The sequence below is a fragment of the Canis lupus genome, chromosome 21, assembly GCF_011100685.1.
Source record: "Canis lupus familiaris isolate Mischka breed German Shepherd chromosome 21, alternate assembly UU_Cfam_GSD_1.0, whole genome shotgun sequence".
In the NCBI taxonomy this organism is placed as follows: domain Eukaryota; kingdom Metazoa; phylum Chordata; class Mammalia; order Carnivora; family Canidae; genus Canis; species Canis lupus.
This window is the reverse complement of record NC_049242.1, coordinates 6,514,525-6,658,703: the sequence shown is the minus strand read 5'-3', so window position 1 is coordinate 6,658,703 and position 144,179 is coordinate 6,514,525. Positions and strand designations below refer to the sequence as shown.

At 39.3% G+C, this 144,179-nt stretch overlaps 3 protein-coding genes across 8 annotated transcripts; 1 reads left to right on the top strand and 2 right to left on the bottom strand.

The window, feature by feature from the left end:
* Window positions 1-31,589: 31,589 nt before the first annotated feature.
* GPR83 (G protein-coupled receptor 83) lies at window positions 31,590-42,084 on the bottom strand. The gene is given in 4 exon segments (NM_001003108.1): window positions 31,590-32,442; window positions 35,111-35,244; window positions 37,663-37,788; window positions 41,352-42,084. Coding segments are annotated over 4 exon segments (1,269 nt in total). The 5' UTR covers window positions 41,736-42,084; the 3' UTR covers window positions 31,590-31,817.
* Window positions 42,085-50,010: 7,926 nt separating this feature from the next.
* MRE11 (MRE11 homolog, double strand break repair nuclease) lies at window positions 50,011-130,154 on the bottom strand. 4 transcript variants are annotated; one of them, XM_038568292.1, is made up of 20 exons: window positions 130,016-130,154; window positions 128,391-128,509; window positions 126,435-126,567; window positions 121,748-121,908; window positions 110,717-110,804; window positions 109,653-109,794; window positions 106,986-107,100; window positions 102,363-102,548; window positions 100,925-101,096; window positions 99,680-99,760; window positions 95,989-96,115; window positions 93,287-93,387; window positions 91,904-92,077; window positions 84,166-84,228; window positions 75,369-75,588; window positions 74,317-74,400; window positions 65,649-65,707; window positions 62,985-63,052; window positions 56,243-56,318; window positions 50,011-53,194 (listed from the first exon to the last, which is right to left on the bottom strand). In XM_038568292.1, the coding sequence occupies exons 2-20, from the start codon at window positions 128,408-128,410 to the stop codon at window positions 53,138-53,140; spliced, it is 2,127 nt and encodes a 708-aa protein (XP_038424220.1). In that variant the 5' UTR covers window positions 128,411-128,509; window positions 130,016-130,154; the 3' UTR covers window positions 50,011-53,137. The 4 variants fall into 4 exon arrangements, with proteins under 4 accessions (XP_038424220.1, XP_038424218.1, XP_038424219.1 ...); XM_038568290.1 differs by lacking the exon at window positions 130,016-130,154 and adding an exon at window positions 129,153-129,685; XM_038568291.1 differs by lacking the exon at window positions 130,016-130,154 and adding an exon at window positions 129,265-129,685.
* ANKRD49 (ankyrin repeat domain 49) lies at window positions 129,376-135,732 on the top strand. 3 transcript variants are annotated; one of them, XM_038568294.1, is made up of 3 exons: window positions 129,376-129,512; window positions 132,471-132,825; window positions 134,217-135,732. In XM_038568294.1, exons 2-3 carry the CDS (start codon window positions 132,568-132,570, stop codon window positions 134,676-134,678), a joined length of 720 nt encoding a protein of 239 aa, XP_038424222.1. In that variant the 5' UTR covers window positions 129,376-129,512; window positions 132,471-132,567; the 3' UTR covers window positions 134,679-135,732. The 3 variants fall into 3 exon arrangements, with proteins under 3 accessions (XP_038424222.1, XP_038424224.1, XP_038424223.1); XM_038568296.1 differs by lacking the exon at window positions 129,376-129,512 and adding an exon at window positions 129,664-130,163; XM_038568295.1 differs by lacking the exon at window positions 129,376-129,512 and adding an exon at window positions 129,664-130,215.
* The last annotated feature ends 8,447 nt before the right edge of the window (window positions 135,733-144,179 follow it).

The window sequence follows — 144,179 nt, the reverse complement described above, 5'->3', positions numbered from 1 at the left end:
CCCTAACCTGAGGAAGGAAAGAGATATCCAGATCCAGAAGGCATAGAGATGTCCCAAAAATTCAATGTCAAGAGGTCCATATGAAGACACATAGTAATCAAAATGGCAAAAAGTAGTGATAAAGAAAATTTAAAAGCATCAAGAGAAAAGACAGTTACATACAAGGGAAACCTCATAAAGCCATCAGCATATTTTTCAGCAGAAACTTTGCAGTCCAGAAGACAGTAGCAGAATATATTCAAAGTGCTGAAAGGGAAAAATCTGCAGCCAAAAATACTCTATTCAATAAGGCTATCATTCAGAATATAAGGAGAGATAAAGAGTTTCTAAGACAAAGACTCACTAAGGGAGTTCATGGCCACCAAATCAGCCCTATGAGAAATATTGAAGGGGATTTTTTGAACAGAAAGGAAAGATCATAAATGAGAGTATGAAAAGAAAACAACAACAAAAGAGTAAAAATAAGTATTTCTGTAAAAAATAGTTAAGGGATTCATAAAACAAAAGGATGTAAAATATGACACCATAAACCTAAAATGTGGGGGGCCTGAGAGAAGGAGGAGTAAAGAATGGATTTGAACTTAAGTAACCATTAACTTAATATAGACTGCTATATGCAGATCTGTGGTTAACAGAATGGTAACCACAAATCAAAATGGTAACCACAAAATGGTAACCACAAATCAAAAACCAGTAACAGATACGCAAAGAATAAAGAGAAAGGGGTTCAAGTATATCACTAAAGAAAGCTAACAAACCATGAAAGAGAGAAAGTGAAGAAAGGATCAGAGAAAAATCTATAGAAACAACTACAAAACAAGAAACAAAATGACAATAAATACATATCTATCAATAACTACTTTGGACATAAATGGACTAAACACTCCAATCAAAAGACATGGATAAAAGAAGATTCGTCTTCTTTTAAAAGAAATGGATAAAAAACAAGACTCATCTATATACTGTCTACAAGAGACTCATTCCAGACCAAAAGACACCTACAGATTGAAAGTGAGGGGATGGAGAAATATTTATCATGCAAATGGATGTCAAAAGAAACCTTGAGTAGCAGTACTTATATTGGACAAAATAGACTTTAAAACAAAGACTATAAAAAAAATAAAATAAAATAAAAATAAAAAATAAATGAAACAAAGACTATGACAATAGAGAAGAGAAAGAAAGTATGTAATAAAGGGGACAACCTAACAAGAGGATATAACAATTGCAAATATTTATGCACCCAATATAGGAGCACCCAAATACTTAAAGCAGTTAATTACAAATATAAAGGAACTAAGTAATAGTAATACAATAATATTAGGGGACCTTAACACCTCACTTGCACTGACAGACAGATCACCCAAACAGAAAATCAGCAAGGAAACAGTGGCTTTGAATGACATACTGGGCTAGTAGTCTATCACAGATATATTCAAGATGTTCCATCCTAAAACAACAGAATACACATTATCATCAAGTGCACATGGAACATTCTCCAGAATAGTTCACATATTAGGCCATAAAAGAAGTCTCAACAAACAAAAAGAATCCCAAAGTCATACCATGCATCTTTTCTGACCATAAAGCTATGAAACTAGAAATAAACCACAAGAAAATATCTAGAAAGAGCACAAACACATGGAGGTTATATATATAATATGCTGCTAAACAAGAAATGGGTAAACCAAAAAATCAAAGAAGAAATTAAAGATTACTGGGAAAAAAATGAAAACGAAAACATAAATGGTTCAAAATCTTTAGTGTGTGGCAAAAGTGCTTCTAAGAGGGGAGTTTATAGAGATACAGATCCACCTCAGGAAGCAAACAAACAAACAAACAAACAAAAAAACTGAAATAAACAACCTATCCTTACACCTTAAGGAGCTAGAAATAGAAGAACAAATAAAACCCAAACCCAACAAAAGGAAGGAAATAATGAAGATTAGAGCAGAAAGAAATGATAAAGAAGCTAACAACATAATAGAAGAGATCAATGAAACCAGGAGCTGGTTCTTTGAAAAGTTCAACAAAATTGATAAACCTCTAGCAAGACTCATAAAAAAATAGAAATAACCCAAATAAATAAAATCGCTAATGAAAGAGAAGAAATAATAACAAACACTACAGAAATACAAACAATTGTAACAAAATGTTATGAAAACATATATGCCAACTAATTGGCAAAGTTAGAAGAGATGGATAAATTTCTAGAACAAATAACCTACCAAGGGATCCCTGGGTGGTGCAGTGGTTTAGCGCCTGCCTTTGGCCCAGGGCGTGATCCTGGAGACCCAGGATCAAGTCCCACATCAGGCTCCCAGTGCATGGAGCCTGCTTCTCCCTCTGCCTGTGTCTCTGCCTCTCTCTCTCTGTGGCTATCATAAATAAATAAATAAAAATTAAAATAAAATAACCTACCAAAACTAAACTAGGAAGAAATAAAAAATTTGAACAAACCAATTACCAGAAATGAAATTCAATCAGTAATCAAAAAACTCCCAACAAAGAAAAATCCAGGCCCAGATGCTTCACAGGCAAATTCTACCAAACATTTAAAAAAGAATTAATACTTATTCTCAAATTTTTCCAAAAAATACAAGAGGAATGAAAACTTCCAAATTTATTCTATGAAGCCAGTATTACCCTGATACCAAAACCAGATAAAAACACCACACACACACACACACACAAACTACAGGCCAATATCTCTGATGAATATAGGTGCAAAAAATCCTCAACAAAATGTTAGCAAACCAAATCCAACAATAAATTTAAAAATCATATGCCAGGGTCAAGTGGGATTTAGTCTCAGAATGCAAGGGTGGTTCAATATTCACAAACAATCAATAAATCAACCAACAGATACATCACATCAATAAGAGAAAGGATAAAAACCATATGATTCTTTCAATAGGTGCAGAAAAAACATTTGAAAAAGTACAACATCCATTCATAATAAAAACCCTCAGGCAGCCCAGGTTGCTCAGCGGTTTAGCACCACCTTCACCCCAGGGCCTGATCCTGGAGACCCGTGATCAAGTCCCATGTCAGACTCCCTGCATGGAGCCTGCTTCTCCTCTGCCTGTGTCTCTGCCTTTCATTATCTCTCTCTCTCTTTGTGTGTCTCTCATGAATAAATAAATAAAATCTTAAATAAAATAAAATAAAATAAAAACCTTCAACAAAGTAGGTCTAGAAGGAACCTATCTCAACATAATAAAGGCCATATATGAAAAACCGACAACCAACATCATACTCAATGGTGAAAAACTGAGAGCTTTTTCCCTAAGGTCAGGAACAAGACAAGGATGTCCACTTTCACCTCTCATTACTTTTCATTCAACCTAGTATTAGAAGTCCTAGTCACAGCAATCAGACAACCTAAAGAAATAAAAGGCACCAAATTGGGAAGAAAGAAGTAAAACTCTATTTGCAGATGACATATGCTATATATAGAAAACTCTAGGGGATCCCTGGGTGGCTCAGCGGTTTAGCTGCTTTTGGCCCAGGGCATGATCCTGGAGTCCTGGGTTCGAGTCCCACATCAAGCTCCCTGCATGGAGCCTGCTTTTCCCTCTGCCTATGTCTCTGCTTCTCTCTCTCTCTCTGTATCTCTCATGAATAAATAAATAAAAATCTTTAAAAAAAGAAAACTCTAAAGAGGTCACCTAGGTGGTTCAGTGGTTGAGCATCTGCCTTTGGTTCAGGTCATGATCCTGGGGTCCTGGGATTGAGTCCCACATCAGGGTCTCCGCAGGGAGCCTGCTTCTCCCTCTGCCTATATTTCTGCCTCTATCTGTATGTCTTTCTTGAATAACTAAATAGAAACTTAAAAAGAGAGAGAGAGAGAGAGAGAAAACCCTAAAGATCCCAACAAAAATCTATTAGAACTGCTAAATGAATTCAGTAAAGTCACAGGATACAAAATCAATATACAGAAATCTATTGTATTCCTATACACTAATAATGAAGCAGCAGAAAGAGAGCTTTAAAAGCAATCCTATTTAGAATTGCACCAAAAACAATAATCTAGGAATAAACTTAATGAAAGTGATGAAAAACCTGTACTCTGAAAACTATAAAATACCAATGAAAGAAATTCAAGGTGATATAAAGAAATGCAAAGATATTGCATATTCATGGACTGGAAGAACAAATATTGTTAAGATGTCCATACTACCCAAAAAATCTACAGATTTAGGGGATCCCTGGGTGGCTTGGTGGTTTGGTGCCTGCCTTTGGCCCAGGGCATGATCCTGGGGTCCTGTGATCGAGTCCCATGTCAGGCTCCCTGCGTGGGGCCTGCTTCTCCTTCTGCCTGTGTCTCTGCCTCTCTCTCTCCCTCTCTCTGTGTATCTCATGAATAAATAAATAAAATCTTTTTTTAAAAAATTTACAGCTTTAATGCAATCTCTATCAAAATACCAATAGCATTTTTCACAGAACTAGAACAATCTTAAATTTATGCGAAACCACAAAAGACCTCATATAGCCAAAGCAATCTTGAAAAAGAAAAAGAAAACTGAAGGTATCATAATGTCAGATTTCAACTAATATTGTAAGGTAGTAGTAATTAAAATCGTATGGTACTGACATAAAAATAGACACAAAAATCAATGGAATAAAACACTAAACCCAGAAACAAACCCACAATTATATGGTCAACTAATCTTCAACAAAGGAGGAATGAATATACAATGGGAAAAAGTCTCTTCAACAAATGGTGGTGGGAAAATTGGATAGCAACGTGCAAAAGAATGAAATTGGGCCACTGACTTTTATCATACACAAAAATAAACTCAAAATAGATTAAAAGGCCTAAATGTGAGACCTAAACCCATAAAAATCGTCAAAGGAAGCATAGGCATTAATCTCTCTGACATTGATGGGCAGCCCAGGTGGCTCAGTGGTTTAGTACTGCCTTCAGCCCAGGGCCTGATCCTGGGGACCCAGGATCAAGTCCCACATCAGGCTCCTGCATGGAGCCTGCTTTTCCCTCTGCCTGTGTCTCTGCCTCTCTTTCTCCCTCTCTGTGTCTTGAATAAATAAATAAATAAAAATCTTTAAAAAAAAATAATAATCTCTCTGACATTGACCATAGCAACATTTTTTCTAGATATGCCTCCTGAGGCAAGGGGAAATAAAAGCAAAAATGAACTAATGGCACTGTCAGAATAAAAAGCTTCTGCACAGCAAAGGAAACAACCAAAACTAAAAGGCAATCTGTGGAATGGAAGAAGATATTTGCATATGACATTTCTGGTAAAGGCTTAGTATCCAAAATATATAAAGAACTGGTGCAACTCAATACCCCCAAAACAAATAATCCAAAAAAAAAAAAATCAGCAGAAGACATGAACAGACATTTGTCCAAAGAAGACATCCAGATAGCCAATGTATGCATGAAAAAATGCTTAACATCACTATCATCAGGGAAATGCAGATCAAAACTACAAAGAGATATCACCTCACACATGTCAGAATGGCTAAAATCAACACAAGAAACAACAGGTGTTGGAGAGGATGTGGTGAAAAAGGAACCTTATGGGACTCTTTATGGGAATGCAAACCGGTGCAGCCACTGTGGAAAACAGTATGGAGTCTCCTCAAAATTAAAAAAAATAAAAAATAAAAAAAATAAAGAACTACTTTATGATCCAGCAATCACACTACTGAGTATTTTTCCAGAGAATACCAAAACATGAATTCAAAGGGATAAAGGGATACGTGCATCCCTATATTTATAGCAGCACTATTTACAATATAGCCAAACTATGGAAGCAGCCCAACTGTCCATCAATTGATGAATGGATAAAGATTGCAGGGGGGGAGGGGCTATTATTCAGCCATAAAAAAAAGAATGAAATCTTGCCTTTTGCAACAACATGGATAAAAGTAGAGCATATAATGCTGAGTGAAATAAGTCAGTCAGAGAAAGACAAATACCATATGATTTTGCTTATTTAGAATTTAAGAAACAAAACAACCAACCAAAGAAAAGAGAGAGAGAGAAACCAAGAAACAGACTCTCAACCATAGAGAACAAACTAATGGTTACCAGACAGGCAGTAGGTTGGGGGAATGAGTAATATAAGGGATGGGGATTAAAGAGTACACTTATCATGATGAAATGAAATAAAATGAAATGAAAAAGAAAATCAGGAAGCTAGCAATCATTGACCAAGTATTGACCATCCTGGGACAATTGGTGCAGAGATTTCTTGGACTGGTTATCGAGGACTTCTCTTGTAATATGTGGTCTGGTCATTGCCCATATATGTTTTCAGTCATTTTATTTTATTTTTTTATTTATTTTATTTTATTTTATTTTATTTTATTTTATTTTATTATTTTATTTTATTTTATTTTATTATTTTATTTTTTTAGTCTTTTTATGTTTAACCACTGTAGTTGGTCTGATTTCCTACAGCTACTCAGGGGCCACGCCCAGGAGGCAGCCTTTCTGTCCCCAGGTCCTAGATGTCCTCCATGGAAGACTCCCATCATTAACTTGCATAGTTATCTACTGCTTTGTAACAAATTACTCCCAAAATTTAATGGCTTAATACAATACTCATGATCATAGCTTCTGTGTGTCAAGAATCCAGGTGTGGCTAGCTGGTCCTCTGGCTTAGGGTCTCTTATAAGTATGCAATTAAAGTATCACTTGCGTTTTAAGTCTGTTCAGGTTGCTATAACAGAATACCTGGACTGGGTGACTTATAAATAACAGGAATTTATTTTTCACAGTTCCAGAGGCTGGGAAGTCCAAGATCAAGGTGCTAGCTCATTTGGTGTCTGGTAAGAATGTGCCTCCTGGTTCATAGACTTGGGTCTTTTTGCTGTAACTTCAGAAGGCCGAAGGGTGAGGGACCTTTCTGGAGTCTCTTCATAAGGGTGCTAATCCCATTCATGTGTTCTCCATGACTTAATTACCTCCCAGAGACCGCACCTGGGTGTTCATATTTCAACATATAAATTTGATGGGGAGGAGATATAAATATTTAGTCCCTAGCACCCCAGTTCTTTTTTTTTTTTTTAAGATTTTATTTATTTATTCATGAGCGACAGAGAGAGAGAGAGAGAGAGGCAGAGACACAGGCAGAGGGAGAAGCAGGCTCCATGCAGGGAGCCTGATGTGGGACTAGATCCTGGGACTTGGGGACCATACCCTGAGCCAAAGGCAAGGGCTCAACTGCTGAGCCACCCAGCCATCCCAGCATCCCAGTTCTGTAGTCATCTTAAGGATCAACTGGGGAAGCATCCACTTTTAAAGTCCACTCACAACTCTCTTGCTCACATGGTTGTTGACAGGATTCAGTTTTCTGAGGCTTATTGCGCTGAGGGCCTCTGCTACTCATTGGCTGCTTATTGGTCTGAGGGCACTTTCAGTTCCTTTGCCCTGTTTCTCTCCATGGGTCTCCATAGTCCACAACATGGCAGTTTGTTTCATCAGAGCCAGGAAACCAAGAAGAGCCAGAGAAAGAGAATGCAAGCAAGACAGAAATCAGAGTCTTTTGCAATCTAAACTTAGAAATAACATCCACTTGCTTTTACCATATATTCTATTCCTTGGAAGTGTCAACTCTAAATCGTCAGGAGGCAATAGCTAAGCTAAAGCATTTATTTGGGATCAAAGAATTGCAATTCAGGGTACACAAATTTGGGCAGCAACTCAAACAGCAAAAGTCAGAGGTTTTTAGAGACAAAAAGGGAATGCTTGTATACGTTGTTTGCAAAGAATTTTGATTGATGTTGGTGGCAGAAAACTAATTTTGGCTAAACATAACTGGTTGCTAAGGCTATTGCTAAGCAAAAGTCTGTTACTGCAGCAAGTGGTAAGCCTTGCTCACAGAGCCTTTGGAGTATCAGCAGTTTGGCCCTTTTCAAAAATTCATGGTTCCACCAGTAAGGATATGCATAAGGCCCACCTCTTTAACGGCCTCCCAGCTCATTTAAAAATCCCTTGACCCAAATGATGCCATTTTATTTTACTTTTCTCAGAAGCAAAATATTAGGTCCAGCTCACACTCAAGGGCGGGATGATGCAAGAGAGTGAACGTCAGGAGTAGAGATCATTGGGGGCCATCTTGGAAGCTACCATAAAACTCTGTCAAATAAAAATCAGATATAGATGAGTAGGATACTTCATTAGTAAGGATTATTGCCAGGAGGGAAAGGATTATTGCCCTAAGGAGAACACTGATGAAAAGATCAGCAAACATCTCAAGTTTGGGGAAGTGAGTTTTCTTTTATAAAGCAGAGTATACAAGGCTAGAAAGAACCCATGGGGTAAAATGGGATAAAAGGAGCTAGTACACTCACGTTTGTGTAGCAGTTCAGACGATGACCCTGAGGCCAGCCTCTTTTCCAAAAGGACATTTAAGGAAAGGCTATATGCTGGCTGAAGCTGCGGGGTGGCCTGAGAGGACGGGAGAACTGTATCCCCGGTTCAGTTAAGAGCATTTTGTTCTTATTGATCGGTGGGAACAAAAACAGTTCATCAAATCATTTATCAGGCCAAAAATGGGAATTTGGATAATAAAGAGGGTACCCAGGAGCCTTATCCGACTCTCATGGGAAGTGTGGTTTCTTTGTAGCGAGCCATTTCCTGGAACAAATAGAGTAAGGAGGTTTCTTTTTTTTTTTTTTTTTTAAGATTTTTATTTATTTATTCATGAGACACAAGAGGGGGCGGGGCACAGAGACACAGGCAGAGGGAGAAGCAGGCTCCACTCAGGGAGCCCAACGTGGGACTCCATCCAGGGTCTCCAGGATCAGGCCCTGGGCTGAAGGTGACGCCAAAGCGCTGAGCCACCCCGGCTGCCTGAGTAAGGAGGTTTCTTAAGCTTTCCTATTTAATCCTGCTCAGGTCAAATTCAACATCATCATTTTCCTTCCCATCCCTCCTGCTCCCAGCATGGGGGTGCTTCCACAAAGGCCAGCCAACCTTGGCTTGGCTCTACATCCCAGTTCTTGGCTCAATAGGCTGCCTGCCTCAGGCAGTTTGGGAGGCAGAGGGGAGAAGAAAGATAAGAACAGAAAACATTTACTGAGCAGTTGCAGGTGTCAGGAGTGTATTAAAAGTTTTTTCCATGTTGTCTCATAAAGTTCTTCTGTAGCCACTTCCAGTTCCATCTCATTCCATCCCCAGGGCCCCATGCCCTGACACCCTGACACCCTCCACCCCCAGTCATGAACTCAAACTGCCCCTCACTACTCAGGATGCACTTGCAATTCATAGGCTTCACTGTATTACTATTATTTATAAATAATCCCTAGACTGCAGGCTTGGTGACCCATTCAGTTTTGCCAGTTCCTGGATCTTCCATTTTTTTTTAATCCGTAAAAACGGAGACTGGAGACATGTACACTGTGTTGGGTTTACAGAATCTTAGATCTTCTGTTCTTCAGGTGACCACAAACCACTGGAAAACAGCCAAGCCACATCTCAAATCCCATCTCACAAAAGGAAACTTCCCCAACAATGGTACTTATCAGGCCCTTCTCATTGTAACAGAATCTTCTGCAACATTCTACCAAGGCCACCCTCCCTCTGACCCCACCACAAACAGAGCTCCTTCCTGCCCCAAAGCAAACCCCTCCAATACTTGGCTGTTTGAGGAGCTTCTTATCTCCTTTCCACAGTATTCTAGAACCCCTTGACATTCAAATAACTCCTTCGCTTCTCCAACCATTTCCAACTTCCTGGCACCTACCATAGCATTTTAAATTCAACCTATCCAACAAGGGAGCCATTTCCTATGAGGAAGGCCATAAAACACTGCAGATTGGAGGAAATGCAGAATGTAAAGGAAGGTAATCGCATAAACAATGCTAAGAGCTGCTTGGCTTTGGGGAGAATGACTCACACAATCTGCAAAACTACTCATTAGAATACAGAAGTAGAAAGTAAGCATATACTAAACCCTTTTGTTTTTTAAAGCAGTAAAAATCTATTGTGTCAGGAAACAGCTTTCTATAAAGATTAGTCTGTAGCTTCTGCAACAACAGTATAGGCAAACCGTTATGCTTCACAGATGAATTGCCTTTTTTACAGCTTGAAGGTGTATGGCAACCCTATGTCAAGCAAGTCTGTTGGTACCATTTTCCCAACAGTATTTTCTTACTTTGTGTCACATTTTGGGAATTTTCATAATATTCCGAACCTTTTATTATATTTGTTATGGTGATCTGTGATCTGTGGTCTTGGATGTATTGTAATTATTTGGGGGCACCATGAACCTCGCCCATATGAGGCAGTGAATTTAATTGATAACCATTTGGTGTGTTTTGATTGCTCCACTGAGCAGTCATTCCCTGCTTATACCCCATCTCTCTCCTCTCCTCGGGCTTCCTTATTCCCTGAGACACAACAATATTGATTTAGGCCAGTTAATAACCCTACAATAGCCTCTAAGTGTTCAAGTGAAAGAGTCAATCAATAAAGCAAATTTCATTGTTGTCTTCTTTTAAGAAATTGCCTCAACCCCACTAGACTTCAGCAACCACCACCCTGATGAGTCAGCAGCTGTCAGCATCAAGGCAAGAACCCCCACAGCAAAAAGATTACAACTCACTGAAAGTTCAGATGATGGTTAGCATTTTACAGCAATAAAGGTTTTTTTTTTTTTTTTTTTTTTTTTTTTTAATTTATGATAGTCACACAGAGAGAGAGAGAGAGGCAGAGAGACACAGGCAGAGGGAGAAGCAGGCTCCATGCACCGGGAGCCCGACATGGGATCCGATCCCGGGTCTCCAGGATCACGCCCTGGGCCAAAGGCAGGCGCCAAACCACTGCGCCACCCAGGGATCCCAATAAAGGTATTTTTAAATGAAGGTATGTACATTGGGGTTTTTTTAGACATAATGCTATTATTGCACACTTAAATAGACTATAGTATAGTGACAACATAACTTTTATATGAACCAGGAAACCAAAAACTTTATTCAACTGACCTCATTGTAATATTCACTTTTTTTTGTGGTGGCCTTGAGCCAAACCTGCAATATCTCCAAGGTATGCATGTACACAGTAAAGAATGCATTATTATCTCTGTTTTTTTAATGAGATTACCAAATCTGGGAGCACCTTCAAGGCTACAGAGCCCATAAGTGGCAGAGTAGAGTAGTTTACAGACCAGCCCAACTCCAGTATGCAATGAACCCATGTACCTACCTTGAGTGCTTCTCCCCAGCCCCCACCCACCCAGTGCTGTGTATTCCTGGAAGGCATGATGATATTTAACAATTATTTGTGCAACTTACATGGGCTTTGTACATTTATCAATCCTCAGTATCTCAAATTCTAGATCTATGGAAACCTATTGGTTGGAAATGGTTTCAAATGCACATAACAGAAAATCCAAGGAATCAGGGCTCAGTTAAATAGGGCCTTGCTCTAGTCACATAACAATGTTTTGCTCACCTGGAGGTAGATGGCTGGCTTAGGTTCAGTAGTGTAGGACAGCATCTCTGGAATTCTCTTGAACTTTCAGAATGAGTGTTGGGTTAGTCAACAGGCAATGTTGGACACAGGCCTTTAGAGGGCATCTGGTCCCAAACCTTCACGTTACTGGTGAGGAACTGTAGCCCAGAGAAGTTAACGGACTCATCCAAGATCTCACAGCTAAGTGGCCAAGCTCAGGTTTAAACCCAGACTCCCTAAACTATGGCCTTTTCTGTTTCTAAGAGCTGATCCTCCTGGGATCCTGCTGTCTACTGGAACTAACCTGATAATGGATTTTGAATTGGTCTTTGATCACCCATATCTTCACCAGATTAAATGGATTTATTCATAACCTAACCTGAGATTTCAATGACTTATTTCCAAGTGGTGGTGATAATGGTGGAAATTACAGTTCCTGTGTTATGCAGAGTGAGGAGAGATGGTTTGGAGGCCAGGGCTGGCAGTGCCTCCTCACTCATATAGAAATTGGTAACCAAGTTAGGATGTCCATACCAAACTTCTCTCTAACCTTCTAAACCCAAGAGTGCTTTAATAAAGAATTTGTCTTATCTATGTCCAAGGTTCCTGGCATGGAGCTTCCAAAGCCCTTGGAATTCCCTGATTGATAGCAATGTTTTGTTATGCTACTGAAATGACTCATGGTGGGCCCATAGAAAGCTTCAGGCTGGGACTGACCACTGAAAAGTCCAACTACATCATTAGAGTTTTGGAACTTGGGCCAGCCTAACTTCTGGGGAAGGAAGAGGAGCTGGAGATTGAGTTCAATCACATGCCAATGATGTAATGAACCATGCCTCTATAATAAAGCCTCAGTAAAAACTCTAGACACCAAAGTTCAGTGAAGCTTCCTTGTTGGTGAATACACTGATATTCCAGGAAGATGATACCTGCCTTCATGGGGAGAAGGCAAAGAATCCCTGCATCCCTCTCATACCTCACCCTATGTGTATCCTTTATATTAACTGTAATCATAAGTATAGTGCCTTCTTGGGTTCTGTAAATCTCTCTAGTGAATTATCCCACCCGAGGGAGCATGGGAACCCCTGAATCTGTGGCCAGATAGTCAGAAGTGTGGGTGGCCTGAAGGCCCTTGAAACTGTGGCTGACATCTGAAGTGAGGGCAGTCTTGCAGAGGAGTTTGCCCTGATCCTGCAGGAGCTGTGCTCACTCTGGGTAGTCAGTGACAGAACCCAGTTGATGTTAGACAAATTGGGGTAGAAATGGAGTATCAATTCAGATTGACTCCCTCCTTTCTTCTAGTGATGTTTACAACCCCCTCTCTGAAGCAATAAGTCTTACGGCCAAATCTGAAAGTCTTTTTTTTTTTTTTTTTTAAGATTGTATTTATTTATTTGACAAAGAAAGCATGAGCAGAGGGGCAGTGGGAGAGGGAGAAGCAGAACCCCCACCCTGTGCTGAGCAGGGAGCCTGACATGGGGCTCTATCCCTGGGATCAAGACCTGAGCCAAAGGCAGATGCTTAACCGACTAAGTGACCCAGGCACCCCCAAATCTTAATGTCTTTAAGGACTGTTGAGGATGGAAAGGAAAATGTCTAAGAGGGGAAATACAGAAGTCTTTGTAAAATATTATCTGTGTTACATAGATATCCAATCAATTTGGATTCTTAGTTACTCTGTGCTAGGCACTCAAGAGAATTCTAATGGAAAGGTAAGACATAATTTCCTCCCCCAGGCAGCAACCAAGTTAATGGGATAGAGACAGACAAGCAAAGAAGCAATTACAATCCAAAGAGCTCGAGGAAGATCAAAGTTCTGAGCTTTCACAGGAGAGGGACTCCTAACCCCTAACTTTGGAGTCAAAAGGTAAGGGGCACAATCCTGAGCTGATACATGAATGACATAGGAGTTAAAGAAGAAACTCTTGGTAAATAAGGGACAAAAGCAGGAGGGTCTGTCTGTGCAGAGGTCCAAAACATTAAGGAACTTCAAGTCAATAGTTCAGTTTAGCAGGAGGTGAGGCTTTGTGAGCAGGTTGGCAACAAGGACCACTAAAGCATTTCAGTCAGAAGATTACAGGCTTGGCTTTGGGCTACTTTAACTCATGGCATGAGGAATTAATTGGATGGGACAAATTGGCACTTAGAGGCCAGTTTGGAGACCATTGGGTTACCCAGGGGGAGGTCCTGCCTTATTCTAAGCTCTGGCTAAGAATAGGAGTTCATGCACTGATAACTGATCATTCACATGTTCACTGAGGTATTTGCTTTTGTGAGAAGAACCCTCAAGCTAGATGAGTAATTACTAAAAGTGAGATCCTATGAAATTCTAATCTACCCAACACACAACAGCATGCATAAACATGTCCATGAGTGTGACAAAAAGAGCTGCTTTTTTTAAATTATTTATTTATTTATTCATAGAGATGCAGAGAGAGAGAGGCAGAGACACAGGCAGAGGGAGAAGCAGACTCCATGCAGAGAGCCCGACGCGGGACTCGATCCCAGGTCTCCAGGATCATGCCCTGGGCTGCAGGCGGCACTAAACCGCTGCACCACCAGGGCTGCCCAAGAGTGGCATTTCTTTCTTGTGTGGTCAACCCAGTGGGTTTGACTGCTCAGGATCTGGCTCTTGAGAAAGGGTCATAACAAGAGGAGAAAGATGTATTTTCTTCTAATGTGAGAGGAACTTTATAAAAAAAGAGATGGGGCTCTTCAGTATGGGGGTAACTTAGTTTTAAGAGCCAAGCTAATGTTGAGGCCAGCAGTGTCTATCCCTGCCCAAGGCAGCCTCACAACAGAATCTAAATCTCTTGGTACTCACAGTGTGCTCCAAAACAATGGTCTTTAAACACATTTGGGACAGATACCCCCTAAACAAATCAATAACAAACCAAAACAAAAGTCTCAAGAATGGGATCTAATAGGAATGAAGAATGGGAAGAATGAAGCCTCACGAGTACCAAGTACAATGACCTTGTAAGATTAAGTGAGAGAGTGAATAGAAAGTCCTGGCAGCACAGTATCTGCCAGAGTCTTTGTTCCATCAACGTTAATTCATTTTGCCTTCCTTTCTGAGCTATGTAGGGAATCTGACAGATGATAACAAGAGTTTCCATTTATCGAACATTTATAAAATTACAAAAGAAAATAGCACTTTATATGCATTATTTCATCCTTACAACTGCCCCATTTTACAGATAATGAAATCAAGGCTCAGAGAAATTGAGTTGCCTAAAAGTACACATGGGTGAGATGGATTTAAGCCCCAGTTTGTCTAACCCTTGAAGAGCCATGGCATTAGCCACCACACCCTCTACACCTTCTGGCTTCAGAGTCACAGGGTGAGACAAATCCTCAGCAAAGGACTCTTCACTGAGCCCTACTTCCCAAATGAGCACCTCTGAGGAAAGAGATTTCTCAGCCTTCCTAAGAAAATGATTCCATGTCCTAAAGCCTCACATTGCTCAGAGAACTCTCTTCTGTCAAAACTTAATGGCTTCTTATTGTAATTTCTTTCTTTTTTAAAGATTTTATTTATTTATTCATGAGAGACACAGAGAAAGAGGCAGATACAGAGGCAGAGGGAGAAACAGGCTCCCTGTGGGGAGCTCGATGTGGGACTTGATCCCAGGATACCAGTATCACTACCTGAGCTGAAGGCAGATGCTCAACCACTGAGCCACCCAGGTGTTCCTCTTGTGGTAATTTCAACTCAGTGCTTCTTCAGTTGAGCTGGTAAGGCTTAGAATAAAATGAAGTTTTAAAAAAATTTTATTCAAATTCAATTAATTAACATATAATGTGCTATTGGTTTCAGGGGTAGAGTTCGGTGATTCATCAGTTGCATGTAACACCCAGTGCTCATCACATCACGTGCCCTCCTTAATGCCCATCACCCAGTTACCCTGCTTCCCCATGCTCCTCCTCTTCAGCAACGCTCAGTTTGTTTCCTATGATTAAGAGTCTCTTATGGTTTGCCTCCCTCTCTGATTTTGTATTTATTTATTTATTCATTTCATTCATTCATTCATTCTTTGAATAAAATGAAATTGAAGTGTTATTTCAACATACTTGTGTCTCTATCCTTCATAAAAGACTGCTCCATCTTTTTTTGGACTTGTTGGCAATGGTGACTTATTTCTTACTTTCAAGATCTTGCTCTAGCTAGTAAAAATAAAATGTTTTTTCCCCCAGGGGAGGAGGGTAGCAAAAATAAAATTATTCATTGCCAAGGGAATAAAGCTCAAAAATAATTTTTCTTTCAAGAGAATCCGGAGGAAAAAAAAAGAAAAGAAAAGAAAATCTAGCATGTTGTCTAAGCTATTGGTTTCTTCTTCTCTGTATTTTTTTTGTAAGTACTATACTTTTTTTATTCACACTGAGGTTTGAGGGCAACATTACATCCTACATATGCTCAGATTAGTTGATTTCTAGCCCCATATAATTCTAATGACAAATATCCACCAAACAACATACACTGAACTTTCATTATTTTATCTGAAAAAGAAGAAAAAACAAACTGCTCAGGTCTCCCTCTCACAGAACAGCAGATCTTTGATATTTTCAAAAAGATGTTCCCAAGGGTTTAGCAAACTCCTAGGCATGACTTTTGTGAGAATATTTAGACTGGCACCTAATTGTCTTTCAAATTAGTTTAGTCAAAACTCACATGCTTCCTATATATGACCTCATAATCTATTTTTTTAATTTTTATTTTTTATTCAAGTTTTTAATTTTTTATTTTTCCTTTAAGCTTTATCTTCCACTTAATAAACAAATGAGAGCTGACTGGACAGAGAGAGAGAGAGACAGAGAATCCCAAGCAGGTTCTGTACTCAGCACAGAGCCTGTTGCAGGGCTCAACCTCATGACCCTGAGATCATGACCTGAGCTGAAATAAAGAGTCAAATGCTTAACTGACAGTGCCACCCAGGTGCCCCCTTATGCCTTTCTTATATGGATTGGTCCTGTTCACATTAAAGACTTGGGTCCTTCCTAATGCATCCCTCTTTAAAGTAGCCTGAGCTTCTAATCTCTGGACAATCACATCTACTTTCTCTTGGAAGTAAGTGTAAGAAGCTACTTTGGCCATTTTTCAAGGTAAGTAATCAAAATAAGTGGTATAAATGTAACAGAACAAGAAAGAGAATTTTAAGCAAATCATTCATAATGATACTGGTTATGGACTGAATTGTGTACTCCCAAATTCACATGTTGAAGCCCAAATCCCCAATGTGATTTGTTGGAAATAGGGCCTTTGGGGAGGTAATTCAGGTTAAATGGTGGGACCTTGTGAGTCATAAGGGTGGGACCCGATCCAATAGGACTGGTATGCTTATAAGAAAAGGATGAGGGGATCCCTGGGTGGCGCAGCGGTTTGGCGCCTGCCTTTGGCCCAGGGCGCGATCCTGGAGACCCGGGATCTAATCCCACATCAGGCTCCCGGTGCATGGAGCCTGCTTCTCCCTCTGCCTGTTGTGTCTCTGCCTCTCTCTCTCTCTCTCTCTCTCTCTGTATGACTATCATAAATAAATAAAAAAAAATGTTTAAAAGAAAAGGATGAGACACCAAAGAGCATTCTCACTCTCTTCCCCTCACCCCTAGTTCAAGCATACAAAAGAAAGGCAGTGTCAGAACACAGTGGGAAGGGGGCTGTCAGCAAGCCAGGAGGAGAAGCCTCACAAGAACCTTGGTGGCACCTTGATCTTGGACTTGTAGCCTCCAGAACTGTCAGAAAACAAACTCCTGCCGTTTAATCCACCCAGTCTGTGGTATTTTATTATGGCACCCCTAGCAGTCTCATACAATACCACTGGATGGAATTAAAATGATTGGGCAACAAAAGGAGGAAGCAGGTAGGGTCTGGAAAGAGTCCAGGCGAAGTGAGGAAGTGGGGAATTGTAAATAAGCTGATTACTCATGTTTTAAGACAGCGAATCAGTAGATATTGGAGTGAATTGATAATCAAGAAAGGGGAATTTTGAATAAATTATTTAAAGTTACAGAGGTAAACTATTTAAGAATGCTTCCATTTCAGTTAATAGAAAATCTGAGTATTGTGGACCGAAGAAGTAGGCTTTTATTTCCCCTCCCTATTCCCCATAACAAGCAATGCAGGGGTAAGTAGCTGTTGGCATTAGGTCAGAAATACCTGTTGTCAGGGCCAATGTCACAGCAATTCTCCTGGCCTTCTCTTCAGGATCACAAGTTGGGTGTTGCAGCTCCAGCCATTAAAACTTCATTCCAGATAGGATTAGGAAGTGAAAGAGACTAGCTTAAAATTTTGGCTAGAAGTATAATATGGTAACTCTTAGCTTCAAGAATGAAGGGGCTTAGGATCAAGTATTGCGTTGACTGCAATGGTTAAAAGTAGCGTCCTCTAAAGTGTGAGGCCATGTGTAGGTGTCAGAGATTTTTGTTTCTATTTTGATCTTTTTCGTTTCCAGTAATTTTTAAAACTTTAAATTTTTAAAACCTTTGAAGGATGAAAAGAAATCATGTCAGGTTTGTAAATTACTACATGTCATGGACCCCTTGGGGTGTGATCGTTGAAATCACAAATTTAAAACAGGAACTGCCAAGAATCAACTTGGTGTGGTGTTTCCTGGGGTAGCATAGAGAGGTTCCAAATCCATTTAGCATCTCTAAGAGCCTCATAGTTAGGCATTGAAGCCAGCCTCCTTGAGCTCTCTACTCCAGGCCTTCATCATGGCTACTAGATAATTTTTGGCAAGACCCACAACCGCATAGAATAGTGGTCAAAAGCATGGCCAGGGGAGTTAGAAACACTCAAGTCTGACACCCACTATACACCTTACCAATTGCAAAATTGGACAAATCACTTCAGCCTCACTTATTTGAGTCTGTTTACTTGCTTATAAAATAGAGATAGAAATACTTCATAGCACAGTGTTTACAGTGAGAATTCACTACTGTTTTGCTAGCACTTAGAATGCCTGAATCAATAACTATTTGTTGTATACTTCCTGAATCTTTTCATTGACAATTTTCCTAAGAATTGCTAGAATGCCTGAAATGTGCACATCATGTTTGGTGTATGGTGACTCTTAAGTAAACTTTTAATTTCAGTGGACTAAACTGCATACTAAATTGCCTCTCTCAAGTAGTCAATGCATAATAAATAGAAGCTGGATTTAAAACATAGTTTAAGAAATTCTTATGCAAAGTAAATTATTGGACTTTTGCTCAAAATGTGTGCCTGGGCTGATGCAGGATACTTTATGCCTACTACAAGCACCTAGCAATGTTGTCCAAAACTAAGAAATGGAAAAATCCAAATTCCATAAACAAGGAGTAAACTAAAAGCTAAACTGGTGAGTAGGAGTTGATATGAGAACTGCCCATGAGAATATCAGGATTGACTACACATTCTAGATGCTGAGGATATAGTGCCTTTGTGAATATGAAGGCCACATTCAGGAGGGTGAGGGGGTCAGGTCTGGAATTTCCTGCCTGATGCTGGAAGCCTATAAGTGAGTATACTCTCCAACTGAATGGTCACAGTAGAACTAGGATACTGAGTGGCCAGGGGAAGTGCTATGGAAACTTCCCACTCATTCTGGGCCAAGGGGGGAAAATAGAGTTACCCACAAGAAATTGGAAATCTAAGCCAGCTCTACTCTTGGATGTGGAGCCAAATTCACATTACTCATGGAATTCAGAAAGCCTAGCTGAGAAATGACCTTCAAAACTCATTCAGAGTGGTAATTGCAGAAAATCTAAGTCAGATCAGTGTCTTTGTATTAACAACTAAAAATCTGGAAAAATATTTTATTTTATTTTATTTTATTTATTTTATTTTATTTTATTTTATTTTTAAAAAGATTTTATTTATTCATGAGAGACAGAGAGAGAGAGAGAGAGAGAGAGAGAGAGGCAGAGACATAGGCAGAGGCAGAAGCAGGCCCCATGCAGGGAGCCTGACGTGGGACTCGATTCTGGGACTCCAGGATCACGCCCTGGGCCAAAGGTGGCACTAAACTGCTGAGCCACCTAGGCTGCCCTGGAAAAATATTTTAAAGCAACTTTATGAATGCATCAGAGAGGGACAGAGAGCAGGTAGAAAGGGGGAAGAGCCCACTCTTGAAAAACAGTGACAATTGGTATGATTTGGGAGTCCAAGGCTTTTTGTCTAGAGAAATTCTTCAATATGCATGAAGCTCAGGGTGGCAGAAAGCCAGAACCTTCCTCCTTGAGATAGCACAAGACAAAGTTCAGGGTAGGCACAGTGACTAGAATGGAAGGGGTAGAAATTGTGGAGAAGATGGAGCTGCAAAAGGGATGAAACACAAAATCTTAATATAAACTGAGGCAGATCATTGGCAGATCACTAAACCCTGCATGTGTTGGGGAGTCCCTGCAGAGCCCAGTACATGGATGTTGAGGGGGTTGAGATTTCATCTCCAGCCCACCACGGGGGATATTAATAAGAGATACAAAATTCTTCAGAGAAACATAAAATCCAGAATCTGTCCAACATACCATCATAATATTCATAATGCAATCAATAAAAAAAATCACTTAACATGCAAAGAAACAGAATTATGTGATGCATTCTCTAAAGAAAAATCAGGCAATAGAAACCAATTCTGCAATGACCTAGAAGTTGCAGTCAGCAGACAAAAAACTTTAAAACAGCCACTATTGGAACTACTCAAGTATTTTACAGAACAATATACTCATTGTGAATGAATGGAGTGATAATCTCAGCAACTAAATTAAAATTATAAAAGTAATTGAATAGGTGAAGGATGGGACTTCTATAATGTTGGCATAAAAAGTTTAGGCAACTGCTTTTGAAGATAAAAGTTATGAAATGGGACAAAATTAAAACAATTTCTGTTCTGTCAAGAGAATGAGGAGACAAACCACAGATTGGGAGAAAATATTTTAAAAAGACACATCTGGTAAAGAACTGTTACCAAAAAACTCTTAAAATGTAACAATAAGAAAAGAAACAACCCAAAGGAAAAATGGGCCAAAGACCTTAACAGACACCCACCAAAAAAGATATACAGGTGGCAAATAAATATATGAAAAGATGTTTCAGGGACACCTGGGTGGCTCAGTTAAGCATCTGCCTTTGGCTCAGGGCACAATCCCGGGGTCCCCAAATCGAGTCCCGTGTGGGGCTCCCTGCATGGAGCCTGCCTCTCCCTCTGCCTGTGTCTCTGCCCCTCTCTCTGTGTCTCTCATGAATAAATAAATAAAAATCTTAAAAAAAAAAAAAAAGATGTTTCACATAATTTGTCAACAGGGAAATGCAAAGTCAAACAACAATGAGTTGCCACTACACACTTATTAGAATAGCCAAATCTGGAACCAACTAAAAATTTCAAAACTAAAAAATACAACATCTACATCCATGCCCAACACTTCTATTCACTATGGTAGAAGAAAATCTAGTTAGTATAAGACAAGAAAATGATACAATAGTCATGTATATTATAAAGAAGAAGTAAAAAGCTATCTTTATTTGCAAATGACATGATCATGTACATAGAGAATCCTAAAGAATCTACCAAAAAAAAGTCTACTAGAATGAATTACTGATTTAGCATGGTTGTAGGATAAGAATTCAATTTAAAAAGCTTTCTATATCTTGGATCAACAAAAAGGAATGAGAATTCCAGAAATGATGGCCTAACACATGCCCTCAGAGACCAACAAAGGTGGGAAAAGTGCTTCAGCAAAACTTTGTATAATAAGGGAAAGAAGAGATTCCAGCTTCCTCCAGAAAGAAAATCAAGTTTCTCACTGATAAAATTGCTTTGGGTGGATAAGATCTAAAAATGTATCCAGCATTTCTGAGGCACAGAGCTAGGTAACTCTTCCTTCGAAGTGACTATATCTGGGTTGACTACCTGTACTCTTTCAATGCCTCTACAGAGACTTCCCAATGGTCCTGTAATGCTTTAAATTCCATGCCTGGAATGCTTTAAAATTTTGCATAGTCCGTAACTTGCAACTAGCAATCTTTATGTGGCCCAGGTTCTGGCAGACACACTCATAGAACTGAGCTATGTGAAGTCTACTTCAGTAGACCTGGGTTGACCAGTGAGCTAGGTGAAGGTCAAAGAGCTTTTCTAGGAAACATTAAACTTGAGGCATTTGATTGCTTTGTGGCAGCTGTAGCAGAGATTCTATAATGCTAGGTGGCAAATAATGGTCAATTGCATCAGTGGGTTTTTGTGGTTTGTTTTTTTGTTTTTGTTTTAGTTTTTTAGCATTGTCCCACAGAATAACTGAGCATTTCTCTTGGCTGCTGTGCCTCTGCTTATAAAACATCCCAACTAGGTTCCCTAGTGTTCCTGAAAATCTTCTCTCTCTGATATCCTGTAAAAATTGCATTTAGATTTGAATGAGCTTACTGGTTCTGTTTTCTGTAGCAAAGGACATTGATTATTAGTAAAGAATTTATTTCAGAACTGGTGGCAGGCTACAGACATTCAAAGAAATGGGGATCTGGAATTAGTTCTCTTATTTCATTGGGTTGGAAGACAGTGGGGATTGGGTTAGTATTACAGGATGAGGCAGTGTTCTATAGCATGTTTTGGCTGAGAAGTCACTTAAATGATCCACTATGGTCACTTGGAATGCAATGCATATTGAAGGCAAAGCTTTGGTGGCCACACCAATTAACTATTACCAAGGACATAAGAAATACTATGAATTGTGGGGCACCTGGGTGTCTCAGTCCTTTAAGTGTCCAACTCCTGGTTTCAGCTCAGGTCATGAGCTCATAGTCATGGGATCAAGTCTCATATTGTGCTCTGTGCTCAGCATGGAATCTGCTTTAGATTCTCTCTCCCTCCTCCTCTTCTTCTCCCCCTGCTCACGCTCTCTCATAAATAAATAATTAAAATAATAAACGATTTTTAAAAGAAAAATATGGGTTGTAATATGGGATGGATTCTTCTAACTAAGCTATAATAGTTTTAAAAAGAAAATGACAAAAAAATAAAAGAAAAAGAAAATGACAGGCTGAGAATTTTACAGGAGAGAATGAGAGATAGTCTATCATTGTCCTGAAAGACTTTTCTGTATCTCAAAACTGCTAATATAGTGGTGAAACAGACATAGGGGGCTGCCAAATTACAACAAAGGGTGAATTCACAGCCTCACCTGGGCTCTAATGTGAAAGTTAAGGCATTTATATGAGAAGTATGGCACCCTGAAAATTGGAATGGGAATATTTGTGGTTATTCAGATGACTCTGATAACCCCATACTTTACTGAGCCTTTCTTGTTGAAGAAGTAGTTGTACCTCTTTATCAGATGAGGCTGACCCACCCCGCTTACAGACCTAGAGTAACCTCATCGGAGAACACCTGAAATGAAATGTCAAGCCTCTTTACATTCCACTGCTAACGCTAGAAACCAGGGTGCCATAAGGGGCCATTTATAACATCAAACCCAAAGGAGATATTACACACCAAACTAATTGTGTGATTTAAATAATTGAAATATGTAAACATGTAGGTAAATATGTAAGAGTGGATTATTAGAGTGCTAGAACAGGGAGGAAAGAATGAAAATGTAAATTAGGCTGAATTTATCAAATTGGGAAAACATGCCAGAGATCCTGGAGTCATTGGGTTAAGTTTGGGCTGCTGAGAATAGCTTTCTGTTTTTTTGATATGCAGTTTACATTCTTTTTTTAAAAACTGTGGTTAAAATACATCTAATATTTAACATCTTACCCATTTTTTAAGTAAAATAAGACCAAAAAAAGAGCATGCAGTTTCTTTTTTTAAAATTCTACTTACCATGGTTAGTGATATTTACCATCTTAATCATTTCTAAATGTACAGTTCAGTAGTGTTAAATACATTTTTTTAAATTATCAAGTTTATTCAAGTAAGTGTATACAGATCCTTACTTTTTTTTTTTAAGATTCTTATTTATTCATGAGAGACAGAGAGAGAGAGAGAGAGAGAGAGGCAGAGACACAGGCAGAGGGAGAAGCAGGCTCCACGCAGGGAGCCCGATGTGGGACTCGATCCCGGGTCTCCAAGATCACGCCCTGGGCCAAAGGCAGGCACCAAACCACTAAGCCACCCAGGGATCCCTTAAATACATTTATATTGTCATACAACTAATCTCCAGAACTCTTTTCATCTTGCAGAATCCCAAACTGTATACCCATTAAACAGTTCCATATTCTCTCCTCCCCTTAGCCCCTGGAAACCACCATTTTACTTTGTTTTTGTGAATTTGACTACTCTAGGTGCCTCATAGAAGTAAAATCACACAATATCTGTCTTTTTTGTTACAGGCTAATTTTACAGAGCATAATATCCTCAATGTTCATCATGCTGTAGCAGGTGTCAGACTTTCTTCCTTTTTTAAAGTTGAATAATATTCCATTGTGTATATATACCACATTTTGTTTATCTATTCATAGACTGAGGGACACTTACGTTGCTTCCACCTTCCAGCTTGTGAATAATGCTGGCTACAAAGATGAGAGTACAAATATCTCTTTAAGAGTCTACTTTTGAATCCTTTGGGTTTACAACCAAAAGTGGAATCTCTGAATCATATGGCAAGTCAATTTTCAATTTTTTTTGGAATTCTCCTACTGTTTTCCCTAGCAGCTGTTCCATTTTATATTCCCACCAACTGTGTATAAGCATTCCAATTTCCCCACTTTCTCTCCAAACTTGTTATTTTCTGTTTTATTGATACTAGCTATCCTAATGAGTATGAAGTGGTATCTCATTGTGATTTGGATTTGCATCTCCCTAATAATTTGTGATGCTGAGCATCTTTTCGCATGCTTCTTGGTATATTTTCTCTGGAGTAATGCCTATGCTAATCCTTTGCCCATTTTTAATCGGATTTTTTGCTGTTGTGGAGTTGTAGGAGTTCTTTGTATAGTCTCACTGTGAACTCCTTGCCAGATCTTTGATTTGCAAATGTTTTCTTGTATTCCATCGGTTACCTTTTTACTCTGTTGATTGCTTCCTTTGATGCACAAAATTTTTAAATTTTGATGTAGTCTGATTTATCTATTTTTACTTTTCTTGCCTGTGCTGTTGGTGTCCTATCCAAAAAAAAAAAATCATTCCAAATCCAATGTCATGGATATTTTTTTCCCTATGTTGTTTTTTCCTAAGAGTTTTATAGTTTTAGCTCTTCTATTTAGGTCTGATCCATTTTGCATTGATTTTTGTGTGCAACATGGGGTAAGGCTCTAACTTCATGCTTTTTTTGCATATGGATATCCAATTTACCTAACATCATTTGTTAAAAAGACTCCTTTCCCCATTGGTCTTGGCACCCTGGTTGAAAATCATTTGACCATATATGTGAAGGTTTATTTTTGGGCTTTCTGTTCTGTTCCATTTGTCTATATGTCTGTCTTTTGCCAGTATAATACTATTTTGCTTACTATAGCTTTATAGTAAGTTTTAAAATCAGGAAGTATGAAACTTCCAACTTTGTTCTTTTTTTCAAGATTATTTTAGCTATTTAGGGTCTTGATAATGGTTTTAATTAATTTAATATGCAATAATAATTTTATAATTATTTTAATGATCTGCCAGGTTTCTATGGTCTCTGGGCTCAGTACTAGTCTATGCCAAAGGAGCTTGAAATGTCATAAATTCCCTTATAAGTTAGGAGAAGTAATGCAAAGATTTTGAGAAATAGGTATAGTACAGTGGATTTATTAGATGTGACCCATGAGTTGGCCCTTAAAAATGTCCTCTGAGAGGGCCCAGACCTTTTCAGGGCATAGAGAAACATACTAGTGAGGGAAACATAGGCATATGTAAAAATGCTAGAATAGGTCTTTTCCATGCATCAAAAATGAGTGTGCGGATGCTGTCTTTGAAATGGACTTCCTAATGTGAGTGAAATTGATGGCATTGGGTCTGGAGTGGCAGAGTCATGTATAGTACTCACCTCTAGTGGCACAGAGGGTATGGGTGCTATAACAATCAGCAGGGTCAACTCATTAATCAATGATTTGGCCCACTGGATCTTCATGGTGACTGAATTATCACAGGGGCCTTGAATAAATAGAAGGACATTCTACTAAGGTAATACTTGATTTGTATAACAAAACAAAATGAAAAAAAAAAAACAGCTGTAGCTCGGGCAAATGGAGACCTAACTTTAGCCACCACATTTGAAAGTCAGAACCCAAAAAAAAAAAAAAAAAAGAAAGTCAGAACCCCTCATTTAATTTCCATACCTGAGTTTGTGTACAGATCATGGATCCCTTGAGTAAAGAAATGACTATGACAGTATCACTGTAAGTACTATAGGTCTCCCAAACAGCTTCTCTAAAGGGGCTAATGGAATGATCAATTTGGGATAACTGGACTGGCTTTTGGTTCATACCAATTCTTAGAGATGAAAAAAGCCTCTGTGGTCCATTGGTGAGAGTGAGGACTTACAGAGGTCAAGTGAAAAATGAAATTGTGGCTTATGTCCCACTCCTGTGGGGTTCCCGAGTTTATTCTGTGGCTAATTCCTGAGTTCTTAAGTATAGAACTGGAATACTTAGCAACTGACAGATTCTACACATGAGGTCAGTTACAGTAGAATAAAATGGAAGCCCCTGAAGCTCCTCCTCCCAGTGAAAACATAAACCAAAAGCAATGTCACATCTCTGAAGGAACCACAGAGGTTGGTGCCAATATTCAGTACTTCATAGGTGCAGAGGTAAGGATTCCTATTACAGTCATTCAACTCACTTGCTTGTCCTCTACCTAAAATAGATCCTCTTAGGTAATGTATATAGGACTAGGAATCAGAAAAACAACCAATGTCTCAGCAGAAGTGCTGGAAAGTAGATGAGCAGTGCTGGTAGGCAGAATAATGGCCTCCCGCATCCTAATTCCCAGAACCTATGAAAATGCTAAGCAAAGGAAAATAAAGGTTGCAGATGGGATTATGGTTGCTAATCACTGATTTTATTTATTTTTTATTTATTTATTTATTTATTTATTTTTAAAAGATTTTTATTTATTTATTCAGGAGAGACATAGGGAGAGAGGCAGAGACACAGGCAAAGGGAGAGGCAGGCTTCTTGCGTGGAGCCCCATGTAGAACTTGATCTCGGGGCCGCAAGATCACACCCCAAGCGGAAGGCAGATGCACAACCGCTGAGCCACCCTGGCATCCCAACTAATCAATGATTTAAAATTTTTTTTTAAATTTTTATTTATTTATGACAGTTACAGAGAGAGAGAGAGTCAGAGACATAGGCAGAGGGAGAAGCAGGCTCCATGCACCGGGAGCCCGACATGGGATTCGATCCCGGGTCTCCAGGATTGCGCCCTGGGCCAAAGGCAGGCGCTAAACCCCTGCGCCACCCAGGGATCCCTAATCAATGATTTTAAAATAGGAATATTATCCTGGATTATTCAGGTGGATATAATGTAATCACAAAGGATCACAAGTTACATCCTTATAATCACCTTTGAAAAGTGGAGGGGATGGGAGAGGGAGGGAAATGTGACTACTGAAGTTCAGAGAAATACCATGTTGCTGGCTTTTAACATGGAAGAAGGGGTCAATGATCCAAGAAATGTGGGTGTCCTCTAGAAGCTGGAAAAGACATGTCTTGTCTTGTCTTGTCCCAGAGCCTACAGAAAAGAATGTGACCCTGCAGACACCTTAATTTTAGCCCCATGAGACCTGTGTCAGATTCTGACCTACCTACAGAAGTATAAGATTATAAATTTGTGTTGTTTAAGCCACTAAGACTGTGGTAATTTGTTATGGCAGCAATAGAAAACTAATAGAAATATCTTCAAAATTCAGTTAGTTTCTATGTACCTTTCCTTGGGCAACTGCTAGAGAATGTGGTCTTCCAAAATAAAGGAGTAAATAAAAAGTGAGGAAGACAGGGATCTAGAAAACAGCAAGACTTAGCCACTGGGTAGAGGAGAAGGGAGATCCTGGTAAAGCATGTATTCTGCAGACAGAAAGATCTGCAACCCCAGGGAGGAACATTTGACAGCCCAGCTGCTGTGGGGGATGGGAATTGGCAAATACTTGATATTTGTGGTCAGGTGACAAAGAAATTTTTAACTCTGCTGAAAAATTGGGAAGGAATTAGTGATGGTGACATAGAAAACTGAGCCAGAAACAAAGAAGTTTTAACTCCAGAAAAGCAAGGTTATTTGTAAAAAGGAAATGTAATAGTCATATCCTACTTGTCTTTGAAGTGAACTCTATTTGGTGTTTTAACACATTCATAGAAGTAACTTTATTGGAAGGATACAGGGAAGAAAAATAAAGGCTTGGACCACTAGGTCCCTATTTTTATTGGTTTACTGTTTGTTTGTTTATGTACTGCAGAGGCACAGAATTGAATTAATCGTAATCCTTGGTTTATGGCTCACTCTTAACGTTGCCCAAAACAAAAGGTAGAACCTTGACAATTATTTATAGCCTCATCATCCTACATGCCAACCCATATCCCTTCTCCTCCATCTGAAGTAACCAATATACTAAATCTTGTGTTCATGATTTCTTTGCCTTTCTTGCATTTAATCTGAGCACCTTAAATTCATGACTGGTCTGAGGATAAAGTTCCTGCTAGACTAGAAGCAGAGGAAAGAAGGAGCAATTAACATCAACCACTCTGTCTCCATAAAGCAGCAAATAGCTTATTCTCAGCAAGAGATACTACAAAGTCTCAGAAAGGAGAGTGAACTCCAGGGCTTTCTCACATTAAATACCATTAGAATATTCTTTAAATGTCATCCAGCATTGCCTGTATCTTATTTGTTCCCTCTTTAACTACTCCTTGAAATGAGAGAGAATGGTGGGGGCAGGTACACAGAAATGCCAAAGCAAGATGCTAATGACCTGATCTCAGCATTATGAGCATCTTCTACCACCTACAGGCAACACTTTAAGACAAGCTTGTTTCCCCAGTTGATGTACCCCTGCCATCTTCCAGATTTGCTCCCCTGCCCCCGGTACTCTGGCAGCCTCCTAGTATCCTAGAACCTGTACCTTGGACAGCAGCACAGAGGCCCTGGGGGCATGTCACACCTTTAGTTTGGAGCAGTGAGGGTTTAGCTGAGTTCTGCCCATTTCTGAGGACCCTGAGGACCTGGAGGCCCCAGCTGGCTAAAAGACAACTGTCTGCCTTGGCAACCTACCATGGTCAGTCAAGCAGGGCACCAGCAATCTGGAAGTCACTTATAGTCTGTTTGGAAGATGTTTCTAACTAGAATTTGAGTTCTCAAGGCAGCCTGAGATCCTGACTATACCAGAAACATGTACTCATTGGCCGTGGAGCTGTGAGGGCCCTGGGGTCCACCTAGTTAAGCATTTCCCAAAACACGTACTTCAAGCACTTGTTTTTAGGATGGTTAACAGGTTTTACCTCAAAGTGTCTCACCATCAAGGAAATATGTAGAACATATTTAAATTAAAATTACATTTAATTAAATAAAAAACAAATGAAGATTCTTTTCTACAAGCCTTCTCAATATCTAATTTCCAAGAAGGTAACATTGGCCCAATTTTCCTGTATGATATAGCTGAGCCCGTCTCCTCAACTGCAATGTGAAAATGATAATGCCCTCCTAGGAGGATTGCTATGAAGGTGAACAAGATCATGAGCTGAGAAGCATTTAGCATAGTATCTCTCATATTGGGTGTCAGCAAATCCTACTTCCTTTCTCCTTTTCCTATGCCTTTCATTTTTCTTTCAAATCTTCCCCTAGGCTCAGTAAATTACCCCTGTATACAGCCTTCTATGAAATTATGTGAAACTGATTTCCTGAGCTCTGGATGGCATCAGAGTAATTATGTATACCACGAAGTCTCCTACCCTACTTACCTGGTAGGACAGGGGGTCCCCAGCCCCAGTGGGGCAGAAATCCTGGTCAACACAGGCATGTGGCACCCATTACACACTGTGAGTAGGAGAACCAATCCTGAGGCTCCAGTGGCAGCTTTGCCTCATTCCACATCACCAAAGACTCACGTGTGAAGTCTTGGGTCCTCAGCACAGATTCATAATCACAAGAGAAAGGACGTGGCAGCCAGCTCAGTGGAAGAAGCTCTAGACCAAGATCAGAGATTTCCAGCTGGCTATTTACCCTAGCCAGAGCATGTTTGCACTTCCTCAGGTGTAAAATGCAGGGGTGTAGGCAGATGATCTTCATGCTCTCTTTGTAATCCACATAGATTCCCATGTTAAAGGTTACTAACTGTGGTTTAATCAGAAGCCCAAGAAGTATAGTCCATGCACCCAAAATATATTTTATTGAGACTAGTGCATTTATAATGAAATACTCATTATGACACATTGGAAAGACTCAAGTTTTACAAATTTCACATTTACAAATACAAATCACATTTTGCTCTGAGGCACACAGGGACCAAGGTGAATGGGGAAGACAAGGTACTGACAGGAGACCCAGACCTAATGGGCCATCTGTAGGTCTTCTCCCCTGGAGAAGAGCATTCTTCAACTTGGCAGTATTTCTAGAGGCCTTCAGCAAGGAGGAAAGTGAAGCTTTCCCCCTGATTCCAGAGCAGGACAAACTATTTGTAGTCCTGCTGCTTGTTCTTTCTGGTTTGAAGAATTTCCATGGCAGCATTAAGATGAAACCATTAGCTACTTCTTGACACCACAGAGACAAGAGGTCCAGGCATGGAAGTTATTTGGCCATCTGGGCTTGGAAGGCTCTCTATCCCATGAAAGTCAAACATTCCAAACATTCTCATAAGTGGAGAGAACAGTATAATGAACTCTCATGGTTCATTATAGGAGAGCAGATAATATGGCCAAGTTCAATTTCAATGAAACATCGAGATCTAAGTGAACCCTGGATAATCCCCTTCTCCCCAAATGTCAGTTCCCCTCTCAGCTCCATATTCATGTTTGCTTTCAAGATCTATCTGGTGCTAGAAAGTAACCTAAACCCAGTGTGAGAGTGGCAACTATTTAGGGTGGGTGAATTAAGTTCTATTCTGCCTGTGTCTTCTGGGTGATGCAGTGAGTCACTCAAGACCAGATGGAAGGTGATGAAAACACTAAGTCTCTGGGATGAGATTTCTCTGACATGTTGAGTCCTTAAGGACTATCACAATGTCATAGGTTTCTGTAAGTGACACATGAACCGCCAGGGTGATGTTGACAAGTGCGTGGTCTTCGGGGAACTGGCATGAAGAAGCTTTATTATTCAGACAACACAGAGGAGTGGCTTGTCTAGACAGCTTGGGAGGATGTGAAGTGTCTAAGTGCAATTATTTCTGGCATGTTGGAGAGCCTGTTCCATCGTCTCCTGTAAAAGCAGGGCAATGTTTTACCACGTCTTGTTCCATGTAAATGCAGGAGAGAAGGAATTTTGCCTGTTAGATGAGTTTTATTTCCTGGCTCATCATGATGGCTGCTATCTGAGAAGAGGTGCTTCATCCAGGCCTTTCCTACCACTGACTATAAGTGAAGGCAGCCTGTTGGCTCCATGACAGCCTTCTCCTTGAGTTCCTCTCCCACCTCTTCCAACTCTTCTGATGGACACTACTCCTGGGAGAGGGGCTCAGAAATTCTCTGCTATGCCTTGTTCTTGATTCTCTCTACATGAGAAAGTATAATTCACAATGAAAGGAAGAGTGTGTGCACACAGGCACGCATGTGTGCATGTATACAAGCAAAGGGAAAAGTTGCAAATAAATCCACAGCATACTAACAAAACTCATCACAGTTGATGGCAGAAGGGGGTGATTTTTGTTTTCTTCTTTGTGCTTTTCTAAATTTTCCAAAATTTCAATTTTTCTTTAAGAGAACTCAGTGATTCCTCTTTGTTTTAAGGGACCGAACTGGTCCTTTCTTGTCATCTATCCAGCCAGCCACCACACTATCGTGATTCATTCTGGCCCAGGACTTCAGAAAGCAAGGCTAAAAAAGCTCTGTGTTAGCTCTGGCTCACTTACCTTTCACTGGCCAATGAACCTTGTTCAAGTTGAGTTCTGTGTATCTGGGTCAGCCACACCTGACTGAGTATGACTCAGGTGTCCTTTACGAATGCTTGGTGGCAGGAAGGGTTGTTAGAAGCTGGCTGACTCAGCCCTCATGTGGGCTGAAGCTGTCCTGGGTTCTCTGGCTCAGGGAGCCAGGGTGATATGCCTCATAGCATTTCTTAGACAGGAATTCATAAACACGTGTCTAATTGGTAGCTGTCTTGTAGTTTTCACATCAAATGGGGTAGAAAGCTAGATAGCGTTTCCTAGGAAATCAAGGGTCCTGTGGCTTCTGCAGGACCTTGTTTTCAGCCCTGTAAAGGTCATGTGTCAGAGAACAGGCTTTCTTGCAGGCTCTGTCCTCAGGTCCTGGAGACAGAGCTCTCCTCCTGCCTCTTCCCACCCCCACTCCCACCTAACTCATGGCTACAATGGGCTCCACAGAAGACAGGTCTGTCTTCCCAGAGTGGAGATGGGAGGAAAGCAGGAGGTTGTTGGCTGGGGGAACCCTCCGCCCATTGCTCTTCTCTGTCCAAGCCACCCTGAAGGAAGGCACTGGAGAGGGGGGCCTTTCTTCCTGGGGCTTTGGGAGTCTTTGGCACATGCTCAGTAATGCCTTCAGCTCAATCCTGAAATTCTCGTTGAGCCAGCAGTAGATGAAAGGGTTGTAGCAAGTGCTGCTCATGGCAAACCAGTGGAAGGCGAAGTAGAGGGCATTGTTGGTGTGGATGACCTTGCTGGACAGGAGGAGGACATAGCAGTTGAGGGGAAACCAGCAGAGGGCAAAGAGGACCACCACCAGCATCAGCATCTTGATGGTCTTCTTCTTCTTACGCCGTAGAGCCAGGTACTGCTCAGTGGTCACGTCGCCAATCGTGTTGCACAACCACAGCTTCTTGGCCACTCGGGCATAGGCCACAGAGATGATGAGGAGGGGTAAGATGTAAAGCAGGATGAAGGTGGCCAAGTCCAGGTACTTCCAGAAGAGGTCAGCTGGCTCAGGGAAGTCTGGCAGGCATAGTGAGCGGACAATGTCCTCACTGGTGGCAAGGGGAGAGGGAGAGAGACAGAGAAACAGAGAGAGACAAAGAGAGAGAAAGAGAGAGAAAGAAAGAGGAAAGTGTGCCATTACTGTGGAAAGGTCTTATCCCAAGAAGCCCTGGCCTTTCTCCACACTGGGCTCCTGGTAAATCCCTTATAGCACTTTTGTTGTAGTGTAATTATGTGATACATCCCTGGCTCTACCACTAGGCTGGGAGTTCTATAAAGATAAGGAAAATACCTGATTTCTCTGTGTCCTCTTAACCTTATATTATTCCTGGCCTATAACAGAAACCTAGTAAATACTTACTCAATGAATGAATGGAACACTGGTATTCCTCATCTTAGAACTAACTCATCCTGAGAGTACAATGTATACAGAAAACCCTGGAGTTCCTCATTTTCCTACCTATTCTCATTCCAGAGAGGAACTAATAAATGATGGGCCTTGAGAACGTGAGTGGCAAAGCCTGGACTAACCTACCTTCAGACATTCATATAACAAGTGTTTATTTTCTATGGAATGCATTTAGGGCTCTTTGAGGACCTAGTCCTCTTTGAGGAACCCCCAGGGCTAGTGTGTTAAGACTACACAGATTATGACCACACAGGATTGGCAAGTACCTCCTTTGGTATCCAAGCTCCCACTTTGGGGAAGTGAAAACCCTAGGGCCATTTTGATGGAAGGCACTGTTTCAATACACTCCCACAAAGAGGTCAAGTCATGAGACTTATTACTTACAAATCCCAGAATGGAGGCACAAGGATCTGGGGGAAGGGCAGTCCTCTGTCCCAGGCCCCAAGGAAGCAGGAAATAGAGCACAGGGCTGCAAGCACCAACTATGGAGAAGTGGTTGTGGCAGTGGTCACTCACTTTTCACAGCCTCAACTCTGAGGGGTCATTTTAAAAGGTGACCCAGGAAAAGCAAGGCTAGAACTTATGGTGGGAATCCTAACCTCATGTCCTAATCTAAATGTCCAGACTGTGGGTGTGAACAAGGTAGTCAAACCCTAAAATGTCTAAGCCACAACTCAAAATGGCTGGTTTCTCCTCACGCCATGTGGCTTATTGCTCTGGTTATATGTGCTGATTGTCATTGCTACTGAAAGGGAGAGAATTCTCCTTGCTCTCGTTAGCAGGGAAAAAAAAAGAAAGTTCCCCATGTGTGAAGGCAGATGGAAGTCTGATTGCTAGCGGATTTGGGCATGTGATTCATTTCAATATCATAGAACTTGGGGAGGGAGCCTTTATAAATTACAGTTGACCCTTGAGCAACATAGAGGTTAGGGGTACCCACCCCCACACAGTTGAAAACCCCTGTATGACTTTGACCCTACAATTTAACTACTAATTGCTTACTACGGACAGGAAGCTATCTCGAGAATATAAACAGTTGATTGACATATATTTTGTGTATGTATTATATATTGTATTCTCACAATAAAGTAAGCTAAGGAAAAGAAAATGTTATTAAAATCAACAGAGAAAATACATTAACAGTACAGGACTATATTAATTGAAAAAAAAAAATCCACATAGAAGTGGATCCACACAGCTTAAACTAGTGTTGGCCAAGGGTCAACTGTAGTTGCAATCAGCCTTCCAAGCTTTTTCTCTTGATCTTGTGTATGTCACAGACATGTGTGTTTTCAAGTATACGTTTCAGGAAGAGCAGCAGAGAAGTTAGCATAGCACACACCAGCACTGTACCTCCTAGGTCCCCTCAGATCCCCTTCACTAGCATGGGGACGCCTAGGTGGCTGAGTGGTTGAAAATCTGCCTTCAGCTCAAGAGGTGATCCCAGAGTCCCAGGATTGAGCCCCCACATGGAGCCTGCTTCTCCCTCTGCCTATGTCTCTGCCTCTCTCTGTCTCTCATAAATAAATAAAATCTTAAAAAAAAAAAATCACAAGCATGATCTGTGTCGCAGGGTCCATTTCTAAATAACCTCATCTAAAACAACTATGAACTCATGAAAATCACTCTAAGCTCATTCATTCATCTGTCCATTCATTTACTCAGTAAGGAAGTAATTACACTTTGAGGGCTTGTTATGTGGAGACTGTAGGTTAGGTGCTAGGAATAGCAGGGTAGCCAAATCAGACACGGTCCCAGCTCCCCCCAACCTTACCAGTCCAGCTGGGGAGATCGCCTTCAGTGAACAAGTAGCACACACAAGTGTTTAAATTAAAACAAACAAACAACTAAGTCCTTTGAAAGAAATTCTCATTCTGTGAGAGCACACAACAAAGAAGCCTGAATAGGAGCTAGTGGGAAGTGGAGCATCCTGCCTCAAACACACTGACTCAGGCATGGTCTGTTTGTCTGCCGGGCAAGAGAATGCAAATGTCCCAGGAGATTCTGAATCTCACATCTGTGTGACTGTGTGAGTACGTGTCCCCAGTGAAGGAAGTTGTTCACTACTGCCTTGACCTTGCAGACAAACTGGGTGGACAATAAGGAGGGAGCTAAAGTTGTTGAGCAATAAAGGGAAGAAAAAGCAGAAGGAATGCTGCCCATAGGCCCGGCCTTGGAAGCAAGAGGACAGGAAAGAGACAGAAGAGTTGGGTGTAGCAGAGACTTGTAAGTCATATGCAGAGAGGACTCAGATTTCCCTCAGGCAAGGACCTCTGAGTCCCCAGGCTGCGCCATATGAGTTCACTCACCTGTACTTGAAGGTAAACAATTTCTGGCAGATGGCGTGGGGAAGTGAAAAGAACGTAGCCATGGTCCAGATGACCGTGATGTAGATGACACCTTTTGTGATCGAGATCCGGGGTTTTAATGGGTGCATGATGACCTGGATAATAAACTGTACATCACTGGCTGAAGAAGTTCTGAAGCCTCCAGAATCCCAACAACACAGTTCACATGTCACAAATAAGGCAGGTAGGTCCTATTTATAAAGAGGCACCCCTTAATTCAGTATGAAGCCCTTGGGCTGCGCCACCCCCAAAGCCTACCTGCAGAGGTACAAAGAGGATATCGAATGGACTCTGAGACTCTGGGAAGCTCAGATGCCTGTTGCACACCATGTGGCAGAACCAGGGTGCAGTGGGGGGATGGGGAAGGGGTGAAGTAGGAGGTCTGCTTGCATGGCACACAGGAGGCCAGCAGAGGAACAAGCCATGGTACCCCCATGATTCTGGACCCCTTGGGTTATGGAGGGCTCTGAGAGGGTCTGACACGACAAACATGAAGAGGAGACTCTCCCCATCTATCTTAGGACGTTGTACCGACATTTATTTGGGTAAATTTTATTTAGATAAAATTCTTTTTCTTTTCTTTCTTTTCTTTTCCCTTCCTTCCTTCCTTCCTTCCTTCCTTCCTTCCTTCCTTCCTTCCTTCCTTGCTTCCTTCCTTCTTTCTTTCTTTCTTTCCTTCTTTCTTTCTTTCTTTTTCTTTCTTTCTTTCTAAGTTATTGTGTTTATTTTTAAAATTGTAGCAGGGTCCGGTTTTCCCAGGCCTATAGCAAAGCCTGCGTTGTAGGCTTTGGGCTGCAAAGCATCCTGCAATTGCTACACTATGACAATCCATTCTCCCAAAAGGTTTAAATAAAGGCGTGGGAATTTCATGGCATCTTTAAGATGAGAAGGACCATTTCTTGAAAAAGGCATCCCGAGAAAGGTGAAGCCAGGGTCAGGGGGAGAGGTCATAAAGAGCTGCCACCCCACCTAAAGATGTCACCCCAGGACACATTGCCACCCTGGCTGTGTCCCCCACCCCAATTTTTCTCCAGTTTTTTTCAAGGTTTTATGGAAGGAAGTGACTAGGCTTTATAAGCTGCTCAATACATTCCCTTTCTGGATTTTGCCATCTCTGTCCCTCACGCCCCCTCGGTGTTTGGGTTGCTGAAGGAAGTGAAAGCCTGGGTCAGGGGCCCTGGACATCACTCAGATATTTCACTGGCTTTGGGACGGAGCCCCGTTTTTCGGGTTTATGTCACAGCAACATGATCAGTGTGGGCAAGACTAGCCCCTCGTGCCTCAGGCCAACCACCTTTGGCCCAAGGGTCAACTGCCCCTTAGCTATGTTAAATAGGGGTAACCAGAGGCCAGGTAACGGAGGCCCAGAGTCCCTCTCATTGGATTAGGGAGGAAGGCTAAGAAAAGGCAGAAAATATTTGTATGCAGCCTTTTCAGACTTTGCCCAAAGCATCAGTAATATAAATGTCAAAATGATGGAATTTCAGGGCTAAAGGAATCTCACAATTTGCCAAGTCCAATTCCCTACCAGATGATGAATGTCCTCTAAAACATTCCTATCAAGTGTCATCCAGCCCTTGCTTAAAAACGGCCAATGAAATGAAACTCATTACCTTCCCAGGCAGTGTTGTTCTGTTAGAAAATTCTCATACTGAGCTGTGTCTTTGAAGCCTCCTCTCCCTTGGTCTTTGTTTGCACCTTTGGGAGCTACTCTGAATAAATTCTACCTTCCCTTTGTCCTGGTAGCCCTTATGACAGTGGCCTCGTGGCGCCTTTGAACCTTCTCAGAGCAGGGCGGGCGGCCTTAGTGATCCGAGTAGAGGCTTGAAGCCAGACAGATCTCAGTGCTAATCCTAGCTTCATCTTTCACCAGGCATGTGATCTTGGGAAAGCTACCCATGCATTCTTCTGAGCTTTGATGCCTTGATTCAGCACAGGTGTAAGGATACAACATGGATTTACTGAGTCAGCATGAGAGAGGTGCTTGCCATGCAGCCATCCACCTCTAAGACAAGCACCCCCAGGTCCTCTCGGGTTTTCTTTACCATATCCACCCGTGTACATCTGATGGGGCAAGACAGTGAGCAGGGCCTTCCTGCCGTACCCTGAGGCCTGCTCCTGCCACCTGGACACCCTAATTTGTTTTCCTCCTCAACAACTTGGGCCAGGCGATATCCATCCCCCTGGTCTCTGACCTGCCATGATTTGCCAATCTCTTTCCATCTGTGATTTTCAGGTTCGCTTTTCTACCCCCAAAACAAGCTCATTAACTTCTGAGACACCAAATGTTAGCAATGAGCCTTTGTTGGAAAAACAAACTGGGAATGACTTTTTGTAGCACTTAACATGTATGTTTTAAAATGTCTCATCTAAGTGCTCATACCCGCCAATAAGACAAATAAATACACTTATTATTACAAAATGTGCTAAACACTGTCTTGAGGGACCCTGCAGTTCCGTGGGAAGCAAAGCCCGAAGGGGAAAGACAGGGTGCTATGGGTCGGTGCCCTCACCTGGTGGCGGTCAACAGCAATGGCCGTCAACGTCAGTGCTGAGACGTGCAGGGAGCAGTACTGGGCAAAGCGGCTGACGTGGCACATGCCTTTCCCAAATACCCACGTGCTGTTCACAAAGCGGACCTGGAAACCAGCTCACAGAGGTCAGCAGACAAACAGGCCTTGACCCTGGCCCCCAGCCCCTGTGGCCTCTGAGGACCATCCCTGGCTGATCCCTTCTGGCTCCTCCCTTCTTCCATTCTACACTACTAAACTGTGGGTCACACATGATTTTCTCCAGCATGCCTCGTTTTCAATCACGTGATTTGACAGAACCTGGTCGTCTTGCTGGAGCCACACCCGGTTAGGTGCCAGGAGAGCGTGGGAATACATGCGCTTTGGACTTGGACTTGCCTCCTCTGATAGTCTCTAGCTGTGTGACCTTGGGCAAGGTATATAATCTCTCAGAACCTCAGTTTCCTTATTTGCAAAACAAGGCTTAAAGATCTCTACCTTGTAGGCTTATTGTCAGGATTAAGGTTCCAAAAAGTCTATAAAGGGTAGAATACCATGTCTGGTAGATTGGTAGAAAGATATTATTAGGTATTTTTATGGTAATAATAACATCCATTCTTAGCCGACAGGTGTTCCAGCTAATGGGGGAGACACATCTGAAAAATCACAACACAGCGTGTGGGCTGTGCTCTCTAACGTTGAGTAAGTGATGCCCCGTGCCCAAGAAGGATCTAGCACTGATTCTGAACGAGTCTGGGGAGACGACTTGGGTATCTTAGGATGCGAGAGGGAAAGATTCAGTGCCCCACAGAGAGCCCAGGTGGAGGGTGTCAGGGCCCCAAGGAGGGTGGGAGGGGGCTGGGGTAGAAAGGGAAAACCGATAGAGAAAAAAAACACAGTCAGCCGGATGGAAAGAACACCATGTGGTGGTTCACAGCGGAGTATGTGCCTCTTCCGGTTGTCACCAGGGCAGGGCTCTTCGCTCCATCTCTGTGGGTAGGCAGGGAGCAGCCATAGGAGGCTTCTGAGCAGTCCAGTGATATTACTGAGCTAGAACTCTTCAGCTACTCCTACTTCTCACCTCCCACATTCAATACATGACAAAGCCAACCAGCGCTGCCTTGAGATGGCTTTCAGATCCACTTCCTCTTCTCCGGTCCCAAGGCCACGGCCCTCACGGAGTCCCCCATTGTTTCTCACCCGGATGGTTTACAGCCTCTCAGCAGCTTCCCCTGTCCTCCGATCTGGTCCACTTGTAATTCAGCCTTCACACTGCTGATGGGATTTTTCTTAACTAAAAATCAGATTACTGTCACCTTCCCCCACTTAGCATCATCGTGGCCCTCAGGACAGAGCCAGATGCCTTCAGAATATCCAGGCCCATTCATAGGCTGGCCCCAGCCTCCCTTTCTGACCCACCTCCGCTTGCCTCCGGCCCCCCACAGACCCCGCACTGTGCCTCTTGCCTCTGCTCCAGCTGCATCAAGTCACTCAACATTCCAACACACCATGAGCTTTGGTGCCCTTTGCCTTTGCTCTACCACAGTCCTTCTGTCTGCATGGTGCGTTCACCTCCACCTGGGAGACCCCTGCCCTTACAGGTCCCTTTGAAGTGTCCTTTTTTTTTTTTTTTTGTCTCCTTTGACCCTCTCAGGGGACTCTGGGCAGGACAGAATACTTGAGTGTCTCCTCCAGGTTCCACCAAATCCTGTGCATGTCACTGCTGTGGGAGTTGGAAGTAACTGTTTGCTCTTCTCTCAATGACCAGAGCTGAACTTCTGCTCACTGTCGTGTGCAAAGTGGACAGGAAAGGAGACAAGGGAGGAAGAATATTGTCACCAGCCAGCTGGATGCCTTACCTAGTCTGAAAGGTTGGCTAAGGGCTTAGAAGATCCTCCCCCACCTCCAACTCTTTCATCCTCTCACCAACTCTTTCATCCTCCCTGCTTTCCAGCACCTTGTAAGCTCTAACAAGAGTTTAGATTGGGGCAATTACATGGGTCAGGTTCAAGGTCAAGCAGCTCTGGACCATCTCGGAGGAGTTCTGGGTTCTCAGGACGCTGCCACTTCCTCTCCTGCAGGAGATCAAGCAAGGCAGGACCTGCCAGGTCTCAGGTACAGCCTAGCCTGGGGTGGCTTCTCTCCCTCAACCCCTACATCTGCGTCTGTGGAAGATTTAATTTTGCATCCTGCTCTGGGCGGCAGCGCAAGGGCCATACCCCCGGGCCAGTTCTGGGTGGCCCAACCCCAGCACTGCAGATTGTCAGGATAGAAACCCAGAGCAGAGGTGGGAGCTAAGTGGAGCCAGAGATACACTGTCTCGTGCTTCAAGGTAACCCTGGCGAGTGAGCAGAGGTTTCTGGGTAGCCAGGAATCAGTTAGATATAAGCTGGCAGGAGAGCAGGACAAGTTCATGGTTTGGAGTAGTAGAAGCATTATTAACATGGGCCAAGAAGCCCTCCTCACCTGCCACCTCTGGATCAGGTGGCTTAGTGGGCAGACCCCCAGACTTGAGTCAGGAAAGTAAGTCTTATCCTGGCTCTGCCAATTACAGACTAAGTGACCTTGGACAAGGGACTGAACCTCTATCTGTGCCTTAGTTTCCGCATCTGCAAAAGGCGATGTTCTCATAAGTGAGGACAAAAGACAGAATGTAGTTTTAAAATGTTCGCAGGGGTGGGGAGTTCACTCTCTTCTGTCTATTATTTCAGGTTGAGTGTGTGTGTGTGAGAGAGAGATGGAGTTTGAACAGCTACTGCTTCGGTAATAAGTCAGATAACAATAAGGTTATTACATAAAGTGAAAAGACATCACTCAGGCTACAGAAACATAAGGGATGACTATCATTAGACTGCTCAGTCCTAGCCCTCGCAGTCCCCACCCACCCAGGAGCACCACACTCCCAAGTCACAGAGGGACGGAAATGACACCACTGATGCTGAGCAGCCAGGGCTTGGGGGAGGCTCATGTGCCACCCCTGTGCGAGGGCCGCCAGCCTGGTCTGGGGACCCAAGCGTACCTCATCCTCATCTTTTCCCCAGCACACACATCCTACACTGGCTCATTCTCAAACCACGAAAGAGAAACGTAGTTTAAATAAGTGGCCTAAGAGAATGCACCTAAGTTTCCAAGCACAATTAGCAATTGTTTGATATAGCAGCTGTGGCCCAAAGCCACATCCTGGGGTGGAGGTGGAGGAGGGGGTGTGCGTTTAGGGAGCTGGACTTCAGGGCCCTGTCGGCCAACATCTCCAGGAGCTTCGGTTTACTGTCTGATCATCAGAGAGGCCGGTGCCCAGTGATAGGAAGTGGTCATTGGCCCTGGGTGACTCCGGGCGTTGACCGCACGGCCCTCCAGCTGCAGCAGCTCACGCTCAGGTGACGAGGCAGAGGCAGAGAAGAGGAGAGAGAGGGCAGAACCGCCGAACCCCCGGGAAGGGCAGGAGGGGGCGGGGGAGGGCCGGGGAGGGGCAGCAGCACAGACCGCAGGCCGGTCACAGACAGGGCGGGCGATGAAGGCACAGGGAGGGGCTCGGGCGGACAGACACGTCCAGGCGGCGCGACGGAGGGGAGAGGCGGGCGGGAGCGCGGGGCACGGAGCGGGGGGCACGGAGCGGGGGGCGGGGGGCGGGGGGCGGGGGGCGAGCAGGGGCCGCGGGGGAAGCGCGGGGCGGGGCGGGCGCGGGGCCTCACCAGGGTGAAGGGCGTGTTGAGGAGCGTGATGAGGATGTCGGCCACCGCCAGGTTGACGATGAAGAGGCTGGTGGCCGAGCGCATCCGCTGGTTCTTGAAGATGACATGACAGACCAGGACGTTGCCGAAGAGCGAGAAGACGATGATGAAGGAGTAAGCCACGACGAGCAGGGCTTTCACCGTGGGGTTCTGCGACTCGGCGCCGTAGCGCCTCCGGCCCACGAAGTTCTGCCAGTCGGAGAAGCTGTAGTTGCTCCAGAAGAAGTGCGAGGCGTTGGGCCCCGCCAGGGCCGCCTCCAGGCCCGGCTCGTCGGCCCGGCCCTCGGGGCGCTCGGCGGCGCGCAGCAGCGGGAGGAGGCAGAGCAGCGCCCCGCGCCGGCCCATGCTGCCCGCGCCCGCGCCCGCGCCCGCGCCCGCGCCCGCCGGGAGGGGGGGGAGGGGAGGGGGAGAGCGGGGAGGGGAGGGGAGGGGAGGGGAGGGGAGGGGACGGGAGGGGACGGGAGGGGGCGCCGCACGTCCCGCCTCTGCGCCGCGGACCGCCGGCGAGCGGGCGCCTCCACCCGCGGGGCAGCGCCGAGACTCGGGCTCCCGCTCCGCTCCGGCTCCCGCTCCGGCTCCGGCTCCGGCTCCGGCTCCCGCTCCGGCTCCCGCTCCCGCTCCCGCTCCCGCTCCGCCCCGCCCCGGCCCCGGCCCCGTGCGGGAGGCGACCCCGCGGGGCTGGCGAGGCTCCTTCCCGGCGCGCGCCCGCCCGGCCCTCCGTGGCGCGCCGCCCCCCGCCCGCCCCCCGCCCCCCGCCCGCTCCACGCCGGGAGCGACACTCCGCCCGGCTCCGAGGCTCTTCCCCGGAGTCAGCCTCGCGCGTCCGCCCCGCCGCAGCCCGGCGCTGTCGAGGAGCGGGGGGCGGGGACACGGGGTGCCCCGGCAGGCTCGGCGCGCGGGTCGGCGGCTCCCGGGGCGGCTGCACCTGTTTGGGCCGCGGCTCCAGCCCGCGCGGGGAGGCGCCCAGCGCTGCAGCCCGGCCCGCGGCTTTGGGAACCAGGCGAGCCACCCAACCCGGTGGATGTCGGGGCTTCCCCGAGCCCCTCACTGACCAGACTTCAGACTCGCTGGACGACTTGCTAGGCCTCGTTTCCTTACACGGATTAAAACAACGGTGGGGGGGGGGGGGGGGGCTTGGTTTTCCAAGGAAACCCTTCAAAGCAGGACGCGCTGCCGACGGGATCAAAGAACCAAAGGAGAGAGGCCGCTCGGTGCCACTCCTTGCCATAGAAGCTCTGAAGCTGTAGTAAGGGGTATTGCCCGTGCGTTTTGTTCTCTGCCTACTTTACAGGGATCTTGATCTCTTGCTCACCCGTTTTCATTCCCACTGTGAAGTCTCTCCCAGTCCCCCCAGCCCAGCCACCCACTGCACTGTCCGTGGATCTGTGGCATCGGGCTCAAGTCACAGCTTTGTCACCAGAAAGCTATGAAAGCCTGGGCAAGTTATTTAACTTTTCTGGCCTCAGTGGCAAGCTTTCCTTTTCCCGCAGGCGGAGTTTTCAGAGACCCCTCTGTCGATGTCCTCACCACCTTCTCTCTGGTTCTAGACGTGCAGTAATGGGTTGACTATTTGTAACTGCAGGCCTCACCCTCGTTCAAATGCTAAAGGTCAGGTATACCGTCTATTGTGTCATCTCATCCTGCTGGGACTCCATCAAATGATTCAAGCCCAGGCAGAGGAGTGGAAAAGTGAGAGACGAGCTCTGGCTCGGGCTCCTGCTCCCACCTGGGCTCCCCTCCAGGTAGGGGAGTGGAAAAGTGAGACAAGGATGGGAAGGTGGCCAATAAAGAGTATATTGTCAGGCCAGCTACCACTGTGAGTGACTGCAGCTAGAACCTGTTGGAAGCCATTGTGAAGCATACACCTCAGCTATCCCAACCAGTGGACAAGAGAGGGATTTACTCACCACTCCTGCCAATCAATGGTTGAGATCTGTCTGCTCCATGGGGTGTAATTAATTCTCCTGCACTTCCTGCTGGCAAGTAGGTACGTAAATATTGGTGCTGGTGCTGGTAGTTGAAGTTGGACTAGTGTGCTCTGAAGCAATGGAGACTACACACAATATCCAAGGTTAGAAACAGAGTCTAGAACCACTTCTTCCCCAGGTATTTGGCTCTCTGCTCAGCCTCCCGAGTTTCTACCTCAGCTCTTCTGGCCTCAATTTACCGCCAACTGTAACAATAGCCTGGTGCTTAATGTAACAAAAAATCCCCCCACCCACCCCACATCAAGACTAATTTTTAACCAACTGAGCCACCCAGGTGCCCCAAGACTAGGTCTTAAAAAGAGGTTCCTTCCTGAGAGACTTTAACGGTTCTGTAACATTATAGCTGCTATTATGAAGATTTGGGAAGACACAAAGCTGCTCTTACAGAATGAAGCAGCTCCTTCCTTTGTGCATTCTAATAAAACCAAGGACACTGTGAATAGTCAGGATATGCCAAATAGTAATTATATTTCTGTCTCTAATAATAGTCACATGTATTAAACATACCAAAGAGCAGAGCGTTTAACTTTTTTTTTTTAAAGATTTTATTTATTTATTCATGAGAGACACGCAGAGGGAGAAGCAAGCTCCATGCAGGAGCCCTGAGGGACTCGATCCCAGGACTCTGGGATCATGCCCTGAGCCAAAGGCAGCTCAATGGCTGAGCCACCCAGGCATCCCAGTTTAACTCTTTCAAATGGACTTGAGGTAGAAGAAAAATAGTAAATCACCTCACAGGCATTCACAAGACAAAGAATTACAGGATAATAATATCACACGGAGGCCTCAGAAAGAAGTTTGGGAGCCTCACCACATCAGTAGTCCTGGCAACGCAAGCAGTAGGTCCTTTAACACCAATATTATTTCCTGAAATAATAGTTAAAAACTCACCACACCCACAATTCTTCTCTGGTGCCAATCATAGTGGCAGAGGGGAAGAAAGAACAATTAGCATCATGCCAGACATGACAGACACTCAACGTTGATCTGTTTTAATGGCAAAACTGGGATGTCATCATACTTTAGTTACAAATGAATCAAGTAGACTTGAAGTAAAAAGTATGGCTTAAGATATTCTCAACGAGTAAAAACACAGTGTGCAGGCATGTTACTTTTGGAACCCATTTCCAAGTTCCAGTACACTGGAGCCAGAGGCTAAAATGATATAAATGATATATTTAGGATAAGTAAAAAGAAATACACCCAAATTCCAATGTACACTTTGTGGCTCCAAGTACTTTGTGAGTTATTTGAACTCCTTCTGCACATTTACATAGTTTCATAAGTGTGGAGTGTATATTGGGCCAACTGGTAATAGCCCATTTAATCCATAAAGTAGACAAATGGTAGCATTAGTTGTACCACCACAGAACTCCTAGCTACTGTTGGTGCTCCAGAGTGCCATCCTCCATTATCTAGTCCTCTTGAATTAAATCTCAACCATCTCCACTGGTTGGACCATCACTCACAAGTGACTCCAAGATCTGCATCTCTACTTACCAATCCTCTTGAAAGCTTTGGATTGATATTACACATTCAACTGTTGCCTGGAAATTCCCACTCAATACCCACATAACTTAAAACCCAACAAGCTCCAAACTAAACTCATTATATCCTTACTTTCGTAACACTTGCTCCTTTTCTTGTTCATTTGTTCACCATGATTAGAATCTTGGGGTCATCTCACAGCCCATCCTAGTTCATGATGCTATTGCATTCAAGATGCTATTTCTGTCTAGAATCATCCTCTCTCTGATCCCAGACCCAGAAAAACTCTTCATTCTTGAAGACCTAGCTAAGGTGTTCTATCTCTTGTGAAGACTCACTGATCCCTTGACTGCCACAACCCTAGAATAGGGGAGTAGAGAAGTGAGACAAGGATGGGAAGGTAGCCAAGAAAGAGTTGCCATATCTACTTTTAAAATCCTGAGGCAGGGCAGCCCAGGTGGCTCAGTGGTTTAGCGCCACCTTTGGCCCAGGGTGTGATCCTGGAGACCCAGGATCCAGTCTCATGTCGGCCCCCCTGCATGGAGCCTGCTTCTCCCTCTGCCTGTGTCTCTGCCTCTCTCTCTCTCTCTCTGTGTGTGTCTTTCATGAATAAATGAATAATAAGTTTTAATCATATGAAATTATATAAACTCCCATCTTCTAAATTCAATGTAAAATCTACCTTCTATGGAAATATATCCTGGTTCTCTTGCTAGTTAACAACTGAAAATGAGGATTTCTTCATTACATCTCTGAGGGGGCAAAGGGAAGATAGGATTCCTCTAACAGGTGAAGCCATGGAGCTTATGTTTCAAGGAGATTTTCTGCAATCCTACAGGTTGAGTCATATTTCCTAGCACCAGTTCTAATTCTATACTCTTAATTACCATTGAGCTATTTTTTTCTCTTTTATTTCTGCTATGTTCTTTGTTTCAAATCAGATCCTCAGGAAGTAAAAGAAGATAATTGAGCATGGTATTTAAACCATTTGGTTAACACTGCATCTTATAGCGGGAGGAATGATGTCTCCTAGGTTTTGTTTTTTTAAATAATACCAAGTAAAAATTATATTTCTAGAAGGCATCACTGGATCTGCCACTCATTTTCTATTAACATTTTGGTGCGTCCCCTTTAAATCTCTGTACATAACTGAAGTTTTATCAGTTTTGTGTACTGCTGCATTATTCTGAGAGCAGTTTCCATGTTCTAAATTTTTCTCAAAAACATCCTTTCAATGGCTGCATACTTTATCTCATAGAATACCATATTTTTCACTATAACAAATCATGCTTGATGGAATCATCTTTTTATATACATATTTTTTACTTTTTACATGGAAATAGAGTAAATAAACTTAAACATGTACCCATCATCAAGCTTCAAACCATTTTTCCTCCCCTAGTTTATTTTGAAGCAAATTCCAGAGATGGCATGATTTTATCATTTTATCTACAATACACACACTTTTTTTTTTTAATCAAATACTCTATCAGTTGCACATGAATCTTTAAACCCACATTTCTGATTCTCTCCTTAGGGTAGAGTTCAAAAATAGATTTTTAAGTAAAGGAGATGAAAATATTTTAAGACTTCTAATAATTTTGCCAGATTGCTTTGCAAAAAGGATACATACATTTATACTCACAGTAGCAACAGGAGATCCCCTCTTTTACTACCCAACCAATACCTAATCATTTGACTTCTTGAAATCCACTGAAAAAGATTTCCTCCATTGATTTCAGGCTTTATAATTTCCCTTCACCCAGAAGCTAGCAGTGAGATCTTTGAGGTTAGTAAAGAGTTGGACACAGCCTATACAGCCATGTGACTCATACAAGTCAGTCTCTGAACACCTGCTTCCTCATAGTACATAAAAATACCCACCTCATAGTTTTGTGGTTGAGATGCAATAGTGTTTACATGTGCTTAGTGTAGTCCTGGCACATAAAAAGGGTTCAGTAAATGGTATTTCTTTCAGACTAAAAATTCCATGAGGTCGTATCTATTACTATTTTTTTTTTTTTTTTTGGAGGAGGTGGGTATTTGCTTAGTGTCTGAAACAGCTGGCACTCAATGTTGAATGAATGAAAAAAATTCTATTTTGAGAGTTAAAAATGATATACCATTCAAAGTTTAATTACTAATAAAGTCCTAAGTTTATTACCTATTTGCATTTCCAGTTTCTCATTTTTTAATTCATGTTCTTTGGCCATTCAAAGATGTGATTTGTCAGTTTTTACCAAATCTTTAAATATGACCATACTTTATGTCCAAAAAGTTAACATCTAAGAATTTAAAGAAACAGCTATATGCACAAATATGTTTTTTCTTTATGCTATTTAATACTTTTTGGGTTTCCTAGAATATTTTCATAACCAGAAAAAACTAATAAATGTGATCTAGGGGGGAAAAGACAAAATACAGAAACACTTCCTGTGGGAAATCACTATTAAAGAGGTTTTTAGTTGATAGACACATGAAATTTCCTAAAACAATCCTGAGAATCCCAGTGGAAGTTCATTCTGAGTCTACCATCTATTACAGATTAAACCAATTGGAAGCCACTGACATTTTTAATATTCACAAGAACTTGGTCAATGGTTCACCTATATTTACTACTCATTGTTTAATATGAATCCCTGTAGCCATCTGAAATGTTTCTGTCCAAGGGAAAGCTCTCTTCCTGGTGTCACTCTGCCTAGGTCAATGACCAACTTTAGATCCAACTGAGCTTCTCCTTTGGACTTTGCCCTTTTTTGTATAATCCATGTCCAAAGATGCATCAGGATTTGAAGCTAATGATTCTAATTGAGTCGGGACATGCCTCAATTATGGGAGGCAGTGTGGTCACGTGGAAAGAATGAGCTTTGGATTCAGGAATTAGCTTAAATCTCAGCTCTACCATTTATTAGAAATGTAATCTTATGCTTAAACCTCTACTCTTATCCATAGCAAAAGGGTAATAATGCCTGTTTATAGCATTGTTGTAAGAATTAAATCATAATATGCATGTAACTTGGTCCTGGCATGGATAGAAACTCCATACACAGGTCTCTCCTTCATTTGCCTCCTTTCCTTCAATATGAGCATCTGCTGCTATGTGATGAGAAGGGATCCCTGCAGAATACAAGGAGATGGCCGTGATAGGGAGCTGAAAGTGCAGATGGAAGGGAACTAGTGGGTAGATACACAGAGGAGATTGGGCCATGGACTAGAGCTGGAAGAAACCAGCTGTTATTATTATTATTATTGGCTGTTTTGTATACACAGAAAGAGTCTCAAACAGGGAGGAAATATAGTATATGCTTTACACAGGTTGGAGGAAGGAAAGGTGGGTATGAGATAGGGACATAACGAACACTATCATCCTCTTTTGATTCAGTTATGTCCCACAAAGGCAAAGGAACATTAAGCGAGGTAAATAAGGTTGATATTTGGGTGAGAAAACACAAAGATCCTAGCAAGGAAAGGAAAGGTATCTTCCTAATCTCAAACAGCAAGTTTTAGCCCTGGCAACCAAAATCATTATCTTTGACTATCAAAGGAAATGTCTAGTGAAGACTGAGACTAAAATCAAGATGTAAATTAAATCAACTGCAATGGGCAACAGTTGAGAATTATAGCCAGCCTGAAACTAGGCAGTTATTTTTGTTAAAACCTTGTGTTAGGTCACAAGCAACATATATAAAAGGCTCATCTAAAAACTATAGTAATTAATTCCAAATAGATCAATGGAACAGAATAGAGTTCAGAAACAGATCTGTATATATGTATATGGTCTTTAATGGATGACTAAACAGTTCTGCAGAGCAAGACAAAGGGCAATCATTTCAACGAATGGTGCTGGGGGCAAGTGCATCTCCATATGGAACAGAACCAAACATGATCCCTACACCACATATCACACATAAACATTAATTCCCCGCTGGACTGTAGCGTTAAATGTGAAAGGCAAATCAGATAAGCTAGGAGGGATGATTAGCCTTATCAGACATTGAAACATCTACACAGCCTCTATACTTAAATGTTGTACAAATGGTACATGAAGAGACATGTGGAAAAATGAGGATGTCAAGTCCAAGCTGAAAATACATTTTGATACAGGAACTATTATTTAATTATATGATTTGGGGTTCTAATTCAATAATTTTTGTCAGTGATCATGCTAAAGTTAATTGGAGAAGTATGTACCTAATTGTTGGGATTTTTTTTTTAATGGTCTAAAATAAACTCTTTTAATTGCACATTTGTGTCTCCGGTCATCTGTGGGGTGAGAAACCCCCCTCCTCACTCCCAATCCCAGCTACATGGGTACAATCTGAGGTCATGGTCTGGCTGTCGGTGAAGGGGTGAAGGTGGGTGCAGGGTTGGCTCAGGGATCTGCACCAGTCGGTACCTGTCTCTTCAGGGCAGGGAGCTCAGACCGTGGTTGTGCTTGCACTGCTTCAGGGCCTCGCTGAAGCCCTCACACAGGGACAGGTCACTGAGTGGTGGAGCAGTCCAGGAACCGCCTGAGCTCGTAGGCGCAGGGCCGCATCTGCTGGGGCTGTGGTGCGGGTGCGGGTGGAGGCCTGCTGAGCGGCGGGCTGGGCGGGCTCCGAGCTGCCCCCGCTGAAGGCTCCGGTCAGGGCGCTGCCCACGACGTGCCCCACAGCCGAGCCCACCGCCACCCGGTGGATGGACGGATGGACGGTGGATGGCGGTGGATGGACGCCATCTGCGGGCAAGGGGTAGGGTTAGTCCCCGCCGCCCCCCCCCCCCCCCCCCCCCCCGACCTGGGAGCAGCTCCCGGCCACCAAGCCCGGCACCCTCCCCATGAGGACGCGACAACCGACCCAGGCGCCTAACTGTTGGGATTTAAGTCTGGGGAGAGGATTATAGGGAAACAGACACACACATATATATGTATATATTGATATATATATATCAATGTTTAAATTTTGAAGAATAAATATACATTACCTTTATAATTTAAAAACAGCTAAAATCAGATCTGGTGATCAATCATGGTAAAGATATACAAATGTGCATGGCAATAGCAAGCTGTGTGAACTGGCTTTATAGAGATCAAACTAAAATTCCAGTATAATCAGATCTAGCTAATAAACATTAAGTTAAAATAAGTCTTATAAGGGATAAGCAAATGACAAAATGAAGACATTTTTTATTCAAGAATATGGAAGCTCTTTGGACTTAAGACACAAACCTTTATTCTATAAAACTTTTATAAGTTTTAAAAAGCCACAGAATACCATGAATTAAATGTATGATAAAAAAAGAAAACAAGATTACATTGGGGCAAAGTTATTTTAAATATGGTACATTTCGAAAGACAAATTTTACAACGGGAGACTTTTAAGTTTGATTTTTCTACTAAAGGGCTTTTCTCTTTATTAAACAAAAACAACTTCTTGAACCATTAGTTGTAAAATTTATCAAACTGGCAATCTCCTTGGTAACAGGCAAAGCCTGGTGAAATATGTAAAGCAATTTACATCTAAGATTAGAAGGCTAATTTTGGTATTACTGCATAGGCTTAGTATTATTGCATAGGTTCCAAATTTATTGTAAAACTCTAACTTCTTCATTTCAGATTTGCTGTTGCATCTTCCTATTCACCATCTAATGGTGGAAGCACCACCTTGTGGCAAAAATAGGAGCTTCTCGATGACAGAAGTCAAAGACTGATTAGCTAGATGAGAGGGACGAACAACTCAGTGGGCTTCTGGGAAACTAGTGATATAATTCTTTCTATTCCTCAACCTGCATAGAGATGCCATGAGCATTCACTTTACAATCATTTATTAAACCACATGAGTTTTCTGGTTTTGTACTTTGTAATTTTAAAAGTTTGGGGGGGGGGGACTGTTTCTTTATACTTGAATTAAGTCATTTGCCTAAATAGTTGAAATTTCTAAGCACCAGTCATACTTCTAGAATTTCCTAAAACTATAATGCATTCTTAACCTTGTAAATGCACTGCTATTATTTTTATGATAGGAACAAGACATCAGAAAGAGTTATTTTCTTTGGTAAATGATGGAAGGATTTTTCCCTCCAAAGGTTTGCATCACTGCTCTCTCAGCCTCTAAGAACAACTTAACTGCAGGTGCTCTGCAATCATCTGGAATCACCTATACACACCTGTATTAACACGTCTGAAAACCCAGAAAACCCTAGGTTTTATGGCATCAATACAGAACATCAAGGCTAGATGGCATATTTAACTATGTAACAACACTGTATCAGAAAGGATTTTCTTTCATGTTTTATTTACCTTATTGAAGGGACATGGCACTATTAACAAAATGACTTGGGTTAGCTAAGAATTTTTCTCTAACTGCCATAGAATTATTTTTCCTAGGAGCTAACTGCATGACATTACCATTCTCATACCGTGGTGCAATTTTTAGAGAAAAAGTCTTATTCTTTTTCCTTAAGAACTTGTCAGCATGCTTTTGTGACTGCCTCCTTCACTACGACCTTCAACCAAGCACATCTCTGTGGCAGGTGAGAAAGAGCCATTAGCAGACACTGACTGTCCTGTGCAGGGGTAGTGCTACACTGCCCAGATACCACCACCAAACCAGCTTTCATTCTACATGGAAAGCAACTCTCATACCTGGCTTCTTTTCTGCTGGGAAGATTACAAAGGTGGGGACATGTACCTGAGACTATTTCATAGGACAACACCTTCACTGATTTAATGCTGATAACCAGTATTTATGTTTCAGTTAGGTACAGAAAATATATTTTTAAAAAATATAACATGTTTTATCCCAATTTATCTCAGAGAATATCTCAGATCTTGATCAAGACAATTTCAAAGGGCTACAATATGGAGAGAGCCACTAGGCAAATGTTCCATCTTTTATAATCTGACATAGTCCAGATGTGGCCATGTCAGTAATCATGAATATTGCTCAGTCAAGTGTTTAATTCTCCAAATGAAGAAATGTTAGGCTGTTATACCGCCAAGATCCGTGACTTTCCTAAGGAGTCTTTAGATACAGCTACCTCAGAGATGAAAAGAAGGAATACTCCAGGAGGTGTTGTATCAGTCTTCAGATGGAGATGGAATTACTGAACTTAAATGTGAAGAGGTCAAATTGCTATGTCCCCCTTGAACACGAGTAAGGAAACATAAGCTTGCCCATGGCCATAACCCCTTGAATGTGCCTGATTGTGGAAGCTCAGCACGGTCAGGCCTGGTTAGTACTTGGATAGGAGAAAATACAAACTTAACAAGGCTGCCTCACTAAGATTTCTGGAACTGCCCATATCCGATGTTAGGATAAAATATTATTATTATGAAGTTTTGGCATTCATAGTCCACAGAAGTTATATTTCGATAATTTAATCTAATATTATCATGGTGCTCAACTGACCACTCTACCTAAAAAAGCTCTTCAATATTTTCTAAGAAAAATACAGTTAAGAGTAAGTTGTTGTTGTTGTTGTTTTAATACTTTTTCTTGTAGAAATAGATGAGAGCTCTGGAAAAAGACAAAGAACCATGACGAATGAAGAAAATAACTAATGGGAACCCAATGGGAATGCAATCTTTTGAAACTTAATAATTCTGAGATTGTTCTATTTTTTAATACAAATACATCTCATTAGTCAAAGCATAAGGTACTCCTAACATTCAAAATCTCAGGTGGCTGACACTATTACAAGAAAAAGAATAATACATAGTAACAAACAGCGAGCTTAGGCACAGTTTCACATAGATGTGTTTTACCTTCTGGAAACCCAGAATCTAGAAATTACTAAAATTATAAAGGGGTTACATTTTATAAGCTCTTTCTCTCAATTTCAGCTAAATGTAACTACAATAAAATATTCACATAGTCTTTGTTCATGAAGCAGAAACACAGAGTGATAGATTTTCTTTTCAAACCTTTCTTTCAAACCTCTGATGAATGGTATTGAAGCAAAGCCCTCATTCAGTAAGATGTATACTAATATCTGTGAAGAAAATAACACTCTGATTTTATAGAGCGCCCCAGGTAATGTTAACAACTAAAATAAAAAATAAAGAGAACCAATGTTGTTCTGTTATGTCCTTGAGCTGGGAAGGTTCTCAATTAAAAGAGTCATGTACAGCAAATGCTACTCAAAAACATAAATTCTTACACATTTCCCTGTTAAATAAGTCTCTTTCAAATTCTTTAGGTAACAGCAAAAACAATCTTCAACTGTAAACTCTTAGCTTGCATGTTTTGATTTTTCCTGAATCTTGAAAACTTCAAAGTGCCATTAAATATATTATCTTCTGTTTCTTCTTAAAGAATTAATGTTCATAAAAGGATCATCATCGTCATCCTGAAATCACATACAAATTTATGTGAGTGATTGTTCCACGCTTCACTCAGACAAGACAGACATGGGTAAACAATAATACCAGTAAAAGCCATTTCCTCCTTTCACATGAGGCAGACATTCATTTTTCTATTTCCGTTATAAATATGAATAGTTTGTTAATTTATCTTATCCTCTCTTCTCTGGTAGCTATTTCACTGTTAAAATAAGTAAGTCAATAAAATTCTTAGCAAGCACTGAAAATAACTGTGAGATATATATATCTGTGTGTGTGTGTGTGTATCCCTACAATATATACCATATACATTTCTCTCAATTATTAACTTTAATAAAGGCAAATAAGGTGTGGGTAACCCAGGAAAATTAATATTCTTTAAGTCATTTCTGTTTGCTTTTTGTTTTTGTATGTGTGTGTGTGTGTGTGTGTGTGTGTGTGTGTGTGTTTTTTTTTTAAGATTTCATTTATTTATTCATGAGAGACACAGAAAGAGGCAGAGATACAGACAGAGGGAGAAGCAGGCTCCCTGTGTGGAGCCTGATGTAGGACTCCACCCTAGGACCCCGGGATCACTGAGCCAAGGCAGATGCTCAACCACTTAGCCAACCAGATGTACCTCTGCTTTTTGAATAGGTTTTTTTCCAGTTACATTTTATTACTGGTGTTACCTAATGTTCTGGAAACTCACCCCCTTAAATAATGAAACCACATGACCTAACTCAGAAATAGCTGTAATTTTTATTTCCTGTTACCCATTTCATGCTAGCAGTAGACAGCTACTCTCAGACTGCTGCAAAAAACCACCTAACAAATCAATCTTTCAAATATCTTTCTGGAAAAAGAAGTAGTATGAAAGGTCCCGTGCTGGAATGAGGCTGAAGATTATATGCATAGTAACAGCAGACAGGAATATCAAATACCAGTACTAACAATTTAGTTAAAGAGAAGGAAAACCAACAAACTTCAGATAAGCCCAAATTATAAGATTTAATAAGGATAAAATGATTCTTATGTATTCTCTAGCTAAATATTAAGAAAGCAAATTTGCTTGTAAATTTTTGATTTATGTTTAAGATACTAATAAAAAGGGATAATTATTTGGTGTTAGGCTTTGTTGATGGAATCAACACATTCAAACGTTAGCTAAGTTAGCTATCTCTAGTGAGAAATGGAGTCCTTAAAAAGTACAAGTCACATTTAGTAATTCATTTTCTGCCACATTCAGTAATTCATTTTCTGCTATTAACAAAGGCAGAACTTATTAATAAACCAGAGATAAATCCAAACTTTGGCATAATAATTTGCTAATAGTTTTTCCTTGTAGTTAACATGAACTCTCAATCTCTAACTGTAACATATTAACATGTCTATCTAGATGCTTTAGAATGAACAATGAGTACAGCCACTTGCTTTCCTCCCAGAGGCAACATGGTAGTATTTCACAGGTAGACGGAGCTCATGCTGCCATTTTTCTCTGTAGCCTGAACTGCTGGTGGGTCTTCTCCTAAAGCTGGCTCAAAACACAGCTGGGATACAGGAACATGACAGCAACAGGTGAAGCTCCAAATGAAAGGTCTGAGTCATATGCTACAGCAGGGATGAACATGGAAGACATTATGCTAAGTAACATAAGCCAGTCACAAAAAGATAAATACTGGGACTCCACTTATGGCAGGTATCTAAAGCAGTCCAATTCATAGAAACAAAAAGTAGAATGGTGGCTACCAGGGGCTGGGAGGAAAGGGAAAAATGAAGAGTTGTTCAATGGTGAAGATTTTTAATTCTGGAAGATGAAAAAATTCTGGAGATCTATTGCACAAAAGTGAATATATTTAACTCTAGTGCACAGCACAATGAAAAATGTTTAAGATAGCAAGGTTTGTACCACAATTTTAAAAACTTTAAAAATAAAAATAAAGAAATGGGGCTCCTGAGCGGCTCAGTGGGTTAAGTGTCTGCCTTCAGCTCAGGTCACAAGCTCATGATCCTCAGAACCCTGCAGGGGCTCCCTGCTCAGTGGGGAATCTGCTTCTTTCTCTCCCTCTGCCACTCCCCACTGCTTATACACACACACACTCTCTCTCAAATAATAGATAAAATCTTTTTTAAAAAATAAAGAAATCGGGCAGCCCAGGTGGCTCAGCGAGTTTAGCGCCGCCTTCAGCCCAGGGCATGATCCTGGAGACCCCGGATAGAGTCCCATGTCTGGCTCCCCACGTGGAGCCTGCTTCTCCCTCTGCCTGCCTCTCTGCCCTTCTCTCCCTCTCCCTCTCTCTCTCTCTCATGAATAAATAAAATCTTTTTAAAAAGTTAAAAAAAATAAAAATAAAGAAATAAAAATAAAGAAATGAAAGGGGTTATAGAGTTAAGAGAAACACCTTAAAGTAATTCATCAAAAACTAGCAAAGGCCCCTCAACTCACTGCCATGGAGAAAAGGGAAAGGCCAGGCTTTAATGTAGCTGAACCAATGAATGAGTAAAACCAAGAGGCTAGTCTTGAGTCTGCCTCTTCCTACTCCTGCTCATTCAGTTTAGAAGAGATTTGATAGTTTTCTGGCCCAGACAACCACCTGAAATTGGAGTTTCTTTCACACATCCTGCCATGTGTCCAACACCTGAACACCTCTGTAAATGAGAAGCACCACCATATACCATTTTATTAATGAAATGTGTAAAGGATATATGGAGGACTTAATAAATACTTTATTAAAATAACATTAAAAATTTCCAGAGTATCACCATCAGTCCTCCAAATATAAATGACAGAAGCTGAGAAAAACTATTCTGGATCCATGATTCATAGGGCAAATTAAACAAGAATTCAGTGAATATCATATATTTTAAAAATTGGCAGGCCTTTTATATCTGAGCATTTACATTTACAGGTACTCAACAAATGCTACTTGTTGACTCTTAACATTAAGTATAGTTCAAAGGAAGTTATCAACTAAAGTATTTTAAAAAATTATTTCCAGCAACTAGCTTAGTAGTCCTTATTCAAATTTTATAAACACCTAAAAATTAATAAAGATTTAACAATATTACTTTATTACCTCATCTGATTCAAAATCGACCCCTTTAGCTATTTGGCTCTGGGACATGCGCTTGCTTGATGATGTGCTCGACCACCTGAGGCAGAAACATGGAAAAAACAGGAAAATGAACCAGAGAAATCATCAGAAACGCCTTTTTAATAAAGTTCATTTTTTCCTTCTAGTAGCAGCCAGGATTAAAAATAGCTAATGCCTTCCCTTCAATCTATATTAGAGACATAAAAACTCAATGGTGAGGAGAAGGACTCTGAGGCTAGGGCCTGAATTCCAGTTTTGTCATTTACTGGCTATGTGGCTTCAGGCAACTTACTTAGCCTCTCTGCCTCAATTCCCTCATCCATAAAATGAGGATAGTAATACATTTTTTAGAGATTTACTATGTAAATATACCAAAAGACTTAAATCAGTGCCTGACATACATGAAACACCACACCAATACTTGTTTATTATTACAGTGTTTAGCATAAATTAACGTGCATCTACTACCATCCCCATTCCTGAAAATTTTAACACTGAAATACTTTTTTATTCAAATATCAATTATGTTTCTTTAACAGGATAAAGGGATTTCAGAAGAGGCTCGCCACTTTCTAGGGTTGCCTCATTGTTTGTATTATTCATGTTCAATCCAAATCAAATAGCATATATATCTGAGTGCTTGCTCTTTTTCAGGTACTGTGAAAGGCCCGGGGAAATATCAGCGAACAAGAAGAGCATGATTCCCATCCTTCTGAAGCTTAACTCACATGGAACTCACATTCACGTTTTTTTTTTTTATCAGTAAGAATTCTAAATCCTCTTAGATCAGGCCGCTTTAGCCTATCCAGACTGCCTGGTTTTTACTGCCTATGAACAAAGAACAGTTTTCCCATTTTGAAATGGGGTACACTTCAGTAGTTATATAAATACCTACAAAATATCCTTAATGTTGCCTCTAGGTTTGCTAAGCCTAAAATATTTACCATCTGGCCCTTTAAGAAAGTTTGTTGGCTTCTGTCTTGGAGGAAAGCAGCATTTGTGAATTCTTAGCTAATAATTTATTATCACACTTTGGAATGTTAAAACAAAAGAAATATGTTTGAAGGTCTTGTCTGGATAAGCAGGTTAGAATCAAGGTAAGGTGTCAAAAGGAAAAAGAAAAAACCCACAGGTTCCTGCACATAAAAGTAAAGGACAGGAGGGAACAACATGACTTTAGGAGTAGAGATCCAGGAGATTTCTCAAGGGAAATCTGTGGAGTGCCCATCCTCCATACTTGACCTAAGCAGGAACTGGTCATTGTGGACCCTTTTTCTATGTGTGACAGGAAGCAGATCATCAAGAACAGAAGGCCACAATGCCAAGGTGGCAGAGTGAGGCTAATGTGTTGTTGGGGGGCTGGACAAACGGGGGGGGGGGGTTTATGGGAGGAAATACCCATTGAGACCTGATTCTGCTTCTGATGTGTCCCCAAATAACCAATGGGACCCAGAAACAAGCCAGTCATCCATGATGGACAAGAAACAAGCCAGTCATCCATGATGGACAGTGGCTCACCTGATCACTAGCAAGGGTCCTAAGTTCTGCCTTGAGGGAGCCCAAAGAGCTACTGATCTCCTCTGTGAAGGATTCCCTATTCTTAGAAATCAGTGGGGGAGAGAAAAAGAAATGGTTATACTGTTTTAATTGCTGGGTCGAATAAATGGGCCTTTTCTAGATATGAGAATGAGTTTAACTTGATTAGCTTCATGTGGATGGGTAAAAAAAATAGAGAGGGTGTATCAAATTGAGTGCCAGAAGCTCTAAGTTTTTCTCCCTTTTTGTTTGGATATCATTTGGAGCCATAAATTAAAGTTCCTATCTAAAGATGTTCAGCCAAGAAGTCAGTTGTAGCAGTGTCATAAACACTAGGTAACATGTTAAATTGGCCTTACATTGGGCAGTCCTGGTGGCTAGGCGGTTTAGCACCACCTTTGGCCCAGGACAGGATCCTGGAGACCCAGGATCAGTCATGCTCCCTGCATGGAGCCTGCTTCTCCCTCTGCCTGTGTCTCTGTCTCTCATGAATAAATAAATAAAATCTTTAAAAATAAAAAAAAAAATAAACTGGCCTTATATTGTGCCTGGCACATAAAAGGTGCCGCAAAAATGTGAGTTCTCCACCACTCCACGGTTTAACAGAATCCTCTCAATCTCCGTTCCTCTCCCCCGCCCCATGGGGTTGAGTCTTCTGTTCACTCTTTTGAGGGAAGTTGTTTTATCTGCCACATCTATCAAACCTGAAGGGTCCTCTTATTCCCAGTATAAGAACAGAGCTTGGAACAACTTTTCTAGGGAAAAGTAGGCTTTTTGTTACCCATCTGGCAGAAGGCAGTTTCACAACTGGAAGTGATTTCCTTTTTCAAGTCACCTGCTGGGCACATTAGTGCTTTTTATTGCTAACCATTCCTCCTGCTACTCTTGCTCTATTTTCCCTTGCTTGTTATTTAATTTATTTAACAAACACTTATGGAGCTGTTACTGTGTGCCAGGCACTGTACTTAGCAATTTATAAATACTCACTTAGGTCTCATAACCCTATGAGGTAAATACTATTATATTCATTTTATAAATGAGAACATGGAGGCACAGAGAGGTTTAAAAAAAAAAAAAAAAAAGCCAAAAAACTTGTACAAGGTCCATACCTACTAAGTCAAAGAGCCTAAGTACTGTAAATTATAATCAAAATAACCAAGGCACCAGTACACAATTCTTTAAAACCAACCTAAAATTTGTCATTCAGTTGCTGTCATCAGACACAAATCTGCTGTGGCTGATTTCAGATCTGCTGCCAAAACGTTAATTTCTAAATTGCCTCTCATCATTTAAATGGTTCTTACTGCCTGTACAATGGTTTGAGAGGTGAATCTATTATGCTACGAAGCGACAGCAGAGACAGTTCTGGAGCAGAATGCCTGGCTGTGTGACTACCTGGGCCACTGTAGGTAAGTCATTTAACCTCCTGTGCCTCACTTTCTTCCAAGGGACTTTAGGGATAATGTGGTACATGTGAGCACCACACAAGCTAATACACATGTAAAGGCTCAGAAGAGTAAACAATTCAGCTATTTTTACTATCTCAAGAGTAAATAAGAATGAAACAAACATTTATTCTACCGAAAAGTAGACAACCCAAATGGTCACAAAATCAAGACATTTTTCTTTAATACCCTTAAAATGTATGTCAAATGTACTAAAATATTTTCATTAGTTCCAATAATGAAAAATAAGGCCCTCGTGTAAGCTAAAATTCTATATTCCTCTCAACTACTGATGCACTACTGGAAAAAAAAGAAAAAAAAAAAAAAACACCTCAGAAAGTTACACTTCTTTGTGTGTGTGTTCTAATTCACAAAGACAAGAGTGGCCAAACAAGTGCTGGAAGGGACAACTCTTTTCTTTCGATGGACTGACGTATCTTCATATTCTTTCAATAAATCTTCTTTTCCCTAAGCAAATTTGAGTTAGGTTTCTATTGGCTGGAACCAAAGGAATCCTTAAACTCAAGTTTAAGACAGTAACTCAAGACTGAGAAATTCAAGTAAATCTTCATATGAGCCAACTACTGCAATTTATCCTCAACTCTGGACCACAAATATACAATCTGACCTGTATCTGAGCCCAAGTCTTGGGATTTTGCATTCCTTCTACCAAGGGCAGCAATGGCTTTGGCAACTCTGTACTCTCCTGGGTCTTTCTCATGTGCTGCTACTTTTTCTAAATTCTAAAAGTTGAAACCCAGGTACTGGAACACAAGCCTTCTTTTCTTTCTACCTTCTCTTTTAAGGTGATCGATCCATTCCAATGGCCTTCAAGTTAAGTATTAGGGTATCAGTTATGTGCTGTTGAGAGGTAAATTTATGTATCATTCAAACCTCTTATCTGAGCTCTAGACTCAATATATCCAATTGCCTACAACCACCACCTCCCCATATAAATTTCACAGGCAGCACAAACTTTCCACATCTAAAGCAGAACTTTTGATTATCTGCCTATTATCCCTTTACAAAAATCAGTTTCTCTTCTTTTATGCCTTTCTAAGTATTAAGCGTTCCAGCAGGAAGCCTGGAAGTCAATCATGATACCTCATTCTCTCTCACTCCAAATATTCCATTCATCCCCAACTTCTGTGATGTCCACCTCACAGTACACCCTGAAACCATCTATTCTCCCCCATTCCCCTGCTACCACTCTGGTGGCAAGCCTCCATCATCTCTCTTCTGGGGGACTACACTCCTTTCAGGTCAGTCTACTTGTGCCCTGCCTCCTGTACCACAGGGATCCTTTGTAAACTTAATCCAGATGGTGCCACTACTCTCTCAAAAGCCTTCCATGGATTTGCCTACATTTATAATACAGTCGAAATGCCTTACCCTGCTCTGCTGTTCCTGTTTCATGATGTATTCCTGACTTTCCTATTCTTACCTCAAATTCTTTTCCGTGTTTTAGTCATTGGCTCCTACACTACAGGGAGTTTGTTTCTTTTCCAGGAGACTCTGCATGTGCTTTTCCCTCTGCTTTTTGCAAGGCCAAGTCTCTCAGTAAGATTTTCACTTAAACGTAACCTCCTCAGAGGCCTTCCTCCCTTTCCAAGCAGATGTCTGTGGCCTGTCACATTACTATCTAATGATGCACCCTAATAATTTTGTAGGGGCCAATGGTGGGCCACCCCAACATGGGTTACTTTGGCATGAAGATTATTTTGAATTAAAAAGCAATCAAAACTCAGCAGATTCAGGAAAAGCTCTTTACCTTCTTCTCAAATACTTAAAAAGGATTTCGATATTGAGCCTGTTCTATCACCATAGATAGGTAACTACATTATGGTATGAACCACATATGGTAGACAGAGAGGAACCTAGCAAGATCAACGTCCTGTCTGTCCTACTGATTGAGTGGCCCATCAAACATTTGTTTATACCAAGCATGTGCTCTCTTTCACCTTCCTGTGAATTGCTTTCTCTCCCATTGACATCTAAGACCCCTATCCCCTTTCTCCTCAGTCCAGAATGACCTATAATACCTCATTTTGTCAGTTTGGAATTTCCTGTTTGTGTGGATTCCCCCTACATTTGAAATTAAATTTGATTTCCTCCTATTTATCTGTCTCATGTCAATTTGATTCTTAGCCCAGCGAGAAAGACCTTGAAGGGCAGGAGAAATTCTTCCTCCCTGACAATTTCTTCTAAGCATTCTTACACACCTGTTCATCATCACCCCCCATGTTGCCTACCTTCTTTGTCAAGCCTTTGATAACCTATTCTAGAAGACAGTGTCACTTCCGTTAGATTTCATTACACTTGAACATTTACATTGTTGGATATTAGTGCCTTATAATTAACATACTGCTAAAGTGGAAATCCTCAAAGGAGGGAGACATTTCTTCCATATTTCTACCCCCAGCTCCTAGCATAATGTTTAACTGAACAAATATGTGGATGTGGAACTATACCTACCAATTTTCTCAACACAGACACTTAGTTCACATAAAGTATATATTCTCAAGGTCAAAATCACACCATAGGAATGAAAACTGGCTCAAAGGTATAGGGTAGGTGAAAAATTTGAGATACTACAATGGTTTTGGCCTGTCCCAAGCTCAATCCTACGCAGCAAAATTTCATTCTTTAGTATTTAATTTCTCTTGTTATTTCAATTCATCTAAATCATATTGAATTTTTATCCTTAGGTAACAAAACACAACGTTGAGATCATGGAAACAAGGGTGAGAAACACTGAGGTAGAGTGTTTTCTCATTCTCTCCCTTACAGCTAACAGCTCCTGCTCAGGCATTACTCTCAAATGTCCTTCCCCACCCTTCTGCTCCAGATGATTCCTATCTTCAAAACCTCAGCTAAATGTAAATTTAGTGAATTTTACTTCCTCTAGAAAGCTTTTTCTTCTTTCATAGCCCATAATTCTTGTTCCATTTTCTAAGGGCCTATGAACACTCGCACCTAGTCTGCATCATAAAATTTCACACATAATTATGTACTGACTCATCATCTTTTAATGAATTGAAATGTGTTCATCTCTCTTTTCCACTACAACTTATGTTGCCTAAAGGCAGTAAGCATTTTAAAACATTTATTCTATCCCCCATCAGACCTAATATAATGCTCACAGAAAAAAAGAATTAAAACAAGCTCCTGATTATTTTCTTAAGTAGAAATATTCATTAACTGAGCTTCAGTTAAGCAGTGTCCACCTACAATACTAACACAGAGAAATGCTACCAGTGCAACAAGTCAAGCTTTACAGTAATAGCAAAAATGGCAAAAACCAAAAGGACAGGAAAAAGCACACAAGTGCTCTGAAGGCAGGAATATTCAATGTGCTCCTCTTTTTAGTGTTCAGCACAGCACCCTGTGTAACTCAGTATGTAAAAATGCAAAAATGAAGAAGAGGGGCTGAAATCAATTATTAAAACAAAACAAAACAAAACTATTTTTTGTTAATTAGAGAGAACATAGAACTCCACTAGGAAAATCCTTGAGTAATAAAGGCAAAACAAATTATAGTTTAAGTTTTATTGAAAAATACTTGCAATAATGCTACATCACCTCTATGAACTAGCCTTTGCTCATTCATTTCCCTATTTACTTGACCAGCTGAAAATAAATCTGTTAAACTTCTATGGCACAGAAAAACATAAAGGTAGAATTCTGGATAATTGAAAGTTTTTTCAGATGTTTTCTTTTTGCAGAAAAATCACTGCACCTACCTTTGTTCTGTTTTTGAAGTGGTAGGAAAAATGTCTTCTTCCACATCTGACTCATCCACCTCAATCACCTAAGGGAAAAACAAAACAGTCAATAGTTTTTATGAGAATGGAACATCTGAATAAAAACAAATAGCTGAATTAAAAAAAAATGTTTTAATATACAAAAAAAAAAAAAAGTCAGAAAAAAGGGGGCAGAAACCACATTAGTAAAGAGTAATTGTTAAAACTGAAGCTTAGGGGCGCCTGGGTGGGTCAGTCAGTTAAGTGTCTGCCTTTGATTCAGGTCATGATTCCAGGATCCTGGGGTCAAGTCCCCACATCAGGCTCCCTGCTCAGCAGGGAGTCTGCTTCTCCCTCTCCCTCTGCCCTTTCCCCCTGCTTGTGCTCTCTCTCTCTCAAATAAAATCTTTTTTCTTTTTAAAAAGATTTTATTTATATATTCTTGACAGACACAGAGAGGCAGAAGGAGAAGCAGGCTCCCTTTGGGGATCCTAATGCAAGACTGGATCCCAGGACCCTGGGATCACAATCTGAGCCAAAGGCAGATGTTCAACCACTAAACCACCAAAGTGCCCCATAAATAAAATCTTAAAAACGAAACAACAAAAAAACCCCCCTGAAACTTAGCCTGAGCTCCCTCCCATGTCACTCTTCAATCACAAATGGTATCCTATGCATGCATGTCTGAGCTCACTTTTCTCCTGGACACCAACAGCAGCCAGGTATCTAGAAGAACATGCAGTTAGACTGGTGAATGACTCACACAGGGTCATGTGCTGATGGTACCTGTGGTTTTCTCGGGTTCTAGTGAGGAGTCAGACAATTAGTGTTCCATTCCCAGTTTAAAATTAGGTATAAGACCATGTGGGAAGTACTACCTTTTTATTACATTCATCCCAGTTAAACACCATTTGTTAGTTTTACGTGTCTCAGGAAAGATACTTGTTATTCTTGATTCTATCATCCAAAATACTACTTACTCATTCCTCCACATTCTGTGTTAGCTTGACATTCAATATACACATTTGCTATGTTTTCAACTAATGAATGAAGCCAAGGACAAAACAGTGAAAATAACACCTGAGTTCTCCCCCTCCAGGCTAATACTGAACTATTAGTAAAAAATTGTTAAATGCAATTGCTTAAGAAGCTATGAATCCACCCAACATTTCTGCATTTTGTCATAAAACTATTAGAAGATTGTCTTATGTGCCTTGAAGAAATCAAATGTATTCAATTCTCCTCCAATCTACCACTGTGTAACCATAATCAAAAAATGAAGGAAAAAATTAGCACTTGATCCCTTTGAATTCATGCCTTATAAGAGAAAATTCTAGAAAAGCTACCTTGTGGATGTGCTCATTTTGTTTTTAGATGATCTGTTGTTTAGATTAGCTGTTGTTAGCAGGCAACAGCTGAATGCAAATAAAATGGAGCTCAGGATAAAAGTTAGTGCCAGTACACCCACATAACAACAACAGGAAGAAGGGGGGAAAGAAGATGAAATTAAGGGAGTTAAAAGGACAAAATAAGAATCAGGGCAGAGAAGTGTCCTGGAAAAGGAGGGTGGCCAATCATGTCACATATTGAAGGGATGAAGAATGAAATTTGAAAAAATGTTGCTGAGACAGGTATGAAATAGAACACTGACTCTCAATGGGAAGGTGGTAATAACTATTATTTTGGAAACTTATGGGCATGTCTGGAGACACTGCTGATTGTCATAATTAAGGGAGTTGCTACTGGCATCTAGAGGGTAGAGGACAAGATGCTGCTAAAAACTCTACAAGGCAGAGGACAGTCCCTTCCAGTGAATTACCTGGTCCAAGACTTATCTGGTCAATAGTGTTGCTACTGAGAAACCCTGATGCAGAGGGAAGAGTACTGCCTTAGGAATAAAGAGATGCGGGTTTTGAAAGTAAGGTAAGACGAGAGTCAAGCCCACATAAAATCTTGGAATCCAAAGGAAATTCAGAGGCTTATGTTAAATCTAGAGCTTAAGAATGAGGTCCTTACATTCTGACAGCTTAGTTTGTCTTAAGTCTAGCTCCAGTCATCAGCACATAAGCCACAGTGTTGGGATCCCTGGGTGGCGCAGCGGTTTGGCGCCTGCCTTTGGCCCAGGGCGCGATCCTGGAGACCCGGGATTGAATCCCACGTCGGGCTCCCGGTGCATGGAGCCTGCTTCTCCCTCTGCCTGTGTCTCTGCCTCTCTCTCTCTCTCTCTCTGTATGACTATCATAAATAAATAAAAGTTAAAAAAATAAAATCGGAGGGTCCTGTGAGTTTAAAAAAAAAAAAAAAAAGCCACAGTGTTGTGAGAGGATAAGAAATAAAAGGAAGCCAGATTTAAGTAAGACCTCTATATGCACTGAACTCCAATTTTCAGTATTAATATTTCATGCATGGACTTTTTTGGCTCAATATTATTTATCCTCAGAAATCCATAAATGTATGTATGCAGTAATATTTTTAATCATGAGATACATTATTTAAAAAAAAAAATCCTAGAAGCCCCCAGTCTGGAGAATCCATAAAGTTCTCTCCAGCTTTAATGTTCCCCACTTTTTCTTCTTTTATTTACTTTGTAGATCAAAGAATTGACAATTCATAATGCAGGGAGCATAAATTATTAACACACAACTATAAAACTTTTTATCTTACCTCTGAATAATTCTTAGTAGCAACATTTCGGGACGGCTGCTGTCTTGTAGATTTAAAGGCTATAATGCAAAAGAATAAACATCCTATGTTATTCCTAAAGTAACTTAGAAAAATTTGTACATATCTTTAGCTGAAGATTTTGTAAGCTCTATTTACAAAAATCCATGATGGCCAATTGTAAAACCATTTATGTTTTTTAAGATCTAAAGGTCTAAAGGGAGGTGGGATTACGTGTTCAAATAAATCAGTGCTTAGCTGCCAGTCTCCTAACTTCCTGACTTACTCAACAGGTGATGTTCATAAATACACCTGTACTAGAAATATTTTACAGAGAACTACATGAAGGATAAAACCTGATCATCTAATGGATTAAACTCCAAATATGTTGAAGGTAACTCTCGTAATGTCTTCTTTCTTTTACAGTTGGCAGTATCTTTCCTTGTGGCTATATTAGGAGCCATGCGGTTCTGGTAAGAGCTTTCTTTTCCTCTACTTTGTTATCCATATTCAGTACCTAAGAATAGTCCAGAGGAAATCCTAGAAAACAGTGTATTTTTTATGCTATGAGAAAACTTTCCTTTAAATCCTTACATTTTAGCTTTAGGAACTTAGAAACATGAAATTTAGCTAACCCTTTGTTTTTCCCAAGGTCAAAGCCATGAAACTATGATTTTATAGTAAGAAATACGTGTGTTTGAAACAACAACAACAAAAAAAAAAGAAATACGTGTTTGGGTTTTGTGCCCATTTCTGGCAGCGCGCCTAAAAGCCTAGGAATTTCCTAAGTACCCCGGAAAGAGTCTTTTGCTATGTTAAATGACTTTGGGACCAAGCCTGAAGCTGGGGGTTGGTTGCCAGGGAAACCAAACAGGAAATCAGGAAGGGAGGGTTGGAACTCAGTTCCACCCTGTGATTTCCAGGCAGACAGGGGAGTAAGAGGTTGAATGAATCACCAATAGTCCATGATTTAATGAATTAATGGTCACGAAGCTGCCATAAAAACCCAAAGGAAGGGTTTGGCGAGCTTAGAGGTGGCGAACTTCCATGTGCTAGGGTGCCGGCCCCCAAACTCTCTGAGGATACAAGTCCTCTGCTTGTGACCTTACCTTTTATATCTCTTTATCTGGATGCTGATTTGTATCCTTTGTAATAAACCAATAATTTTGTGAATAAGCTAGTTTCCTGAGTTCTGTGAGCTGCTCCAGCAAAGTAATTAAACCCAAAGAGGGAATTAGGGGAAACTGATTGATAGCCAGTCAGTCAGAAGCACAGCTGGATTTGTGATTAGCCTCTAAGGTAGAGGGAAGCAATCTTGTGGAAGTCAGCCCCTTACCCTGTGGAATCTGACATTACTGTGGGTAGATAGTGTGAGAATTGAGTCACACTGTAGGAAACTCAGCTGATGTCCAAGAATTGCTTAGTGGTGTGAGGCAACCCACCCTACTCACCCCACTAACGAATTGGGTGTAGAATATTTAAAACCTAGAATAACTTTCAAACTGCCAATCAGAGCTTTATTTTTTCGTAAGCCTTACCAGTTTCCTAATATAAAACAGTATTTTCCCCTAAGACAACCCCCAAACTAAACATGACAAGAGGAGAAAAAAAGAGGTCTTGAAAAAGACAAAAGCTCAATGAAACCCACAAAGTCCAAGATTCCTATAATCTGAACTCAGGAATTGTTCTACCTAGCATACATTTATGATTTGTCCCTTGTTTCTATTCCAGGTTCTATCCCCTAAGTCTTGTGATGTCCATCTGAGAGGAAAGATTAAGGGCAGAAGCAAAGTACTTATCCGTTCTACTCAATTACTGGGGCCTCACATCCTAACTCTGCTCAAAAGGCTCAACAGGGCACCTGAAAAAAATAAGCCTCTTACAGAATATTTCTGTTCAACAATTATTCCCTAATTGATTCCTCAAACTCACATCCTGAAAAGAGCCTGCCAATAAATAAATGAATAATGAATAATAATAAATAAATGAATAAATAAATAAATCCTTCCTTTCTTTTCATCCCCAACAAATGTCGGTGAGATAAATTAACATTATCAGAAAAATAAGCACGGAGTTCCATTAGGAAGGCAATACAAGTATGGTGGTTTTGAGTTAAACTCATTTTGACTGACTAGCTGGGTGACTAGAGCCAAGCTCCCTTGGCTCATTAAGTCTCAGTTTCCCCACATAGAATATAGTGTTAATAGTAATTCATGCAGAAAATCGTTGAAGGGCAGCCTGGGTAGCTCATTGGTTTAGCGATGCCTTCGGCCCAGGGTGTGATTTCTGGGGACCTGGGATTGAGTCCCGCACTGGGCTCCCTGCATGGAGCCTGCTTCTCCCTCTGCCTCTCTCTCTGTGTGTCTCTCATGAATAAATAAATAAAATCTTTAAAAAAAAATAAAATTGCTGAAAAGATAAAAAGAAGTAGTTAATGGAAATAGTTGTGCCAAGTGCCTAGAAGTAGCAGGTATTCAAATAATGTAGCTAGCAGCAGTAGCAGCAGATGTAGTAGTGGCGGCTGTGACGGTAAACTCCATGGCACTCACAGAGCCCTTCTGAGGTACTATATTCATTTTGTCACCATCCTCTGCAAACTTCAGTGGAAAAGTCTGGGCTACCAACTCATAACAGCTGCTGGCTGTACGTCTAATATCTACCATCCCCAATAAAATCCCAATAGTAAATCTCTACACTCCATGGGGCTTATTATAATAGAATTTTACCTTTATAGCTCTCTTCATACCTCCAATTACAACAGGGATCTGGAAATTATCATTTTAAAGATACTTTTATCACCAACATCACAGTAGCTATAGTTAGTATCCCATGGTTATTTTGTCAGAGACTCAGCACCAAATGTAACCTAATAAAAATGTTTTACACATGTGTGTTAAAAAGTCTATTTCAGGGATCCCTCGGTGGCGCAGCGGTTTGGCGCCTGCCTTTGGCCCAGGGCGCGATCCTGGAGACCCGGGATCGAATCCCACGTCGGGCTCCCGGTGCATGGAGCCTGCTTCTCCCTCTGCCTGTGTCTCTGCCTCTCTCTCTCTCTCTCTCTCTCTGTGACTATCCTAAATAAATAAATAAAATATTAAAAAAAAAAAAAAAAAAAAAAAAAAAAAAAAAAAAAAAAAAGTCTATTTCACTTTTTAGAAAAAGTCCCAATGTTAGAGACAGTTCAACTGTAAAACCATTAGACCAAGTAAATTTACATAAAAGACAAATTAAAAAAAAAAGACAAATTTAGACTAATATTTATAAAACATTAATTTTCTTTTTTTCTTTTTTTTTTAACATTCATTTTCTTAAGTTTACTTTAAACATTGCCACTAATACTAATAGCAGCAATCATTTTTTGAATTCTTACTAAATCCTATGCTAAGTAATGTACTCCCTAAGTTCATTTGATCCTTGTAACTACTCTGTGGAATCAGTACAACACTGCCAATTTTATAGTTAAGGATCTGAAGCTCATAGAATAGAAATAATTTATACTCACTGGGAGCTTAAAATGTATACATACTGTGCCAAATAGTTCACATGTATTTTCTCATTAATCCTCAACCCATTGAAACAAATTCAATCATCACTGCATCTTACAGATAGGACACTGAAGATGGAAAGCCTAAGGACACATAGCTAGTAAATCAACTAGTCAGAATTCAAACCAATGGCTGACTTTGGAACCATGCCTTGCTTTTTAAAGATTTTATTTATTTATTCATTAGAGACATACAGAGAGAGGCAGAGACACAGGTAGAGGGAGAAGCAGGGTCCCTGAGGTGAGCCTGATGTGGAATTTGATCCCAGGACCCCAGGATCATGACCTGAGCTAACGGCAGACACCCAACCACTGAGCCATCCAGGTGCCCCAGGAACAATGTTTTTAACCTGTATGCTATATATCTCTAAGTAATTTTTATTCAGCCATTCTCAAGTATTTAATGAGCATCAACTACAGCCAGGCACTATGGACACCATGACGAAAAAGACCGAGTCGAGTCTCTGTTCTGCAATGCTTGCCAAGCCAGAGCATGGAGCCAGTCAGTAAAGAGGTGGGTGACCATACCAGGTCTGCCTCCAAAGCCTGGGTTCTTAACTACACCAACTGCTACGAAGTACACCACAATTAGATTTTTTCCTAAGCATAATTCAGGACATCTTAAGTTTCATATTAATTTGGCTTACTTTTTACAAATGAACATTATTACTTAAAAAAGGGGATTATTTGTGAACATTTTAAAGCACTCTGACTGGTCTCCGTCTTCTCTATATAAACAGAAGCTTTATCCCACATTATCAATGGGTCACAGAGCAGGACTCAGGAAAGAATGTCTGCAAAGTCTCACAGGCATAGTAGTTCTGAAAGGAGCTGACGGTAGGAAGTGAGAAAAAAAGTGTTCACAAAAACACCCTATGAGATATAAAGTTTTAGATGCAAAGGAGGCAGCCACATGTGAGTTTTAAGGAAGAAAATAAAGATAAAAATCTCTGTTTGTTTACTGTGGGCTAGGTTTTTCAGACAAACACTGGTACTCAAAGCAACCCAAACTGCTTCATCAAATGTTTAAAAAAAAAAATTCTAATGGCATTGAATTACTGATCACATAAAGAATTAACAGGTCAAAACAGAAGAAAAGCTCAAACTCTGAGAGGCAAGCAGAATCATTTTCTGATCTGAATCATTTCTGATCAGAATCATTTTCCACTGATCTGGACCAATGTTCACACTAGTTTTGACAGTTTTCTCTAGAGAGAGGAAAAGGGCTACCACAGCTCAAGGCCTGCTCAAGAGGAGAGGCCTAATGCATATTCCCTCCCTTAAGCTGGGACCCCAAGAAGAGAGGCAGACATAAACAGGATTTTGCAAGTACATATCAGTGGGTTGAACCTCAAAGTCACAAATTTAAATGTAGTTTCATGTAGCCCAGAAGCCTGGAGAAACAAATATGAGTTGTCTCTGGGGGAACTTATGTTCATCCTTGATCTCAAATTATTCTTGCTGATAATTTCTTAGGGACAACAGGTAACAAAACATGCAAGGAAATAAGTTACCACAAATGAGAATCCACAGAAACAGAAATCAGAAACAGACATTTAAAAAAGTGGCCGAAGACATTCAGATACTGGGTTAGTAGCCACAGAATACAGAACAAATATCCTAAGGCAGGAAACAACAAATGTTGGAGAGGATGCGGAGAAAAGGGAACCCTCTTACACTGTTGGTGGGAATGTGAACTGGTGCAGCCACTCTGGAAAACTGTGTGGAGGTTCCTCAAAGAGTTAAAAATAGACCTGCCCTACGACCCAGCAATTGCACTGTTTGGGGATTTACCCCAAAGATTCAGATGCAATGAAACGCCGGGACACCTGCACCCCGATGTTTCTAGCAGCAATGTCCACAATAGCCAAACTGTGGAAGGAGCCTCGGTGTCCATTGAAAGATGAATAGATAAAGAAGATGTGGTTTATGTATACAACGGAATATTACTCAGCCATTAGAAACGACAAATACCCACCATTTGCTTCAAAGTGGATGGAACTGGAGGGTATTATGCTGAGTGAAGTAAGTCAATCGGAGAAGGACAAACATTATATGTTCTCATTCATTTGGGGAATATAAATAATAGTGAAAGGGAATATAGGGGAAGGGAGAAGAAATGTGTGGGAAATATCAGAAAGGGAGACAGAACATAAAGACTCCTAACTCTGGGAAACGAACTGGGGGTGGTGGAAGGGGAGGAGGGCAGGGGGTGGGGGTGAGTGGGTGACAGGCACTGAGGGGGACACTTGATGTGATGAGCACTGGGTGTTATTCTGTATGTTGGTAAATTGAACACCAATAAAAATTATTTTATTAAAAAAAAAAAGAACAAATATCCTTACTATGCACACACAAAATTACAGACAGACTTAAAAATATCTGCAGGGAATTTTAAAAATCACACAGCATATTTCAAAAAAACAAAGTAGAATCTCTATCCCCACCAAAAACAATGAAAATAAAAAACTCAAAGGAGAGTTTTAAGAACAGATGGGCATGGGGGCCTGCTTTAGTCAGTAAAACATGGGACTTTTGATCTTGAGATCACGAGTTCAAATCCCACATTGGGGTTAGAGTTTACTTAAAACAAAAGAAAACAGATGGGTGAATTGGAAGATCAATATAGCACAGGAAGATAAAACAAGGGAAAATACAAAAGAGATCAATACTCTCAGGAAGACAGTGATTCTTACAGTTATTTAATTGAAGACCGAGAAGGCAAGAAAAAGAGCAGAGGTATTATCTAAAGGGAAAGATTTTCTAGGAGTGATGAAAGACACTCATTCACAATTTCATGAAGCCTAATAAATCCTAAGCAGGAGAAAAAAGAATTTCATATCTAGATTCATCAGTGAAATTGCAGAACACCAACAGCCAGCTGGAAGAAAAATAGACTACTTCAAAAAAAAAAAAAAAAAAAAAAGCAAGCTTTACAATTCTAATAGCTCTATTCTCAACAACAAAATGGAAGCCCAAAGACTCACTTTAAGTGACTGATTATGCCCACTGGTGCCAAGGAAAGCTTCATATAAAATAATTTAGCCGGGATGAAAAAAGGCAGTTTGAGTTACGGTATAGGTGAGTATAACTTTGTGTCACATGCAACCAGCTTCTGGTGACTTAACATGGAAATGTACATGTTTTATTCACTTTGCTTTTCTGTATCCCTCTGTTTTTTCTTTCTGTTTTTTATAACTAACATTTTGTAGAGGCCTCCTATGTGCCAGGCTCTACCTTTCGGCTTCAGAACAACCCATGATGTAGGGTCATTATGTAAACAAACGTAGGAGTATGAGTGATGTGTTCAAAGTCACAGGCCTTTCCATATTGAACTTTGCCTAGGTCTTTTCTATGTTGCCTATTTTTCTCCTTCTCTGCTTTACCTTATTCCTGCCGAGAATGGAAGAGCACCTTTTTGGATGCCATTTCCTAAAAGGCAACATATTTCTGAAGTCAAGATAAGGATCTCACCTGGCTCTCAAGTACTGAATAATCACTGAGTAAGAGTACAACAATAGAACTTTTTAAAAATTACTGTTTTTTTTTTTTCAAGTAGGCTCCACACTGGGCATGAACAACATGGAGCTTGAACTCACAACCCCGAGATCAAGACCTGAGCTGAGATCAAGAGCTGGATGCTTAACCAGCTGAGCCACTCAGACACCCCTAGAACTTTTTTTTTTTTTTTTTTTAATTTTTATTTATTTATGATAGTCACACACACAGAGAGAGAGAGAGAGAGGCAGAGACATAGGCAGAGGGAGAAGCAGGCTCCATGCACCGGGAGCCTGATGTGGGATTCGATCCCGGGTCTCCAGGATCGCGCCCTGGGCCAAAGGCAGGCGCCAAACCGCTGCGCCACCCAGGGATCCCTCACCCCTAGAACTTTTGATGAGTATTTTTAAGAGTCATTTACTCAATTTGATGTTTGTATCCTTCCTCCAATGTCAGTTGCCAGCCAATAAATGTTGAAGACTTCCTCTGATGGTGTCACAATTTGCTTCCTTCTGGGGTGGTTTACTTTATCTTCACATTAATTAGATAGGTTATTCTGTAGAATACAAAGACTCCTCTACTGAGAACCAGTAATTAGGTCTCTAATCTTCTCTTGCTTTGGAAACTAGCAGTACAGTTGCCCCTTGAACTCAGTGGTTGGGGCACTGACCCCTGTACACTCCAAAAATCCCCATTTAACTTCTGACTCTTCCAAAACTTAACTAATAGCCTACTATTTACTGGAAGCCTTACTGACAATATAAACAGTTGATTAACAGTTACTTTGTACGTTGTATATATACTGTATTCTTACAACAAAGTAAGCTCAAGAAAAGAAAATGTAATTAAGAAAGTCATATGGAAGGGAAAATACAGTAATGTATTTATCAAAGCCCCCCTTCCCCTAACATGTAAGTGGACCTCCACAGTTCAAACCCATTCTGTTCAAGGGTCAACTATATAGTGGTTAACCACTGGTTCTGGAGTCTAGGAAATGTAGGATTAACCCAAGTTCTAAAATTTACTAGTTGTGAGATAATGGGTAAGTTGCCTATTTTTTCAAAGCCTCAGATCCCTTTTCTGTAAAACAGATATAAGTATCTAACCACAGAGCTTTGAGAAGCATGCAGTAACTCTTACATAAACACTAGTCTTTATGAGTATTATCTAAAATACACATCATAGGACTTCCCTATGCTAACAGCAGAACCAGAGAAAAGCAGCATAAAAAAGTAAACGATATATTTATTAAGAAGCGGCACTTTCTCTTGATCATTGTTAACATACTGACTCACTTTTCAGACTTCATGGTCCCTCTATAAAGGAAATAATCAAATCTGTCTAAAAGTAAGGGATAAAAAAAACAAAAGGGATAATAAAAAATAATTTTTAAGGTTCACCCTTTTCAATAGCTCTGATGAATGGCAACGACTTTTTAAGGAATAGTTTATGAACTAATAATAATAATATTCCTTAACTATAAGGAATATTATTGTTCCTTAATAATCCTTTTGACTCCCCAGTGATGGCAACACAAATCAATGAGGTTTCCTAATGGGGATTTCCTAGATCTTCCTATGTTGGAATTTATAAATAACTGCTAGATTATAACTTGCAATCCATACTCACCATCTATAATAGACATGTTTCTAGATGTTGACGTAGTGGCCTTTGAACTTCTGCCTCGAGTAGAAGTCTCCAGACCAGTGCCTACTGTTAGAATAATGAGCAGTCAATATACAATTCCATTGGTAGCCAAGGGTTTTTTTTTCAAAAGAAGGCCAAAATGAAATATAAATAGCTACATCAAAACAAAGTTCATGTACAAAAAGTCAAAGACATATATAACAAGAAATACATAATAGTCTAATCAATTTTCAAAAAGTATACTTATACCACATTTGGTTCATAATATTCTAAACAAATTTAAGGAAACATTTTGTAAACTTAAGGATAATGAAAATAAATTATCACTAGAGGATGGGGTTCTCTCTTGGAAATTTTCAAATTAAGTACTATTTTACCAGCTTAAAATTCCTATGAATAAATATTTAATAAAAACTATTTAAAAATACTCCTACAAATGAATTTATATAACGCATCAGGAAGTAATGGAATGACCAATTTTCTATTATTTGGATTATTCAATGACAACAGTCCTGCATCAATATGATGATGGCAATTAATGTTAATGACTGCTTTAGGAAATCAAATTGTTTTACAGTAGTTTTCTCTTTGAACAAATTTTATGAAGCTACTTCATAAAAATGTGGGCATTTGTACCTTATGACAGTAACAAAAATAATAATCTTTATGACCTGGGAGTTTCCTCCTGCTGTCAATGGTCATTAGGTAGCCATTTTCCTTAGCAGCTCATATTTGCCTATTACTTTATACATGTGAGAATAAATATGGCATTAAATGTACCTGAAAGGTACTGTGTGAGAAGTGGAGTGAAGTTCTTAAGCAAATGTTATGGGCCAAAAAAATCTTATGTGCACATGGCCATTAAAATTTATTTAAGTAACATATACATGTCTGAATTACACTAAAGACTGACTTTATGCATTATAAAAATCAAATGTGAAAGGACTGCATAACTTAATTCTGGGGACAGGATTATAATCCTGCATGTACCATTCAATGGCCAAGTCTGAATGTGTGTGGTACTCAGTGCTAACCTCTTCCTCTCTGAGACCCTCCTCTCAAGGCTGAATTCTGCCCTCTTCCTCCTCGTCGGCCTCGGCCCCGGCCTCTTCCTCTACTGGCTGCTGCTGAGGTGTCCTCATCAGAGTCATCAGCCATCTGTTCTGCCAAATCTATACTCATAAGGTCCTCAGCACTAAAGGCAGAAGCAGAGTCCTCAGACTGAAATCTGAGGGCTCTGGCCCTCGTCATAGCCTAAGAGGGAGAAAGGAGAAAATACACATTAGTAGATAATGTAGTGTCCTAAAGCCATTAATCTGGTCATTCAGATAACATTTAATATTCAAACTGTCTACACTATTATTTTTCACTCATCATGCTATAGAAATGCCAAGCAGAAGAGCTCCCCTCCCCCATCTGTCAAATTCAATTCCTAGGATTTGTCAGATGGATCTGCCACACTATCTATAAAATGAGACCTTTTGAAAAGGTGAGAACACCTTTTAGAACAGTAAAATTTCACAGAATCAAAACTTGTAGGACTGATAATATTGGCAATCATCCCTAATTCAACATCACCATTTGTTTTTATTTATTTATTGTTTTTAAAGATTTTATTTATTTATTTGACAGCACAAGCAGGGGGAGCAGCTGAGAGAGTGGGAAAAGTCAGCTCCCCACTAAGCAGGAAGCCCCACATGGGGCTCAACATGGGACTTGATCCCAGGACTCTGGGATCATGACCTAAGCCGAAGGCAGACACTTCACCGACTGAGACACCCAGATGCCCCAACATCACCATTTGTAAGAGACTGTCATCATTTAGACTACTTTGTACAATGGACTCTTAATAACAAGAAAAAAAGCTTATAAAAAATGGCTGTTATTTCTAGATGATGAAAGTTTAGGCTGCCCTTGTTTTCCTCTTTATTCACAAATACAAATTTTCTACAGTATAATTTTCCTAAAATATTACTTTGTAATCAGAAAATCATGAGCAATAATCTCTTATAAAAACTAAGAATTAAGAGCAAAAAAAGATAAAACAAGGGGTGCCTGGGTGGCTCAGTCGCTTAAGCCTCTGACTTGATTCCAGCTTAGATTGTGATCTCAAAGTCATGACAACAAGCCCCACACCAGGCTCCATGCTCAGTTTGGAGTCTGCTTGTCCCTGTCCCTCTGCTCTTCCTCCCCACTTGTGCATACCTGCTCTCTCTCAAATAAATAAGTAAATAAAACATTAAAAAAAAAAAACCACGATAAAAAGAATTGAGTGGAATATCATTTGAAGGCCTGGAAAAGAATAAAAAGCTTAGGACAAAGAATATGTCACAAATTTTAATTTGATAAGAAACTGCCTAGAAAAGACAAGTTTGAGACTTAATGAAATATTTTAACTCTGAAATGAATACAGATTTTCTGATTAGAAATAAAATAAAAGTAATGTTGCCCTGAGCTCTTCCCTTAAACCAATCAAAATATAGTAAGGAATACAGAAGTAAGACAGACATAATAGACTTTCAATAAAATCAGAAAATAGCTCCAACTTCAAAACACAAAATCTCTGAAGAGTTAATGTATATAATGAAGATGTGACCTAGGGAACAAGGTAGAAAAGAGTCTTAGGCAGTGTAGAGCTTTCTAAAATTGATCTAGATATCCCAAGGGATCATGACTACAATCTTTCTTGTTTGGAAAAAAAAATTCTGCGTCTAAGAATAGGTAGGTAGAGCATTTCTAAGCTCTATCATGAAATAAGGGCTAAATGAGGAGATGAGAACAAAGCAGGTAGGGTAGAAGTAGGAGTGAAGTAGGAGGTGGGAGACAATCCAGCTTCATTATAATGATCTCAGCTTAAAGAAAATAACAGCTAAGTCACTACATGAAGGGCTTAGCACAGCTTTACGATGCAGAGAGAAAAAACTTCAGGGAACGTAACAAAAAATACAAATAAAAAATAGGAGAAAAAAATTTCAATTCATTTTCCCTGTCCCAAAGTATGCTCATTATTATTCTTGGTCTCATTATTCTCGGATTCTGTATTTGCAAATAACCTACTTGCCAAAATATATTTGTAACCCCTGGAACAACACTCTTGATACTTTCGCAGTCATCTGTGAACCTGTGCAGAGTGGTAAAAATTCTGAATCTCCTGACACACACATTCCCACCCAGATGAAGATGAACAATGGGAACACTCAGTCTTTCTATTTCAGCTCTCCCACTTTAAATAAGTGTCCTTTTTATGGCATATTTAGCACCATGTTTTTCACATTCTGTGCTTTTGGTTGGTGATTCACTGCATTGCTAAGGTGCTGTCCAATACTGCCCAAGCACAGAAAGGTTGTGATGTGCCTTACAGATGAAATACATGTGTTAAATAAACTTCATTCAGGGATGAGTTATAGGGTTGTTGGATCTAAGTTCAGTGCTAATGAATCAATAATATAATTAACACAGAAACACACATGAGAAAGGTTATGTACTGAACAGCAGACAAAAATGTTGTAGCCAGTAGTCGACAGGAACCTAATCCTGTATTTCCCTTAGGAGTTATACGGTTCACTATTTACTAATTTAGTGTTTGCATTAGACATAGAACATAAATGAATAACAAGAACCAACTATACTTTTTTAAAAAGTAGATTTAATAGGGAAAAGGAGACCTAAATTACATAATCAATAAGACAATCTAATTGATGGGTACTGAATTCTATACTCTGAAAATAAATAGATACTTCTTTGCAAGACCTCATGAAATGTTAACTGATTCTTCATGGGGTGCTAAGAAAGGTATCAATTAAGTTCTAAATAGTAAAAGGTATTATACTGTCTAATTGCCATGAATAAAATTAGAAATTAATGGTAATAAAACAACACCTGCCTCTAAGCCACATAACCAAAATTGTAGAAATCTAGAAAATAGTATATACCAGAACATATGAAACAATTAAAGAAGTGTTTACAAAAAAAGCCTACAACCTATTAAAAAAGGAATGAATGAAAATAAATAGATTTGATATTCAAAAAGCTAGGACAAAAAAAAAAAAAAAAAAGCTAGGACAAATAAAACCCATCCAAAGGGAATTATTAGAAATCAATAAAGATACAATCATAAATAAATTTAAAGCAAAAATCCATTTGAATTAGTAAATTTAAGAACTGATCCTCTGGAACAAAATCACATTGACAAAAATCACTAACTTAACAAAAAGGAGAAAAAGACCAATATACACCATTAGAAATGAGAATGGAGGGGGAAAAAGATTGAGGGAAAATTTTTTTTTAATTTTTATTTATTTATGATAGTCACACAGAGAGAGAGAGAGAGAGAGAGAGGCAGAGACACAGGCAGAGGAAGAAGCAGGCTCCATGCACCAGGAGCCCGACGTGGGATTCGATCCTGGGTCTCCAGGATCGCGCCCTGGGCCAAAGGCAGGCGCTAAACCGCTGCGCCACCCAGGGATCCCGATTGAGGGAAAATTAAAAGAATCCTGACAAAATACTTTTCAATTAGAAGTAATTTGGAAAATAAATAATCTAAACAGATCCAACAATAGACGCACAGTCTCAACAGACTAATAATATCAAAGAATAATGTGAGAAAATTGTTAAAGGAAAAAATCCCTGAAAAAGACCACAATCAGAAAGTTTCACAGGTATTCTATCAAATTTTCAAAGAACAGATAATTCCACTGCTATTTGCATAATACCAGAGCATAAAGAAAGCTTCCAATTTCTTTTTACAAAGCCAGCATAATATAGCTCTGAAAAACTGACAAAGGCCTGCATGCACCAAAAGATTACAGGATCTTATAAATACTAAAGTAAACAAAGAGAATCCAGGAACATATGGAAAAACCAGGATACCTATTACCAGGAGGCTCACAAAGTGGTAACAAGGATGAGGCAATAATAGAATATGCTTTAATATAATTCACCAAATTAATAGAATGAAGGAGGAAAAATCCCACACGCTTATCTCTACAGATGTCAAAAAGGCACTTAACTCATCATCTATTCTGGATTTGAACAAACCCCAAAACCCTTCTTTTACATGACAAATACCCTAAAATATGCAACTGCCCCACCATGCACAGAGTGTGTGCACACCTTCCTGTGAGCGCTGTAACAGAGAGATCTATGAGCTAGGCACTTAAAACAAAACAAAACAAAAATTTCTGGGCAAAGAACATGACCAGGTGTTTCATGTAAATAAAATGGTTTGTAAGCATAAAAATTGCTAAGTCACCAGTAACAAAAGTAGTAATGATAAAAATAGCAAGAAACAGTTTCCTCACCCATCAGATTTATAAAGATCAAAAGATGTAGTAATACACCACGAGGACCGGATGTGGGGAAATAAGCACTCCCAGATCCTGGTTAGAAGGTAAACTGGTGTAGTATCTCTGGGGTGATAAGGCAGGATCTAGCAAAAATTTAAAATGCACATGCCCTTTTATGATTAGTTCTTGGAATGAATTACCCACTATCATTTTCAAATTTTATATTTCTCTTTGTCTAAATACTTTATCTTCATTTTATCATTTCAAACATTACATTCAAATACTTTAACTCCACTTTTCTGTGCAACAGACCCTGAAGTTTATTGATATACCCGAAGTCATTACTTCTAAGAATTAGCAGTGGAATTCTAATTTACCTCATGAGTGTAGGTCCAGAGCCATTGTCCAGAGCCACTGGTAGGACAATGTTTCCATTTGCTTTTTTGTGAGATTTGAACATATACCATCCTGGTATTACACCGTTTTTTAAAAAATTGTGACAAAATGTACACACCATAAAATTGAGCATTTTAACCATTTTTAAGTGTATAGTTCAGGTGCATTAAGCACATTCACACTGTTGTGCAACATCGTCAACATTCAACTTCAGACCTTTTTCATCATTTTGAACTGACACACCATACCGGTTAAAAAATAACTCCCTGTTCCCTAATCTTCCCCTTCCCCTTGTTATCACTATTCTTTCTGTCTGTACGATTTGACTACTCTAGGGATCTCGTTTAAGTGGAACCATATAATATTTATCCTTTCACAAGTCTTACTTCACTTAGCGTAACGTTTTCAAGGTTTGTCCACTGCAGCATGAGTGAAACTTCATTCCGTTTAAGGCTAAGTAAAAGTCCATCACACACACATTTTGTTTACTCATACAGCTTTTGATGGACATTTGGACTATTACTACCTTTTGGCTGTTGTGAATAATGCTATAAGCATGGGTGTACTAATATCTGAGTTCTTGCTTTCAATTCTGTGGGCTAAATACCTAGCAATGCAATTGCTCGGTCACATAATTCTATGTTTAATTTTTTAAGGAATCCTCATACTATTTTTCTCAGATGCTTCTGTATTCCCACCAGCAATGCACAAGGGTTACAATTTCTCCATATTCTTGGCAACACTATTTTCTAGCTTTTTTGTAATAGTCATCTTAGTAAGTGTGAAGTGGCTTTGTGATTTTGATTTGCATTTTGCTAATGATGAGTGATGTTGAGCATCTTTTCATGAGTTTATTGGTTACTTGTTTATTCTCTTTGGAGCAATGTCTGTTCAAGTCCTTCATCCACTTTTTAAATTGTTTTTTTTTGTCGTTGTTGTTGTTGCTGGGTTGAATTTTAGGAGTTCTTTACAATATATGTTTTGGATATTAATCATTTACCCAATACATGATTTGTAAATATCTGTGGGGTGCCTTTTCACCCCATTCTGTGGGGTGCCTTTTCACTTTGTTGATAATGCTTAGTACTGCAGTTCGAAAGAGGCTATCAACCCTGCCTCAAATTCAGGTAGAACACAGGAAATCAGAGGCTGGGTAAACTCTGGACTATGAGTCAGACTAAGAATAGATGTTACATTTTTAAAGGATTATTAAAAAAAAAACAACAACTACACACACACACAGAAGAATAGGTGACAAAAACCATATACAGCTGCAAAACCTAAAATATTTACTGTTTGCTTAGAGCTTTTCAATGTGAACAAGAGGTTTTAAAGCCTCTTGGAAGGACTAATGCTTGTGTCTGTTTAAATAACTTAAACATGGTACTGGGATTCTTGTCCTGAGCGAAATGATTCTACATGCCTGGGAGTTAAAGCTTGCGAAAGTCTCAAATTCCATTACAAGTCCTAAATAGTATGCTAAAGATAAAGATCATTTATAACATCAAATGGCAAGCTGGCAAATTACCCAGGAAACCCCAATTAACCTGCTGAAGTCTTAAAATATAGGTGAAAAATCTAAACCCAAAAGTGCTTTCTTCTAAAAAACTCCCAAATGCAATTTGTCATGTCTTCTACTACCTTCCTTGTAGAAAATATTCACTCTTATTCTTTAAAAGATTAATGAAAAACTTAGCTTAAGGGTTCCAAACACAAAGGGCATGTAAAGACCTATTTCTGTAATTTGTTAAACTGAAATGGTTAGTCAAGTTTAAATGACCCAAGAACCAGAAGTGATTTCTTTCTTCTAGCATTCGTTCTTACTATTTAGCAAACACTCTTCTACTTTAAGGTGCTCTGTAAGATGAATACAAATATAAATACAATAAGGGATCCCTAATCTAGAGCCTCCTCCTCTTAGCTTCCAAAAACCATCTTGTAAATGGTATAGCAGTTGCATCTGCGCTTCTTAGGAACAGTGATTTTTGATGTTCTGCACACCAAAAACTTTCAGAAATCTCCCACTTTTAGCCATTCATTGGCCATGCATTGTATTAATGTTATTATAATATACAGTTCTGATAGGATAGGATATGACAGAAAGTCCAGACTTGAAGGCAGAAATAGGTTCAAATTCCACCCCACCATGTAACCTTTACTGTGGTCTCAGTATGATTTGTAAAATGGAAACTAAAATAGTGTACGTGATCCAGGGCACCTGGGTGGGTCAACAGCTTAAGCATCTATCTGCCTTTGGCTCAGGTCTTGATCCCAGAATCCTGGGATCTTCTCCCTCTCCTTCTGTTGTTCCCCTTGCTTGTGCTCTCTTGCTGTCAAATAAATAAAATCTTTAAAAAATAATAATAAAATATAATAGTGTAAATGACACACACATAGAAAAAATTCAATAAATAAAAATTTAATGAATAACATTTGCACTTTCCGGCAAAATTCCCTGTATTACAAGATGGAGACAGTGTTAAGTTGTACAAAGGGAAAAAATCCATGAAGCTCACAAAATTAGACACTGAGATTATCCTCTTGGATTCTCTCTAAAGAAAGGTTATTAACTGAGTTACTAGACTGCTATTTCTACATATTCTAATGAACTGGGGCATAATTTTTTTTGGGGGGGTAACTTTCCCACAGTAAGCACAGGGCATCAAATTTTTGTAATAAGACAGAAGAGAAAAATAACACCCAAAATACCACTTTCCTATTCCTTCACATTCCACACAAGGGCATTATTGGATCAGCCTAAAATCTGAAGCAGCCAGTATGATATGACAGATGATGAAGTAAATCAGATATAAATTTGGAAATTTTATTTTAAAAAGAAAGAAAAAAAGTCTATCTCATGGCATTTAGAGATGGTACCAAAGAATTATTCAATAGCCGATTTTTCCTCTGTCAGTATCTGAAACTGCTTCTTCACCTGAAAGGCTGTGGGAATACCTAGTGGTCACCAGTAGATCAACCACTAAATAGGGATTCCTTTAGAAGAGAGTTCAGATAAAAAAGTAATAAAGTGGGAGTCCCCATCTCCGTAGGCAGGGTTTTTCCTTGTTAGTGTCCCAGGTATTGACTTTGACCTAAGGAGTGTGCTTATAACAAGGCAAAAAATATTTAGAGGGTAGGGATTGGCAGGGGTAAGGGTGGCTCATTAGAATAATTCTTTTTTGTTTGTAGTAGAGAAAACAGTGGAAGTTAGAAAAGTTAATTTGAGGGATGTGTCAAGTGCTTCAGCTCTTTCCAATTCACGACCTGTCAGGGGCAGTTCTGAAATACTTAGGAAAATGACAGTTGGACTAGCAGGACTGTTGTATTAATTCAGTGAGAGTGACCCTTTAGGTCATGCTAAGGTTTAATATTTTCTTTCTACATATGTCTACCTCATCTACTAACGTGAGAGTTTCTGGTGGACATGAATGAACCATGTATTCCATCTGTATTGCTAATGCAAAGTAGAATGGCAAGGCTGTAACAGATATGAAGGAAAGCAATCAAGACAAAATCCCAACAGTAAATTAGTTGTAAGATAATCTTTAAATACTAGATAGCAATCAGAAACCACCACAGACTATCAGAAAATAGAAAAATATATTTCAACGGTGCATTCACTGAGTACCAGATAGAGGCCAGAAGTTTCAGTAAATGGGTGCTAACCAGAAGTTCCTAAACTGCAGAGACTGAGAAAGACAACACTGATAGTGTCAGGCCCATTGCAACATTTTAGAAAGCCAAGTGGACACTATATTTATCTACAATAATACTGCTAGCAAAATACTAAGTTTCTTCCTTTAGTCCCAAAATAATATCAGCTCAGTAGGGCAAGATTTTATCTAACTCTAATAAGATGCTCTGATCGCAATTATGTACAATTTTGATCACTAAGGGCTCTTGTTGTATATGCTCCCCTCCATCAAACAACTAAATACGTCTTAGATGAAGCAAAATGAAAAAAGGGGGATGTCGGCAGGCAGAATACTGGTAGGCTGAACTGGTGTAAATCAAAGGCAGCTATCCTAAGCCAATTCTTGCTCAGTCATATCCACCAAATGTCCGTGGACTGACTATTCTAAACAAACCTACTAGTCATTCTAGTTTAACAAACTGACACACAAGCACAGGAATTTATATCAGCAATTACCTCTCGAACTTCATCATCTTCTTCATTAGTGTTTTTTTGTCTGCTTTCTCTGAAACGGCGTACCTGTATTAAAACAGTAAATCGCAAATGTTGCTTATTTCTATCATGGAAACGTAAAACAACAGCCTACAACTGATTAAGAAATGCTTTCCATTACAACATAAAACTTGGGAATTTTTTGTTTCAAATTTTTATTTAAATTCTAGTTAGTTAACATAGTGTAATACTGGTTTCAGGAGTAGAATTTAGTGATTCATTACTTACACATAATACTTAGTGTTCATCACAACAAGTGCCCTCCTTAATACCTATCACCCACCCACCTCCCCCATCAACTCTCAATTTGTTCTCTATCATTAAGAGTCTCTTATGATTTGCTTCCCTTTTTCTTCCCATATGTTCATCTGTTTTGTTTCTTAAATTCCATACGAGTGAAATCCTATGGGATTTGTCTTTCTCTGATTTACTTCACTGAGCATTATACACTCTCTAGCTCCATCCATGTTGTTACAAATGGCAAGATCTCATTCTTTTTGATGGCTAAGTAATATTCCATCATATACACACATATATTTATACCATCTATTCATCAGTTGATGGACATTTAGACTCTCTCCATAGTCTGGCCATTGTTGATAATGTTGCTATAAACATTGGAGTGCATGTGTCCATTTGGATCTGTATTTTGTATCCTAGTAGTGCAAAACTGCTGGGTTGTAGGGTAGATCTATTTTTAACTTTCTGACAAAACTTAAAGAGTGGCTGCACCAAAAACATGGAAATTTAAGTACAGTTTGTCTCACAAAAGACTGATGCAAGAAGTTCTATTTTCCTAGTGATTTACATTATAATTTCAAAATTGTACTCTAAAATATATATATACACATATATATATATATATATATATATATAGGCCCTAAGCAAAACTCTCTTCTTTCAGAGGCTTGAAGTATTTATTACATGGCTTAAATCATTCTTATATACCTGGCTGTAAGATATCCAGGAGGCTCTCTAAAATAGTTTCCAGGGGCACCTAGGTGGCTCAGTAGGTTAAGTGTCCAACTCTCAATTTTGGCTCAGGTTGTGATCTCAGAGTCATGAGATGGAGCCCACATAGGGCTCTGCACTCAGCAGGTAGTCTGCTGGAGATTCCCTCCCTCTGCCCCTCCCCCACTCATGTGTTATACTCTCTATAATAAATAAATCTTCAAAAAAAAAGTATCTGAAGTGGGTGGGCCTCTGGAAATCATTTCAAGGCAACTACTAAATGTTTACTGTTTGCTGACAGTAATTCTGGAACCAAAAGGGATACCAGAGATTCCTTTTTTTTTTTTAAATTCATGCCCAACAGGCTCTTCTAGCATAGTTATATAATCAGGGAAAAATTCTATTTGTTTAATAATTTACTTAGCACCTATTTGCTGAGCACCCATTATGTGCCAAGGACCACTGCAGGAACTGAAAATACGACAATGAACAAAATAGTTAGAAATTCTGCCCCCAAGGAGTGGAGGATTGTGTGCCCACATTTGGAGCCAATAAACAAAAACAAAATAAGAAGTTATATTGTGTTTTAGTTGTTAATTTACAGCTAGACTTAGAAAACTCTGTCATCTCGGGCAGCCCAGGTGGCTCAGCGGTTTAGCACTGCCTTCAGCCCAGGGCATGATCCTGGAGTCCTGGGATAAAGTCCCGCATTGGGCTCCCTGCATGGAGCCTGCTTCTCTCTCTGCCTGTGTCTCTGTCTCTCTCTCTGTGTGTCTCTCATGAATAAATAAATAAAAACTTAAAAAGAAAAGAAAACTGTCATCTCTAGGGAGCCATTTATTTACTGATGTTTATCTACTGACAGTTTTCAACCTGCATAACCAGATAGAAGCATGGCTTGATTATGAGACCAGAGGGGCATAAAAGATGCCCTGGGAACTTCTGCACATCTTAGTGTTCAATCCAGGGGCCACTGTGTGCAAATGAGAACACAGGAAGCTTATGCTTGGCTTCTCACAGGGCTCTACTGCCTGCCGATACTCTTTTCTTGATGCATAATATCCTTTGCCTTAAGATGAAAATCTTAAATCAGTATGCTCAGTGGAGTCATGAATTCTTCAAATATCTGAACCTGTGAAAGTTTTCCAAAAGATAATAAGTATGCAGAAAAAAAGGAAGGTGAGGAATGCTGAGGAGAGATCCCATCTGAATAGAATGATCATGTAAGGCCTAAGGGAGAAGGTAACTGATAGCAAAGGTAATGAATCTTGTAAGTAACTAGGGAAGAACATTCTAATCAAAGGAAAAGATGTGTGTAAAGGGGTGGGGCAGGGGTGCCTAGGTGGCTCAGCTGGTTAAGTGTCTGACAACTTGACTTTCCGCTCAGGTCATGATCTTAGGATCATGAGACTGAGCCCCACGTTGGGGTCCGTGCTCAGCTCAGACACTGCTTGAGATTCTTTCCTTCTCCCTCTACCCTTCCCTCTGCTGTCTCTCTAAATTTGATCTTTTAAAAAAGGCACTGGGGGGGATCCCTGGGTGGCGCAGCGGTTTGGCGCCTGCCTTTGGCCCGGGGCGCGATCCTGGAGACCCGGGATCGAATCCCACATCGGGCTCCCGGTGCATGGAGCCTGCTTCTCCCTCTGCCTGTGTCTCTGCCCCTCTCTCTCTCTCTCTGTGACTATCATAAATAAATAAAAATTAAAAAAAAAATAATAAAAAAGGCACTGGGGCAGAAATATGCATGTTACCTTTGAAAAACAGCAAGGAGGTTGCTGTGTCTCAAGCAGATATGAAATAAGAAAGTAACAGAAAGCCAGATTGAATAGGGTCTTGTAAAAAATTGTAAGGACTTTTTTTCAAGGCAAGAGTGACTTGAACTGTTAGTGTCATTGACAGCTGAAATGAGGACAGAATGGGGGATGGTGGAGGAAGGACAAGAGTAGAAAAGGGAGACAAGTTTGGAGGCCATGAGAATAATCTAAGTGAGAAATGGCAATGCAATGGACCACTGGTAGTGATAAAGACTGGACAAATAGTCACATTCTGAAGTAATGCCAAGACAGGATAGAGGGGACACAAAGAGTCAACACATAGAGCAAAAGTTGAGAATCAACAATTCAGACTGGGAATGTTAGTGGTGTGAGATGTTTGCATTAAACATCCCTGCAGAGGGACACCTGGGTGGTTCAGCAGTTGAGTGGCTGCCTTTGGCTTGGGGTGTGATCCCAGAGTCCCAGGATCGGGTCCCGCATCGGGTTCCCTGCATGGAGCCTGCTTCTCCCTCTGCCTGTGTCTCTGCCTCTTTCTGCGTCTCTCATGAATAAATAGTCTTAAAAAAAAAAAGATTAAATAAACAAACAAACAAACAAACATCCCCACAGAAATGTCTAGTGGGCCGCCAGCTGCAGAAATCTTGAGTTGGGAGGAGCGGTCTGGGCTAGACTTTTGAAAATCACCACCAAATAGATGGAATTTAAATCTAGGCAACTGGATGAGATTACAAAAGGGAGGATGTAGCTGAAGATGGGCTCCAAGGACTGAGTTGTGGGTTCTCTCAATTTAAGAGGCGGGAGACATGAGGAAAACCAATAAGAGAAACTGAGAGTATGTACTGTGAGACAGGAAGAAAAGCAGAAGAGTATGGGGTCCTAAAACCAAAGAGAATAAGGTTTCAAGAAGAATTCAAGGGGGAGCCTCTGGGTGGCTCAGTCAGTTTAGTGTCTGCCTTCAGCTCAGGTCATGATCTCAGGGTCCTGTGATCGAGTCTTGGCGGGGGGGGGTGTCCTGTTGGGAGGGGAGGGTTGTTTCTCCCTCTGCCCCTCCACCTGCACGCATGTGTTTTTCTCTCTCTCAAGTAAATACATAAAATCTTAAAAAAAAATTAGAGTTGAAGGGAGATGTCAGATGAACTGAAATAGATTCAGCAATGGAGGTTACTGCTGACCTCGATGTAGACAGTTTCCTGAAATGACAGGTCAAAACACCTGCATGATGGGTGTAAGGGAAAGGGGAGGGAGAAAAATCAGGGCAGCAAATACAGAAAACTCTGAGGCAATTCTGCAATAGAAGAGAAACAAAGAAGCTGAGTAGTAGCTAAAGGGAAATGGGAGTGAAGAGAGGTTCTTTTTGGTTGCTTAAGCTGAAAGAAATGACAGTATTGTTATGATTTGGGAGAAGGGATACAAGTTATTTTTATTTTTTAGATTCATTCATTCATTCATGAGAGACACACACAGAGAGAGAGACAGAGATGCAGGCAGAGGGAAGAGCTGGCTCCATGCAGGGAACCCAATGTGGGACTCGATCCCGGGTCTCTAGGATTGTGCCTCGGACCGAAGGTGGCACTAAACCGCTGAGCCACAGGGGCTGCCCTACAAATTATTATTTTTTATTTTCAAATCATTTTTTAAAAACAGATTAGCATGTACCAGGGCTCTGGGTAGGATATACCATACCAAAAGTGCTAGGTCATTCACAGAAATGAGCCAGAGTAAAAATACTGAGGAGGTACCATGTGTCGCCAGTGTTCTAGGACTTTACATGTATTAATTCTTTTGATCCTCAAAACAATCTTAAAGGAGATTCTATTATACCCATGTTACATTGAGGAAACAGTAAAAAATTCACTGATGCTTACATAGGTAGCAAGTGTTCTGATTTTGAACATAGGTGGTTTGATCAAGTCCATGCTCTGAGCTACATCCCCCCCATTCCTCATGCACCCTCTCAGGAGTGGTGATAGCTCTCCAGGTGGAGATGCTCAAGTTATTTGCTTCTGTGTTGTTTTCTTTTTCTTTTTTTAAGACTAGTTTTAGGTTCACAAAAAAATTGAGAGGAAGATACTGAGATTTCCCATATGCCCTCCAGCCCCATATATTCATTGACTCCCCTCTTATCAACTCCCCCCACCAGAATTGGTACATTGGTTCTAACTGATGAACCTATATTGCGACATCATAACCACCTAGAGTCCAAAGTTTGTTGTTTCTCTTAAGATTTTTAAGTAATCTCTACACCCAACAAGGGGAAGGGGCTCAAACTTACAACCTCAAGATCAAGAGTTAGCATGCTCCACCAATTGAGCCAGCCAGGCGCCCTGACCCCCAAGTCCATAGCTTTTATTATGGTTCATTCCCAGTGTTCTATATTCTAGGAGTCTGGAAAAAGATGTATCCACCTAAATTACAGCATCATACAGAGCATTCACTGCCCCAAAAATCCTCTGTGCACCTATTCATCCTTTCCCTCACTCCTCACTCAACACCTGCAACCTTCGATCACCTTACTGTCTCTATAGTTTTGGTTTTTTTTTTTTCAGAGTATTGTGTAGTTGAAATCATACAGTTGATAGCCTTTTCAAATTGGCTTTTTTCACTTAGTAATTCCCATTTAAGTTTCCACCATATCTCTTCACGGATTGATTGTTCCTTTCTTCTTAGTCTAAATAATATTCCCTTGTCTGGATGTTTCACAATTTACTTACCCATTCACCTACTGAAGGACATCTTGGTTGCCCTCAAGTTTTGGCAATGAATAAAGGTGTTATATACATCTGTGTGCAGACTTTTATGTGAACATAAGCTTTCAACATCTCTGGGTAGGATACCAAGGAGCACAACTGCTGGATCATATAGTAAGAGTATAGGAGGTTGTTTAGAAAACAGCCAAACTGTCTTGCAAAATGCCTGTACCATTTTGCATTTCCGCCAGCAATGAGTAAGTGTTCCTGCTGTCCACATCCTCACCAGAATTTGGTGTTATCAACGTTCTAGATTTCGGCCATTCTCATAGGTGCATTATTAATCTACATTTCCTTGATGACATATGATAGAGAGTATGTTTTCATATGCTTACTTGCCATTTGTACATCTTTGGCAAGATGTTTGTTAAGGTCTTTGGTCTGTTTTTATGTCAGGGTAATGGTTTCTTATTGCTATGTTTTGGGGTTTTTCTAAAGATTTTATTTGTTTGATTATCTATCAATGTGGAGAGAGACAGAGGAGGAGGAGGAGAGGGAGAGGGACAAGCAGACTCTGTGCTGAGCATGAGCCTGACTTGGGGCTCAAGCCAAAACCAAGAAACACTTAACTTACTAAGCCACCCAAGTGCCCCACTTATTGCTAAGTTTTAAGAGTTCCTTGTATTTTTTTGATGATAGCCCTTTACCAGATGTGTCTCCTACAGGTATTTTCTCCTCTAAGTCTGTGGCACGTTTTCTCATTCTTCTGACATTGTCATTCATTGAGCAGTTTCTCATTTTGATACAAGTCCAGCTTATCTATTCCTTCTTTCACAGATCGTATCTTTGGTGTCGTATCTAAAAAGTCATTGTCATACCCAATGTCATCTAGATTTTCTCCTATGTTATCTCCTAGGAGTTTTATAGTTTTATATTTACATTTGGGCAGGGTGGTCAAGTTTTATTTCTGGTACTTAAGAGAGAAATACATCCCTGCCAAAAATTTATGAACCCTAAATACCCAGTGTACTTGCAGTGGAATATTACTAGTTGCATACTGACATAAGGTTTTAAGAGAGCCATGCGGACTAATTAATTAAAAGCACTAAAATCAAAGTCAATGTTTTAAAGTTTTAAAAATAATGTTTTGTTCTTCTGCTTACAGGGAATCTAGAAGATACAGAAAATGATCCCCTATAATCCCATTACCTGAATATAACTACTAATAATGTTTGGAGAATTTTCCTCCATTCTTTGCATGCACACACACATATAGAAAATAAAAATCACTGGTATCATAGTATATATAGTTTTACATTTATGGCATTCTTTCAACACATAACATTGAAAATATTTCTCCGTGTTCTTCAGAAGTATAATTTTTAATGGCGGCATAGTATCTAGATGTATGTGTGCGCCAACATTAACCACACTTTCCAAATTTCCCCATTGTAGACAACACTTAGATAAATTACTCCAAACACAAATTTCTACCTCATTGTTGTCTTGGGAAAAGGCTGAGTTAAAGGATAAATCTTAAACCTCTTGAATACACTGATAAACTTTCAGTATACCAGCTCAAAATTGTTACTCCCACCAGCAGCATACTAAATACTTTCCTCAAATTGTTGTTACTTTGACAAATAAAAACTACATGTGAGTTCCTCTGAACACCATTTTCATATGCTTATTACCATTCGTATTTCTTTCGTGAATCCCTCATTCATGTCTTTGTTCGTTATTCTATTGAAATGTTTACTACTTTTCTTAACATTTACTAAGGTACTTTAATATTATGCATATCAATCTTTCTTCTATCTACATATAAGTTTTTCTCCCTTTCACTGTATTTTGTTTTTTGATAATTTGACATGCAACATTTACAATTTCTCTCCAGTCAAAACTAAAGAGCTTTCCCTCTGATCCTTCCATTGTTTTTATGCTTAGAGAGAAGGCATGTTCTAGATGAAACTCAAAATCTCAGACAAAACTTACTAAAAAGTTGAAAAGAACAGGAATTTTCATCCTACAAGGTTCATTTTAAAGCATTTTCATGATTTTCAAGGGAAGATACTATCTGTGAGGAACAAAGCTAACATTTAATGGGTATCAATCATGTTTAAGATTCCATTTAGACTTTTTCTACTTTTATCATCATTTTACAAACTTGATTTTATAAGACCGGAAACTAAGAAAATCAAAGTAGTTAAACAGTGATTTAATAGAAAAGTCAGAGCTACTCTTAAGTAGACCTTGTTTAACTAGACTTCTCTACCCCAAATCAGTTACCTCTTCATCGATTTTCTCTTCTAGGGCATCAATATGACGTTCTTTAAGAAATCGTTGTGTTTTTTCCAACTGGTATTTCACTAACTCCTCTATGGCATCTTTTTCTTCCTTGTCCACAAATTCCTGTACTGCTTCACCCATTCCCCTTTCTGTTAGAAGTGAGAGCTGTACATTCTGTAAAAGAGGTACAAATCAGTGGATACAGAAATGAGTATCTATTCCTTACCAAATAATTCTTTGTAAGCCAAGAAAATTACGGTGTAATGTTACCAGGGGAAAAGAGAAAAAAGTTATCTAGCTGCTGAAGGCAAAACAAAAGAAAACAAAACAATGGACAGTAAATAAGCCTACTAATAAATTTTATGGGCCAGAATAAGTCAAATAAAAATAAGAAACTGGAGTAGTGTTTAAGACAGGTGGGAATGCAGAGGCCTGAGTGGTTGGGATGTAGGGTCCTGAAATGGTAAATGATGATTTAAGAGATTAGGTTAATCAATGTAGTAGGCAGAATAATGGCCCCCTAAAGATGTACACATCCTAGTCTCTGAGCTATGAATACGTTACATGGCAAAGGAGAATTACAGCTGGTTACAGATGGAATTAAGGTTGCTAGCCAGCTGGCTGTAAAATCAGATTGCCAGGGACTAAGCAGGTCGGTGCAGTGTAATCATGAGCATCCTTAAAAGTGGAAGACGGAGGCAGAAGGAGGGATTAGGAGAAGATCTAACGGGGGGAAAATGGCCAGAGAAATGGAACATTGCTGGCTTTGGAGGTGGAATGAGGAGGCCATCAGCCAATAAATGTAGACACCTCTAGCAACTGGAAAAGATAAGGGAATGGATTCTTCGCTAGTTTCCAGAAAGGAGCACAACCCTAACACCTCAGTTTTAGGCCAGTGAGACTGGTGTCAGATTTCTGACCTACAGAACCAATGCAAATTTGTGTTATTTTCAATTATTAAGAATGTAGAAATTTGTTTCAGCAGCAGAAGGCAATTAATGGAACCAGATCTTAAAGTGGCATAAACTCATGACAATAAAAGTAGCTTCACCATCTTATGGCTGTCTTAATAAAGTAGTTCTGAAATTACACGCAGATGTAAGAGAGGTAAATCCTGGATTCAGAAACATGCAGTAGAGAGAAAAAGAAAAAGAATAACATCAACAATAATAGCCACAATAATAATAACACGATCAATTAAGCACTAATTTTTCTTGATATAGAGTAACCAGAAGTGAGTGTAATTAACTGTTGTCTCACTTAGTTAATGGAAACATCGTGAGTTTCCTTTTGTTTGAAGTGCCAATTATACATATCCTAAATTAAAGTCTATTATCTTACTGTAGCCATTATTCAACATGTAGGCTATAATTTAAAAATTACCTTTTCTGCAGTTTGAAAATACTGTTTTACAAGGTCTTCTACTCTTAGGGTTGTTCCTTCTGAAGGTTTTGTAATGAGCTTCCCAAAGTTGATCTCTTCTCCTAAAAAAAGAAGTCCGTGGAAAATAGTAGCTTCTGTGACAGTGTTAAAGTGCCCAAACTTAAGGCAGGTTTGGCTCAGTAGAGGAGGTATGGCCAAACTTTATTAATGATCAGCTAGCTTATCATGGTAAATTTTGAGGCAAAAACATGGCATTTTTGCTAATAGCCATAGTCTTTTCCTCAAAATGTATTATTTCTTTTCCTATCTCCAACTCTTATGTCTCCTATAGGCTATTCTCACAGGGTAATCTTCAGACCTCTGATCTCCAAGACCATTTCAGGGGCTGTTCAGGGACAAAACTTGTTTTATAACGACACCAAGATGCTATTTATCTGTTTCACTACAGTGCCATTTGCCCTGATAATACAAAAGCAATTGCTGGTAAAATCACCAGTTCTTATTAAGAGTCAAAGCAGTATCTTGGAACTCTACAACACTCACTACACAGTTCAAAACAAAGTAAGCCAATTTCACTTAAGAATGTACTTGATGAGGGCAGCCCGGGTGGCTCAGCGACTTAGCGCTGCCTTCAGCCTAGGGTGTGATTCTGGAGACCTGGGATCAAGTCCCACGTAGGGCTCCCTGCGTGGAGCCTGCTTCTCCCTCTGCCTGTGTCTCTGCCTCTCCCTCTCTCTGTCTCTGTCTCTCATGAATAAATAAATAAAATCTTTAAAAAAATAAAAAAGAATATACTTGATGAAACTGCAGAAATTATTCACTTAATTAAATCTCAGCCCTTATGTATGCATCTTTCTAATATTCTGAGACAAATTGGATGTATGCTTACAGCACTTTTGCTGCATTCCTAAGCAGGAGAGCTGTCTCAAAAATAGTAAAGAATACAAAGAATACTGGGTAGGAAGCTAAGAGCATAGGGTCCAGGACCTACTCTGCTGATAACCTTTGTCAGGCAAACAAATATTAACTGTCCAGCAAATGTTGGACCTGGCCATGAAAACAAAATGGTGAAAAGACATCCCCGCCCATAAGAACAAATGATTATGATAAAGGTGGGAAATAAAAAAAATAAAAAAAAAAAAAGGTGGGAAGTACTACGAGAGGTAAGAATAGAGTATGACACAGAGAAGAAATAACCTAATTCTTCTCAGAGAAGGTTGAAAATAATGTGCAGATATCAAATGTACCTATCATTTGAATCAGACTTTTAGAATGAATAAGATTACCATCATCTGAACCAAGACTTGGAGAATGAATAAGATTCACTAAGTAACCAGATTCATTAAATAAAACTGGAAAAAGAAAAATAAGTACCACAGCCTAGAGGTTAGAGAGGAACAAAGTTTAGTGTGCCTCTTGCAAAGTGTTGAAGGTAAGTGAAAGGAAATCTTTTCTAAATTTTAAGACAGTAGAATTAATACAGCTTCATAAATATAATCACTACATTTTACTATGCTGGATACTATATTTAGACTATTCACACACATCATATCATCTAATCCTCACTATGATTCTATGAGGCAGGCTCAGTCATTATTCTGATTTCACAGACAAGGAAATCAAACATCAGAGAGCTTATGTTATTTATACAGTGTCACACTGTTAAGGAGCAGAACTGGCCAAAAAAAAAAAAAAAGTTTTCAATAAAATACACAAAAAGGCTATTATTTCCACTTAGCAATTTATGTTTAGACCAAAAAGGAATCATTAGAATAAAACTATGGATGAAACTCAAGTAACAATGTACTAGTTTTATTTTATGTATTATTATGAATTCTTCACCCATAAAATCTCAAGGGATTGATAAGGATAGATAATTAAAGTAAACCACTATCAATAAGTAACTAGTTAAAATTCACAGGATAAAAAAATAATTATCTGATAAGGATGTTTTCCTAAAACAGTATTTTATGAGTTCCATTTATATATCTGAACGAATAACAACATACAGAATTTGGTCACAATCTGACATTGAAAATTGAAGCTCACTAAATCTCCGTTAATAAAAACCTAAATAGCTTTACCTATAAATAAGGGCCATATTTTTGTCTATAAATTCTGACTCAAAAGCTTTAAAGAGACTATATTTCACATGATCAATATTTCTTAGGAAGAAGCACTATTTCAGCTGGATGACCTATTTTTATAAAGGCATTAAAATATGGGCAATTAGTTTTTTATGAAATTTAATTAGAAATTAATTATCTGATCATCAGAAACATCAAACTATGAGACACCTCTTATTCTAAAAGACTGGAGTCTTTCTAAACCATGTATACCTGAAAGTTGAAATACCTGATGCAAAATTCAAGTATATTCTCTGAACATTAATAATGTATAGTCAATAATATATATCTGGAGCAATAAATCTCTTAAGTCTGTGTGCACTGTTACTAAGCAGCACTGTTTTAAAAAACTGCATCTGCAGAGAAAGTATCCCCTTTATTTATTGATATCCACAGGTTTAAAAATGATTACTAATTTTTAGAAGATGAGATTTAATTATTCCACTGCCAGTCTAAGATATTAGAAATAATCATATAAAAATATTTTCATTATTTGCTACTTCTTTTACTGAAGACTGATTTTTTTATAAACCCTGTACAAAGCATTTTTTTAATTCGTGAAAATAATTAGCTTACCCGTCTTCTCCTTTTGTTCTCTATGCCTGAAAAAATGGATAACATCTTTTGGATTAGCTACCCGATCCACAAATTTCTGGCTAAAGCGAAGAACACTGAAAGGCTCAAAACCTCCACTATAGTCCACCTGGAAATACAAAATAAGCTATGAAGGTCTAGAAACAACAGTTTACCAATTTTCGTTATTTATGTTTATGCTCAATACTTTTAAATTAAATAAATTAATGTTCTACAATATATGTTTAAGATCATGATGGTGTTATATGTTTTATTCTACTGAGAAAATAAAGCTTCAAAGGTTTATGAGCTTACACAAGACACTTTGCTTAATGGACCCAAGATACAACAAGAATTACCACAAGGTCTGAATGAGTACATCTCCCTATGATAGTAAGAGCCTAGGCACCAGGAGAGTACCATCTGGAAAGGAGGTGAAATTGCTAAACATAAATATTTAAACTTTTAAAAGAAAGAAAATTCTCCACTAAAACAAAATGCCTGCCCTAGATGCATTAGTTAATGGGTCTATCATTTTAGGGATATACTTTCAAACTAAGAAAGAAATGCTGGGAAAATCCATGCAGGAAAAGAATCCAATATGTCACCTTTGAGAAATGATTACCTTTAAAACACAGACTCTATTTAGAAGTCACAGTCCCTCTCATCAAGGCAGGCTCTAAGTTAAGAAATTTACAGTCATACAAAGACTGTATAAGAAATGCCTACATACAAAGAGAAATGCATACTACATTTTCCCCCCAAGAGATATCATTTCCCTAAACTAGCTGTTCTAAAAACAGGCTCTGGGAACCAGCATTGTACTGCACATCACTGGCCTATCCAAACTATTCCCTAGCCTGTACCCAATTTACAGTATTTATCATACTGACCACTAGCTGGCATCTTGTTCATTTACTGGTTACCTATTTATGTCTCTCCTCACACCTCCATTCCACATGAGCCCCATAAATTCAAGATCTCCTGTTTTATAATCACTGTGTCCCCCAGGAAGCAGAACAAATGTCAAAGTTATTTGTTTACTGAATCATAAAATTAATGAGGATCCCCTAGTTGATACAATGTACTTTTGGACAATTACTAATGAAAATATCTGTTCTTTTGATTCATGAATGATTTAATAATTCACTGTTTAGGAAAAAAAGAATGACAATTTTCTATTCAACTTTGCTTAGTTCTAACGTTATCAGGCAAACATAGATGAGAAACATGGGCTCTCTACCCAGATAAAGGGAACTATGTGGTTCTCCCAAAGCAACTATGTATGACATCTCTATAGCGATCACTTTATAAAACAGAAATGCTAAATGCTCAAGCTACTGGGTCTCCCCAAAACTCTTCAGACATTTTATCAATGATACTCAAGCTTAGCTTGATTTGTGATTTTCTGCTGCTAAGAGTCACAAAACTTGTTCACTAAGCAAACTTCACTGAAGAGTCTACAATGTCCTAGGCATTCTGCTAAGGGCCAGGGATACAGCCATAACAAAGTATAATTTTGGTTGTCAAGAAATTCACAAGCTGACTGGGAGGACAAACGTTTAAATATAAGTACAAGCAGAATGAGAATGGTGCTTAAGAAGTACATACACAGCAAATGGAGGGCACAAAGGTAGAAGTGCTGATTCCAAAGGGGAGGGTCATGAAAGACTCTTGAAGGAGATGCTATAGAAGAGAAGCACATTCCACACAGCAGAATCAGCATGGGCAAACGTATGGAAGAGTAAAATAAACTCCACTGGACCCAGGGAATAGTAACTTTTAGTCTAACATAGCTGGAACTTAGAAGGTTCTGGCAGAAAAAGGAAGCAGAGGCCAAGGAAGTCAGTTTCAGTTTTGACTAGGTCATGTAAACACTCGAATGCTATGCAAGAGTTTAGACTTGTTCCTATTAGCACTAGGGGATCCTTAAGTCATTTTCAGCAAGAAAGACATACAAGATTGTGTTTTGGCATTAGTGGGAATGGGCTGTGGGGGGCAGTGAGAAACTAAAAGCAGAGGCAGTAAGGAAGATGCATTTACAGGCTAGATAAGAGAAAATCAGAGCTCAACCTCAGCAGTGACAATGGGATAGATAGGGCCAGACTACTTACAGCACAACAAGTAGTATTTAATTCATTTTGATCTTGTAAATCTATGAGGTACAAACCAAGGGACCCAAGATCCGGCTACTCAAGTTCATGCAGCCAGTAGTGGGCAGAGCCAGAATCAAACCCGGGCATTTGGGCTCTAGAATCTACTTTTTATCTACTCACAGTATATCCCAGTGTTTCTCAAATTTTAATGTGCATACAAATCTCTTCAGGATCCTATTGAATACAATTCTGTGGGTCTGAGGTAGGACCTGAGATTCTGCATTTTAAAAAATTTCCCAGGTGAGGGGCACCTGGGTGGCTCAGTTGGTTAAGCTTCTGACTTGTGATTGTGGCTCAGGTCATGATCTCAGGGTTGTGAGATTGAGCCCTGATTGGGCTCTCCACTGGGCATGGAGCCTAATTGGGATTCTCCTTTTCCCTCTGCCCTCTGCTTCTCCTTCTCTCCCTCTCCTCTAAAAGTAAATACATAAATAAAAATAAAAACACTAATTGTTTAAAAAAAAAAAAAAGTTTCCCAAGTGATGTCAGTGCTGCTGTTTTGATTATTCCTTAAGTACCAAGAGGCTCTTGGACCTCAACAAAGTCTAAGCCAGAGATAAAGATGTGGGGATCATCACTCTATAGGTGGTTCTTAAAGTCACAAGCCTAGCCTGAAAAAGAGGGCTAAAAGAGAGGATGGGTCAAACACAGCTTGGAAGAAAACAAGTATCAAAGAGTGATTCAGTCAGATGAAAACAAGCTATTGGCTTTGAAAAGTGAGGGTCATCTTTTCCACCTGAGATGGTGGGGTCAGAGCCTTGATTATAGTGGACTGAGGGACAGAATGTTAAATGAGCAGTAAGGACTATGTATTTTGAGGGGTTTGAAAGAGGTCTGTTACTTTTTTTATATGATGATGGAAACAAGTGGTTTGACAGGTATAGGAAGCACTTCAATTGTGTTTTTTAATATTCTCAAACACATCATTATTTCAACACATTTATCAAGACTTGCTATATGCCAGATCTGTTCTGAGATCTTTGGATACATTAGTTAACAAAATTCACAAGGTTCCATGCTTTCATGGAGCTTACAGTTTTGTAGTTGAAACACACAATAACCAAAATAAATACATTGTATATAGTAGGTTAGGAGGATGTGTTGGAAAACAAAGAAAAGAACAAGCAGAGGAGGATGAGTGGAATGAAGAATGCTGGTTTCTCACCACCCCAGATATCAGGGTGCACCTCATTGCAAGGCTTCATTGCCCCGATGTGAGGTTGGTAAGAGTGGAGAACTGCAGGGAGGCCACAGGGAGTGAGGGGAGAGAGAGGGTAAAAGATGCACTTAGAGATTTTGGCCAACTTCTTAAATAGAACAACAGACTACTTAGAAAATGAAAAACATTAGAAAAAAATCAAAACTTCTCAGAATTAAACTATGATTAAATCAAATCCTGACAGCTTTATTATTTCTGGTGCTAGATGGTGATTGCTCTTATTACTGTATACACTCTAATTAAAGAAAAAAATTATGTAAACCATATAGTACTATCTTCTGAAAACCCATAATGTTTCATTTATCTAAATCAGACTTACTCGCAGTCGTATAAGAGGCTTCTCTGGCTGTTGAGAATTTCCCAGACGTTCTCGTTCAGCATTTTCAAGCATTTCTTTAATCTCAAAATAAAAATACTGTCATGACTTAGGGGAAAGATACTACTGGCATCTAGCGGGTAGAGGTCAAAGAGATTATTGCTGAAATCCTACAATGCGACCTCCCACAACAAAGAATGAACCAGCCTAAAACGTCAGTGTGTCAAGGCTGAGAGACCTGACATAGGCCTGACCAATCCATCCATTTTCCACCTCCTGGGGACATATACATGATCTCGGTCCAACAGAACTCAGCGTCTCCAGGGAAGCTGGAGAACAGGTATCATAGAGGCTAAACAGGAACAGTCAGAAACCGCGGTCTTAATGTGAATTTTTGGATCTAATCCTCTTGAAACCAGCATACTCTTCAACTTGTCAGTTAACTGAGTTACATGTTGTCAGGAAGGCTGTGTTCTTTCTATAAAGTGCAGACGATAGACTCTATCTACCTACCTACCTACCTACCTACAGCACTGTTGAGTGGATTAAATGCAAAATGCTGTCAACAATGCCCAGACTATATAAGCAATCAATGAATATCACAATGATAACTGTAAGAATTACAATAATTGTAAGCAACTGTTATTAAGCTGTCAATTTACATATTATTAAGTGCATTCATACACCTTCTGCAACAGCTCTAGAATTTCTCAGAGGTTCAGGAGTGGCAAATCCGCATGGAAGGTGAGGTCTGGTACTTATGCTGAAGCTACAAGGCACACAGCAAACACATTTACAGAATTCATTTGGGGTAGTTTTCAGGGTGAAAGAGGTGCTTAATGGAGATTATTAGAGATGCTAAGGCTTTCCTCATCCTCCATAGTATCCTCCCATTCCCCAATCAAAGCCACTGACTGCTTTCATAAATAAAATGAACAAATTATCAAATCAGAACACAAAAAAAAGAAAAGATGACTTGTAGGTTTTTGAGGAGGAGGAATGGAAGGGGGGCCTTAATTACACAAAGTTCCTTCTACATTTAACATTCTTCCACCTCCAAGACTTAAAAAAAAAAAAAAAAAAGGTCTTTGATACAGTTAAATTCATTCATGGAACAACAGTGCTTCCTTGTGGGCTTCCTGAGACGGTAATAAACACAAAGACTTCTACTCTATGGAAGTATTTAATTCATCGGCAATCATCTCTCAGCTAAAGCAGATCTCATCAGCTCTTATATAGAGGAATCACCTTCTCCAAACAGAAGCTCTGAATGGCCTGGGTTACTTTGGGATTATCTGGGTTAAAAATCTCTGGATGGTCAGCCAGAACAACATCCTCCATGAAAAACTGCCGAACTGTGTTAAGAGGGATTTTCTGCATATTCATTTTCCTTCCTTTGATACGCAGCAAACCGACGTGTCTGAAATGAGGGGGGAAATGAAAGTCCTAGTCACACTGTAAATGCTCTCTGGAAATGTGCACACCAAGACTATCATATTTCTAACTTTCTACAAAATATTTCTTTACAAAATCATACTCTTAAAAATTTGTTTAACAATTTGATGTTGTATCACATCAAATTGAAAAAATATGTTAAACATTCTTCTGCCCCAGAATAAAATTGACTCATTCCTCCCCGTCTGAACTACACACTTCAGTAAGCGAAGACAGGCATACTATAGGCATGATCAATGTTACCAGGGCTATGACAGTAGTATGTATAGTACAGACTATTACACATACACATATTCCCTGTGAGTAGGTACATATACACACATCTGTGAAATGAATAAGCACAACTCTGAAAAATAACATACAAATCTACATCCTACTACCATAGCCTAAATCTATTATTATCATCACAAAAGTTAAAATCTGAGTGGATTCAAAAGGTGAAATCCATTATAAAAATTGGGGGCAGCCTGGGTGGCTCAGCGGTTTAGCACTGCCTTTGGCCCAGGTCATGGTCCTGGAGACCCGGGATAGAGTCCCATATCAGGCACCCTGCATGGAGCCTGCTTCTCCCTCTGCCTGTGTCTCTACCTCTCTCTCTATCTGTGTCTCTCATGAATAAATGAATGAAATTAAAAAAAAAAAATTGAGCTTGGGGCAGTCCAGGTGGCTCAGCAGTTTAGCGCCGCTTTCAGCCCAGCGCCTGATCCTGGAGACCTGGGCTCAAGTCCCACGTCAGGCTCCCTGCATGAAGCCTGCTTCTCTCTCTGCCTCTCTGTCTCTCATGAATAAATAAAATCTTAAAAAAAAAACTGGGCTTCATCAGCATCAATTACTTTATCATATAATTCTCCTAAAGAATTAAAAGAAAAGAGATATGCTATAATGCATTTATAACCAGAAAAATCTCAATTAGATGGCATTGGATGAATTTGTTTATAAATGGACTTCTGTGAAATTAATCATCATCCATAGCACTCTAACTTGAAATTTAATCAGTAAAAATGTTGGCCCTCAACATGCCATATAAGCAGCAAAATTATTAACACCACTGGAATGCTCTCCTTTGAAGATGGCTTAAGATCTGGGAAAATAGTTAAAGATTACATCAAATAATCTTCATAAAGTAATCTATCAAATACAAAACCATCAGTATCTTGAACCTGTTGGATGATTAAAGTATTATAGTACGTAATTTTTTTATTTTAACTGATTTGGAAAATATAACACTTACTTCTTTACAGCTTCTCCTGGGGAAAGAGAAGTAACCACTGAACTTCCAGGTTGGGATACATAAAAGAGTTGTTGTTCATTTTTGGTTGGAGCTATTTTACACTCATGTTCATGGCCCCAGATAACAAGATCAATGAAGTCATCCAAAAATTGTTCTGGAATGAAGTTAGTATTTCCATGTTTACTCCTGTATCAAGATTTTTAAAAATAAATATAAATATCCAGAGGTATACAAACACTTCATACTAAGTAAAGCAATACAGATCTTTCTTTTTCCATTCTTTAAAGCCTTATGACACCTCTTCCATGTGCCAGAAACTATTCAAGAGATGAGGGATGCAAAGATAATACCTCAAAAAGTGATATAATCCTCCAACGGTTTATAAACTTGCAGGACACAGACAGATAGGAGCCACAGAAGAGAAAGTGGTCAATTCTACACTGAGAGACAGACCACAAAAGGCTTTACAGAGGGAAAATCAGAAAAGCATAAGCTCCATCAACAGTATGGCTGAGCAGAATGAATGCAGGGAAGAGCTAGAAGCAAAATCAGAGAAGCGGCAGCATGAGCTCTATCAATAGCGAAAAACATATAAATTAGTTGGATTCATATATATCTAATATATATACAGTCTGATTATATACATACATATATACATATGTCAGAAAATGAAAGTGAGTTAAGTCTAAACTTTGTAGAATAAAAACAAATCTCTAAAGATGTCCTGTCATTTTTTAGCATGTTTTGTTTACTGATAATAATGGGAGTAAGAATTTCAGTCTTACATAAGAGATGAGTTTTTCAATATTACATAAAATACTGTATGAAGATTTGCAAACTCTGGTTTTATACCTAGATCAGCTGTTATCATTAAAAGATACACGAAAACCCAAAATGAGAAAGGACAAGAAGGAGGTTTTCCCGGATATTCACTTTCTCCCTGGGAATTTAAGTAAAAGTGTTGAAATACTTCAACCTAGCATTCGCTTAAGGCAAATCAATATTCATTCATTCAACAAATATTCACCACATGTCTACTATGTGCCAGGTGTCCCAGGCCTCTTCTAGATACCAAAGACACATTAGGGGATAAAGTCCAGTGGGGGAATAAGCAATTCTACGTTATGCACACATATGTGCACACGTATGCATATATAATCTGTCAAGTAGTGGGAAGTGCTATAAAGAAAAATCAAGGGAAAAGTGATACAGAAATGGGAATGCTACTGTGCTCAGGGTGGCCAGGACAGGCTGCTCTGCTAGGTGACACACGAGCGGAGAACTGCCAGGAGGGATCAAGCCTGCAAGGGAAGAAAGTCCTAGCAGAGGGCTGAGTCCGGCAGTCCTAGAGCAGAGAGATGGCAGAAGTGTTGAAGGGAGAATATAGTCAGTGAGTTCAAGGACGGCAAGGAGAGGAGTGTGGCTGAGCAGGACGAATGCAGGGAAGAGCTGGAAGCGAAATCAGAGAAGCAGCAGGCTTGTGGATCTAGGGATGTTTTTATGTAAAAAATACCTATCTAGGTTATGACATTATCACAGTTACTGAAGAAGCACAGAATAACTCGAAAACTACAGGATGCAATTGTGCTTTCATAGACCACCAACTCTTTCATGGAAGAGGGAAGATTATGCTGGTAGGCTGAACCTCATTTGTGACTCACAAGTTGATCAAAATATCCCTCTGGAAATATTTTTGTATGACAAGGTGCTCTTCTGCTTCAGGGTCTACTTTGTTCTTCAGCCAGGGAAAGAAACTGGCCCATATACAGATACATATGGGAAATAAAATAAAATGTAAAAAGGCTCATGAACTGTCATTCACTGGGACAAACCCTATTTTTTTATAAGTCCATGAGAGCAATAAAAAAGTATGTAAGAATACAGAGGGTTACAAATGAGCCTAACCATATTACAAAAAAACTGGAAAATCACGTTGAAGGGACTAGAGGAAAAAGGAGCTGGCCTAAGTAATTCTAGAGGTGGTGTTCTGACTTGATACAGCAAGGCTAACGACCAAAATCACTATATAAACACTATATATTAGTTGGCAAATTTGTTTCTCACAAGGGTACAGGTCAGCAATTTTGAAATTACCTAGTATGTCAACCAAGATTGAAAAATATTAAGTAAATATCTTATAGATATTATAATCCAGGTTTTTAACTTTTAGAGAAAGAACTCCCAAATACAATGGAAAGACAAAAATGAACCCTGTAGGGCTGGATTAGAATTAAGTATAAACTCATGCTTGCATGTGTTTTTAACAAATACAGATGAATATGCATGGTTTCAGATACATACACTTATTTCCTTAACTCTTATCAGTGAGGGCTACAAGAGTCCTGGTGGCAATTAAACACATCTAATGGGTGTATCTGGGTTTCTAAATACTGTTCTCCAATAAAGGCAATCAGGACTCCTTGGAAAAAGGTTGATTCCAGGGCAAGGGCAGAAAAAAACAAGATGAGCCTGGAGCATCTTGTGGTACCAGAAAGTGAAGGACATGATCAAAAGTAAATAAATAAGGGGACGCCTGGGTGGCTCAAGTGGTTGAGCATCTGCCTTTGGCTCAGGTCGTGATCCCGGAGTCGATCCCAGAGTCGGATCGAGCTCCACACTGGGCTCCCTGCAGAGAGCCTGCTTCTCCCTCTGCCTATGTATCTGCCTCCCTCTGTGTATCTCATGAATAAAAAAATAAAACCTTTAAAATAAATAAATAAGAAGAGGGCATGCTGAAAGGACACAGAAGCTAATACGAAAGAACTCTTAATGGTCAAAACTGGAACAATTTGAGCAACAGCAAAAAAACAGCAAAAAACAAAAATTGACAGTACTGGATTATAACTCAAAGGATAAAATATCCTTGAGTCCATAACAACATAAATGAATAGATGAGAGAAGGGACAAATCTTCCTTACAGAAGAATTTCAATTAATAAATGCAGAATGAATGAGGGAAATAAAAAATAGTAACTGTAACACCATAGTATTCATTGCTGGAAATAAGATCCACCGAAGGAGGCTAAAATTAGCAGGCAAAATTTTAAGGTGAAACGGTACATTCATTTAGTATCAGAGTATTTTCCCAAAATAGTAATTACAAAATGGAAAATGGGACCTTGACTCTGGAGAAATCTAGCATATACCACCTTAATCAAATGATCAATGTTTAACATCACCAGCAACTAGCCATTATCAACATCATACTACCAGCTTCCATTCCCAATGTTGCCATTCCACCTCTCATTCTGATTTAAGTTCTTGGAATCACTTAGGGTTTTTCCTTCTGACTTTTTCCTACTTTGGGAAAGTAGAAAGTGCAGCAGAACTGGGAAGACCTAAACAAGAGAAGGACAAACTCCAGTGGTGCAAAGTTATAAGGAGACTGCACTTATTAAAACCTGAGTCTGGGGAACCTTGGGTGGCGCAGCGGTTTGGCGCCTGCCTTTGGCCCAGGGCGCGATCCTGGAGACCCGGGATCGAGTCCCACATCGGGCTCCCGGTGCATGGAGCCTGCTTCTCCCTCTGCCTGTGTCTCTGCCTCTCTCTCTCTCTGTGACTATAATAAATAAATAAATTAAAAAAAAAAAAAAAAAAAAAAACCTGAGTCTGCTCCTCCTTTAAAACTCAGTTTGAGAGTATACATAAGGCAACAGAAGGCTGCCTTGTAAAGCCTTCTTTTCACTCAATGTTTAGTGGGTTGAAGTACCAGCGATTCTGCATTCAATAAGTATCTGTTCAATAAGTAATAAATCATATAATCAGGCCCTTTGGATTCTTCCTTGTAACTTCTTGGGTTTGTCCCTTCCACACCATTTTCATCACCATCGTTTTACACTTTAACTGTGGTTATCACATAATACATCTTGCATCAAGTCTACCTTCCTTTGAATCAATCCTGCATCCAACCAATAGACCAAACTTCTTCAAGATACCAACAAAAGACAGCGGATCTAGCTATATCTAATATATTCTAGAAAAACACCTGCACATATGCACCAGGATATTCATAACAAAAATGTTTAAAAAAAGCAAGACACTGAAAATAACACAAAATATTCACCAATACAAGAAAAAGTTTGTACATATCAGTGAAAATTAATTATGCTTTTAAGCATCGAAATGGATGAATCTTAGTAATGTAATGAGGAACATAATAAGCTAGCTGAAAAATATACAACAGAGTTCTAGTTAAACCAAAACTAAATAAAATACTCATGATGGATACGTACATGATTAAACAATAAAGAAAAGCAATTTGATTATATACATATTAAAAATAGTGCTCCCCTCTGGGGTATGTGTAAAGAAATGGGGTCAAGAAAAGACACAGGTAATGTACTGGTAATGTTCTACTTCTTTGTTGAGTATTCAATTTTATGGTTATTCTTGTATCTTATGCATAGGTCATAAATATACTTTAGAGATATGAATTTATTGGAAACAATTTCAAAATGCAGTCACACAAAGCACATGTAAGTTTTGCATGGTCCTGCACTGACAACTTTCAAAGACTAAGGAACATTTATAGAAATATGGAAGCCTGAAAATAGATTGAGGAACCTCAATACTTGACTCAAAAATTCAAAAAAAAAATTTTTTTTTCCCCAAAAAATACTTTTACCTGTTCTGATGAATCACAAATAAGTTAAACCAAGAGTTCTCATCTTCTTTTGGTCTCAACATTGTTACTTTTTTATTGACAAACATTCGATAGAGCCTCTCATCTGGAATGGACCCTGAAACACACATTATTTTAAAACTGGTTTCTTACTTGGTTTAAAAATGAATGTTTTGCTTCTAACTTATGTGCTTCTCTAAGTACTTCACTTTTTTACTAGAGATCTATTTGAAATCTGGAATCATTTTTTCAAATGAATATGTTCCAGGTTCTTACATGACAGCTGCTGAGAAGATACTTGTATTAAAAAATGTTTCTCATGTCAGGCATACATACCTTTGAAATCTGGAAAATGTGGAATAAAAATTAAAATTTTCTACGCTTAAATTCTTATTAAAATTTTCAACCATATGGTTTTTCACTACCCCTTTATTTATTATACATATTTTCGATCTAATATACGTTATAAGAGATATTAAAAAGGATAAGATAAAAAATAAAATACTTAAAAATATTCTTATATATTGTTTTTAAATAAAGATATTATGCTTTTTAATAATATAATGACTTTTAAGTGATTCTTCCTATACCCCAAAAGATCTTAGTCTAGTGGAGAAGGCCAACAAAAACAACTAAAACTACAAATTATACTTTTAAATAGTATAAAAGGGAAAAAGGATGCTAAGATGGCAATATCAGTGGGGGGAAAGTTACTACTTTATGCAGTCATTAGAGAAGGCCTTGGAAGAAAAAACCAACAATGCAAAAGCTAAAAACCAGAAAAAGTCTACTTTTTTAAAGAGAATTTCCAAAGTATAACCAATGGAACAGATGGTGGAATGCAGAACATATACACCAGAAACAAAAAAGTCAAGGCATACAAAGTCCAAGGCAGCAGAAGGCTGATCGACTTTCGTGTTGAAGCCTTAAGAACACTGACAAAATCTGAGGGTAGACAAGTGAAAAATGTGAGGGGCAGCTTCCAGGGGGCAGGGTGTTTGTAGACTGGAAAGGAAAAAGAAAGCAGGAAAAAGAAGGATCAGTGATTCCTCACCCGCACCCCCTGCCCTAAAGTCTGTAAGAAGCCTGAGAAAAGTTCATGGGACACAGAGCCTTAGGGACCAGTCAGTTTCCCTGTAGGTCGGAGAATAGAAACAACATACAGAGAGGAAACACGGTATGAGGGAATTTGCTAACTGTAAAGAGGTTTGGAGTGAGGGTGTAGGGAAGAGGTGGAGTCCAGTTAAGAACAGAAGAGGATGAAATGAGAGTTTGGGAGAAAACAGATGACTGAGTGATGCTCCAGCAGCCACCTGGGATCTGTCTTAGTCTGAAAGTGGGAAGATCACCCATTTTCTGCAGATATGATCCCTAATGTTGCAGTGACTAAAATACCTGTTACCAACTTTGAAAAAGTATATTCCACTTCTTGCTCTATCACTTGAGAAATCAGACATAACACTTTGATCTCATTTTCCTGATCTCTAAAATATAGATAACCATGATGCTTTTCTACTTTTTAGAAATAATGAAAACTGGACAAAGACTAAATTCCCTAGAGAAGTATTTAAATAAAACCCATAATTCTTCTTTTAAAAACATATCAGAGAGACTTGAATGAAGTAAATAAAGTCTTCTAAGGTTTCTACTATACTAAAATCTTTCAAAAAATATAAAAACTAGGTTAAGGCTACAGTGTGAAATTTTTTCCTAATTTCTCTCAGGGCACTTTAAGGTTGATTTAATATGGAATATAATTTTTATAATTATACACAATAAAAATAGTAAGGCTATGAAATTTTTTTAAGGCTATGAAATTCGTAAGACAAAGTATCAAGCTGAACTTAATCAAAGGAAAACTCAACAAATAGTCAGAATACACTCTGAAAATATTATTTGATTTTTTTTTGTTGTTGTTGTTGTTCATACAGAATCAAGCCTAGCAAATAGGTTTTCACCTATTGGATACCAGATAAGTTGAAGATAGACAAGTTGATAAAGCAAATATTCCAAGCATTACAGATGACAGCTCTGGCCTACCATGTCTAACAAAAATATAACATGAGCCACTAATGCAGGCCAAATTTTAAATTTTCTAGTAACTACAATAAAACAACCAAAAAGAAACAGGTAAAATTAATTTTATTTTATTTAACCAAATATATTAATAAGGTATTTTACATTTTTTTCTAAGTCTTTGAAATCTGCTGTGATCTTATATATACAGCATATCTCAATTCCTCATTTCAAGCCACATTTCAAGTGCTCACTATGTACATGAGGCTGGTAGTTACTATACTGGACAGTGAAGCTTCAGGTATTTCAAAGACTTCCAAGATACCAAAATGCAGTTTTTCTACTCTATGATTCTAAACATTCAAGATTCTATACCAGAGTCTAAAAGAAAAAAAAAAATCAACAACAGACACTAAAGGAAATTTTTTTTAATCAAAACTGCCATTAAAGGAAGTATTAAGGGCTAATGGTCCTTATTAAATACTAAAAAATTTCAACCAAAACCTTCTATCATATTTTACAGTCACTCATCAGGAATAATTAGATTTGCTTCACTTTATCCCAAATAACAAAAAGTTAATTCCAGAATTTGATTTCAGTTGCTCGTAAGCAACTATTTATTAACATAAACAGTATAAAATAAAAAAATCTTACCTAAGCCATATAGAGCAATTTTTGTGCTTCCTTTTTGGAGTAAAACTGGACTGATGTCTATCTTCTCCACAGACATTGAACGTCCAAAGTGATTTACAAATCCAGCACAACTTAAAACATCCAGGGCGCAGAGTGCATCTGCCTATGTAAAATATTTTCAAAGAATATTAATATATATCTAAAAATAAGTAATCCCGTATCATATTATTACCTATTAAAGCATATTCCATATACTACTTACATAGATTAGGATAGTATCTTCCCAGAACAAAATTAAAACAGTGAAAGTATTTGTTACCTTTCTTCAATTACAAATGACCTACAATAATTTGGAACCACATGCTAAATTCAAAGTTAACATTTCATCAAAACTTATGGTGTCTTGACCACCAAAAATAAAAACCAAGGGTGCCTGGGTGGCTCAGCTGGTTAAGTGTCCCACTCTTGATTTCAGCTCAGGTCTCGATCTCAGAGTCATGAGTTCAAGTCCTGCACTGGGCTCCATGCTGGGCATGGAGCCTACTTAAAAAAAAGAAATAAAATAAAGGCCAGCCCTGAAATAAGTGCTTTGTAATAGTAAATAGATCTCTTAAACCATGGGGGGAAAAAACTAGATACTAGTGATTTATGGCATTAATGATCAGATAAAACAAAAAGCTATTTTAAGTGTAGAACCTCAATTATTATTTCCATATCATATAGGCAATAAGATGATCTAATTTCTATTTAAAACTGTTGATGAGAAATCATTTCCTACAGGTAAGATTTTGAGATAAGAGACACAAAAACACCAGGTAAACTATAAAGCTTTATACAAATGTTGGGTATTTATTCTTATTCCTGGTTACTTATTGTCAATCTCAGCACTAATGAAATAAAAGCATACCTCACATACCAATTACTATTCCCAGATTTTTAAAAATTATCTAAAAAGCAGTATAAAAGCTTATATGAATGATTCAAAGTCAATTTGACTTTCTGACTCAATTTGACTAAAAATTTCTGGGAAGGACAGGAATGCTTTAAACTAAAGTGACAACAAACTGTAAGAACCCTATAATTACCCCTGTGGGATCATCATGATTGCCATGAATACTAAACACTGGAATCGAAATGTTGAGATTGCCATCTTGGTAGTTCACCCATGGAAACCTTAAAAAAAAATAAAAAAAATTAATGTTTCTATAAAAGACAAAAAAACTGTTTTCCCCAATACCTTCCTCTAAAAAATTAATGCAATTATGGGCAAACTGAGTAAGTTGGCAGAAGACCACTAGTGTTGAGTGAGCTTTAAAGAAATAAAAGGACAAGGAACAATTCAAATAAATATCACACAGTACTACCCTAAAGAAAACACTGCAATATATGATATTTGTGAATTACATGAGATATATCTGACTAATGGAAAGTAAAGAGTGCTTCAGAATTTTAAAAGCCTTTGTATAAGGTTCTTTGAAGAAGAGGGAGGGAAGGAAACACATCATTTTGGAAACCAAGATTCAAAATTCCAGCTCTATCACTAACTACTTGTGCAATTTACAAGTCTCCCACCCAACCCTGCGCCTAGTCACCTAGCTTCTCTTCTCAGAGGCAAATGCCAATAGCAACTTCTAGTATATCTTTGCAATAATATCTTATACTTTCCTTAGCAAATAAAATGCATCTTTTTTCTTCTTATACAAATGGCAGCATGATATAGATTTCTGCACCCTATTTTTTCATTTAATATGTTTTAGAAATCATTCTCTATCAGTACACAAAGAACTTCCTTGTGCTTTCTTTGGCAGACAGTACTCCATTGAATGGGCTATTACAAGGTGTTTAAGTAGTTACCTATCAATGGTCATTTAGACTATTTCCAGTTTTTTTACTTTACAAATAACACAAATAATGTACAATGAGTAATCTTGTACAAAATTATCCTTGTGCATATATAAGAAAATACTTAGAAGGATACGAGGTCAAAGGATAAGCATGCATTTGTAAATTTGGAAATATCATCAATCTCCCTCAAGAGAATTAGATAAATTTACACATAATACAACAGCAACTCATGAGAGACTACTTTTTCCCTTTATTCTATCAGCAAAGTAAGTTACCAAGCTTTTAAATCCATGCCTGGGGTTCTAAACCTTAGTTGCATGTTAGGATTGTCTAGGTATCTTTTAAGATATAACAATTGTCTAGGTATCTTTTAAGATACAACACTGACATATACAAGAGAGTAATTGACCCAGAAACTGTCGTAATTTTTTTTTTTTATATTTCTAGGGGACTACAATGTCAACCTAGAATTGAGAATCATTCATCTACGCCAATCTGACAGGAGAAAAATCTCTCAGTGGTGCTTAATTTTGTATCTTTCCTATGAATTCCCTTTTGTATTTTCATATTCTTATGTTTAAATGTCACCTTTTCTGTGAACTATATCTGTACTCTTTACCTACGTTTTTATGAACTCTCAAATTTTTAAAATTGATTTGAAAGAGTTATTTGCCTACTGGGAAATTAGACCTTACTCTAATTTGCAATGAATTGCCAAATATTCTTCCTAGTTGAACTCTGACTTTTCATTGCAGTTTTTGTCATGCAAATTTACTTTTACAAAGACAATCAATTTTACTTTTATGGCTTCTCAGTTTGTATCATAGACAGAAAAGTCTTTCCCACATCTAAGTTTTTTTAAATGTCTGATATTTCTTTTTTTTTTTTTTTTATTTTTTTTTTTAGATATTCATTTTTTTTTTATTGGTGTTCAATTTACTAACATACAGAATAACACCCAGTGCCCGTCACCCATTCACTCCCACCCCCCGCCCTCCTCCCCTTCTACCACCCCTAGTTCGTTTCCCAGAGTTAGCAGTCTTTACGTTCTGTCTCCCTTTCTGATATTTCCCACACATTTCTTCTCCCTTCCCTTATTTTCCCTTTCACTATTATTTATATTCCCCAAATGAATGAGAACATATAATGTTTGTCCTTCTCCGACTGACTTACTTCACTCAGCATAATACCCTCCAGTTCCATCCACGTTGAAGCAAATGGTGGGTATTTGTCATTTCTAATAGCTGAGTAATATTCCATTGTATACATAAACCACATCTTCTTTATCCATTCATCTTTCGTTGGACACCGAGGCTCCTTCCACAGTTTGGCTATAGTGGCCATTGCTGCTAGAAACATCGGGGTGCAGGTGTCCCGGCGTTTCATTGCATTTGTATCTTTGGGGTAAATCCCCAACAGTGCAATTGCTGGGTCGTAGGGCAGGTATATTTTTAACTGTTTGAGGAACCTCCACACAGTTTTCCAGAGTGGCTGCACCAGTTCACATTCCCACCAACAGTGTAGGAGGGTTCCCTTTTCTCCGCATCCTCTCCAACATTTGTTGTTTCCTGCCTTGTTAATTTTCCCCATTCTCACTGGTGTGAGGTGGTATCTCATTGTAGTTTTGATTTGTATTTCCCTGATGGCAAGTGATGCAGAGCATTTTCTCATGTGCGTGTTGGCCATGTCTATGTCTTCCTCTGTGAGATTTCTGTTCATGTCTTTTGCCCATTTCATGATTGGATTGTTTGTTTCTTTGGTGTTGAGTTTAATAAGTTCTTTATAGATCTTGGAAACTAGCCCTTTATCTGATATGTCATTTGCAAATATCTTCTCCCATTCTGTAGGTTGTCTTTGAGTTTTGTTGACTGTATCCTTTGCTGTGCAAAAGCTTCTTATCTTGATGAAGTCCCAATAGTTCATTTTTGCTTTTGTTTCTTTTGCCTTTGTGGATGTATCTTGCAAGAAGTTACTATGGCCGAGTTCAAAAAGGGTGTTGCCTGTGTTCTTCTCTAGGATTTTGATGGAATCTTGTCTCACATTTAGATCTTTCATCCATTTTGAGTTTATCTTTGTGTATGGTGAAAGAGAGTGGTCTAGTTTCATTCTTCTGCATGTGGATGTCCAATTTTCCCAGCACCATTTATTGAAGAGACTGTCTTTCTTCCAATGGATAGTCTTTCCTCCTTTATCGAATATTAGTTGCCCATAAAGTTCAGGGTCCACTTCTGGATTCTCTATTCTGTTCCACTGATCTATGTGTCTGTTTTTGTGCCAGTACCACACTGTCTTGATGACCACAGCTTTGTAGTACAACCTGAAATCTGGCATTGTGATGCCCCCAGATATGGTTTTCTTTTTTAAAATTCCCCTGGCTATTCGGGGTCTTTTCTGATTCCACACAAATCTTAAAATAATTTGTTCTAACTCTCTGAAGAAAGTCCATGGTATTTTGATAGGGATTACATTAAACGTGTATATTGCCCTGGGTAACATTGACATTTTCACAATATTAATTCTGCCAATCCATGAGCATGGAATATTTTTCCATCTCTTTGTGTCTTCCTCAATTTCTTTCAGAAGTGTTCTATAGTTTTGAGGGTATAGATCCTTTACATCTTTGGTGAGGTTTATTCCTAGGTATCTTATGCTTTTGGGTGCAATTGTAAATGGGATTGACTCCTTAATTTCTCTTTCTTCAGTCTCATTGTTAGTGTATAGAAATGCCACTGACTTCTGGGCATTGATTTTGTATCCTGCCACGCTACCGAATTGCTGTATGAGTTCTAGCAATCTTGGGGTGGAGACTTTTGGGTTTTCTATGTAGAGTATCATGTCATCGGCGAAGAGAGAGAGTTTGACTTCTTCTTTGCCAATTTGAATGCCTTTAATGTCTTTTTGTTGTCTGATTGCTGAGGCTAGGACTTCCAGTACTATGTTGAATAGCAGTGGTGAGAGTGGACATCCCTGTCTTGTTCCTGATCTTAGGGGAAAGGCTCCCAGTGCTTCCCCATTGAGAATGATATTTGCTGTGGGCTTTTCATAGATGGCTTTTAAGATGTCGAGGAATGTTCCCTCTATCCCTACACTCTGAAGAGTTTTAATCAGGAATGGATGCTGTATTTTGTCAAATGCTTTCTCTGCATCCAATGAGAGGATCATATGGTTCTTGGTTTTTCTCTTGCTGATATGATGAATCACATTGATTGTTTTACGGGTGTTGAACCAGCCTTGTGTCCCAGGGATAAATCCTACTTGGTCATGGTGAATAATTTTCTTAATGTACTGTTGGATCCTATTGGCCAGTATCTTGTTGAGAATTTTTGCATCCATGTTCATCAGGGATATTGGTCTGTAATTCTCCTTTTTGGCGGGGTCTTTGTCTGGCTTTGGAATTAAGGTGATGCTGGCTTCATAGAACGAATTTGGAAGTACTCCATCTCTTTCTATCTTTCCAAACAGCTTTAGGAGAATAGGTATGATTTCTTCTTTAAACGTTTGATAAAATTCTCCTGGGAAGCCATCTGGCCCTGGACTCTTGTGTCTTGGGAGGTTTTTGATGACTGTTTCAATTTCCTCCCTGGTTATTGGCCTGTTCAGGTTTTCTATTTCTTCCTGTTCCAGTTTTGGTAGTTTGTGGCTTTCCAGGAATGCGTCCATTTCTTCTAGATTGCCTAATTTATTGGCGTATAGCTGTTCATAATATGTTTTTAAAATCGTTTGTATTTCCTTGGTGTTGGTAGTGATCTCTCCTTTCTCATTCATGATTTTATTAATTTGAGTCTTCTCTCTCTTCTTTTTAATAAGGCTGGCTAATGGTTTATCTATCTTATTAATTCTTTCAAAGAACCAACTCCTGGTTCTGTTGATCTGTTCCACAGTTCTTCTGGTCTCGATTTCGTTGAGTTCTGCTCGAATCTTTATTAACTCCCTTCTTCTCTTGGGTGTAGGATCTATTTGCTGTTTTTTCTCTAGCTCCTTTATGTGTAAGGTTAGCTTTTGTATTTGAGTTCTTTCCAGTTTTTGAATGGATGCTTGTATTGCGATGTATTTCCCCCTTAGGACTGCTTTTGCTGCATCCCAAAGATTTTGAACGGTTGTATCTTCATTCTCATTAGTTTCCATGAATCTTTTTAATTCTTCCTTAATTTCCTGGTTGACCCTTTTATCTTTTAGCAGGATGGTCCTTAACCTCCATGTGTTTGAGGTCCTTCCAAACTTCTTGTTGTGATTTAGTTCTAATTTCAAGGCATTATGGTCCGAGAATATGCAGGGGACAATCCCAATCTTTTGGTATCGGTTCAGACCCGATTTGTGACCCAATATGTGGTCTATTCTGGAGAAAGTTCCATGTGCGCTTGAGAAGAATGTGTATTCAGTTGAGTTTGGATGTAAAGTTCTGTAGATATCTGTGAAATCCATCTGGTCCAGTGTATCATTTAAAGCTCTCGTTTCTTTGGAGATGTTTTGCTTAGAAGACCTATCGAGTATAGAAAGAGCTAGATTGAAGTCACCAAGTATAAGTGTATTATTATCTAAGTATTTCTTCACTTTGGTTAATAATTGATGTATATATTTGGCAGCTCCCACATTCGGAGCATATATATTGAGGATTGTTAAGTCCTCTTGTTGAATAGATCCTTTAAGTATGATATAGTGTCCCTCTTCATCTCTCACTACAGTCTGTGGGGTAAATTTTAGTTTATCTGATATAAGGATGGCTACTCCTGCTTTCTTTTGAGGACCATTCGAATGGTAAATGGTTCTCCAACCTTTTATTTTCAGGCTGTAGGTGTCCTTCTGTCTAAAATGAGTCTCTTGTAGACAGCAAATAGATGGGTCCTGCTTTTTTATCCAGTCTGAAACCCTGCGCCTTTTGATGGGGTCATTAAGCCCGTTCACATTCAGAGTTACTATTGAGAGATAGGAGTTTAGTGTCATCATGATATCTATTCAGTCTTTGTTTTTGTGGACTGTTCCACTGAACTTCTTCTTAAAGGGGAATTTTAAGAGTCCCCCTTAAAATTTCTTGCAGAGCTGGTTTGGAGGTCACATATTCTTTTAGTTGCTGCTTGTCTTGGAAGCTCTTTATCTCTCCTTCCATTTTGAATGAGAGCCTTGCTGGATAAAGTATTCTTGGTTGCATGTTCTTCTCATTTAGGACCCTGAATATATCCTGCCAGCCCTTTCTGGCCTGCCAGGTCTCTGTGGAGAGGTCTGCTGTTACCCTAATACTCCTCCCCATAAAAGTCAGGGATTTCTTGTCTCTTGCTGCTTTAAGGATCTTCTCCTTATCTTTGGAATTTGCAAGCTTCACAATTAAATGACGAGGTGTTGAACGGTTTTTATTGATTTTAGGGGGGGATCTCTCTATTTCCTGGATCTGAATGCCTGTTTCCCTTCCCAGATTAGGAAAGTTTTCAGCTAGAATTTGTTCAAATACATATTCTGGCCCTCTGTCCCTTTCGGCGCCCTCGGGAACCCCAATTAAACGTAGGTTTTTCTTCCTCAGGCTGTCGTTTATTTCCCTTAATCTATCTTCATGGTCTTTTAATTGTTTGTCTCTTTTTTCCTCAGTTTCCCTCTTTGCTATCAACTTGTCTTCTAGGTCACTCACTCGTTCTTCCACCTCGTTAACCCTCATCGTTAGGACTTCTAGTTTGGATTGCATCTCATTCAATTGATTTTTAATTTCTGCCTGATTAGCTCTAAATTCTGCAATCATTAAGTCTCTTGAGTCCTTTATACTTTTTTCTAGAGCCACCAGTAGCTGTATAATAGTGCTTCTGAATTGGCTTTCTGACATTGAATTGTAATCCAGATTTTGTAACTCTGTGGGAGAGAGTACTGTTTCTGATTCTTTCTTTTGAGGTGAGGTTTTCCTTCTAGTCATTTTGCTCAGTGCAGAGTGGCCAAAAGCAAGTTGTATTGGGAAAAGGAGAAAAAGAGAGGAGAGAAAGAAGGAAAGAAAAGAGAAAGAGAAAAAAAAAGGGAAGAAAAAGAGAAAAAAAAAGAAGAAAAAGAGAAAAAAAGAAAGGAGAAAAAAAGGGGGTGGGGGAAGGAAACAAATCAAAAAGCAAAACAAAATAAAAACAAAAACAAAAACAAAAACAAACAAACAAAAAAAGAACCACCGGGGAGTATCTTCTGATTCTGTGTACTTTAAGTCCCTTGGCTTCTCCTGGAAGTTGTCCGTCTAGCTGGTGTTCTGGGGGAGGGGCCTGCTGTGCTGATTTTCAGGTGTTAGCAGTTGGGGGAGCTGCTGTGCCCCTGCCTGGTGCAGGGCTCAGTGGGGGTTGTTTACCCCGTGAGGCCGCAGGAGCAACAGCCCCAGTGGCGGGGCAGCTCTGGAAACCTGGATTCAGCTCCGGCAGGAACTCCGTCTGCAGGGCCTGGAGGCTCCGGGGCGGGGCCGCTGATCTGCTCAGCTGGGGCAGGAGCGTCCTTGCTGTCCTGGGCCCTCCCGGGCTCTGCCTGTCCCGGGGGAGGCCGGATCCTGGGCTGTGTCCCGGCGCCCTGTGCTCCGGGGCCTGCGCTGTTGGATTCGCGCTCCCGGGCCGCGCAGCCCCCTCCGCGGAGCCGCCGCCCGAGCCCCTTCAGCTGCTCCGGGTCCCGCCGGGTCCCGCCGTGCGCGCTGCAGCCCTTAGGGAGCTCGGCGCACTCTCCTGGGTGCGCAGTTGCTGTTACTGTCCCCGGGGGCCCGAGGGCATCCCCGCCCTCCTGGGTCCTGCTCCACCTCCCCGCGAGCCCCTTTCCCCCGGGAAGGTCGGTGCAGCTCCTGCTCCTCCGGGACGGGGCTCTCCTGTCCTGGGGACACTCGCCCCGGCCTCAGCCCGGCTCCTCGCGGGGCCCCTCCTCCTTGGAGGCCTTTGTTTCTTTATTTCTTTTTTCCCGTCTTCCTACCTTGATAGAAGCGCGAACTCTTCTCACTGTTGCATTCCAGCTGGTCTCTCTTTAAATCTCAGGCCGAATTCATAGATTTTCAGGATAATTTGAAGGTTTTCTAGGTAGTTTGGTGGAGACAGGTGATTTGGAGACCCTACTCTTCCGCCATCTTGCTCCTCCCCCCTAAATGTCTGATATTTCTAGTACATTTATTGAACAATCCATATTTTTCTTGGAGATATGAGACACCACTTTCTCCAAATACTAAATTCCTACATGTGTTAAGGCTATTTCTGGAAGCTCTATAACTTTCACTTATCTGCCTATCAAGTTATTAATCATACATATCACATTTTAAATTATTGGAGCATTCTATTTTTTCAAGCTTTATCATAAAATAATTGATATAACATTGTATAACTTTAAGATGTACAATGTTATTTGGAATACACATATTGCAAAATAACCACTACAGCTTAGCTAAAACACTTGCATCATGTCACATAATTACTTTTTTTTTTAATAACAAGAACATTTGAAACCTACTCTCTTAGCAACTTGCAAGTATAAAATAATATTTTATCAACTATAATCACTATGTTGTACATTAGATCCTTGGAATTTACTCATTTTGTAATTGAAAAGTTTATAGTCTTTGATCACATCTCCCTTTTCCCCTCAAGCCCTGGTCCTGGTTAACCACCATCCCAGTGTGAATTCAGCTTTGTTAGATTCCATACATTAAGGATGCTACACAGGATTTTTATGTTTGATTTCACAGCATAATGCCCTTGAGGTCCATCCATGTCACAAATGGCTAAATGTCCTTCCTTCTCATAGCTGAGTAATATTTCATGTTCATATGTACATGCCACATCATCCTAACCCATCTTTATCCATTCATCCATTGATAGGCACTTAGATTGCTTCCTATCTTGGCTACTGTGAATAATGCTGCAATGGAACACAGAAATACAGATTATCTCTTCAAGATCCTGTTTGCATTTCTTTTGGATACATATCCAGAAGTAGGATTGCTTGATCACATGGTAGCTCTATTTTTAATTTTTTTGAGGATATTCTATAAGGCTTCTCATAGTGGCTTGGTCAATTCGCATTCCCACTAAGAGTGCACCAGGGTTCCCGTTTCTCCATATCCTCAGTATTCGTTCTTATCTTTTCAATGATAGCCATTCTAACATGTGTGAGGTGATGTCTCATTGTGGTTTTGATCTGCATTTCCCTGATTAGTGATTTTGAGTATCTTTTCACATACCTGTTGATCATTTGTGGATCTTTAGAAAAATGTCTATTCAGTTCCTTTGCTCATTTTTAATTGGATTGGATTTGGGGGGAGGGTGTTTTCTTTTTTTGCTATTGAGTTACGTAAGTTCTTTATACATTTTGGATGTTAACCTTTTATCAAATATGACTTTATGATATATTTTTCTCCATTCCATAGGTTCTTTTATTCTGTTGATGGTTTCCTTACTATGCAGCTTTTTATTTTCATGTAGTCCCACTTATTTTTCCTTTTGTTGTCAAATCCAAAAAAAGTCACTGCCACAAATGATGTGAAGGAACTTACTCCTCATGCTTCCTTCTAGAAGTTTTTTGGTTTCAGGCCTCACATTCAAGTCTCTATTCCATTTTGAGTTGATTTCTGTGTATGGTGTAAGATTAGGGGAACCTCATTCTTTCGTATGCATCTGTCTGGTTTTCCCAATACCATTTATTGAAGAGATTGTTCTTCTTTCCCCATTGTATATTCTTGGCTCCTTTGTTTGCAGTTAATTGACCAAATATGCATGGGTTTATTTCTGCATTCTCTAATCTGTTATAATGACTTGTATGTCTGTTTTTATGCCAATATCACATTGCTTTGATTACTATAGCTTTGTAATACAGTTTGAAATCAGCAACGGTGATGCCTCCACTTTTATCTTTCTTTCTTAAGACTGCTTTGGATATTTGGGGTCTTTTGTGGTTCCACACAAATTTTAGGATTGTTTATTCTAGTTCTATGAAAAATACCATTAGAGTTTTGATAGAAATGCACTGAATTTGTAGATCACTTTGGGTAACATGGACAGCTTAACAATTTTAATTCTTCCAACCCATGAGCACAACGTATCTTTCCATTTTTGTGTCTTCAGTTTCTTTCACCAATGTCACAGTTTTCAGCATTTAGATCTTTTACCTCTTTGATTAAATTTATTCCTAAGTATTCTATTCTTTTTTCTTTTTTTCTTTTTCTTTTTTCTTAATTTCTCTTTCTGGTAATTCATTGTTAGCATGTAGAAATGGAATTGATTTTTGTATACTGATTTTGTATCCTACAGCTTTACTGAATTCATTTATTAGTTTTTAACAGTTTTTTTTTTTAAGATTTTATTTATTTATTCATGAGAGAGAACAGAGAGAGAGCAAGAGGCAGAGACACAGGCAGAGGGAGAAGCAGGCTCCATGCAGGGAGCCTGATGTGGGACTCGACCCCAGGTCTCCAGGATCACGCCTTAGGCCAAAGGCAGCGCTATACTGCTGAGCCAGCCGGGCTGCCCAGTTTTTAAAAGTTTTTTTCACAAAATCTTCCAGATTTTCTATATATGATATTGTCATCTGCAAATAAAGACAACTTTACTTCTTCCTTTCCAATTAGGATACCTTTTACTTATTTTTCTTGCCTAGCTGCTCTAGGACTTCTAATACGATGCTGAATAAGAGGGGTGAGAGTGGGAGTCCTTGTCTTGCTCCTGATCTTAAAAGAAAAGCTTTCAGCTTTTCACCACTGAGTATGTTAGCTGTGGGCTAACATACCATACGACTACATGCAGTGCGGTATGCCATACAGTGTTTAAGAAAAAACATGAGACTATCTTTATGACATGAGGTTCTAGGTGAATATTGTCAGTCAGTCCCCAAAGTACAACCCTTAAGGGGAAAAAATGGTATATACTACATCAAAATTAGACATTTGTCAATAAAAGTCTCCATAAAAAAAGTCAAAAGACAATCCTTTGACTGGAAAAATAAAATACATGCCTAACAAACACTTTTTTTTTCTAACAAACACTTAATACATAAATAGCCTCTGCAAATTCAATAGGAAAAGAGAAAAATCATCATTTTTAAAATGGGCAAAGAATATGAATAGAAGATACCAAAATGTACAATAAAAACTTGAGAAGATACTCAGTTCCACCATTAATTAGGAAAATACAAATTAATACAATGATATACAGAAAATTCAAAGAATTACATTTATGTTGAAAATAGCTAAAAAAAAAAAACAGCTTATAGTGAAGTTGAAATAGCTGTTAAGGTGTTTGACTTTTATAGAAAATATACATAAGGAAACATTTACTTAAGCTTTTAAATATACTTACTTACTAAAACCAAAGTTGACTGACTGATCGCTGAGAATTTCAAACTGTACAGGACGATCACCCATGCAATATTTTCTTAATAACTCGAGGCAGGTATGTAATGTTTTTCTTGAGGGCTTATTTTCATGAAAAAGATCACCACCTAACAAAATAAAATCCACCTAATCAACAGAAAATAGTGGGAAAATTAGTATGTTTTATGGGTAAAAATGTTAAACTATAGCGCAAAGAGGTAGAAAAAAAGAATCTCATAAAAGATAACATTGTGTATGGAGATTTAAAATCTTATATTTTATTTATTCAATGGGCCTGCCAGTCTAGTGATTAATCTGACTCCAATTTAGGTTCCCAGAACACCTTCAAAAAAGCCATCTTCAAATTATATCAAACCTCTGACTCATGTTAACCAAAGTGTCACTATTTCTTTTTCGTCGTCGTTATTCAAATCAAACATAAATGTGGCACCTTAACAAAACCTATGGCCAAGATACCCAATTCAATTCAGATTATTCATCCAATTCATTCAGCAATTATTTACGGCTCCTACAGGCACTGGCACCTAGGAATTAGCAATTTCCAAAACAGATGATGTCCATGCCCTCATTAAATAATGACAATGTGCAATTCCCTGTACTGCGCCCTGAGAACACAATGATGAATAAAATACAATCTCTTTAATAAATATGTTCCGAGTCCAATCGAAGAGACAAAGTGTTATGTTTCTGAACAGATGTCAGACTCAGACATGCACTAGAACAGATATGTAAACAAACCAGGAGCAGCAATGACATCACAATCAGTTCCTTTTTTTTTTCTTTTTTAAGATTTTATTTATTTATTCATGAGAGAGAGAGAGAGAGAGAGAGGGAGAGGGAGAGGGAGAGAGGCAGAGACACAGGCAGAGGGAGAAGCAGGCTCCATGCAGGGAGCCTAATGTGGGACTTGATCCTGGGACTCCAGGATCACACCCTGGGCCAAAGGCAGATGATGCTAAACTGCTGAGCCACCCAGGGATCCCCTACAATCAGTTTTAATGAAGGGAATAAACTCATCTGAGGACAGGAATCCACAAGAGATACGCCAACATGGTGGCAGGAGTTACACTATGAAGAATAAATGAAACTTTAAGGAAGAGTATTCTAGAAACAAGAGAGAAGCAAAGAATTATACAAAAAAAGAGCCCAAGGCTCACGCTTTCAAGAAGTATATAATCTACCTAAAGAAACTCGATTAATTCTTAATAATATGAAAGGAACCTGGCAGTACAGATCACCTGAGCTACAGCAGTGATGGGGAACGGAATATATCATCCCCAAAAAGTGTCACTTTGGCATGTGGACTATTTTGAGCTTAAGAAGGTTAAGACTCAGCAGACTCAGGAAAAGCTTTTTAAAAAAACAAAACAAAACAAAAAAACCCACCTTAACCACCTGAAAAGAATTTAGACAGGTGGCCTACACCAGGAAGAGAGGAATTATCAGAGATAACTTCCAGGCAGTCTAATACTCTTATAAGGCTTCTGTATATACAAAATTTGTTTTTCACCTATTAATTTGTCTTACGGTGATTTAATTATTAGACCAAAGAACCTAAAAGGAAAGAAGAGAAAAGTTTTCCATCCTACTGTAGTCGGAGAAACTTTATTAAAAGTGTGGCACTTAAGCTAGGTCTTCAAAAATGAACATGACTTAAGAAAGAAAATGATCACAATTAACAGCATAGAAAAAAACAAAGAAAATGAAAACAAAACAAAAAACATTTCAGGAGGGGGCAGTAGTTAAATGATATATTTTCACTTTTGCAAAATGAAGAGGTCTGGAAATTGGTTACGTAGCAATGTAAATGTGCTTAAGCTGATAAAGTGTACACTGAAAAATGGTTAAGATGGTAAATTTGTTATGTGTATTTTACCACAATATTTTTTTTAAAGATTTTTATTTATTTACCCGTGAAAGACACACACACACAGAAGCAGAGACACAGGCAGAGGAAGAAGCATGCTCCATGCAGGGAGCCCAACATAGGTCTTGATCCCAGGTCTCCAGGATCACGCCCTGGGCCAAAGGCAGACGCTAAACCGCTAAACCGCTAAGCCACCCAGGGATCTCTATTTTTTTTTTTGAAAGCTAGTTTGTGACTCTAAGAACACTAAAAAGGAGGCAGACTGAGGAAATGTCCCAGATTATAAGAAACGAAAGAAACATGACAACTAAATATAATGTAATCCTAGTTTAGGACCTGGACTCTCCCAATCTGCCCCCAAACTGCTGTAATAGACATTACTGAGACAATTCGCAGCATCTTAAAATGGTGTAATAGTATTGAATCAACATTAATTTCCCAGTTTTGATAAGTGCACTGTGGTTACACACACAATGTACCCTCAAATGGTTCAGGAAAAAAGTATGTGCGTATGTATCTATAATGAGAGAGAATAAAGCAATTGTGGTAAAATGTAGGAAAATCTGAATGAAGGGTAAGGAATTCTTTATACTATTCTTGCAATATTTCTGTGAGATTGATAATGTTTCAAAGCTATAAATTTAAAAAAAGATTCCAAGGAATTAAGGAGTAGAAATAAGGCTAGCTAGCACAGACACACAAAATAAGGGACTTAAAGTCAGGAAAAAGTTAGATTTCAATCATAAGGGATACTAAATACAAAATCAGGGGCAAAAGTAAATATGCATTGGGGCTGTGGGGGAGGAGAGTGCTAAAATTAAGAGATGTGGAAAGGGAAACAAGGAAAGAGAAGGAAAGTAAAGGACAAAGTAGAAGAAAGCAGCTTATGTTTAGGAAAACACACATTTTAGTACCTATGAGGAAAGAAAGAACACAAGGTTCTCTAGCAGGAAACAGACCTCCTTGGGCTCCAAGTTTCTCTGCCCTCAGGGCAAGAGGAAATCACTTTAAGAGGACTGTTAGATACTCCCTCATTCTTAACAAGTTTTAAGAGTTATCTACAGCTTATTATATCTTTTCTAGATTTTAAGATAACAGCATGCAAAACCAGAAAAGATTTTTCACTCTCATGGAGCTGACCTTCTAGTGGAGAAAATCGTGAGTAAACAAGTAAATTTTCAAAATAATATTTCATATGATGTTATGAAAAAAATAGAGTAATTGATAAAAGAGTATTTGGAGATATCTGGAAAGACCTCTCCACAAACGTAAAACATGCTCTAAGCAGAAGTGCAAAGGTCCCAGGGTAGAGCTTGCCAGTGCGGACAGAGCCCAGTGAACAATGCAGAAAGTTGTAGAAGTCTCCTGGCAGGGGCCAGAACAGTGTGAATCTTATTTAGTGTGAATTTTATTTTAGATTCAATGGAAGGCCACTTGAAGATTTTAAGCAACAGAGTGGTATGATCTGACTTATTTTAAAAGTTCACTTTGGCTATGCTGAATAGATTTAGGGGAAAAATGCAAATAGAAAGACCAGTGAGAGCTACTACAGTGCAACAAAATATGATGAAAGTTTTGGGCTAAACATAAAGGAACAAAAACAGTTTCTATGTATATTCAGGAGGAAAAACCAAAAGATTTAGAGAAAAACTAAACAAAATTTTGAGGAAAAATCAAGGTTGAAGATAGTAATTTTTAAGTCACAAGCATTTACATTTACTCTCCAGGTCTTTCCTGAAATGTCTAACAGGACCTTTCATGGGCTTGCTGGAATGTTGACCTGAATGTCCTATTGAAATCTCCAACTGAAATGGCCTAAATCAGAATTTACCACCTTCTCACATAAAGAAGCACTCCTTCCTTACTTAGAAGGTATTTTTATTTTAGTACCACCATTGGCTCAAACTTAACATACTCCAGAGGTTGTCCTCTCCCTTTTCCTTAACTCTACCCCTGAAGTATGCAAATCCAACCTTTGAAATATTTCTAGTATTCATTTCCTCTTTTCCATCCCAAGGCCACTACTTTAAAAAGGTAGTCTAGTCTCCAATTCATGCTATATATCCTGTTGCCAAAAGATTTTTCCATTTAATTGGATACAAACTCCTCATTCTGGCATTTGAAGCCCTCCTTAATGCAGCTCAAACGTTTTCAGTCTTTCAGCAGGCTTTCTAACATATGGCCAAACTGACCTGCTGTACCCTTAACATACCTCATACTGTTTCACCCCTGTGCCCTTCTTCCTGTTTCCCAAGAAATACACATTCTTCATGCTCTTCACCCATCAGAAGCCTACCCATCCTTCAAAGCCCAAGTTAAGTGCCACCTTGTTCACTAAACTGATCTTGCTATCTTCTATATGTTCTCTCTTCTACCTCTAAACTCCCAGGAAAGGCTGTTTATAATTTTCTTATGGTTCTTACCATGTAAAATCCCGCCTCTGAGCATTATGGACGTTTGTCTTATCTTACACACTGGTATATGCTCTTGGAAAGCAGAAATCATGAGTCATCTTTCCATTTCAAATAGAAACTGCCACAAGATCCTGCATACTCACAAACACCCCATAAATATTTGTAAACTTTTACAAACTTCTGACAAAACTAGCTCCTACTTGAATTAAGATCACGAAGTACCCAAAAATCTGCTTTGGGTTTTTTAGTATATTGATGCTTAAGCAGGCAATCTGAGCACCTGAGCCTGTAAAACATATCAACTTTAAGAAAGGAAGAGTCTGTTGACAACAGGAACATAGTAAAAACGGAAAAATATAAACCAAACTCACTTCATTTTCTTGGGCAAGTCTTAAAATCTCATCCAGTGTTACATACGTATCATTTCCTCTGACTGCATCTTTCTCCATAAATCCCAGATGAATATCTGTTGCAACTAAGATTTTAAAGGTATTTTCATCATCACTGTATTTAAAAAAAAAAAAAGGGAACATTTCAATATAATTCATTAAAAGGATGCTCAGATTAAAACCTAAATTTAGAAGATAAATAATAGCAGTTATACAGTAAAATCACTTTTCTAGCTTTAAAAGAGGTCTGAAAATTTGAAGTGTTCAACAGATGGTCAACATTAGTTTGTCTACGACTAATTTAAAACAAAAAACACACTTGAATTTTAAAAAGATTCTGTGACTCCTTCAAAAAAGTATAACCTTATTACTTCAGTCTTACACATTCTTTGGACCCTGGACCTAAAAGCTTGGTTGTTTTCCAATTCTGTCCCACCCCCAAATCCCAAGAATTTGATCCCAGATCTAAACTTGCTATTTATTATTTTGTCTCTTCCAGGAAAATCAAAGTTGACTAGTTAACTTAAAAAGTCCTTCCTCTTACTTTATAAGCAGATTTAAAAAAAAAAAATTCTATTTATTTATTTATGAGAGACACGGAGAAGGAGGCAGAGACACAGGAAGAGGGAGAAGCAGGCTCCATGCCTCCATGCAGGGAGCCCGATGTGGGACTCGATCCCAGGACTCCGGGATCACGACCTGAGCCGAAGGCAGACGCTCAACCACTGAGCAACCTGGGCATCCCTATACACAGATTTTATCCTAATAAGCTAGTAACTTACATTTAAGCTTCTGAAGACACTTCTTTGATTCTATTCCCTATACAAAGTTAAGTGTTTCATTAACAAATTCAGCCAAGTAACAAAACAGAATTATTTACAATTCCATTTGAATTTGGTAGTATTCAAAGGTACTCTCACTGAAGCAGCAAGGTAGTAATTAATCACTTAACTTTTACTTTCTTTAAAATATTTATGTATCTATGATCTCATCTCAACTTCCACATGTAAAGAAGTAGGTGTTACTATCTCTGAAAAATGAGAATGTTACAGAAAGAAATTAAATGATTTATCACACAACTAAGTGGAAGAAGGATTTATCCACCCAGTCTATTTTCACTAAACCATAATAAAGTTAAAAAAAATTTCACATAGATCTCCAAAATTGAAATCTCTATATGTGAGATTTTTCCAGAAAAGATTTCTCTTCTGAAACTTCAAAGTTAACACATATGCAGAGTTCTAATTCCTACATACACCCAGGCCAATCAGAATACTTTCAAGTCATGTTACCCTATGCTTCCATAGCAATCTATAAAGTATCTTCAAATGAATTCTCTCACTTAAACATCTAAATTAATCTGAGAAAGGCAATTTTGTTCCAATTATACATATAAGATGAAAAAATTGAGGCAAGGTTCAGAGAATTGCTAACCTGCGAAGGTCACACAGTATTAACCAAGGAATTGCAGTCAGGATGAAAGACTTCAAGTCTAAAGCTTTTTCCACATAACTTCTGATTCTTTTACTGACTTTCATTTCACTCAAATTCATTTCCAATTTATTCAGCGCTAGAGCAATTTAGTACTCTAAAAATCCACTCAAATAGGCTTGCATTGACCATTAAGACTCCCTCACAAAGTTAAAGAATATTGATAGCTTCAATATTTTAAGAAAAACCTACTATAAGCTTACATACAGCAGTAATATACTCAGTTACTGCAAGACCTCAATCTATAGCTGTATACTATCTTTTAGTTAACACGTAATATTAACTTTTTAACATTCTAAATATTCTTTTTGATGACGAACGTTTCTGTTCATAAGCAAGCTCTTCATTTACTAATTTTTTAAGTAAGTTTTCTTTCATGGTGATCATAGTTGATGGACTTTAGAAATCCAAAGCAACAAAAAAGGATTCCAGAAGGCAAGTTCTTACAGGGTATCTGCAGGACTCATTTTTAGGGTCAGTCCAGCTGGTCTGGAACCAGTTTTCTCTCCAAGTACTCCTGGGCCGTATGATCAAATATGTCAGAAAAATCCACTCGATTCCAAATTCTAAAAGCAAAATTACATTATCGTAAAACACACATTCTTTTAAAAACAGACTACCAATTTTAGGAATTTCATGTACATCTAAGCACCTGTTATATTTTTATTTTTTAAGAGCTAACAATAGAAAATAGCACATCTCCAGTGCTATTTTAGTCTCACCATTATGATTAAACCACGGAAAACTAATGTTTATTAAACATTAGTGCAGAAAGGGTCACATATAATACTTCTGGTTTAGCACACCAACAACTCTGTGCAAAAATGTTTAAAGTGCATGCACAGGCTACCCCAGAGCATGGAGAAGACTCCGTATTTGCCGCTCAAACACGAGATCTTTCAAAGGAATGGTCCTGTTTAGGAAAACAGAAGGGCCCCGCTTTTAAACTACTGTAAATAAACAGGAACACGTGCTCCGCGGAGCTCGCCGGCGCCCGTAGGCCCGTGGAACCCGCCAAGCTGCTGGCGACTCCGGGTTCCTCCGAGGTTCCCAGCCTCAGCACCCCCAGCCCAGCCTCCGACCCTCCGAAGCCAACACCAGACCCCTCCGGGACGCAGCCAACTCGCCCCACGGATCCAAGGCAGTCCACGGGGCTTCCGCCCATCCCACAGAAGTAGGAGGCGGTACGGTTCCTAAATTACCCCACACCTGCGCTCTCCAGAGCTCCTCCACCAGACCTCCAGGCTGTCTTTCCCCCGAGCAGGAGGAGCGGTATACGAGCCCCCGGAGCCTGCGCGTAGGAACCCGCTGGGCCACCCACCCGAATTGGGCGGGAGCGAAGGAAAAAAAGCAGCAGCAGCCGCCGCCGCCGCCGCCGCTCTTTCCCTCGCGAGACCTCAGTGATGACGTCACGCTTCCATTCTTCCTCGGCTCTCATTGGCTGCCGCACGCCGGGAGGGCGCCGGGAAAGTAGCGGCGACGCCCCGCCCTCCAGCAGGAGCCAATCCTGAGAAACCGAGGGACGACCCCGGAAGCGAGGCTCGCGACGCCGGCTCTCCCTTCTTTAAGGTGGGTAGCTCCTGCTGGTCCCGAGCCGCGCTCCCCGGTCCCCTCGCGCCACCTAAAGAGTGCTGGGCCCTTGGGGGCGGGTCACCTGGCGACCCCGGCTGGGACCTGCAGCTTGGCCGCGGCGTGGGCCGTGGGTCGGGCTGGAGCGGCTTCCGCACCCCGGGCTGGCTGGGAGGCCGCCGGCGCGACTCCGGGCCCGTCCAGTGCCCACGGGCCGGCGGGCGGGACTGGGGCCCTCTCCCTCCCCGTGGAGTGACCCGTGGGCCGGAGGGCCGGGCCGGGGCCTTCTCCCTCCCCGGAAGTGACCGGGGCGCTGGAGGGCCCGGACTAGGCGCCTTCTCTCGCACTCCCACTCCCCAGAGCTAGAGCATTCGGCCCTTTTATTCCTGTTTTCTCCTCTGGATCCCGGGTCAGCACATCTGGATGGCTTTGTGCTGAGAGCAGTAAAATACAGTGCAGTGACTGACAAAATAATGTGAAACTTTTGAATTAGGAAATCTGACCTTTAGTTCCACGGATGCGTCCTTAATTTAGGGCGGGTTGTTTTCATCTATCAGAAGCTCCTCGCCTTCACCTGTCAGAGGGGGTTTGTGACCGCGTCTGCTGCTCACTTATTTGTGAGGCGTTGACATAGTTTAAATCTCTGTCGAGATGTGTTCTTTTAAGAAACATACCCTATTTCTTCCTGGTGGAATATTATCAAGTAAGAAAATTAACTCAATTTTTAAAAATCCTGAATCAAGGAAATGCACCTAGGTTGGACTCTCTAAATTAAATCTACCTAAAATATAAAAAGAAATTTTATATGTAACTTATTGTACCTGGAGCAGTAAATTCAGAATTTATTTTAAAAAGTGTGTGTGGGGGGGTATTTTTACAGAAAGGAAAGAGTGTGCTTTAAGCAAATAAAATGCGTGCTTTATTGTTTCTGTATTTGATATAATTTATTGGTATCTGTTCAGAGTGTTGGATGAACTGATGTATGATCATTTTTGTATTGCAAGGTTCAGGGAATAGTTTGAGAGTAAAGAAAAAAATGAAAACCCCAATGGGAGTTCTACATACAGATCATAAACACAGGAAACAAACTGACGGTTACCAGGGGGGAGAGGAGTGAGGGGATAGGCGAAATAGGTGAAAGGTATAAGAGGTACAAACTTCCAGCTATGAAATAAATAAGTCACAGAGAGGAAAAGTGCAGCATGGAGAATATAGTCAATAATACAGCAGGTATGGTCAGTGGTATAGTGTACTGTGCTGAGCAATGAGTAATGTATAGAATTGTCGAATCTCTGTGTTTTACGCCTGAAACTAATAAAACATTGCATATTAACAACCCTTCAATAATAAAAAGTGACAATTCCAAGAGAGCTAATAAATCATAAAGCAATCCTGATGGGGTCTCCATAGACTCTGAAAAGCTGGGCAGGACTTGGAAATCCTTTAGTACAGTCATTACATTTTACAATGACATAATAGGCCCAGAGACTTTATTAGTCATGAGTGATAAATTTAAGCTTGAGGCTAGTGTTTTTGGCACTAATAATAAAATCTAATGCTACATTAGGATTGAATACTATTAAACTTGTGAAATTAGAAAGAAATTGGTATCTTAAGAGTAGACTAACTCTGGAACCTCTTTAAATCCATTCCAGGCAAAATCAAGTGACAGGGCTTTAATTAAATCTAATTCTAGAAATATTTCTTAATGTTCTCTTATTATATTTATAGCCTATACGTATAGTAGGCTATAAATATAAGTTAAATACAGTCCCCATCCTTAAGTTAATAATCTTCTAAGGAACTAATTAGTGCTGAAATAAGACAGTATGTTTAAAAAAAAAGACAATATGTAGCACCAAAAAAGCTTCTAGAGAGAAATCTAATTAGGAAGTTCAAGAAAGATTTCATGAAAGAGGTAACATCTGAGAAGAGCCTTGAAAGACTGATAAGATTTCAACAAATATAGTTGGGAGCCTGAGAAATGGTATTTTTAAGATATTATTTATTTGCATTAAAAAATTGATTAGGATTTAGTAAGCTGTGTAACTCTTTAAACTGATATTGGTTTATAAATTAATGTGGCAGCCTAGCTGAATAAATGTCACTTCCTTCAAGGAGCCTTCTTTAATCCTTTAGGACTGTATTATTCTAATCCTCTTGTATACTCACAATATGTGGATGAAGTCCTGTCATAGCACAGATCATACTATTCTTGTCAGTCACCTCCCCTAGACAGTAACCTTAATGAGGTTAAGACATGGATCTTGTTCATTTTTAAATCCCAATACCCAAAGACCGGCACATATCAGGCATTCTATTCATATTTGTCGAATGGAGTGAATGACAGCCACATTTCAGTTCGAAACGAGAAGCCAACTAAATTATAGTTGTGTATCAATGAATGGGACTCCATTTTAAAGCAGTGAATTTCCCAAACCTGATATTATTAAGATAGAAATACGGTAATTATTATTTATGTTATAATAAAGATCTGCATTGATGGGAGATTTGGACAGATGTCCTTGGGGCTATTCCATCTCTAAAAATGCCAAATTCTTTGAAGTAGTTTATTAGAAACTAAAAATTTTTGTTTCTGCTTTATGTCATCTGTGTGTCTGTTTTATAAAAATTATGAATAGGCCTGTCTTTTTAATTATAATTTCAAAGCTTTAAGCATATGTCACTCTTAGTATAATACAATAGGATATAAGCCAATAGATTCAGAATAATATAACCATTGACTTAGTAGAAGAAAACAAAAAACATAAGGAGTTTTTACCATTAAAGGCATAGATAACTGAAATCTCAGCTCCAGTATTTAGACAATATAAAGAATACTGGTAAAACCAAAATGTTTAGACAGGATTTATTTGTGTGTGTTTGCAAGACTTATCTGTGTTGTTGATAAACACTTAATTACTGTTTCACTAATGATTTTTGTGTTTGTGCTTCCAGATATTGATGAATAAAATAAAGCAGACGTGATTCATCTCTAGAAAGATTATTTATACCCTGGCATTTGAAATGTTTTGTATTTAGAATCATAGTAAAAATGGAAGGAGGGAAAGTAAGTGATAATGGAAAACCAGACCCAGACAATTCTGTGGACTTTTCTGAACACTTTAACCAACTTGAATTGTTGGAAACACATGGACACCTTATTCCCACTGGTACCCAAAGTCTCTGGGTAGGGAATTCTGATGAAGATGAGGAGCAAGATGAAAAAACTGAAGAGTGGTATCAATTACAAGAAAAAAAGATGGAAAAAGATCCAAGCAAATTGCTTCTTTGGGCTGCTGAAAAAAATCGGGTAAAAACAAAAACAGTTAAAAAGGATACCATACTATAGTAGAAAAAGTATTGGATTCGGAGCCAGAAGACCTGTCCCTGAACCTCTATTTGGTTTGTAATTTTGGGCAGATCCTACCATTCCTGAACCTCTATTTTCTTACCTATAAAAATGGCCATGATAATACCAGTATCTTTTATACAGGATTTGAGGATCAAATGAGGCAATGTCCATGAAAGGACCTAGTAAGTCACAAAGCATCCTATTAGGTATTATTTGGAAGTTTAAGGGATAATTATAAAGTTAACAAGAAATCACCTGTATTTTTTAAATCATTTATATTAAGTCATTAAGATCATCCTAGAGACAATTATCATTTAGAAGAGGGAGGATAGAAATTAACATGTTTTGAATACCAAATATACCATGTGCTTTTCTACGTTATTTGATTTAATCCTCATATATCCCCACAAGGAATATTCTTCCCTTTTACTAAAAGTTTAAGAAAATGAGATTCAGGAATATTTATTTGCCCTGTATCATCTAAGTAGTATCATCACATCTATTCTTCCCACTTAGCCACTTCTACTTCATTTTACTAAGTTCTTCCATGTCTGTGCAACTAAACTAATTAAAAAGGTCTCGTATTTTTTGATAAATTTTTAACTTGGGAGCACTAGAGATCCAAAGACCAAATTGAAAATCACTTCCTAAAAACATGTTTCTAAAGTTGTTTTAGTTTGAGCTCCTTAATCTCTAGATTTCCTTGTTACCATTGTATTCTGATAAAGAAGTTTATTTTTCAAAGTTTTATGCACTTCATATATTGGTGTCATAATCCTATGGTAGAAAAATCAGTTATTATGTTTCCTTCGCTAACGAAATATAAAATATTAAATACAATTATAGTGTGTATTATTCATCTAGGACTAAAGGTTTTATGTAGTGAGCCTTAATTGGGCCAGGGGTAAATTTATGATATTCATACATTCAATATTGGTGTTTGATATTCAGAGTCCCATTCGCAGAAGCAAGAATGTGGTTAACTTAACACTAGTTTGTTCATTCTTAAATCTGTTGCCTTCTCTGCCCCCAAAAGAAATTTTTTTTTTTTAAGATTTCATTTATTTATTCATGAGAGACAGAGACACAGGCAGAGGGAGAAGCAGGCCTGATGTGGGACTTGATCCCAGGACCCTGTGATCACCCCCTGAGCCAAAGGCAGATGCTCGACCACTGAGCCACCCAGGCATCCCCCCAAAAGAAATCTTAAACCATTTTTATTTCTTAAGTCACCTGCTAACAAGTTTTTATTGAACTTAAGTAAATTTGACACCACTAGACAGTTAAATTTTCTTCATTTACTGTTTCGGGTGGAGCTGGGGTTTTAAAAGATGTCTTTTCTGTCTCAGCTTACTACAGTGCGGAGGCTACTGTCTGAAAAGGCTACTCATGTGAACACTAGAGATGAAGATGAGTATACCCCCCTTCATCGAGCAGCCTACAGTGGACACTTAGATGTGGTGCGTGAGCTGATTGCACAAGGAGCAGATGTCCACGCAGTGACAGTGGATGGCTGGACACCCCTGCACAGTGCTTGTAAGTGGAATAATACCAGAGTAGCTTCTTTCTTACTTCAGCACGATGCAGATATTAACGCCCAAACAAAAGGCCTCTTGACCCCCTTACATCTCGCTGCTGGGAACAGGGACAGCAAAGACACTCTGGAACTCCTCCTGATGAACCGCTATATCAAACCGGGTCTGAAAAACAACCTGGAAGAAACTGCATTTGATATTGCCAGGCGGACAAGCATCTATCACTACCTCTTTGAAATCGTGGAAGGCTGCACAAATTCCTCACCTCAGCCATAACCATAAGGGTTCTAGTAATTTTCTTGTTTCCAAGTACCAGTGCCTCCTTTGTGTAAGATAGGAAATATCCCCATGATACAAGGTTGCCATCAAAAGTTTTACTGTAGAAATTCAATAGTACATAATCTAAAGCCCTTCCAAGCGAATCGCCTAACCTTGATGTCAAAATGTATTTGAAAGTTGTTTGGATATATCTTTACCTATCTATGTGGACTTTGTAATTTTTATCAGACATAATTTTAATGCAAACACTTGTAACGGGTTGTATAGAAAACTAATGATATTTTTGGTGCTGATCCAAGAGAAGTGTATTTTTAAATATCCCCCATCCTGGATCTTTGTGGAGTATTTAGTATATTGACACGTATTTTTATAAGGTGAGGTAACTCAGAACTTAATTTAAAAATCTCAAGTATATTGGTGCAGTTCAGCTGTCTTCTCTACATCACCATAGCCATTTGCTTTCATTTCCAACCATAAGAACTAATTTATTAGTGACTTGAATCATCAGAAGTTTAAAAAAAAAAGTTAAAAAAAAAAAAAGCTTAGATCTTTGTCTTTTACAGCATAGACAATTTTCAGGAAAGTAGTTAGCTAAAGTGTTTAGTCAGTGAATGTTATATACTGCCTTTGCTACCACAGTTCACACAATCCTGTGGACAGTCCTACCTCACCCTGGTCAACCTACATGATCCTTCTTCCATTGGTGAGTCAGCATGGCCTTTTAGACATGCACACAACTCTACCTTGGTCCAAGAGATCATACTGTATCTGCTCTCCAACTGGTTTTTCCTGCCTAATCGTGTTGTTTGGGGCACTGCTCAGATGGTCTCTCTAGTTCACAGGAAGTATTTATTTTCCAAGGTCCTCCTTTTATACAAATCATACTAAGTCAAAGAGACAAGAGAAAAGGAATTCTAAAAGTGAAGAGATGTTGATTATGTTGGGGCTAGAACCACAAAGTGGCTCAGGCTTTCAAAAGCCACAGTGTGGATAGTGACAAAGCATAAATATTAAATATCCAGAAAAAAATAAAAGTCTTGAACAACAAAAATGGCACCAATTCTTTTTTTTTTTTTTTTTTTTTTTTTTTTTTTTAACAAGCACATATCTTCCTTGGATCCATACTCTATGTATTTATTCAGCATGCATTGAGCAACTATTCTCTCTCTGGCGGAGTTTTCTGCCAACTACCAGCCTCTCTGTGACTATTCCCAAAGGATTTTCTCTTCATCTCTTAACACCAGAACTGACGTGGTATGGGAAGGGAACCAAACCAATGAGCCTTTTCTTCTTATATATTCACCAAGATTAATCTTTTTGAGCCAGCCCATGTGATCCACTCATTCTAGACTAACAATGTTATTTAATCAAATATGTTTGGTGGTTTGGGGATTAAAAAAACATTGAAACATCTCAGGAAGGTTAACATATGAACTGAATCATGACAAATAGGATTTAAGAATGAAGAGAGCTTTAATTATTCTGTGATCTCTGACTAGGAGATGCCTCAGTTTCAGAGTATCAGTGTCTGTGATGCAAGGTTTTTGGCAGAATGTATTGCCCCCAGGATGCCTGGGTGGTTCATTCATTTAAGCGTCTGACTTGATTTTGGCTCAGTTCATGATCTCAGGGAGGTGAAATGGAGCCTTGCATCAGGCTCTATGCTGGGCATGGAGTCTGCTTAAGATTCTCCCTCTCCCTTTGCCCTCCCTCCCACCCCACGTGTGCATGTGTATATGCGCACATTCTCTTAAAAAAAATGGCCCTGTTTAGGGATACCAAATGACAGGTACAGCTGACAGATAGTGACAGTAGAATAGGACGCTATCCATCCTAGCAGACTGCTAAATGAGCCACCTGGTTATCTGAAAGTCAGAGTTGGTGGCTCTTCTCTTACTTGGGAATGAGTTGCATCCATGATTTTATGTAAGCTTTTCACTTATGCATGGTCAACAAGGCCTTATTTATAAGGAGCTGAGATGTGACTACTCCCTTGGTTTCAGACTTCAACATTCAACCGGAGCTGAGGAGCAAACTCCACATATAAAGAAATCCCTTCCATCTCTGAGGACAGACTTTGTATTGTTTGCTTCCTTTGTACTCTCCTTAGTATTTACTAGTGTTTCCTACTCACAGAAACCCTTCACTAATTGTGCTTTTGACTTTCACTTACTTGTACTTTTTAGTTTGCTTTAAGAAGGATTAAAAAAAAAAAAAAAAGCTCAGTTTGCAAACAAGATTTTCTCTAATCTGGAAGAGTTTATCCAAAAACTTTTTTTAAAAATCTGTTTTTCCTAACTACAGGCTTCATTTTGATTCACTTATATGCTCAAGGAAAGGTGACTGTCATAGTTCAAAGAGCACACTGTAATTCACAGTCTCACAGTGAAATGAGTTGGGTTTGATTTTTCTAAACCTTAAATATGCTTCTCTGGGGAGCTTTCTGATCCACAACCTACCACAGTGATGGGATTTCGAGTCTTTATTCTATGGATGTATTCATTTATTTCAATTCATTGGCATCTATTATGACAAAAATCCAAACACCTCCATTCCTGGAGACACTGTTTATCCCATTTTCAAAGGTCTCTTTCAGGCTCAGAGGTCTCCAATGGAAAAAACCCAAGGAGTAAGAAAAGAAAAGAAAAAATGATTTTAGCAAATAATTACAAAGACTGGGAGGAAATGAGATTCTGAGAGAAAATGTGTTTCCACAGTGTATCCAGGGCTGAGAAGCTGCAAGTGGCTTTTCATTCTATATACAGCTCCTCAATGCCTACTACATGAGTTCCTCTTTAAATTTGTACCTAACTTTTTCCCCCTTTCAGGACAGATCTTGTTAATGTTGAACAAATGGAATAAAAACACAAAAACACTCATATTTGGTTCATCACCAAGTATGCAGTCAACATTCAGGTACATCTAATAGTCGGCTTTATGGATTTAATGACATGGCTGTATTTGCCAATGGATCTCAGAGGAGCAGGCTTTATAGGCTAGAAAATCTGCTTAATGAAGTAAATAAATATATAAAAGCAAACTGCTACCTAATTGGGTTTTTTTCCTCTTTATAATATATGTGTTCAGCCTTCCATCTCTACTGAATTACAGTCTTTGAAAATTAGGCAAACATCACTGGAGAGTTAATGTGTGTTGATAAGGACCACTGTCTCCTGAGCAGTCACTGGATTTCTGTTTTCAGACACAACTGCCTTAAACAGAAGCAATAGGAATTAAAAATCAAGAAAGGGAACCTACACTTCTTAAAAAAAAAAAAACAACAACAACAACAGATGCCTATCAGGTGTTTTCAAATCTCAATTTAATAACTCACTGAAGAAAATGAATCCTGATGGACACCAACTCTAGACCAAGACAGCTCTGTTGTGAGAATCATATTAAGACCTGATACAAAAATCAGACCCTTTAGGGCCCACATACCAGAAAAAAAGCATTAGAATTCAGATTTGCTTTCACATGTGTTTTTTTTTTTTTAAGATATGCAAAGCTTATAAAAAGAATCAAAAGGAAGAAAAAGGTATTAGGGTCTTAATCCATTCTTTTTATTTTAGTCTGCACCCTTGAACAATGAGGAGGTTTTGGGTTCCATATAGAAAAGGAATTGCATGTCAGCATTCCTCACATTATACCCAAGTAATTCTTTGTTGTGAGGAGCATCCTGTGCATTGTAGGTTGTGAGGCGGCATTCTTAGTCTTGACTTAGTTGATGCCAGAGGTACCTCCTGCTTTCTCTCCCCAGTTGTGACAACTGGAAATGCATCCAGACATTGCCAAAGGTTACCTGCTGTATGTCATAAGGCAGATTTCATAATTTGGCTAGCTTCAAAGTTGTTTCATTAGCATGCAATTAAATTTTATTTGATGTGCATGTTTTCTTTATGTTCCAAATATTCACCAGTATACATTCAAAAACTAGATAATTATTGATTTTTTTTTTAAGATTTCATCTATTTATTCATGAGAGACAGAGAGAGAGAGAGAGAGGCAGAGACACAGGCAGTGGGAGAAGCAGGCTCCATGCAGGGACCCTGACGGGACTCGATCCCTGGTCTCCAGGATCACGCCCCGGACTGAAGGCGGTGCTAAACTGCTGAGCCACTGGGGCTGCCCTATTGATTCTATTTTAAATTTTTAGTATTAATAAGATTCTTTGAACACATTAAAAAATAGGGATAAAACATAAAATAAAGATAATTCTTCAATACTGAGTATCATTGGTAAGAACAGCCCACTTCTAACTCCCAGCTTTGGTTTCTAGGAAACTTACCCCTTAGGTCAGATGAATTTATTTTTAGGGAAATTCTAACTTCTGGGATTATTATATCAATGGGTATAATAAATCAAGTCCTGATTTTTAATAGGTTGCACCATTACATCTGTAAATTTTTTATTGTGTTGCTGCATAAAATGCTATTAGGTTGATAACACAGGCTTTTTACTTCTAGAAGGGATAAGAGAAGCCAACATCTGTCAGAGAAGGATAAAATAGGGAGGGGCTAGCAGCTTCCAAGTGTAAACAGCTGGGGAAATAGTAGATAATCTCTTAATGTCATTACAGATCTAAAATTTTAGTTTGGTATTTAAATGTAAAAATAATATGGTATAATTTTTTGGTAATTACTTTAAAAATTCATTCTAAGATGAAATCTATCAAAATCAATGTAAAAAAGATTCACATCTTAATCAGATGTGAATCAGCCTTCCCTGATTATCTTTTATGTAATGCATGAGTGAAATATCTCATCTGATCTTGTTTATAAAAGTTCTTGCATGTCCAGGATGTTATACACCAAACCACTGTAATAATATTAATAGCTAACAATTGAGTGCTTGCTGTGTGCCAACGGTGATGTAGGAGCTCATTAACATTATCTCACGTGAGCCCCACGATGACCCCTGGAGGGAGCTGCCATTGTATGAGTGAAGAAATTGGGCTCACGGAGGTTAAGTAAATCACCCACTGCCGTGAAAGCTCACATTCAAATACCACTTTTCATCTGTGGTGTCCTTGATTGTTAATATCCACGTATCACCAATTCGTTTATCAAATAATTACAACAAAAATTCCATATTCTCTCAAATTATTTTATGTAGTGTATTTATGGTAGTGTTTGGGGACATACAAATTACCCTTACTAGGAGCAAATTGCATGTTATGGCATAAAACATAAATGAGCAAAAAGTCATAAGAGTCAAAGCAATTTTTAAGAACAACAAAGCTGGGATCCCTGGGTGGCGCAGCGGTTTAGCGCCTGCCTTTGGCCCAGGGCGCGATCCTGGAGACCCGGGATCGAATCCCACATCGGGCTCCCGGTGCATGGAGCCTGCTTCTCCCTCTGCCTGTGTCTCTGCCTCTCTCTCTCTCTCTCTCTGTATGACTATCATAAATAAATAAAAATTTAAAAAAAAAAAAAAAAAAAAAAGAACAACAAAGCTGAGGGATTTATATCATCTGATTTCAAAACTTACTGAGAAATAGCAGTATTAAGACAGCATGGGGGATCCCTGGGTAGCTCAGCGGTTTAGCGCCTGCCTTTGGCCCAGGGCGCAATCCTGGCGTCTCGGAATCGAGTCCCGCGTCGGGCTCCCGGCATGGAGCCTGCTTCTCCCTCTGCCTGTGTCTCTGCCTCTCTCTCTCTCTATGTCTATCATGAATAAATAAATAAATAAATCTTAAAAAAAAAAAAAAAAAAAAGCAAGCATGTTGGGGCAGTCCATGGGGCTCAGCGGTTTAGCGCCGCCTTCAGCCCAAGGCGTGATCCTAGAGACCTAGGATCGAGGCCCGCATCAGGCTTCCTACGTGGAGCCTGTTTCTCCCTCTGCCTGTGTCTCTGCCTCTCTCTCTCTCTCTCTCTCTCTCTCTCTCTCTCTCTCTCTTTCTCTGTGTGTGTCTCGTGAATAAATTTTTTAAAATCTTAAAAAAAAAAAAGACAGCGTGGTATTGGATAGACATGCAGATGGATACAACAAAAGAGAATCTAGGAACAGATCCAGATAGAAATGGTCAATTAATTTTTGACAAAGTAAAAAAAAAATTTTTTTGACAAAGTGCCAAGGATTGCAGTAGGAAATACTCTTAAAGAAATAGTGCTGTGTTCTGATTGAATATCCATTTGGGGGACAATTAACTCATTTATAGAGAACAGAGCAGTGGTTGCCTGGCAGCAGGGACAGTTTGCAAAAGGGCAGGAAGAATCTTTCGGAGGAGATGGAAATGTTCTTCTGTGTTCTGTGGTGGTGGTGGTTTTGCAGATGTATACAACTGCCCAGGTCATTAGGTTGTATTCTTTAAATGGAATGTAGGGTTCTGTACATAACTCATACTTCAGTAAAGTTGATTATTAAAAGTAGATATCCAGAGATGACTAGTTTCATCTTTTATTATTTTCCATAACAAGCAGTGGCATGTAAAAACCTCTTCACTGAATTCTAGGGGCATAACTCTGGGGGCTGCAGAGTCCTGTGAGTTATCAAAAAAGAAGGAGAAGGAGAGGAAGCAGAAGGAGAAGGAGAAGGAAGAGATGGAGGGGAGAGAGGGAGGAGGAGGGAAAAAAAGGAGGAGGAGGAGGGAGGGAGATGAGGAGGAGAAAAATTTCACCAACTCACTGGAATTTTAAAATCCCAGGCAAAAGACTATTTATAACAAGAGGGAATGTTTCCTCCATTAATAAAATAATTAATCCATTTGACAGCATTCAACAAATTTGAAAACATGGCTTAGCTACTATAAGAAGGACATGGTTGGCTTTTTAAATAATTTAGATGAGGACTGTTAGAATCTAGACTAGGAAACCAAAGTGGTGATAGCATCTATTTCTCTCAAGAAAAAACAAGAGCATTAAACATCCATTGCTTTGTTCAAATTTCCCTGTTTACCAAGCAGAAGACACTGAGGTGACTTCTGGAGATGGGTTTAAAATCTGTAAAATTTAAAAAAAAAGAAAAATAAAATCTGTAAAATTAAACACACAATGTGAATGAAACAACTTAATCCCTGTAGTTTTTTACTAACATAGCATTAAGTAATACAAAGCAATTTATTAACTGGTAATATATAAGCTTTTAGTTCTTTGCTAAAGACTATGTTTTTACATTAAACAGAATGTTTAACTTTTTACAAGAAAAACATAGTCTTGGGGTGTGCTTCCATCTAGTGGACATGTTCATCTTTTACATTTAATGGAAAAAGTAAAAGCATACTGGTTTTGTTCGTTTTAGTTTTTTGGAATTAAAAAAAGTAAAGAAATATGGTAACCACAATTCCTAGATAAAATGGTATGTATTGTACTTATTTTCATCAGAAATCAATTCCCAAGATTTGAGGTGGTATATAATTAAAAACACATATAATAAAAAGAAATAGAAAATCAAAGCCATTTAGGAGGAAGACGAAATAAACAACTTAAACAAATACAGTTACTGTAATTGACAATTCTCCAAATTTTTGAAATTGGAAACAAAAGAGAAAAAGAAATCATAATTTACTTGCATAATCCATTATTATGTGATCAAAGTGTACCACGCTGCTTTTTTTATGAGCAAAAATATTTCTATACTATTTTTTTCTAACTAAAATATGCTTCATTTTTGTATGAAATTGTAGAGGTACAGAAAACAGAGAAAGTTCAGAAATCTTGGTGAATTCTACAAAAGTGAACATATGGAACATAACGAGCATCTCAAAAGTCTACCTTGTACTCCCTTTCAGAGCTCCTTCAAATGTAACCACCACCCTAACTTCTATCACCACCATCTAATTTTGCTTATATAAAAGGAATTATTTATTGTGTATATTTTTGTGTTTGCTTCATGTACTCGTCCTTACATCTGTGAGATTCATTCATATTTTTGCATGTATTGGGGTTTATCTCTTTTCCTGCTGTATTTATATGAACACACAATAATATATATATACATTTTATTGTTGTCTTCTGAAGGGCTTTAAATTGTTTCCAGTTTAGAGCTTTTACAATGGTGCTGGCATAAACATTCTAATATATGGTCTGGGTGTACACAGTATACACTTTTGTAGACTTGTAGACTAGTGTTAAGACTGCCAGGCAATATTCAGTTAATAAAAAAAATTGCCAAAACTGCTTTCCAAAGTGGTTACACCAATTAACACTTTTAGCAGGAAGGAATTATAGTTCCAGTTGCTCCATATCCTCTCAATCCTTGTTACTGTCACCTGGTTTGTTGTTGTTGTATAAATAGCCATTCTAGTAAGTGTGTGGTAATAACTCATTGCACTTTTAATTTGCATTACCCTGATGACTAATGATTTGGAGCAATTTTTAATATGCTGACTGTCTGGCTCTCCTTTTGTAAAGTTCTTGTATATCATTCTCCATTGTCTTACTGGGTTGTGTGCCCTTATTGATATGTAGGAGTTCTTTACATATTCTGCATACTAGTCATTTTTGGATATGTAGATTGCAAAACTGTTCTCCCAGTTTGTGGTTTTGCCTTTTCAGTCTCTTAATGGTGGTTTTAGTAAAGAGAATCACTTAATTTTAATGATCTCTAATCTGTCAATTGTTTTTCTCTAGGTTACTCCTTTTTGTCTCCTTTTTAAGAAATGCATGCCTACCCCAAGATTATGAACATATTTTTTCATTGTTATCTTTGGTGTTTTTATTTTAGTGATGTAATCCATTTTGAATTGATACTTGTGTTTGATGTGTGGTAGGAGTCAAGGTTCATTTTTTTCTCAATGAATATCCAATTTATGCAATGCCACCTAAGACCACACCTTCCCACTCCACCCCACCCCCACACAATTGTGCATGCGTGCGCACGCGCACACACATGTTTGTCATATATCTGGTGACCATATATGATTGGGGCTATTTCTAGACTCTATTTTGTTGATCTATCTTTCCTTGAGTACCACTGTTTTAATACTATAGCTTGATAATAAGCCTTGCTGATAGTGTAAATATTCCTACTTTGTTTTTGTTCTTCAAGGTTGTTTTTGCCATTCTTGATCCTTTGCATCTACTCTTCAATTTTAGAATGTACAAGTTTCTCTTTTAAAACAATTGAAATTTAGATTGGAGTTATATTACAGATCAGTTTGGGGAGAATTAACACAATTATAAGATTGTATTACAATTCTTTTATATTTATTTTTTATCAAGTTTAAAATTTTTAATTCCAGTATAGTTAATATATAATATTGTATTTGTTTCGGGTGTACAATATAGTAATTCAACAACTCTATATATTACTCAGTGCTCATCATGATAAGTGTATTCTCTAATCCCCATCACCTATTTCATCCATCCCCCATACAATTCTTGCAGATAATGTATTCCTTTATTTATTTATTTAAAAATTAACATTAGTTAATATGTGGTGTAGTTTTTGTTTCAGGAGTAGAATTTATGACTTACATGTAACACCCAGTGCTTATCCAACAAGTGCCCTCCTTAATGCCCATCACCCATTTAGCTCATCCCCCCACCCACCTCCCCT

Bases quoted from the DNA above. Each gene is read 5' to 3' on its own strand.
- MRE11 (XM_038568292.1), bottom strand. From the start codon at position 128,410: ATGAGTCCTGCAGATACCCT. The intron at 65,708-74,316 runs GTGAGTATGGAT...TTTGCATTATAG, and splicing joins AAACATGTCTATTATAGATG to CCTTTAAATCTACAAGACAG. The intron at 63,053-65,648 runs GTAAGATAAAAA...TTTTTCCCTTAG, and splicing joins CTACTAAGAATTATTCAGAG to GTGATTGAGGTGGATGAGTC.
- ANKRD49 (XM_038568294.1), top strand. From the start codon at position 132,568: ATGGAAGGAGGGAAAGTAAGTGATAATGGAAAACCAGACCCAGACAAT. The intron at 132,826-134,216 runs GTAAAAACAAAA...TTTCTGTCTCAG, and splicing joins GGGCTGCTGAAAAAAATCGG to CTTACTACAGTGCGGAGGCT.